Source organism: Syngnathus acus, chromosome 2, assembly GCF_901709675.1.
Source record: "Syngnathus acus chromosome 2, fSynAcu1.2, whole genome shotgun sequence".
Taxonomy (NCBI): Eukaryota; Metazoa; Chordata; class Actinopteri; order Syngnathiformes; family Syngnathidae; genus Syngnathus; species Syngnathus acus.
The window spans coordinates 11,596,436-11,718,331 of record NC_051088.1 but is presented as its reverse complement, the minus strand read 5'-3'; the positions used below and the strand labels follow the sequence as shown (position 1 = coordinate 11,718,331).

At 41.2% G+C, this 121,896-nt stretch overlaps 7 protein-coding genes, 1 long non-coding RNA gene and 1 other non-coding gene across 13 annotated transcripts in view; 5 read left to right on the top strand and 4 right to left on the bottom strand.

Annotated features, from left to right (window-relative positions):
• Positions 1–8,599: 8,599 nt before the first annotated feature.
• On the bottom strand, positions 8,600–11,062 carry tmem81 (transmembrane protein 81). The gene is made up of 7 exons (XM_037279685.1): positions 10,694–11,062; positions 10,539–10,604; positions 10,028–10,268; positions 9,812–9,957; positions 9,448–9,563; positions 9,176–9,369; positions 8,600–8,765 (listed from the first exon to the last, which is right to left on the bottom strand). Exons 1-7 carry the CDS (start codon positions 10,726–10,728, stop codon positions 8,637–8,639), a joined length of 927 nt encoding a protein of 308 aa, XP_037135580.1. The 5' UTR covers positions 10,729–11,062; the 3' UTR covers positions 8,600–8,636.
• Positions 11,063–14,372: 3,310 nt separating this feature from the next.
• LOC119130731 (cryptochrome-1-like) lies at positions 14,373–26,183 on the top strand. Its single transcript, XM_037264637.1, has 15 exons — positions 14,373–14,523; positions 15,929–16,092; positions 18,760–18,868; positions 18,952–19,094; positions 19,217–19,401; positions 21,556–21,644; positions 22,432–22,572; positions 22,726–23,037; positions 23,250–23,401; positions 23,724–23,926; positions 24,043–24,156; positions 24,235–24,348; positions 24,500–24,580; positions 24,771–24,892; positions 25,968–26,183. Exons 2-15 carry the CDS (start codon positions 15,935–15,937, stop codon positions 25,974–25,976), a joined length of 1,932 nt encoding a protein of 643 aa, XP_037120532.1. The 5' UTR covers positions 14,373–14,523; positions 15,929–15,934; the 3' UTR covers positions 25,977–26,183.
• Positions 26,184–29,960: 3,777 nt separating this feature from the next.
• On the top strand, positions 29,961–32,549 carry LOC119130762. Its single transcript, XR_005099512.1, has 2 exons — positions 29,961–31,699; positions 31,792–32,549. It is a non-coding gene; the product is annotated as an uncharacterized LOC119130762 (long non-coding RNA).
• A 4,464-nt stretch (positions 32,550–37,013) lies between these two features.
• sdf4 (stromal cell derived factor 4) lies at positions 37,014–40,552 on the bottom strand. 3 transcript variants are annotated; one of them, XM_037264669.1, is made up of 7 exons: positions 40,218–40,552; positions 39,537–39,847; positions 39,226–39,362; positions 38,915–39,028; positions 38,447–38,605; positions 38,069–38,244; positions 37,608–37,784 (listed from the first exon to the last, which is right to left on the bottom strand). In XM_037264669.1, the coding sequence occupies exons 2-7, from the start codon at positions 39,836–39,838 to the stop codon at positions 37,608–37,610; spliced, it is 1,065 nt and encodes a 354-aa protein (XP_037120564.1). In that variant the 5' UTR covers positions 39,839–39,847; positions 40,218–40,552. The 3 variants fall into 3 exon arrangements, with proteins under 3 accessions (XP_037120546.1, XP_037120564.1, XP_037120555.1); XM_037264660.1 differs by having other exon boundaries at positions 39,537–39,844; positions 40,213–40,550; XM_037264651.1 differs by lacking the exon at positions 40,218–40,552 and having other exon boundaries at positions 37,014–37,784; positions 39,537–39,838.
• An 811-nt stretch (positions 40,553–41,363) lies between these two features.
• Positions 41,364–52,332, top strand: c1qtnf12 (C1q and TNF related 12). Of its 2 annotated transcripts, XM_037264682.1 has the most exons (8): positions 41,369–42,360; positions 49,157–49,261; positions 49,515–49,626; positions 49,709–49,896; positions 50,922–51,030; positions 51,283–51,376; positions 51,460–51,538; positions 51,613–52,332. In XM_037264682.1, exons 1-8 carry the CDS (start codon positions 42,184–42,186, stop codon positions 51,709–51,711), a joined length of 963 nt encoding a protein of 320 aa, XP_037120577.1. In that variant the 5' UTR covers positions 41,369–42,183; the 3' UTR covers positions 51,712–52,332. The 2 variants fall into 2 exon arrangements, with proteins under 2 accessions (XP_037120585.1, XP_037120577.1); XM_037264690.1 differs by lacking the exon at positions 49,157–49,261 and having other exon boundaries at positions 41,364–42,360.
• Positions 52,333–66,862: 14,530 nt separating this feature from the next.
• Positions 66,863–71,235, top strand: olfml3a (olfactomedin-like 3a). Its single transcript, XM_037239687.1, has 3 exons — positions 66,863–67,242; positions 68,236–68,542; positions 69,346–71,235. The coding sequence occupies exons 1-3, from the start codon at positions 67,132–67,134 to the stop codon at positions 70,125–70,127; spliced, it is 1,200 nt and encodes a 399-aa protein (XP_037095582.1). The 5' UTR covers positions 66,863–67,131; the 3' UTR covers positions 70,128–71,235.
• Positions 71,236–71,616: 381 nt separating this feature from the next.
• Positions 71,617–107,662, bottom strand: syt6a (synaptotagmin VIa). The gene is made up of 7 exons (XM_037239675.1): positions 107,506–107,662; positions 79,538–79,940; positions 77,857–78,418; positions 76,426–76,546; positions 74,903–75,074; positions 74,362–74,512; positions 71,617–73,937 (listed from the first exon to the last, which is right to left on the bottom strand). The coding sequence occupies exons 1-7, from the start codon at positions 107,660–107,662 to the stop codon at positions 73,866–73,868; spliced, it is 1,638 nt and encodes a 545-aa protein (XP_037095570.1). The 3' UTR covers positions 71,617–73,865.
• Positions 107,663–117,508: 9,846 nt separating this feature from the next.
• Positions 117,509–117,581, bottom strand: trnar-ucg. Its single transcript has one exon. It is a non-coding gene; the product is annotated as a tRNA-Arg (tRNA).
• A 382-nt stretch (positions 117,582–117,963) lies between these two features.
• Positions 117,964–121,896, top strand: part of klhl21 (kelch-like family member 21) — a 6,310-nt gene continuing 2,377 nt past the window's right edge. The window contains exons 1-2 of one of the 2 annotated variants that reach the window (XM_037246094.1): positions 117,964–118,100; positions 121,047–121,896. The exon at positions 121,047–121,896 is cut by the window's right edge and continues 215 nt beyond it. In XM_037246094.1, the coding sequence (XP_037101989.1) occupies positions 121,085–121,896 (812 nt within the window). In that variant the 5' untranslated portion in view covers positions 117,964–118,100; positions 121,047–121,084. Of the gene's footprint in view, positions 118,101–120,522; positions 120,963–121,046 lie in introns of those variants that run through there. The other variant, XM_037246095.1, reaches the window with a different exon arrangement.

Genomic DNA, 121,896 nt, shown 5'->3' with positions numbered 1-121,896 from the left:
ACTCACATGGTGGTAAAGCTGAGTGTTTATTGGATGCGGCGAGAAAGAATCAATCTGCATTATTCTACAAACAATACTCAAATAATCTCCTTGAGTGGAGCAGACAGCTGCAAGATGGAATCTCGCCATGTTTCCATGGCGGAGAAGATTAAACCAGCTTAGTTACAATAACACATCACAGCTCCCGCTAACTGTCGTCACAGCAATCAGTGAGGTCTGCTCCTCCACCGGAACCATTGGCTGATTTTGCATAGTTTAGACTTTAAAATGGCATCATGATAACCCTTCAGCAAATGAACACCTCTGGTGCTTATTTGAGAATGACACCAAAATTGTTATGTGCACCCCTGCTCATAGTACAGTAAGCAGTCTTGAGTAAATGCAAAATACACATATTAGACTACCAGTCCGTTCAGGTCATCCGTGACAAGTCCAGTTAATTTTTTCATATCATTTTATCAGTTCAGTGTGTTCAGGGTTCATTTCCTTCCCTTTCAAGTAACAACATAACACATCCTTATCGGTATCTTACTCTCCACTAATGAAGACAGATCACTTTATCTACCTTGTGGAGGAGGACACACACACACATACACACACACACACACACACACATGATCACAGCAAAGCGAAGGCAATTTCGAAAGATCTTAGACATGCTAGTTTATGTTTCAGGAAAATAAGATGATTGCTTTACCAAATGACAAACATTTTCAAAGTTCCTAGAGATTTCATTTTCATTCTTCTAGATCCATTTAAAATAAATATAGAAAATAGCTCTTCATTTAAGAAAAATAAGGCACTGAATTGAATGTTAAATGGCAGCTTTGAAATGAATCATCGTAAATGGAAAGATGTCAACATCTGATGAACCAACTGATCCACAAACTGCTTGCCATAACACAAATTTTGCCTGAATAACAGCCCACACACACACAGACACACGCACACACACACTGTACACATGCATTGAGCTGCACAGTGGAAGTGAATTATCAGAAAGACAGTAAATGCGAATATCGTTTGCATTCACATTTTACAGCGCTTGTGAGCTCAGACACTTTAATTAAAGTCTAGCGAGTCGGTCGGGTGAAACCCCGCTAGGCCACTTGGCTGTCTGTAACAAGGGATTAAATCCGACGCAGCCAGGAGCTCGGAGGGATTAACGGGAGTTTAGTGATCGATGGGTAAAATAGCAGAAATTCGATTGGGACATGGTCGACATGATGAGAGGAGTAAACATTGAAAGGACAGATAAAAACGGTGGTTAAAATAACCACGAGGAATGGTGAAGCTCACTGATGGCCACAAAATAAAAGCAGATAATGATTTCGAGGAAAAAAAACGGAAAAATAATTAGCCATTTGTACGGAAGCGGATTAGGGCCAGTGAAGGAAAAAAAAACGAGGGGTGACAGGATTCTGACTTTTTTTCTCAGAATTCTGACTTTATTCTCAGAATTCTGACTTTAAAGGTTAAATATCTTCACTACCAAAATTTTAGGATGGAAGCTTCATGGATCAACTCTCTGGAAACCGTGTCTCCCTGACACCATTTCCTTTGCTGCCAATCTTCGCCACTATCCCACTGAGAGCATTCAAGCAGAGCACTGATTGCACAACCCAGCGACATTCACGCTGTGGCATGGCAATATGTGCGCGATAGGAAATACAGAGATATGACAACGTATATGGTCCCAGTTCCAGCAATCAGTGCTCCCACTTCAACAAATCCAGAAATACGGAACATAATATTCCCAATTTTTTTTTTTTTTTTTTGCTGGTGCCCATGGAATTTAATCAAAAGAGGTCTTCGAGGTCAAAGATGATTGGAAAGATACCATCCAGAATAAGACTGATTTGAAAGTTTCCATAATGGAGTATGAATGCATTTATACTAATAGCTATCCTAGACAGCCTGCGAAAAGTCCTAATTTTCATTCAGAGTGCATCGTGAAAGTGTGTGGAAAAATATGACACCTTGGGAGACACCTCATAAATCTATGGCAAACCTTGCATCGCACTGTATAGCGTTCACATCCTTATAGGCTTAATATGTCAAAATGGTGGCATGACTAACATCACTGATTTTTAAAATAATATGGTGTGGTATTAAAAATGAAGGAGACGATTCAAGGTACTCACAGTTGTGACTAAGAGGAATGTCTTGTTGGTTCTATTGTACAGTGTCTGTTAAAGGATGAAGTTTCACACTGCTTTGTGTTGAGATCACACTTTTTTGCAGAAAAAGACATGCTTCTGCATCTCAAACTGTCCTTCATCACTTTGCATGAATACAAAGGCACAAGTAACTAACTTCAGAACTAGTGACAGAAATCTGGCCCGGGACTATTTGTTGGCAGGAGTGGCGGTTGCCAAAGCAAATTCATTCATTAGCAGGGAATTGGACCGGCCCCAGTTCAATTTCAGCCAATGAAGGTGTGACAGGTCGACACAATCATGCATCTCTGCTAATACAGCCAATATCGATTCTCATGTGAATTAAGAGTCACTGCATGGGGTCAGCCTTAAGTCTTACAAACATCAACCAGGAACCCCAAATTAAACTTTGTTTCATTTCCAAATTCAAAGAGATTAGTGACTTCTCTGTGAACCATTAGAAGTGTTTTCAGTCATGGCCACCAGAAGATAGCTAGAACCATGTTGACAACACTAAAGCAGAAGAACATACTACTGCGTCCTCAGTGTCTTGGCCTGCTAAACACATACTGAAAATCAGGCCAATTTTGACCATTTTCCCTGCTTTGCATTTAAAGTCAACTTGGGATGTCTCTCAGAGGGGTAAACAGACATACCAATAACAATTTGAACATTTTTTATGCCTTTGCGATCAGAATGGGAAAAAAGGCCCAATTCTTGGATGTCTCTGAAAGATGATCATTATGGAATATCCTGTGGTGAGAAGTGGGTACTTGAAAATCTACTTCCACCCTGATTAATGGAATTTTAAAAATCCAATAAGGATGCTCATAATAATAATAATAATCAGAAGAAGAATGCATTCTATGACTTGCTTTCGACACGCATATACTGGATGGACGGTAAGGCGAAAACATCAATGTAAGTATTCTCAGTTGTTTTAATCCTCTGTTGTTAACACTGCCCAAACAACGACTGGGTGGAAAAAAAGAACATGTTATTCCGTTCAAAAGAGGTTGGTGTTTATTGGCTTTCCTGCCACATCGATTGTAGAGGACCCCTTGATGGTTTGCCTTCCATGTCACCCTGCTATTAAACAACAAAGGAGAGACAGATTACAACAGCAATAAGGGATGGTGTGTGCACCACCATTACTGACAACACAAGCCGGTTAGTTTTCATGTCATGTTTGCGGTGAGTGCTGTGAGAGGCTGCATGCTGCTATAGGGCATCTCGGCTGCTGGACAATACAAAGAAGAAAAGGCAGTAGTAGTAGGAGTGATAGAACCAAAAGTAGAAGCTATGCTAAAGGGTTTGCAGCTGTAAATACTGCACAGGTTTATGAATACCAATGTTTCCTATCAATGCGTTATAAACAAACAATGCATCTAGAATAAATAGAGTGGCTCGATAGTTTTTTAGCAACATCCATCGATGAGCTCAAGTGTTGGCAGCTGGAGAGAACCTCTCCAAAACGAATTAGCATCTAAAAGAAATTGCGTACATGAAAACTGAGAAGCATCTGTCTGAGGTGGAAGATCATCAGCCCTTATGAAAGGATGATTAAGGTGTAATGTGGACACGTTGTTATCCTTTGATCAATATAGAAGCTTCATCCCAGGGGTGACCTGGCTCCGGTCCGCCTCTGGAACATTGAGGCATGAATATTAAAAAGAACTCGGTTGATGCCTCTCCGCCCACTCGCAGCCTTCGGTGCTGCTGTGTATGGTGTTTTAGACAAGCACTGTCTCCAATGTGACACTTGAGTCGAACAATCTAGCTCTCATGGAGGGATTAATTATAAGAGTCATCAGTGATTCTGTTTCATTGGAAGTTGGTAATGCCCCATTGGATCATTCGAGCCACAGAAGCACAAGCTGCTCGGTTTCTGTTCATTTCAGCCTGCGCTTCATTTGAACACGATAATGAGCCAAAAAAGAAGTGCGGTAGGACATTCATTAGGGTCGGTTTTTGAAAATAAAATATTTGATCCACTTTGCTAAATTTTAATCCTATCCTGACTTTTGGTACATTATTCTTGTTGTGTGATGAGATTTGAACAGATCAATAAGTCATCAACAGTTGATATATTTACATAGAAACGATTGCAATAAATCAATTGAATGCAGACTTCAAAAGCAACGAAACATTATATTCTTAGCATGTTCAATTTATTGACAATTTCATTAACATGCAGACAACCTAATTTGACTTACGTTTTATATACCGTATTTTCCGGACTATAAGGCGCACCGGACTACAGGGCGCACCTTCAATGAATGGCCCATTTTAAAACTTTGTCCTTATATAAGGCACACCGGACTATAAGGCGCACCATTAATGCATCATGTCAGATTTTAAATCCAAATCAAATCATTCTCCATTGTATCTTTTTTATTTCAACTTCAGACGCAACAAACATGACATGCTAAACACAGATATAAGAAGGAGCAATTCCAGGCTGTTATCATTGCGCATCGTCACCCTGCGAAAAAAAAAAAAACATTGAAGAGGAAGAAGCTCTACAGTGCAACCAGACTAACACTCAGAAGAGATTAGGAGAATCTCTTTAGCGATCCCTGAGGCCTTTCAAGTATGCTGTTGCCTACACACTTAATCTACAAGAGACACACTACAGGTGGTTAGAGAGCTGGCTCACAGTCGGGAGGCCTAAGTTAGAATCTCGCCTCAAGCCCACCTGTGCAGAGTGAATACGTTCTCCCCATAGGCTACTTGTTTTCTCTGGGGACTCTTGCTTTGTTCCACATTCCAGAAACATACGTTCAAGGAAATCTATCTGACCCTACCCTCAATGAGACGCAGTTGGTTCATAGGCCACTCAAAACATACTAGGTCATATATTGCTTGTACTTCTTTTCCGACTTCCAGTCTTCCTGCACTTGAAAGATGTATAAATGTTTTCAATGTTGTTTACCCCGATATGGCTAAAACCAACAGCTATTAGGTTAGCATAGCAAGCAGAGAGAAGTACAACAATTGTAATGGGTGGCAAATGGTAGAAATTATAAAGGTGATTTGTCATTTTTAACAGATGAGTCTAAAACAATCCAGTGACTTTTGAATAAAATATATGTGATGTGTTATGCTGGTTGGCTAGGTAACGAACTGAATAGTTTGTACTTAAATTAATCGGTGTGCCAGCAATTTGGCTAATATGGTCCGAAACTCAGGTTTCTTGTGAAGGTCTTAGAAGTCACATCTGAATGTCGCCCGTTGTTTTGATAATGGGTACTATTATGCAACTGTGTCTCATTCCGAGTAAACAAGTCCTTCTGATCATGGACCACTCCACTCTGTCATCTCCAATTGTGTAGCGGAGGTTCAAATCATACTCCACAAATCTCCAATGCACATTTGCCACAAAGAAACATCTTCAGAATCATGTAGATGTTGCTTTGTCTTGTTTTCAGGAGAATTGTTATCGCCATGGTGACATATCAAGATTGCAATTAATATTGCTGGACCAGCCAGGACACCACTCAGGTTGCAATGAGGCAAGCATGGGTGCTCAAGCAATGTGTGCAGTCCTTATGCAAACAGAAGCAAGACAAGACGTTATTACACAGAGAATATTATGCGCATATATTGATTATAATGAAGCTCTTATTTTTGGACATAATTTCCCAACATTAAAGGACCCCAGGAATGGCAAAAAATCATATCCGTACTTTGCCCAAGCCAATATATCCATTAATCTCATTAATCCATGGAGTATTCTCACCAAAGTTTTTTTTTTTCAGCAGTGATTTTCAGCTTGGAACTTTGTCAAGGATGGCATTTACCTAATGTCTTCTTTCTGATTAAGTTAAGGTAATGGAGGCCTGCAGTTCTTTCGATGTTGTCCTGGGTTCCATCATGACCTCCTGAATGAGACATCACTGTGCTCTCGAGGGCAATTTTTGGAGGCCGGCGTTTTGTTTTTTATTACCGTGGATTTAAAAACAGCTGTATGTTTAATGAGATTCTTAAATGAGCGTACTATGAAAACGTTTGACCTGGCTTAGAGCTCAATACTCACTTGATGGTTGTATGCATGACGTGAACCTAATTGGAATAATGGCGGTAATGTACTTTTGTTGGCTTGTCAAGTACATGCTTGTGAAATGCACATCCAGATATGATTAAATGGACAAAGGACACAGCCCTTTTAAATGAATTATGCTAATATACCACAGGAGCACAATGTCCTTGTCTATACAGGTCATAATTGCCATGCGACAGATGAAAAGAAAACAGGGTACAAACAATTCTGCTCTGTGAATAAAAGAAGCATGTTAAAAGACAGCCTGATGTTGGGTCATTTTTATAAGCCAGAGGTGAGTTTGTTTTTGTAACTGATGTGCGGACGTGGAGAAAAGCCGACAGGGAGAATATGCAAAACACATTCAGGAAGGCCAAAGCTGGGGTTCAACCTAAAGAACTGAGATAGATGAGCTCACCATGCTGTAAGGAAAAAGAAACTTTTGAGTTTTTGTTCCTTCGTTTCAGTTTCGGACAGCCAACACTGTTGATTATCTCTTGATTGACTCAAAGTTTGCACAAATTCATACAAGGTACATATCAAAGAGCAAAAAAAGGTTGGAAGTCATATTGTGGCTTATGGAGAAAGAAGAACCTAAAAATACTTCCGGTGAAGGCCACGCTGAGAAACAATAGTTACCTGTCGGAAGCAGTCACGTCACACAATGCTTGTCCGGCCACTCGTGCGCTCTCACCTGTCATTGCCATATGAAAATGTCACACTTCAAATGCAACTTATTTAATGTGCTCTGTCATCACTGCAGGACCCTTGCACGCATATACCAAACCCCCCCACTGCGAACGTGTCCAATTACAGACCGGCTCTTCCCGAAAAGGTCATCCACCGACCAGTGTGTTTGTGCATACAGTGGAACGCCGACATGTTCTCCTTTGGCTTATTTCATGTTTTTTACAATTGAACATTCAACAATTGCTCCAATCATCACTAAGAGCTGCAGCTCAATCTGTAGAGCAACTTTAGGTGTCACGAAAAGCGCTTCATACAAATATTTATTCTAATAGTTTTTGACTTGCAGAATAAATGCCCCTCAGATGCACTCTCAGGCAGCTCGACACCATCTAGAAAAAGGCCTTAAAATCACTGGGATGATTGATGACATTGCCTTACAGTAGATGAGCCATCAAAGAGTGATTGTCGCATTACCCGCAGGATACTACGAAGCCACGCCTCGGAGAGCTCCAAGTCAAACACCTCTGCAGCAGCTTTCTCTATTCTGCAATTATGTTGAACAGCCTTCCCCCTACGGTCGACATTACACCAATGGGTATTCGAGACTTTAATAAGAAGCTGAACAAATATCTCAGCAGATGACTACAATCCTTTAAAGCCCAAGGACCATTTCTCAAAATATTACATTTTATATTACATGACTGAGTGGCTGCAGATCATTGAGGTGCTCTTGGAATTAGATTTCTAAAATCTTCAAAGATTCTACATAACTAGAATATCTATGCAAATATAAAGTTGGGCCAATCGAAATGTATGACGGTCAGGTCAATTGCATCACTTGCTTTTGTCAGTTTTCTATTTATTTTTACAACCTATTAGTGTATTGAGATGGTTGACGATGGTCGTTACTTTCACGCCTGACGTCCCTCATGTGCTACCATGCAATAGTCATTACATGAGTCAGTGTGCACATGTCTGTCTTGTCAAGCTCACAAATGGAAATGACCGTCTTGTTCCATGTTCCACCAGGAAATGAAGGAATTAGCATGTCATGATAATTGCATTGATCTTGTTTACCTGCAGTATACCGCATGCCTGCCCGTTTACGGATTTTGGGGCCTAACGCTTTTCAGATATGTGCTCAAATATGACACGTGTGGTGCTGAGCTCAGTTCAGTACAGCACATAGGTAGTGTGTGATAGGAATAACTGCTACCCTCGAGTGACTTACAAAGCAATCCATGAGTTGACTTGTTTGCTTTTGAGAAGCGTGGCCAACAAATTTGAGTAGTGAGGGTGAGGGAGCCGACTTAAAAGTGTGCAAGCACTGCCATCTATTGGCTTCTTCTCATGCTCACGCTGTCACTTGGAGACAACGTAGAATGTATGTGGTGTCAGGATAAGAGTCATTTTCATTTATGTCAAACAACATTTCTGGAATCACCGCTTATCAGTTTTTGCAACACGCCTGAGGGCTACTCATGTGGTCCTTGGGGGCATCTCAGTGAGCTGGGTAACCTGGTCTAAATTGAACACTTAGATGTGGTGGTTTTTGCACTAATGGTGTGACAGTTACGTGACAAGAATACGTTTTCCATCATATTCCAAAGGATGGGAAAGTAGGTCGTTTTTTTCCGTCAAATGGCTTAACAAATTGAAACAAATGAAAACAAGAAAATGGTACGCCGACTAATATTTATTCCGGAAATGCTTTGTGTGATGGCATGCATAAACTCCAGGAGCTATCAAATCTGAGTCATAGCTTCAGGTGTGTTTTCATCCTCAGGGAGTTTATATGAGCCTCTTTTCGCCCAGATTTTCAGGACCAGGATGAGCACCCCTACAATGTTGAGAATGCTCAGAAAGGCCAACATCTGTGGATTCACACATACAAGCAACATGGAATGAATCCGACAAAATACTGAAAGCTATGGTATGTATACGTACATAAATATGTATGTACATTCTTTGTATTCATGTCCACACTAATCAATGGAGAGAATGTGTAAACTGTACATAAATATATGTCTGGGTATGTTGATGTCATTGGAATGGAATGTAGGATAGCTTGTAACAGGTTAATTTTTCTGCACACTTGCTAATTGAGAATGCTACAATTTTCAGTCATCCATTACTTACATGGTACAAATGGACTGAAATCTCATCTATGATCAATGCAGAAACTAGGCTGGGCTCCTACTTTCAGTTCAATGTGAGACACATTTAAAACTTAGCCATACGTCATGACGCCAAACCCTTAGTTGCTGAAGTGGACCTTACTTACTATGTATACCCAGAAGCTCAGGGAACCGTAGCGATTCGACATAATGTCCGTCTTCTCGTTCCAAGGTGTGTTCCACATACTCTGAGCGTGCTCGTAGTCCAGATTGATGAACCCTTTTGGGAGCACTCTGACACCCCAGTAAACGGATTTCAACATTTTGGAATTGGGATCAAGGACGTCACAGCGGTACGTTCCTGATGGACACAACGGAAACTTGTAAGCACTTTCTCATGTCACCACAAGAGGCTTGCCCTGATTGACACGTTGTTCACCTGCGTGTTTCTCCTTGATTGGGTCCAGAATGAGCAGGTCCACTTGCGGAGACGTAAAGCGCATGAAAAGCTTGTCGTCAGAGCTGATTAACCCTGGGGCGTAGTACCAACTGACCCTAGAGTGAAGAGAACACAAAACCCTAAAGAACACAACATCAAGTGACCCTAACCTTAATATAATCTCGGCCATGTTGCCACTTGCTGCTGACTGAAAATGAGATCACAGTCGTCAGGTCTCATGTCACAACCAGAAGCTTACAAAGATACTTACAAAAGATACATTGTTCGGAGCAAATGTTTTGGATCCCTTCCTGTGGCATATCAGATGATCCCTCACAACTAACCAATGGGAATCAACGCTTACCTCCATGAGAGTGTATTCATCAGTATCGTTTTCTCGAACAGACAATCCAGCTCCAGCATATCTCCCACGGTCCTAGTGACAGTCTTGATTCCACACTTCTTAAACTCTTGACACCTGACTTTCTCATCGTGACACTTTTCCGTCTTCTGCAATTCAAACACACCATAATAGTCGATGCAGAATCCTTGTCCCTTGATTGGCCGTGTGCTACATTACCTGGTCTTCATCGGAAAGCTCTTTCGATTTCTTCTGCAACATCGCATTGGTATGTTTGTACGAGCAAACCGTTTGCGTTTTCATGCCAATGCCACATGTAACACTGCAGGACGTGCTGTTGGTGACCACCCGCAACGCCAACTCCTTTTTATCAAAGCTATCTTCATCAGTGCTAAGCTGAGGAGCTAATTGGAGGATTAAAAGGAGAACCAGCTTTCTATCCATTGCAGTGAGGAATGTTCTGGAATTGAATGACAATACATGTAAATTGTACAGTATTTAACTGCTGAAGGAAGCTCACAGGGTTGGTCCAATTTCTAACCCAAATTGGCTTGCATCATGTTTTTTTTTTTAAATAATACTTTATTTTTTTGCTGCTCATAAACATCTCCACACAAAACCACATTTACAGCAATATAGTGAAAATATTTACTTTGGAAATTGACTTAGTGTCCACCCCTAAATTTTCCAATTGTGCACCAAAATGTTCAGGTTAGGCTTGTGCGCCTACTGAAAGAAATCAGACTGGAGGCTTCCTAGATGATCGGAAATGCAGGTCTTGGGTGATCTTTCTGGGCTGGCATTTTTTCATATTTTTAGGTCAATAACATCCCCAAAATGTTTATAAATGTGCTAATAGATGGGGAATATCTTGCGTCTACGAACCTTTTCTTTAGAAGCGCTCCCTGGTTCTCATTCATCCATGTCACTGTTGTTCCTGCTTTTATCCAATGTTTTAGGGTCCTATGGGTATTCTATGCCCAGTCGACCTACAAGTGCCATTTAAAAGGAACAAGAAAGTATAGATTACTGTTTTAGAAGGCAGGAAGTTAAATAATAATAATAATAATAATAATAATTAAGGTACTATGCGTATTCTACGTCATCGGCGGAGGCTGAACTACTCCCTCGTACAAGTACTATTTGAAAGGAACATGGAAGTATAGATGACTGTTTTAAAATGCAGAAAGTTAAAACAAAAGCTTAGGAAAAAATATCCATGCATAAAGTAAAAAAAAATACGTGACCACTTCGTACAGTAGTTCGTTACCATACGGACTACTGCTCACGACACCCATGTGAATAAAGCTCATGCACGAAGGTAAGGACTTATAGTGTCACACAAAGAATATCCAAAGGCCATCAATTGATTGGGTATGTGACGCTCAAGTTTACGTTTGCATGAAATCCAGGCGTCACTTACTGTGCTGCAAAATAATCGTCAGAATTATGTATTAAAGGCAAACGAATACAATTTGTTACAACTTGTCCATATTTTACGTATTGCTTGCTCACTATAACTGTAACAACTGCTTTGCTTTGTTTATTATCTTTTCATATGACGGTTTTACATTATCGTTATGACATCCACTTGCACTTTTCTGTCTGTCCAGCAGATGTCAGACAAACACTCGAGACGGTTTTATACATAAAGACAAAGTAGTACTGTCAGAAATTAAGAACATATTGTGGCGGATCTCAGTATCAGGCCTCTCATTCAGCAGACCAGCAGATATGTTTGTCCTTTGTGATGTGATGCTGTCTTTGTATCTTTAATAAATTGTCTTTAGCAACATTGGCAGACGGTCATGGAATAAAGATGTGTTGCTGACTTCTGCCACCTGTATTTGTGATGGTGATGCTGAGATGCGTTAATTTACATGACTACAGTAACTAGTAAAGGCCTATATGTAACCCAGGGGTGTCAAACTATTTTTTTTCATAGGCCGCATTGTAGTCATAGCTTTTTTCAGAGGGCCATTATGACTGTCAACCCAAATCAATGTATGAGCACCTCATTACATACAGTAAAAGCTACAAAACAAACTGACAAATAACTCGTTTTCAAATCAGACAAGTAAAAACTGGTCAAATATTTTTAAAAGAAGATATTATTAAAAGTGAAGACAATTTGCAATTCTAGCAATGACATGAATTTGATGCACAATTTGTCTTCGCGGGCCACATAAAATGATGTGGCGGGCCGTATCTGGCCCCCGGCCGGGTCTTGAGTTTGACACCTGTGATGTAACCTATAGTAACACAGGCAAAGTATTTCATTTCAAAGTATTATTCATTCCTTTTCATTTAAAAAAAAAAATCCTGCTCTTATCTTCTAACCATTTCAAGGTATAGCCCGACTCTCATTTAAGTGTGAATAGATTCATGGATGGATTGAGCCAGTGAACTTGTACAATGGAGGTGCCATGAGCTGTTTAGTGATGACGTTAGCCGCCCCCCTCCGTCCTCCCCCACTGTCACCAGTGGAAACACAAGAAAAGCAAGACAACAGTCCATCCTCCGCATCCTGCTGGCCAACAAGGTGACTGAGACCACGGAATTATCCACAACTCACTGGTGGCAGAGCAAGGCAGATGATCATAGCGACAAATGAATCAGGCCGAAAGAAAAGGGCCACATGTGTCTGTGTGTGTTGTTTCTATAAAGAGAGGCGTCAGAACGTGGCATGCAGCATGTTTGTAGCCAATTCAGCTTCACCAACCGTCTGTGTCACTCAGGCATGTTGCATCCGGCCGGGTGTTCACAATCTGTAACAGATGGAGGCACGTGGATGTGCAGGTGGCTTTCGAGAATAACCTCAATTGAAATCCTGTTATTTGTCAACATGAGCGCAAATAATGGCTGCAATGTTGTCACTTTAACAAGCTTATAGTACTTTTATTCATGTGGGTAGGATGGATCTTATTTCTTATATTGGTCCATTTGTCGAGTGTTTTTAAACCATGCACATTGCCTATGTGCTAGGAAATCCAATGTTAGCATTCATTGGTTTACATACTTTTTTGTCTTGTGTATATACACAATGCCGCCTTAGAAATGCTGCCACTTGCAGTGTTTGTGCATATAGTCAACAAAGTCTCAGAAAGAGCTCTCCTGGATTCTTTTTTATTCATGTTCGTATAGCGTGCACGGAATAAAGGAAATTCTAGTTTATGAAAGTGAAACACCACAAAATCCAACCACTTCACAAAAAACACATTCAGTACTGGGTAACTGGTTGATCCTATTGTAATTTTTTTTCTTTAAATTAGTAATTGTCAAACCTTCAATGTGACTCCTACAGTTGTCAAATTTGAAATGAAGGAAAATATATCTAAAATAAAATGTGAGAGTTCAAAGTATCATGTCAGCAAATCTCGCAACCCGTCAGCTCAGTGGGGGCATCACAACTGTTTTACTGCTCACTATAGTTACATGAGAAACCAGTAATCGCTAATTAGAATCATTAAAAGCCAATTACATCCCCAAAATAATTATACCCAGCAGATGCCTCATTGAACATACAGTGCAACTAATTAAACAGCAAAACAAACACAGACAATCATGCCAACAGGCATACATACATTTAATTCATCCCAGCAATACTTTGAGGAGTATTTTAGGCGCTCTGCAAATATCTGTTTTCTCTCATTTACTGAAATGCGTCATGAACTGGTGAATCGTATTACTAATACTTGTATTAGGAATTTTACGATTTCTTCAGAAATATCACTTTAAAAAATGCAACAAACATTCATTTATTTATTTTAATGATTTTTTAAAAGAAAATTTAAACAACAGATAATAATGAAAATGTATGCCAACAATCAGGTTTTATTAATATCACTTCAATTCGAACATTAGTTAGATAATAATCAGCATAAATATAACAAAATTGATCATGTATAATACGATATACCCCTATAATTATTATTTAAATAAAACAAGGAAATAAAATGAAAATCAGATCATGTTTTACTCAATAAAACGGGGTTCTGCAGTATCATACAGATCAATACCTTTGGTCTTCATTCATTTCCAATGTAAAGTGCATGATAAACTAAATGTGTTATTATTATTATTTTTTTTATTATTATTATTATTATTTGCAAAAATAAAAAGCGTCCCAAATTAATCAATCGTTAACTTCCGGATTCCCATGCCGCTCACAACGTGACCCAGTGGGTGATGTAGGCCGGCATGCCGACCAATAGAAAGGCAGAAATTGAAGCGTCGCTGCCCTCACGTTGGTGAAAGCTTTGTGCTGCATTCATGGTTATGGAAAATTAAGCAACCACACTCTGAACGCAACTTACATTGAGATCTTTTAACTGGAAAAGTAACACTTTTTTAGTAAATACATTGTGTATATACATTCTTTATGCCTAATCATTTTAATTATGTACCATTCCGTGTTTTAATCTTAAAGGTCCATAAAATATGATGATAATCATTGTTTTGAAAGCGATATTTTCGTGCCATTTTGTCGGACATTTTGGCCACTGCGGGACTCACGAAAGGAGGCTACATGGATTTAGCGCATGCGCGTTTGAGCCAAGTGTTATGAAACCAGGGATCCGTGCGCAAGCAGTTTTGGACTCTCGATTGAGGCCAGCGATCCTGCAAGTGGCTGACGGCACTTTAACACCCAAGAGGGAAGAATGTCCATTTCTTTGGGCTTGACTTAAATATCCTCTTCGGGGTGTTTCCGCAAGGTAAGGCAGTTGTTCTGCGGGCGAAGGTGTTTAGTTTTAAGCGGAGAATACCTTTTACTGTTATAAACAGCGCCACCGGTTACATAAAGCGTTCTCCCCTGACCCGGTTTCTTGTGTTTGTGTCCGGTCGTGGACGATCATTTCAATGGCAAAGTCTTGCTTTTATTTAGTTGTAATCATTGAGTTTTAACAAAGGGTCATCATTTTGGCCTGATCTGAGTGTCAGATTGAAATAGTGAATGGTTCCAAGACAGCACAGACTCATGACCTAGTTTCCATCAGTGGGAAGTTCAGTGCGCCACCAGAGATGTTATGCATGTACAGTATGTACACTTTATCATTGTGGTCAGGAAATATATTTTTATTCAATGGAATTCACAAATTAGATTGCTATCTTCAATAAAGATTGTGATATTAGCTCATTTGTGTTCCATATGGTTTTTAACTAGTCTACAAATCCCTTGCTGGTTTTAACCATGTTTGGCGAAAATGTGAAAAGCAAAAGTAATAAGTCAAGGTTTATTATTATTGCTGTTTAAAGACTTCATTATTCACTCTGGTGATTTGTTTTTAGGTCAGTATTTTCAAAACATAACTTGAAACATTCAGGAATTGTTCAATAATTATTTATGATGATGAAAATAGCTCTCAAACTTTGAGTGACAGATTATTTAACCGATATATGCAGTATGTATACGTATATATGCAATACGGACATTCACTCGGGTCGTACTCATCCAAGTCATACGTCATCAAAGATGACAACCGTTATAGTTGTTCAACAAAAAGGACAGTCATAAAAAGCAGTCGTCCACAAAGATGTTTAAAAGCTGATAAACATAAGCGGGAACTGGTCAGTTCAAAGACAGAATCTTTGAAATTCTCAGAAATACATCATTTTTGGAATTGTCTGTTCTTTCGTCTTGCCTGTAGACGTGGTTAACAGATTTAGTGATGAGCCTTTTCACACCTGCTCAGTCTGGTGTCTCTCTCATTGCAGCAAAAACAATCAGGCAAAGAGCATGCTACCAACTCTGTGGGAACAGTTTGTTTAAAACCCATTTTCTGTTCCGACTGCACAGACCAAGGTCCATAAACACAGGCTTGAATTAGATTGGAGTGGGATAAGCCTGCTATAAACACCTTTAGGATGAACTAGAGCAAGGGTGTTAAACGTACAGTCAGTGGGCTGGAATAGGGTTAGGGTTAGGGTCATACGCGGCCTTTGGGATTGTTGTTCTTTTTCATTCTTACATACAAACTCTTATTTAGAAATATATGATTTGAACTCAAGTGCCTTAGAATAATCATAAGTTTTGAGACTCGTGTGAAGATCGCTGTGCATTGATGTAATTTGTCATTGACGTTGACACAACACTCATCTTTTCTGTCGTCCCTTCCACAGACAAACATGGCCCCCAATTCCATCCATTGGTTCCGCAAGGGACTCCGTCTTCATGACAACCCAGCTCTTAAGGAGGCAGTCCAGGGGGCAGGCACAGTGCGCTGCGTCTACATTTTGGACCCTTGGTTTGCAGGCTCCTCCAATGTTGGGGTCAACAGGTGGAGGTAAGAAGATTGTATGTGGGGCAAATTGTGTACAAAAAGTGAGTTTGACACCTGGGCCTTATAAGCCTTACAAAGAGTCAATTTAGTTGGTCTGGCTCGGCGTGAAGAGTTAAATACTTTCAATTACGTACACAAACTGAATTTGAGAAGCAGATGTCAGGTTTAGTAAACTATTAATTCAAACATTCCCTGTACATTTGCTTTGCCTACATCTTTTGGATTTCACTTAAACATTTGCAAGAAATTTTCAAATTCTGGGGTGAAATAATTTTTAAGCTTGCGTTACAAAATGAAACTTTTACTTGACTCAAACATTGCGTTCCGGCAAAAGTAACTGTGAGGTGGACGTACTAACCAATGCGCCACCACGCACTTACGGCGAAAGTATGGGCCTCAAACAAATTGAATCTTTTTTTTTTTTTTTTTTTAAATAGCCTGGTAATGACACAAGAAAAGTCAGGCAGAAGTCCATGTTTACACATACCTCAATAATAGTTTTTCCTCACTGTTGAATAAGTGAAGAGGCAAATGTAGGTTAGTGTGCCAGGCAGCGACATTCAACTTGTGAGTGGTTATGTGATAGTGACCTACTTGTGGCGAGGCACTCTCCATGCCGGCAGAAGCGCTCCCTGAAAAAAGGCTGCAGGCAAACATGCCGGGCGAAGGAAGTGCGCTCGCTCAACACAGCCGTCATGCTGCCATCTGCCAAAATATACGACAGCATAGAATCAGGATTTGATTCCACCTCCGGCCCTCCCTGTGTAGAGTTTGCTTGTTCACCCCGTGCCTGCGTGGGTTTTCTCCAGCCACTCCAGTTTCCTCCCACATACTAAAAACATGCTTGGTAGGCCGATTGAGCACTCCAAATCGCCCCTAGGTGTGAGTGCGAGTGCGAATGATTGTCCAGCTCTATGTGCCCTGCGATTGGCTGGCAACCGGTCCAGGGTGTCTGTCCCCTGCCTACTGCCCGATGATTGCTGGGATAGGCTCCAGCACACCCGCGACCCCCGTGGGGACAAGCGGTATAGAAAATGGATGGATGGATAGTTAAATTCAGCCATCCAGATGCAACTGTCAAATGATAGCTTGTCATATGACCTCCGTCAGTTTTTATAAGCAATATTGACTTGTCAATATTTTTGTGACTTAAGGGGCACAGAAAGGAGAGACTGTTTGCACGTGTGCACCAGGAATGAGGTTACTAGGCTAAGGGATTTAATTGTGGTTCCATGGAAACTATGTGTATGTGCACCAACAAATGTAGAACAGAACAGTTATATAAGGTCTGAGGTTCCATGATGTGGTTAACACACAAACCCACACACACTTGCTTGCAGTGAAACACTAACATTGGCAGGAAATGGCTTGTTAGGTACAGCACAGGAGAAACCTGTGGTGAGTCCTACATGCAAGAGATTGTGAACCCGGGATATTTAAATGTAATTTGATCTCGTTCTGATTTTGTGCTTCACCACTCACAACCTATAAAAATAATTTGGTATAATTGGCCACGTTGGCCTATTGTTAATTTTGTAACTGACGCAACCGTTGCAGCCTTTACACCCAGCTGGGAGGAGAGGCCTGCTTTTGCCTGATCAAGGTGTAGTGATCTGAACCCTAACTAACCATCCAACCATTGAAAAGTCCTCTTCTTTGAACTGTGCCTGTATCTTTATTTTAAAGAGCTTTGAGCGTCTCTCCTCAGCGACAGTCTGACAGACATGGACTGACTGTTCTGCTAGACTCATGCTTGATCCTCATGTTGATCAGACGTAGTCTAGACTGGTGGTGTGTTCTGGTTTGTATGTAGGTCAAACCGGCAGATGTGACTGGGCACCAAAACGAATTCAACTAACTGGCAGAAATTGTCATCAAGACTGCTCAAGACATGTTGTACAACAGTCATAGTTTTCGAGGTGTTGCGTGTGGGGGTAGATGGTGATAACAGCGTCATCAATGTAAATAGCAAGTACTAAAATCCTGCAAAAGAAGTGAACTGTTTATATTTCAGCACAACATTGTACACACAAAGCGAAGTTACTAAACGTGATTTATGCACGATGCCCTTTAACATCAAATCACATTTTGTCTACGCCGTTATTTTCTTTAGCCTGAAGTGATAACATCAAAATACAAACCTCTCTCACTTGTCAAATTGTGTTGTCTTCGCCATGACTTGCATTTGAAAATCGGATGTACAAACAGTGTTCACAGGTAACAGGAAGCAATTTTAATCATAATGAACGCTATCTAACCATGATATCTTATCACCGCATACACTGCCATGAAAAAAGTATAAAGAACAGACAAAGATAACCTGATGCAGTTTGATTGTGGTTTGATTTATCAACAGGAATGCCACCTTGCCCCTCTTGTTAAATAAATTCCAAATTTTATGGAATCACATTCCAATTAAACAAGAAAAAAAAAAATTAACACACATTTTAAAACTTAATACATGTATACCTTTAACAGTGGCCCATCTTTGCGTTCGTCTGGTTGAGTTATGTAAGTATTGTGCATTTTTCTGTTGCAGGGGACTGTTTAGTAATAATAATAGTTATGAATATTAAAAATACTAATACTAATTATTATTAGTAGTAGTAAAGTGCTTGATTGTATGCTGGGTCGCAATTCAACTTGTTTAATTTTCTCCTTGTCCATCAGGTTTCTTCTCCAATGTTTGGAGGATCTGGACGGCAAGCTCCGGAAGCTAAACTCCCGCCTTTTTGTCATAAGGGGCCAACCAGCCAATGTTTTTCCACGACTCTTTAAGGTCAGTGTCTCCTGTAAATGTCCCTCTTGGACATTTTGTGATTTCATTCGAACACCCTTAAGTGCTTGTTGTGTCTGCGTCAGGAGTGGAAGATCTCGCGGTTGACCTTTGAGTATGACTCAGAGCCTTTTGGAAAGGAAAGAGATGCTGCTATCAAGAAGCTGGCTATGGAGGCAGGAGTGAAAGTCATCGTTAAGAACTCCCACACGCTGTATGACCTAGACAAGTACGTTATAAACCTGAAACCAGACGGACACTGAAAACTTCATGATTGTTATCAGTAGCATCTTGTGTGGCCATGTGCAATTGGACTGAGTGATGGTCTCTAACTCTTCCTTTGCCCACCAGGATTATAGAACTGAACAGTGGCCAACCACCGCTTACATACAAGCGTTTCCAGACACTGATCAGTCGCTTGGATCCGCCTGAGATGCCTGTGGAGACGCTGTCAGACAGCCTGATGGCCAACTGCATCACCCCCATCTTGGAGGACCACGGAGACAAGTATGGGGTTCCATCCTTGGAGGAGCTTGGTGAGAAACCGCTGCTGCCGCTCATTTGAGTTTTTCCGTTTTCTTTTCGCATTGATGGTAAAAACGCGGTTCACAATGATGAGACGTAAGACGTATTGGGCAGGGCAATAGACGCTTCATGGCCTACGTCACAATGATGTCACAGTGTTAGCTGGAGGCAAAAGACACCGGAGGCAACTAAACGGAAGCCAGAAGTAAACAACCACTAGCTTCATGAAGAGAAATGTCGTCTTGTTGTGTTTTTGGTTCCGAAAACCGTAAAAGCAAAAATTTGAAATTCTATCACATACCAGCCTCTGCCTGTCAGAGAAATCGCAGATGGCTGTGGTTGAACGTGATTAGGTGAAAGGATTGGAATGAGGGTATCAACAAACAACGCTCGTGTTTGCAGTGCACACGTCGCATCAGGTAAGATATCACAGCAAATGTACTTTCATGAAATGATGAAATTGATAATCGCCCAGCCTCGTCTTCTGTCCCTGTCGTTGACTTGGCAGCATTTGTGACCGCTTAACACAAGAGTCGTTGCTGAAGTATATTGTAAATTTAAACTTGTCAATTCAAAACGTAGGTAATGATTTATAGCCTCCAGTTTATCAGTCATGCAGAGTGACTTTATTCACATATTCACTCAAATCACCGTTTTTCGCGTCCTTTACAACATAAACACTGTTGAAAAGTTCTTTGCCTCCAGCTAAGCCACGCCCCATAAAAACTTTTGTCACTTTGTCTACAAACTTTGAAGGGGTCTACATATATCATATTTTCAACAACATTATATTTATTTACAGAAAAACACAATTGTTTCCATAACATAGGCATTGATTGTAAATTTGCTAACTACGACATAGCACACACTCACATAAGGAAAAAGCATTAAGTGCAATTTTAAAACGATAACAAAAATTCAAATGCAGAATATAATGAGGAAGCAAGAAAAACGAGTAACAAAAACATTGTACAGTATAAAAAAGATAGAGCAACAACTATAATGAATCTTAATATATTTTCCACATACAAATGATTGAAGGGAAATGGTTCTAGATTCCACCATTAAAAAATGTAAGTAGGGTACGTGTATAAAAGGTTTCAAGTAACATTTTGGCAGCTGTGAATGTCATGCGAGTGAAAAAACAGTTATGCACCTGCTGTTCATGGAGCGACATAACAAAACACTGAAAGTCAGCTAGTATGTGACCCTGAACAGGATAAGCAGTAGATGAAGGATGTTCTCCGTGGTTGAATCAAGTCTATCTGTCACGCCCCTTTTTTGTATTTCAAGAACCCATTGGTCTAAATCTGACGATTGGATTATCTCATCTTCCTCTTGAGTTTCCATCCAGATGTCTGCTTTCCATTCACAGATGGCTTGGCTCGATTGAGAGCAAAGATTTACCTGCGGCCGGCCGTCTGCTGCTGTCACACAGTTTATTTAAAGTTTCTAAAGCTACGCCAGCTAAGGTCAGGCTGTTCGTCTCCTAAATTAGCCTCGAACATTAGTCGCGCCGTACGCCGCTGTCAAGCCACACTGACACGAGGCAGCCATCTGCTGCCACCACCTGAATGAGGTGCAAACTGTGTGCCGCATGTGCTTATACCAAGATCATCACGTGGGATTGTGTTTATTTATGCACACCACCAGTCGATAGCGTGGACACACATTTTATTGAATGAAACCATGTCCAAACTTTTGAGTGGTAGGGGATTGCTTGCATTGACGGATGGGGTCGACCCAATTTGCGCTGCAGTCACATCTGCAAATGTCCAATAGGTATCTTGATTTTTATCCACATTTGCAAGAGGTCTTATTCTGATGAATTTATACGATTTCATATATTTTCTTCCTTTGGAATCGTACCCCTCCAGAGCAACAAAAAGAACGAGGTCATAAATAGTGCCATTGGCTGAATTTGTGCACAAACTTGAGATACAAGCATACATTTGAACTCACTTCACAATAAGCAGCAGTTGACCAATGGTGAACAACAAAAGTATAAAGGGAACCAAACCTTAAAAGGGACCCAAATCTGAGGTCCACCCAGTCTTTGTGAGTGGATTGTGTTCCACCATAAAAGTTGCACCGTGTTAAATGATATAGAATATTCCTCTTTAGTTGGTATTAAAAAGCTGAATTAGTTATTATCTGTGTTTTAGGGTTTGACACCGAGGGCCTGCCGACAGCTGTGTGGCCAGGAGGAGAGACTGAGGCTCTAACCAGATTAGAGCGCCATTTAGAAAGAAAAGTGAGCATTCTCTTTTATATTTCGTTTGTATTTGTGATGAGACAGACTTCCTTGAGCATCCACAAAGACACTGCATTCCAGAAAACTGTCAAGTAGAGGTTTGACCTCATTGTGTTCAAGGCAAATGTACAAATATTTACGCCTACCTTTTTTGTAGATTAAAGGTTTATTCATGTTTTAGAATTTTTTTTAAAAATGTGTTGTGTTAGTCTCCTAATTATATTTCAACAGGCATCAATTGTATGCAGATTTACGTTATTTATGGGTCAGGCCAGTCCAATGTACATTTTGACAAGTTTTAATGACAATTTGATGTTCTATTGCATGTTTCCAAATTGGAGGTTAAACTTTGTACTACCCTTTTTCTGGAATGCCGTGCCATGCCATGTCCACAGACACAGGTATTTTTAAAAGAAGACCAAATTTCCTGAGCATTTTTATCCAGATTGAAGTTTGAGGGCACTGAATGACAACCTTTTAGGATACTCTGGCCAATTTGTTTCTAAACAAGTCTCCTTTGGGAGCGACACAGGAAAAAAAAACCTTTGTTGCTGTTGTTTTAATAACTCACCGAATGACAGTTGTCAGTCCTCTTTTTCTATCAAAGTTAATGCGCCTTCAACTATTGCTTTGCAATACGTTCGCATGTGAAGTTTTTTTCAAACCCCTGGGTGAGGAAGCTAAAAAAAATTCTAAATACACGTGCCCATGTAGACATTGCCTTACTGTTGGTTTCTGTGGGATGCTCTGCGCCTCCCCTACCTTGGTTTCCTTGTGCACCTTGCAGGCATGGGTGGCAAACTTTGAGCGTCCAAGGATGAACGCCAACTCGCTACTGGCCAGCCCAACGGGCGTCAGCCCTTATCTACGTTTCGGCTGCCTCTCCTGTCGCCTTTTCTACTTCAAGCTCACGGATCTCTATCGCAAGGTGGGCAGTCATCACAGAGATCTGGATTGATTTTCAAAAAGCTGCTAGACAGTTACGTAGTTAGTAGTTTCAAAAGTTGGTCGTTGAAATTTTGCAGTTTTATCTGTTATGAGTTGTCCGATTAAAACTCTGCTTCCAATATTTTCTTCTCAGGTGGAAAAGAACAGTTCCCCTCCTCTCTCACAATATGGACAGTTACTGTGGCGCGAATTCTTCTACACAGCGGCCACCAACAATCCGCGCTTTGACAAGATGGAGGGGAACCCCATCTGTGTTCGCATTCCCTGGGACAAAAACCCCGAGGCGCTCGCCAAGTGGGCTGAAGCCAAGACCGGCTTCCCCTGGATAGACGCTATCATGACTCAGCTGAGGCAAGAGGGCTGGATTCATCCCCTGGCTCGCCATGCTGTGTCATGCTTCCTCACCAGAGGTGACTTGTGGATCAGCTGGGAAGAAGGGATGAAGGCAAGCTATCATTGGATTTTAGCCACCGCTATTAACAACCTGTATGTTCCATAAAAAGTGATGATGATTTCTACAATGTTTTAAGACAGGTAGAATTTGACCAAGTCTAGTGGTTCTTTATAGATACTTCATAAATGTACTTTGTGCATTTCAACCTCTTACATTGACCCCAGCACATAAGTTTCGGCTCACTTGGGTTTGTCATGCCACAGGTTTTCGAGGAGCTGCTTCTCGACTCCGACTGGAGTGTGAATGCGGGCAGTTGGATGTGGCTGTCCTGTAGTTCCTTTTTCCAGCAGTTTTTCCACTGCTACTGCCCTGTGGGCTTCGGTCGGCGCATCGACCCCAATGGTGACTTCATCAGGTGGGTAGCTCTCCCTGCACAGAATTCCAAAATAGAATTCAAATTCTCCTGAAGATATATTCTTTCATGTTGGGTCGCTACACTGTATTTCTTGCTTTTAATTGATTTAAGATGCTATATTGAAACAAAATTGTTTGTTGGTTTATATGTTTGTTTATTAAACATGATAAAAAAATAGCAGAAATTCAAACGATCATATAAACATATTTGGGCAAAAGTCGCTTTTACCATTTCCTGATATCATTCACACATACATAAACGCACACACACCTGTGAGGATCATTATCGAGTCAGGGTATCTAATGTCTCCCTGTGCTTGCAGACGTTACTTACCTGTCTTAAGAGCTTTTCCTGCCAAGTTCATATACGACCCATGGAACGCGCCCGAGTCAGTACAAGCGGCCGCCAAGTGCGTCATCGGCGTGAACTACCCAAAACCAATGGTGCACCACGCCGAGGCCAGTCGGCTCAACATTGAGAGGATGAAGCAAATCTACCAGCAACTGAGCCGATACAGAGGACTAGGTGAGGACACATTGTTATTGATGGACACATTGTTCTGATGTGGAATACAGATTCTGTCAGTCTGCATTTTTGATAGCCACTCTGATACTTCAGCTCTAAATATTTCTGTCTTTCAGGTCTGCTGGCATCCGTTCCATCCACAAATGGCAACGGAAATGGAGGAATGATGGCCTACTCACCTGGAGAACAACAGCAGGGGACCAACCGAAGCAACAACAACACCCCCCACAGTAAGTGCACAGAGGTTTTTGTGGCCACGTTTGCTGTACGCCATCCTGCTTCAATTTTACTTTGCGCTGTCATTCTAGTGGCCGGCGTGTCGGGCAGCTCTGTTGTCACAGGCAACGGCAGCGGGAGCATCCTCCTTAACTTTAACAGCGAGAAACAGCCGGGGCAGCGACGACAAATGGCGCCGCAGCACGGTAAGTCACATGATACGTGTTTCCAGATTAACCATGGATGAAAAGTTCACCTTCTGATACAAGTTGAATCACACAACTGTTGAGTTCTGAATAGTGTGAACATTTGAATGGGTTGTATAGAAAGCGAGTATGTAAACGTTGTCTCTTGCAGGTAACCATACAGTGCCCGAAAACAACACAGCGGTCACCAGTGGCAAACTGTACCATGAGTTTGCCGTGCCTCAGCACCCAGGTAGGATGGCATTTATTTAACTGTTTCATTTGGCCATCACTGGTCATCACTTTTGTAGTGGCAAAATCAGTCTTGCACGTTCTTTTCCTTACATTTACAATTTCACTATATAAGAACTCAAGATCACCTTTTGCTTCTTTTTATCATCTGTAACCCTATCCCGCCCCATTTTTTTTTTTTTTATCTTCAGGACTTGCACACATCAGAGGCAGCATGACAGGAAAACGCGAACGGGAGATAGAACGCGAGGGTTCGAGGGAGGAAGACCCGTCGTCCTGCTCGGGTCACAAGATGCAGAGGCAAAGTACAGAGGTCAGTTGGGAGAGTTTAAGCCTACGCGAAAGCTTTTAAACATTTGTCACATGTGACAGCAGTGAGTGTAGATTGATCGCCATGTAGAGTAGCTAAACAGAGATTTCAAACTTCCTCCAGATCCATACATTTTCTGACTGCAATCGAATAGTGTCTGCACAAACAACAAATGAGAACATGATCACATGACAGTTGACTATATAGCTTACATTATGTGTCTGAGCAATGTTCAGTGGATTTTAAGTTGCACTAGGGCTGGGTGATTAATCTACTGCTATTTTACCAATATGTGAGCATTTATAGAGAGACTTTTTATTCAAAGCATCCACAACATGTCTGTAAGCAAAGGTTGTTGATATTGACAACTTAGCTATATGGTCATTACTTTTAACTATTAAACAAAACAACAAGACAACACACCGTGATAATTGTATGAAAGCGTATTTTATTTGTTAAGGGCGGAGTTTGTTGCTGTGCCAACAAAGATTTATGGCCAGGCCGCCATGCTTGATAGGACTTGTATGCAAATATGCTGTTGCTGTGCTCACAATGAAAGATCCAAAACACTAACTATGCAAAACGGTGGTGGTGTTCACTCATGGAAACCACCAGTATCTAAAAGGAAAGAAGGTATCACTCATTTTTAGTTTTAAAATGTTTGCATTTCTCTTACAATGCTTACTGTATCCACGAGTTGTTGGTCTAAAAGTGAACACACATCTTGTTCTCGTTACACGTAGCGATCCACGGCTTTACTTAGCTACCTGTATCCTAGTAAGCTAGTCTTAACTACGAAATAGAAAGATGACAAAATCAGCAAAATACAACCACAGTATTCAAGTTAGAATTGTCAATTAAAGGCCAAAGCCATTTCAAGGCTAGAATAGGAATGAAATAGGAATTCCTTTTACCAAAAAATGAAAGCTGATTTGACTTTCCATTTGCGTTATTTTATCGCCCCCACACCCACTTTATTTTTCCCTGTCAGTTAGAGATCAATACACACCGAGTATGTTTTGTGTTTTATGTTGCTTGTGTCTTCTGATTTTTGCTTGTCATGCTTTGTGTCCCGCAGACCACCTAAAGTTCATCACAAAAGAAGACACCGACTTTGGTCTTCTGTGACACACACTCTGTCAGAAACTCCCAGGGTGAACACTGAGGTGAAAATGTGATTCAAGGCTCAGATTTTCCGAACTCCTGACCTAGCTTGCAGACTTGCGAAAAAAAAAAAAAAAAAAAAACCATAGAAAATAATTGCAACTAAGTATTTATTTGTTTTTAAAAAAAATAAAATAAAAAAAGAGAAAGACAAAAAAGAAAAAGTCAGACCAGGTGTGCCCGTAAAAACCTTAATTTGTGGGAGCACTACATAATAATTTTTGCTGGCACTTCTCAATATTTATGTATATAAAGTAGTTTTTTTCATTGATAATTCACACATAATTTCTCCCAGTTGCAGCTGAATGAAAAATAACAGTTCAGCATTAAACTAACATGTTGCGTACACAGGTGTCAAACTCAAGGCCTACCGTATTTTTCGCACTATAAGGCGCACTGGATTATAAGGCGCACCCGCATTGAATTTTTTAATTTAGAAATTATTTCATATATAGGGCACACCGGATTAAAAGGCGCATAAAATGAAGCTATACTGCATCAAACTGAGGTTGACTCGGGTTGCGGTATGCATCCACTAGATGGTGTTGTGCTAAAGGGAATGTCAACCCTGTCAATGAGGTAAAGTCCAACTCCCTTTCTGTATGAAAGTGATACGCTTTGGGTTCTTGGTCCAGCAACCCCACTCATTTTTTTATTGTCATAAACTTTCTTTAATTGAATTTGTATCGCAATAAACTAGTCAATAAGGTATTCAGTCACACATTATATACAAAAATTGCACAATAACCAATGACCCCTCAGTAAACAATCGCGTTTCTCAAACTATCTCCTATAAAAGTGATCGGAACTGACTAAAGTTAGATCTAACACATTGGTACTGCTTACTTATGTTTCCCTTCCATATCGGTCCGTAAATTTACTCGAAACATTAACGGAGCAGCCTATTTTGAAATGAAATAGCCTCGCGGGTACAACAGCTATTCGGTGACGCCCCCTGACCACGGTTGCCGTAATGTTGGGAAGCGATGCGACCTTGTAATTTACTAGTCGTACTAAAACGTACTGAAACATTTTGGTAGAGCGCTGTGTACAACCAGTATAGATCAACAAATTCATCAATTGATCCATACATAAGGCGGTCTGCATTATTAAGCGCACTGTGTTTTTTTTGAGTCAAGTTTTTAAGTGCGCCTAATAGTGCAGAGAATACGGTAATTGTCTTCCCTTTTTTTGGGTAAGCAGTTCCACTTTTAAAATAAATTGGAAAAACAGATTTTTAAACAAATTCTAACTGGCTTCTGAACGTAGTTACCTATAAATTTGTCGTGTAATTGTGATAATATGAGGTAATCATACATTATACGGGTTCACAGTCACAATTCCCGTTCAAGGGAAACCATACCATGATGTGACCCGTGACCAAAAAACAAGTTTGATACCCCTGCTACAGACAATTATATGGCAGTTAAAAGCAACATCGGGTTATAAAGGACAATGTGTCTGTATTCTGGTTCATCTAATCTGAAATGAAAAATGAGAAATGCCAGGTATTGACACACAACACTGTATATAGTACCTCAAACGAACGTTTGAGAACCCTTTGAAAAAGTAATCAATAGCTTTTGCCGACTCCTGGGGATGTCATTTTTGAGAGAGCATCACAGTTCTGTTCATCTTTGCCATGTCACATTTCCAACTCAGTGGTTCCCCTGATGTTGTCGCTCGAACGTTCTTAAGGGCACTTGAGCCTGTGCGACAACGACGCAAAATGGTTCGCAGTCCTAAGGTGTTTTTAAGGACGCGGATCATCTCCAAGGTCCCCTTTTTTTCTACTGTTTCATATAAAATAACCAAAAAAAGAAAGAAAAAGAAAGAGAAGTTGCGTTTGAAACAAACATTCCTCACAACCAAGTCCGACCTCCCGTTGAAGGACGTCAACAGCACCAGCGTGTGTGACAATTGACGTCCAGAGTGTGTTGTAAACTGTCGCTGTTTGAATGATGCCTGAATCCAATTCATAACAAACATGGCTGACATCGGGTACCCGATGGGCTGCGAATAAGTGGCAAAGTCGACTGCTGTGGGTCGGAGTCGAACCCGAGAATGTACACATTTCCCCTTGTAGGATGCAATATGATGTTTATACTGCATAAGAAAATCTACATGATGATTCAACATGTCAACTCTGAGCCCCAGTCAGGCGGGGGGGGGCATTATTGGATTCATAGGACAGAGCCTGCAATGTGACTTTGTGTGTCGAACAGGTCGCAATTCTATTTGTCGATTCAGTGTATCCGACAGTAATTCAGAGGCTAACATGAGCCAAAAGTGACTTTCTTCAAAGTAAGTGTTTTCTCATTGGAGTTTTAGTGTTGAAATCGGGTTGTTTTGTAGAATGACTTACAATAAGTAATAATGCTACATTTATTGTATCATTAGCAATGCCACTGCCCCTTTTCAACAGTTGTTTTGTTTCAATTTTATCCCAAAATGGCAGATTGGGGCAGCAGATCATGTGGCGACTCACAGACTATTTTGTTGTTGGATTTTTTTTTTTTTTTAGGTGGAGAGGGGGGTGGGTATTGTGTATCTGTATCATAATTCTGTGTTTCTCTTGAGGATTTACACAGTTTATGTAGCTATGGTCACATCCAATGAGAAAGTAAATGTTTTTCTCTGAGTTATGCTGCCCAGCATCGCACAACGGTGGAAGAATGCCATTACATTCACCTGTGGCCTCAGTGTCTCACCTGAAATGAGCTGGTATGAGATGTGAAATTCCTCCACCGACACCATCAAGTGTCTGTAAACTGGTGCTTATTTTTTGTCCTCCATCGTGATGTGAAAGGCCTTGTTTGTGATTGATCATATTCATGACAGCGAAATAAAAATGGTTTCAACTTGACATTCTTTGATTTGAAATTTTTAGGAACGTTTGCACCATGTCATGTCAAACTGTCTCATTGATTGTAAATCTTTTTTTATGTTGTTGACCATCATCCACTTTTAAAGTTGCTCAGTCGGTGAGGTCACATCTTTTCTCATTGCACCTCAGTGGGTCAGAGCTCAACACATTTTTCACGTGTTGTGAATTCCTGAGGGAAGACCGGTGACTCCCTCATTATTACCTGGAATCCCAGGCGCACTCGCTCATACATACACACACCAACGTTTACACATGGAAATCAGGTCTCTGCACTGTTTGCCTCCAAACAAGAGTGTTGCTAGGTCTGAGTCACAGCACCAGTGACGTGCGCTGAGGGTTGGCGTTGGTGAGGCACTGACTCGGGGTCAGATTTACAAACGTACTGTATGACGCTAAGGCACTGACTCAGGGTCAGATTTACAAACGTACTGTATGACGCTAAGGCACTGACTCACAAGTCAGATTTACATGCATACATGGTTGTTATCCCATTCTTGATTAAATTTAATAACATTTTAAACACACCACTGTACATTTAAATACACCACTGCAGTATTCTTACCTTTACTTGGAAATGAAGTCCATTCTCCTGTCCTTCTGGACGAAGATCTCGATGACAGGGAAAGCAATAAAGTCGATTTTTTGCAGCACAACCACAAAGCCAGTCTTTTTTAGAGTACCAATCCTTTTGAAACGAACGTGTTGTAGTCCGTCCCGGGAGGCCCGTAGTTTGAATTAATCCTCGCAAATCTGGCGTTGGTCTTCCCTTACTTATGATTTCTTGCCTTGACTGAAAGTCAAGTTTTGAAACATTTCTTATTTTCGAGATTATATCCTCCATTAAATTGCATTAAAAGCATAGACCACAGGACAGATATTATATTATGTTTTATTATATTATTCATTTTTTAACAACTTATGGTGACAGCTGAGGAAACCATGTTGAGCCCTTTACCGCCCCTGGTGGCAAGGTGAGGCACTGCCTCACCTGCCTCCTATGAGTGCACGTGCCTGCACAGCACACACCTGAATCATGACAGTGGGAGCACATGAACTTTAAAATGGCAGCCGCACTGATTAATTAAAATACAGAAGGACTTTAAGCAACAATAAAAAAAAACAGTGAGCATGTGAAAAATGTAAATAATTTCTTAATCATAAAATACTTTATTACCCCAGTTTCAGCCCTGTGGAGTTTGTAAACAACAATTATTCCGGCTACCTCCCGTATTTTAAAAACATGGATGTTAGCTTCGTTGGTTACGTCGAGTAGGGCTGGACAATAAATTGAAATCTAATCATGATTTCTATTTTGTCTCCTCCTGATGTTTCAAAGATTATAATGGGGAAAAAAAGATTAGTATGCAGAATGCCGAGTTTCATTTGCAAATTCATGACGTTGTGAAAGTAAGCTGAATGTACCATGTTGTAACTATTGCTTATATAATTCTGCTGTCCCTCGTTGTTCTTTAAGCATTTTAAAGACAGTATAGTTGGAATTTAGTGTAATATTTCAATGCACAAAAGTTAAATACTTCCATTTTAAAACAATGCTAACACTGATGTTAATGTCAATGTAAATTTCTTTTGGCATGCTATCAGTAAATTAGCACCGACTTCTGAAGTGAAATTGCTATTCACACACAAACGCAGTAAAAACACATACACACAAGTAACAGTGATACTCAATGGCACAAGTCCTTCCCAATCTGTGATCAAAACAATGACTAAATTGGTGTTTTCAATCATGCTTTGGATTATGGAACCTCAGCAACTCACCTGCGGCCAGTGCACCATGCAAATGCATGTCGGCGTCACGGGGATGGCAGGGTGTATAAAAACGGAACTGCCTGGACATACACTCATTCAGTTTGGACAGCTCACAACTTTACTTCTTAAAAAGTTAATTCCCACATCAACATGACTGTCAGCAAAATTCTGGTGAGTACAGAACGTTTCCTTTTCCTACTCTAAAAAGAACTACAACATTAAAATGTACATTCAGGTTTAAAGAGAGTTAAATTATGTTCACCTGGAAAGTTTATTGTGCATTTTAGGTTCATCCTGAACATTCCTTTTCGTGGGTGGTTTACTTTGGGTTCAACACCCTTCAAACATGTAAGGAGTATTTGGAAAATACATCTTGCAAAGTGCTCTTAGTGGCGGGATGGCAAGAAATGCGGAAGGGCAACATGCATCCACTGGCCTTTGCCAACTATAGGCAAATATTGATAACAAGCAAACATTGTCAGCATTATGTTTGGAGTAAGGGGCTGTTTTGTTTTTAGCCAAAGCTGCCACTACAAGATCTCTATTAACATGCTTCGAAAGCAACGCTCAGAAGTGCTTGCGCATATATGGAATTATTTAGCCAGAGCATTAAATTAAACTATTAAACAATCAGGCAGTGCATCAGTGCCTTTGTTGTTACTTCGTTGTTGGGCTCCGAGCCGTCCGAGTGCAAAGGGAGTTTTGAAAACTGGACACTGGGCAGGAGAAATGCAAGCTTATCTCCACTATTGTCGTTTTGCGTACATTTGAATGCTAACACTCATAGCTGTGAGATCATACTGACAACTCTTGGGCTTTTATTTCTGTTTTCTTTATTAGGGTTTCCAGCTCTTACTGGTCTTACTGGGGACAGTGTGCAGCAAACCTCTGTGTCCACATAAGTGCACTTCTTCACCAAAATTTCAGCGCACGCACTTCCAACACGTGTCGGATTTGGGAGGATCTTCAGTTGCTCCCTGGGAACTGACGTGAGTTGGAGTTATTACAACCCATCAACAGTTTTCTGGAAGTTGCTCTGGGGTCTAAAAACCTGTCCTCATAAAGTTCTATTTCATTACAGGTGGAATTTTAGTGAAGGTAGGGAGCCTGAGATCATCGAGCATGCCGTCTGCAAGAATTGCACTGTGGCGCACATGGTTGCCAAGCCCATCTACATCCAGATTCCGGTCTACAAGAGAATACGCAACAAGCCACATGATGTCTGGTGCAAATGTCCTTACGAGCTGGCCGTGGGATGCACTTGTGTTACCGCGCAACAGGAATGAGCTTCACATGGGGCCTGTTGTTCTCCTTGCTCTACTCTAGGACACGTCCCTTTTTCTACCAAGCATTGTGGTTTGACTCACTTTGGTACGGTATGCATTTCTTTGTGTTTTGATTGTACGTAGAACGTTCCAAAATATCCCAGTTTCAACCATCATTACGCAATAGGCTGGTGGTGAATCACCAACAGGGAATTTCCTAAGTGGAATGGAAAAGGCAAGAAAAATCGTTTTTTAAGACATTATAGCGCATTAAGAGGGAGAGAGGAATTGAAGTTTCTGTCTCGTGTTTACAGATGGTTACTAAGTATGTTACGTTACCTCAAAGGCCTGGAAAAGTGTTAGGGGCTTAGAAAAATCATTTTGAGCTGAATCCATGCACATATGCACAAAGACACTCGAATGGTTTTATTTTATTGATGCGCATGTGGTAGGCAATTAACTCGTTTTGACTTTTGCTCATGCATCTTGGCGCTGTGATGTAATGGGAACTGTCAGTAACCACTTGCACTCCAATCTGACTAGAAAGATCAGCAGCAGACAGACGCCAAAAAAACCCACAAGGTTGAACCTTATGTGATATATTTTTTTATTACCATAGTTACAGGCTGCTAAGAGTTGTACAAAGTACATGCAAAGTATCTGATAGAACAGGTAAAAAGCTACACCCTACAAGTGTTACCTTGTATAATCACCAATCTGAAAAAACTCTGAAATTATAGTGTTGCCATTTAGCAATACTGGAGGAATAGAAGACTCACAGAAAGAGTTGAATCTGTGGAATCCCTACACGATGCATTGATGAGCGGAGAATAAACGCGTTGTGCACTTTGGAATAGACGACTTGCTCTGACACAACAGCAGAAATACAAACAGGAAAACTCAAGTCTTTGACCTCGAACCCAGGAACTCTCTAATAAGGCTACTCTGTAACCATGGTAGTGAGATCCTTTGGAATGTCCTTCAATTAAACTTGATGTACAGTCAGAAGTTGTAGTTGTGTGTGTTTAAAACACAACAATGTTGCTGCAAATGGTCGAGCATCCGCCGGTGCCAATGACACACCTGTTGCACAACAACCATGGATTGGTCACACTGACCACAGACTCCCATTGGGAGGTGAGCATTTGCGGTACCTATAGGTACTGGACAAATCTTCCAGGGGTTCAAACATGAACTGGATTTAGGTTAAAAACGTTTCTAATAAAAAAATGTTACTGAAACAACTCTGATCATTGTCATCCAGACGTTAATATGTAGATGGGTTGAATAAAACTGAAAATAATCTTTTAATTTTGCTCCTGCCTACGCCGTCTCTGTGATATTTGAGGTTGTTTAGGAGATGTTTCAAAACGGCATCTCGAAACGAATCGGAGTTCGACTCGAACGTTTCCAAGAGCTTTGTCTTAGAGCGATACTGATGGAAGAGGTCCTTGACCACCAACTTGACGAATTTACTGTAGGTGACCATGTCCATAGTGGCAAAGGATTCCAAGTTGACTTCATTCAAAACTTCCCGATAAACCTTAGTGATGATCATCTGCACTTTGCACTGTCCCATCGACTTCTTCACTTTCTTTGGGAACTGTTTCACTAGCGTCATGATTAGCACGCTTACCAGATTCAGAGCTAGCTTCTCCAGGATTGCTGTTGTGATGACAACTGAGGCTGTGTGAGACTGCATTTCAGAAGATTTCCCTTGTCTTGGAGTCATAATTGAAGACATGAGCATGTCGATATCATTTAAGGCACCGCACACTGCATTTGTACTTGCTCTCTTCTTTTTGGACTCCATCTCCATCCAAAGGAACATCTGCTGCAAGAACGTACCAACGGAATCCTCCACAACGTGAAACAGAACATCCAAGTGCTGTTGCATATATTTACTCCGCCCGTGCGTTTGCTTGTCTACAAACTCGGAGTTTGCCTTGACATGATCATAGATTTTATCCCTCAGCTTTTTCGAAAACATTGTAATCTCATCATTGAGTCTTTCATGGGTTTTCAAGACTTTTGTTTCTGCCGTTGCAAATTTGATGTAGAAGTCCTCGATATCGTTCTGGATTGCCTGAAAACTGAAAGGAGGAGGGTTGGAGGCAGGTCGGGACACCTGGGGATCGCAGAAATCAGCAGAGGCGCTGGGGAAAGCCACCAAGTACTCGGATTCTTTCCACAGACCTTGCTGGATCACGTCAGCCATCATTTTGTCAAACCTGTTTCTTGAGAACTCGACAAACTTTTGTTTGCGCGAGATCGTTTGTGCATGTGAAGAAAAAAAGTTGGTCAACGGCTTCTCAATCAACCTCAGATCGAAATGAGGTCTTACTGGGCTGCTGCCGTTAATGTCCGTATCTGAGGTGTAGTGAAGATCGCCAACAATCTTTGTGACAATGTCAGACGCTGCGCCTTGAACATCTGCAGAGGTTTCAAGTTGTGAATCTTCAGATCCAGTGTTACTGCTATCTGACCATTTGCGGAGGATTTTAGTCACCGCTTCGGTTGTCTCATCAGCACTGATATTTGATTTTGAGTTGCAGGATGACTCCAGACTCTGCTGTTTCTCAACCTCTATCAACTGGGTTTGTTCAAGGTTCTTGGAGCTCGACGGCTGAGGCCAGCACGCTCCGAAACACCGGGTTTTTGACTCAACGTGACATAGATAAGTCCGCAACGCACTGCAAGCGAGACGTACCATCTGGTAAAGCACATTGAGATTGGTAAAAGTGCCGGGGATGTACATGAGCGGCACGATCTCTCGAGTGTCTGTTTCTGTAGCTGATGTCAAAGTGCGATTCACCCTTTCAGAAACCTCATCTGTTAACAGTGAGTCCAACTTGCTGGCGGAGTTGCACTGCTGTAACGGGGTGCCCAGCGCTGAAGCAAATGCGCTGTTGGTTGCGCCCTGCGAGACGTGAGTCAAATCCTCAACTGTGGCTTTACCGACGCGCTGGATGAACTCTGGTATGATGAGTCTCAAGGTATCTGTGGCGACCTTTCGGGTCATCTCTGTGCACATTTCCGCCAACGTGGCTCCCGTATTGGAGTCAAAATGCCCTTCCGAGAGCAGGCACCACTGGGCTGGTGAGATGTTGTCAAAATGTTTGGACACAATCGGCAGGATCCTATCCGGATCCACTGCAAAGTCTGATTCCATGTTTCTTGTCCAGTGCGTCCCACGTTGAATTCCAGATTGTTAACAATGTGACTTGATTGATGCTACTAAGCAATTTTGTCTGACTCTTATGACAAAGGTGGATTTCAATCATTTTCTTTGTGATGTGATATAGCCCCCTTACATGAGAGTGATGACATCATTTGATCTTGAAAGGTAGACTCTGATCATATAAATAACTACTTTCTGTAGTAGCAAAAAGAGCGTAAGCATTTATTTCTGCAAGTAAGCATTTATTTCTGACATTTGCACTACCCTCCCTCCTATTAATTCTGGGTTTTTGCTCTTTTTTTCAGAAACATGATTTTGGTCTCCAAATGACTGATTATTTTCCATTGTTGGCAATGTGAGTCAGGTATTCCACATTCTCTTTTCGGGATACAATCAAATCCTTGTATTGCTTGCAGTAGTTATACTTTTCCAAAAGTTGTCTATCTGACAGTAGTTTCACAGTACCTTTATGCTGGTGTCAGGCAAACCTCAGCCTGTAATTTTTTTTTTATGAATCTATTGCTCAGTTCACGTGTTCTGTTTTTCCATAATCCATCTTAAGTGTTAAAAATGTCTTGCTGTGTTTGATGATGCAGCGTTAACGATTGAACAAACATGACAATTTGGTTTTTATCTTCTGAAGTGATGGTTTCGTACGACGCCAGTGATTCTATTCTTGTATTTACCGTCCCATTAAACACAAGGCAGCGGTGTGCGAAGCCAACAAGTTCCCCAGCCGTTTTTGATAACTCCTAATCAATTTGACAATGTGGGGGTGCCTTAAAAGTTTTATGCCCCTTTTGCAGGTGCGGTATCGGGTGATCCAAATACTGAGAAAAGCCTAAGTGATTCACAGATAACAGAATTTAATTAGTACTGTCGTTCAAAAACATTTGTTAGGTGTCCACAGAAGGTAGATGAAACTTTCCAAGGCTGAAACATTTAGAGGACCGTTTGCAGTCCGAGTGGTGGAGTGGTCGACCTGAGTAAAGCTCTGCTCAAAGCTGTGAAGAACCTTTTCATCGGGCTCATCTCCATGATCAGGTTATAAGTTTTGAGATTTTTTGTCAAGTGCTTTGACACAACATCATCAAATGATGGCTTGTCTGAGATTAGCGCCTCCAGCAGCTTCTTTTGCGAATCATACTGATCAGAGAGGTCCTCGATCATGAGCTTGACAAATTTATTGTAGGCGGCCATGTTCAGAGCAGCCAGAGGCTCCAGGTCGACCTCCTTCAGAACCTTATGGTAGACCCATTCGATTATCAGCTGTAAGTCATATTCTTCAGTCGACTTCCTGACTTTGCGCTGGACGAGTGTCATTATCAGCGTGCTCACAATGTTTCTTGCCAGTTTCTCCTGATGAGGTGACATGGTGTGTTCTTGCCTGGCAAGAACTTCTTGGGAATCCGCCATCGCCTGCTGCTCCTGCATGGTGAAAGCTTGAGACGGACTGACGCTGCAGCTTGTTGCCTGATTGTTGATCGCAGAGCAGCCAGCTGAGCAGCTTCAGTCCGTCTTTATATGACAACAGGACCAGGGCACTCTATGATGTCACTGAGCTTTGTATCGAAGACCACGGTTACATTAGATTGCCACACAGTACATTCCCCCACCAGTGAGCCTCTTGGAGCTGCGTACTGTTTACATAGGGCCTGACTTTTTAGGGGTGAACTTTTTACTATGCGGTCTAAACAAAAGGTGACTGATGACTAGATAACTAGACATCTGGCCATAATGGACACTGATTCTAAAAATTAAGACTCCCAGCAAGGTGCTGTTATGGTCAAATGAAAAAAAAAAAAAAGCACTTTTCTATTGTGTTATGCAAGGAAGTAATTTTACACCACCCAAAAATGATCATTTGGTAAGGAAATATTTATTTCGCAGTGCCTCTGCAACAGGTGTGACACAATGTTGCCCTTTTTCTTACACATCACTGAGCAGCGTTCCAACACTACAGGGAATAGAACTACAGACTTCTGGACCACATTTATGTACACTTTAAAACCTGCTAAAGAAAAAAACATAATTCCAAAATGAGCCTATGTGACACAGTGGTGCTCATATAAATATATATTTGGGCAAGAATATCAGCTGACCTAAATAAGCGCTAGAGTTTTGCTGACACCTGAGCATTTGTGATCATATATTAATCTGTTACATTACTTGTCTTTTATTTAATGAACTATTACGTGAACACCACTTTAATGAGCAAGATAAATTTGCTGCATGCGAGTGATATTGAATATTTACACTGTACACTCACAAACTGCTCTTTCAGTCCTATCCAGGGATACATGTCATATGCACATATTGCAAATGCGCACTCATCAATTGTGAACATGGTGCGACACATTCAAGAGTACAGCCGCTTTGCCTGAACGTAGTCCGCACCCCAACGAGACTAGCCAACTCGAGTCGACATTAAAAAAAAAAAACATGGCGTCTTCAGAACTCCTCGTGGACGTTCCTGGCATAGTCCATCAGTTTGCTGCCAGTGAAGTACTCGCTGTACTTAAGAATCTCTTCCAGCTCCAGATTGTGGTTCTGGTTCTCGTCGGCCACCGCGATCATCTGTTTGGCCTCGTTCAGAGCGTTGTGCTCATTCATTGGGTCCATGTACTCCTGTCAAACAGAAAAGCACCACAAATTTAAGCTTTGGATGTTAGCTTCCAACCCTGAGGAAAAAAAAAAACATTTGGACATTTCTTTGTACTCAATCATTTCATATTAGCAAAAGGTGAAGATTTTTACTTTCTGGGTACATGTCGGTTTTCAGTCTACGAGGGCGTTACTAAACTGATCTTAAATCAAGATTGACATGCAATTATGATTACTTATTCCCAAAATCTGTGTGCTTGGCAGGGCCAGGGGGTCGTTCAGCAAATAGCAACAGAAGAATCGGCCACCTCCAGTTCTTCCATGGTGACGATGCCGTTGTGGTCCGAGTCCATAACGTCCTCAAACTCTTTCCTCCGCTCGCGGACCCAGTCGTCATCCATTTCCTGGCCCTGCTGGTTCTCCACAGTACCCACAGGGAGAGAGATGAACTCCGACACTGTCAGCTTCTGGTCGCCGTCCTGGTCTGCAAAACAAGCACAAAACATCCGGTTCGCATTTGGATTCAAAACTGGAAAGGAAAAGGATACATTTATATTTAAACACATGTTTATGCCACCAACAGATTGTCACTGCTGTCCAATGCAAAAAAAAAAAACTTTTAGAGGCCATCAAATGACCATCAAACGACACGAGGCCTGCAATGCAGACTAGAAATGAGACGGCACCTAAGTCTCGCATGATCTCCTTGACCATGTATTTGAGCATGCCTCTGCTGTGCTCCGGGTGCAGGAAGGAAAGGAACTCCTGCTCATTGAGCAGCTGGTCTGCTGGTGGGTTGTCAGCTTGAAACCAGCGGTCCTTCAGGCTCTCCAGAACGTCCTGAGCTGAAAGCAGTACCATGAAGAAAGATTTCACTAATGATGTGATTGATAACTTCTGAAGATGACAACACTACGTTAACATGTACAGTGGACGACTTCTTGCGTGCAGTTTGGAATCTGCAGATTTGCTGATTTACTTAGGTAGGTTAATGGTGAGGAGTTACAAGCTATATAAACAAAGCTGCCTTGCCTTTTTTTCTTGTAATCAGCTTATGTATTAATCAACTTTTTTCTCATAGTATGTTCTTTTCACACAAATTTATAAGCAAGGAACACAAATGCAGGAAATATTCCATGGAGTTCTCTGCTTACTTTCTTCATCCAGTTTAAGGTCTTCATTATTCTTGATTTTCTCTGCAAGTTCCTTTTCAGTAAAACCTTTGCTGGTAAGAAACCTGATTCTGTATTCATCCCATGTCACGTGACCTGTACAGACAACAAGGGGACAAAATTATGTCATCATGAAATGACTTGAACTGGGCTAAATAATCTGCAAATTATAATGTAAGTATTCAATGTTAGAAAGAATCAAATTCATCCAGTACTTGTTTTTGTGACCAAAGGTTCTGACCTAAATTGTCAAACTCAAATGCTGACTTGTTTCTAAATCCACACAGACCTACCGTCGCCGTCTGGATCGACGGCATGGAAGCTGTTCTTATTCTCTTTCATGGCCTCTTGAAAATGTTCCTCTGTCTTCTCCATAATCCAGCGCTGCATTTCCTTGGCACTCACACTGTGGTCCTTGTTGAAATCCACTCTGGGAGAGAGGCGTTAAACAGAAACATTTGAACTTTCGGTATGTACATCTAATCTCAAGTGTCTCGACATTGTATCATGTAAGCCTTTTTTTGTTTTATGAAATGCAAAATCTAACTCAGTATTTAACATTCAGCATTTTCTGCACTTTGTCTTCTTCAAGGTAAGATCATACTTAGAGAAGATTTCAATAAGCTTCTTCCTGTTCCGCCTGGGCTCAGAGTCCTCGTCAAACTCCTCCATGTCTTTGCCCAAGAAGACCTCCTGGTGAAAGTCCTTGTTGAGGTGGCCGTCCAGCTCCATCTTCATGCCATTCAGGTGGTCTGGCGGAAGAATCTCATTGTCGTCCTTATTGGCTAAGCTCTTGTCTTTCGGGGCGGACATGTTAGCCGGCCGAGCCCTGACATTAGTGTCCAGCAGTAAGATCCATAAGGACAGCGACACGGCCAGAATGTTTTGGCTTCTTTGAACTGCCATGATTTGCTGTGGAGAGGCAAGAACCATTTCAGAATACATGTCAGACTTCAAGAGCACAAGTCTGTAGACCATTTTACGGCATTAGATCAAGTGTTGATCAATGGTCATTTGACCCTTTAGGTTTTGTCTGAGTAGTTCCTGTCTCAAACTACAAGCATAGAACATAAGGAACGGTGATTGCTTACAATTTTTCAGAAGTTACGGTGGCTACCAGATCGTAGTTTTCTGACATTATCAAAGAAAGAAAAATTGGACGTTGCCAAACACGCTGGACAACTTTAAGACGCCGTGTGTACTTCACGCACAGCTGGCTAATGTAGCAACGCTAGGCTAGCATCGCAGTAATGTTGATCACAGCTCAATTATGAACATACCTGTGAAGAACCTTTATAAAGGCACCTCTGTCAACGATGACGTCGTAGGGAGGTGGTAGGCAAGCGAGCGGTGACCCGAGGCGGTGCAAAGTAAACCAGTTCTGCGCGTTTCTCCCCACAGCGGGGCTAGCAAAGATGAACGTCGCTTCCTGTAGACGTGGCTTTCACGATTCGTCGTCCAATGTGGGATGTCTCTCCGCTCGATAACGAAAGTGACCCCAAAAATTGTCGGGAAAGTTCTCGTTCACTCATAAAATACACGTCACACGATCTGGCAAAGTGCTCGCTGTTTGTTATGACGTCCTGATGACGAGCTACGAAGGAACTGACGACAGGAAGTGAGACCTTTTTTTTTGGAAGTGGGACTTGCACTTGTTTCCCAATCTTTGAGGCTTAAGCACATATTAATATTTTAGTAGGAAGAATTTCATGGCACAGCACTAAGCAAACTTCCAGAAATGGAAACAGCTCCGCCCCAGTGCTCTCCTGAAATTTCAAAAAATATTAACAATTACAGCTGAGAACAAGATTAAAACTACATCGATGTATTTTCGTGTTCTACCTTTGGGAAACGTGCAAAAATAATCTAGACTAACTGCGGAATATAGGGAAATGTATGCAATTATGACATCACTTTGTCACATAGAATATGGCGCCGCCGTTACGTAGAATTTCATGCTTCTGGTGGTTTTCATGTACATTTCTATGGCCACAGCGCTACTTCACCTTTCTGCCGCTAGATGGCACAATACTAAAATATATAACTAGATACTAAAATCTAAATCGTGTATTTTAACAGGTTTTCAAAGATACAGTTTTATTGTACGCAGATTCGCACTGAAGGCAGTAAATACCAGATTAACTCCACCTCAGTAAAGGTTTGCATTTTTTAATTGCCAAATTGCTATTTAGCACCACATTATTTCTCTCGGGTAGATTTATTAAAAATAAGATTGATGAAAGTGCTCAAGGCAACTTGGATCTCAGCGTAGTGTTTTGGAGATGTCTGAACAATTTTCATGCATAAATAATTTGTTGCCAAAGAAGCTCTTGTGCTTCAGGTGAGACAAAACAGACCTGGGCCAGCTTGTGTGTTTGCCAACAGTGCAGAAGGAGAGGGGTGGGAGGATAGCTCATGATATAAACTCCACCGTGCTCCCTTGTGAACACTCAGAAAGTGAACAGGGGAGAACATGGATATACAGAGAGCAACAACAAAACTCATTCCTGGCGTCTGATGTCAAACAGATGTGAGTTTGCTGGGGGGAGACGACCTTCAGGGAACCACCCCGGCACCTGAGTGTCATGCGGTAAAAAGATCACAGCTCGACCCTGTGATAGGATTAAGGAATATTCAAAAGGAACTACTGGGAAGAGATTCGGAAGACTGGACCTCCCACTATTGTGTCCAATTGTCCCATGAGTGGACAGCAGCAACATCTTTTTCACAACCCCCCCCCCACCGTCTTTGGCTGACCTTCGACTTTTAGCCATTACAGCATCACTTTGCCGGATCCACTGCACAGTGAGAGTGAGAAGAAGCAGCCGCTGCAAAGCCTCAAGTTTTTGACACCCCTCCTCTCTGCTGCTGCCGCTGCTTCTTCCCGTACACTCCCTTGCCCCCTACCTCCCATCTTTCAGCTCACCCCCCAACAGAGCAGAAAGCGTGAAAAATCTCACTAATGGGTTTATTTGCTGTCAGATCTGAACCCATGTGTCAGACCCTCGGAGCATTCTGCTTGAAACATTTCATAGTTGAGTAAGTCTGCAGCAAGTGGCCGAAGTGGGGTGAAAGGGGCTGGGGGTGGGGGGCTCAGCTGCAGTAGTCAGTGTGACTGTCTCTTGGAGTTGCTCTATTCTTTTTGGCTCCTTCCCATCATTCAGGACGTCTGGAGCCGCTGAGCATCCTTGAATAGACGCTTCCTCAAGAGTATTCCGTCTCCATCAGGATCCTGGTGAAATTTTGTGGAGATGAGGTGTGGGACTGCTCCCTTGGTTGTGGCGATTTGCATTTGTTGGACTTCCTACGTCTTGGATGGAGTGGAAGCTAAAAAGGAGAGGAAGAAGCTGAAGGAGACACCACTGCAACACACCGAGACCTACAATGTGACTCTGTCCAACAGTGAAGAAGAGTCTGGAATTCCCAAGGTAGTGACTGAAACTCTTTAAAACAATGTATAATTTTACCATGTGAGTGTTTCTTTGTGTAAGCAGATAGTGATAAGTGACATGAACAGGTTTATCACCATTTTGCCGTCCCAGAGCGGAAAAGCTGAACGATCGCGGGGGACAGGTGTGACCTCTTGGGTCAAACCTCAGCGGGCCGCATTGAAATGTGTGAAATTCTTAATGGATGACTTCCACGGGTATGCCAGGAATGTGCACTGCTAAAGGCTGATCAGAGCATCAATTAGTGTGAAGTCGAGTGTGAATGTCCTCCAACTATTCTCCAAACAAATACGGGGTTTCATGATCAGGTGGGAATTGCACGCTTCTCATAATACTGGCAAAGGTGATGAGTTCTTTTGTTGTTTTTTTTGGTTCTGTCATAAAGGCAGACTGAAACCCCGTCCATTTGTTTTTTCGGATCACTATCTCACCTATGTCCAGAAAGAGACAAGCACACTTTAGTGTAATCGGAGGCTTTTCTCCTGATTGTGTCTTAACATTTGGCTAGAATCTTGTCAGCCCAACGGGGTTCGGACTGGCACAGGTGCAACACTGGCGGACAGAGATGACCCAAAAAGTTTTCCTTCCACCAGCTGGTCTGCGCTATAAAGGTTGATGGGGTAACTCCATCTTGGAAGGCACAATAACTGCATTCCCTTCAGCGCTTAGCATTCCGGCACTACCGTGCGACTACCCCAATGGGTCGGACTCACTATTATCAGAGGAGATTTCCCAGAGGGTAAAGGCTCCAGCCAACAACGTAGATGCTCAGCCGCTGGTGACACTTATCCACATTGCTGGCACGTTTACCAATCTTAGAGTGCTTTGCCAGATGGTACGTTTGGTGTATTGTGAACCTATCTGGCTTGTGTTAAATTGACAACCTGCTCAGTCCACGAGCCTCTTGAGTCTTGATCAAGAGTGTGAATCATCAATTTCTGGACACCTTCCCTCAGCATCACATCGCACTACCCTTTCATCGGGAAGCCTGGTGAGCAAGGTCAGGAAGTCGCTGCAGCCAAATGAACTGCAGCTGATCGATAAAGTTGCTCTACACGTGAACCCTCCCAGTATTAAACATGTTGCAGCAGTGATCAGCTTTGAATGTTTGTTTTTTTAGTTTATTATGGGTCATGCATATTAGTGAGAGTTTTCCACCAGGCCCGATTGTTTGCTTTCAGCCCACCCATTATGTTGGCATACAACGCAAACAGTCCGATATACCGTCTTTCTTTCCCTTCGACCCCTACCGTTGGAATCTTACTCCCGTGGAAACAAGCAGTGAGTTCTCCTTTGTATCTATAAAACACCGTGTAGGTGGCTGTGGTCCGCTGTTGTTTATTTGGCTTGGGCCGCCCTGTAAAAGCAGAACCAATGAAGAATGACCTTGTGTCAACTCTAAAGTCTGACGAGATTATAACCCACTCGGATTCCACTCCTCTGTCCCGTCCCACAAGGTGCGGGGGCGTCTCGTATTTTTCACAAACTTCTTCCTGACACCCTCCTACCCTTCCAGAGGTCCACCAAAGTCGGCTCTTTGCCATGATGTAATTCCCGTGAACGTTAGGTGGGCGGATATTTTGAGAACCTTGGCGGTGTTCTTCCCAGTCAATTGATTCTGTCATTCAAAGACCCGGTCTGACTCCGCTGTGTCTGGGACATCCAATCGGGGGGCGGTGCGGCCTTGGAAAGTGGGACAACCTGCTGTGTAAGGTCTTCACAAAACCCGTTAGAAGGGATACTGAAAGAGAACACCTTGGTAAGGATTAGCTCCTGTTCAAATCCTCCCTTGTCCTTCCCCACTAACATTGTTTTCATTTCCCGCAATCACAGCAGACTTTACATAATCTCCAAATATTTTTTTACACAATTGTGTTTTTACTCGCTTCTACACCTTTCAAAACATGTTGCAGTTTTTACTACACGGTTGTCCTGTAAACAGCCTCCAACAGATCCAGAGTGTTTTTTCCATGCTGTCACCTCGGTCGGATGACAGTCTGAACTTGCAGCTTGACATAAACTACAAAATGTTAGCTCTAGCCACACTTCTCTGCTTTCAGAGTCAAAAGTGTGGCCCAAAACACCTCACACTGCTTATTTAGTAAGTTTATCGCTCGACACATGGCAAGAAAAACAACATGTCTGGTAGAGGTGACCTGGCGTGAAACGTGTGTTGTCAAACGGGCCAAACATTTACACTGCACATTTACATTTTTTTCCCTTCTCATGCCAACTGAAAACAGTTTTTCAGGATGACCAATCCCGTGTGTGGGCTGCTTGCAGTGGGCAAACCTCGGATCATTTTCCATTTGCCACGACTGTAATAATAATGCTAGTAAAATGTAGCCTTGTTAACTTTTCAACCCAATGTAATGCTACCTGGCCCACGTCCTTGTTTCAATTGAAATTCTCAAGAGAACGTAAGCCTCATTGCTCTCCAAACAAAAGATGAGAGCAATCTGTCATTGTTGAGAGCTCCAAGGAATCCGCAATGGCTGTAATTGGAGGGAGTCAAGTCAAACATCACACTGGCGTGTTGATAAACGGCTGGATTTAGCCTAAGGTGAGGCTTTTGTTTCCTCTCTCTCATTCCTGGTGAAGTCTTGGTGACATTTTGGGATCAACCTCTACCAGGGACACTCCTCTTGTTCAATACTTACTGATTGGTTGATGCTCAAAATACATAAGTGGTGTTGGATGGAAAAACATGGGTGGAATTTGAAATTGTTCAATTTCAGCGACTTCATTTGATTTTTTTTTGGTCACAAATATTCACAACAAGAATTCTCCAAAAGACATAATTTGGCTCATGTCAGCAAATTGGATCCACTCAGGTTAACAAGATACTCTGATCCCACATGGCCTCGGGATCCCTTCCTCTTGGTTGTGATGGGTGCGCTGTGATCCCCTTCCAGCCATGCATGGATGACTGCACAGGGAGCAGCACAGGCATGGAAAAATAACAAGAGGATTATAAAGCTCTTCATCATCCTGTCTGTCCAGTCTTAAGCCTGCCTGTGCAACACGTTCTTTTTTTTCCCTTTTTTTATCACCAACAAAACATAGCTCCCTGCCCCTGTTCGCCAACTTGTACTTGAGCACTTGTAAACTTGAGCAGAATTCATGGAAAAATACAGGAGATGCTTGAGCTGGAGTCCCAGAGTACTGTTAGTATTTTTCTTAGCACTCAGCCATGTTTTCCTGTTTATGACTTCATATAAAATTAACCATTTGCCCCTGCACGAATCAACAAAATAAACACACGTCCTTTTATGCTTTAGTCCCAAAGGCATAATTATGCAGCAACTTGGAATAGAAAAAAAATTACAATTCCACCAATTCCAAGTTGTAATTGTCACATGATAGATAGATAGATAGATAGATAGATAGATAGATAGATAGATAGATAGATAGATAGATAGATAGATAGATAGATAGATAGATAGATAGATAGATAGATAGATAGATAGATAGATAGATAGATAGATAGATAGATAGATAGATAGATAGATAGATAGATAGATAGATAGATAGATAGATAGATAGATTTGATTTCATTTAACAACAGTTTTGTGAACAGCCCCAATCTGGACGAGTGTATCTGTGGCATGGCCAGGGGCAGCACTGAGAAAGTTAAATGCCGCTGAGCTGATTTCAAGCCTCTCATCTTCAGACAGACTTCTTGACACGTTCCCTCACTTTGGGCTGTTGACTGATGAGGCCACTTCCAGGCACTCCTGCATCGGTAGTGATCAAAGATGGGGGCCCGGTGTTCTTTGTCGGCTGTCAGACTGGTACCAGGGCCCCCACTTGAAAATATCAGACCAATCAACATACAGTTAGACTTGTATAAAAAAGAATGCTTGCCCATCTTTCCACTCTTCAAGACTTGCTGCACGTTTCAAAAACAAAGAAGTTGGCAAACAAAATTCTCTTGAACTCATCTTACCCTTTTCCAACTTCTGTCCTCCTCGACAGAACGCTGAACCCGCTTCCTTCTCCTTTCCATAAAAGCGACCAATCGAAAAATAGACTTTGTTGACCAACTCCTGGTGTACTGTGAGTCACAGTTGTCACTCAACTAGCTTGTCGTCCCAAGTTTTAATCAAAACTATGTTTTGGATTGCTGATGTTAAATAAACTGTATATGATTTGATAATCTATTGTACGCTTTGTCAGTAATTCACAATGACGCCATTTTCATCAAACAAATTGAAACAAACTTTTTAAAAATAATTTTCCGTTCAAAAAGTTCTCATGTAAACATCCTGTAAGACAAGCGCTCTCTTGAAATGAACGTATCTTTCTTTCAATGCCATCGGAGCATTCCATTGTGCTGAAACAGTTCACAGCGAATGGAACAAGTGCATCATTCTTTCAAACGGGGATTAAATTATTTATACAATAATTACTGTAATGTTCAGACCACAAGTTAAGATAATAATTACGTTGGCTCTTCACATTTATCCTTGAGGACATAAAATCCTCGAGGGGCAAAATTTTAATAGTTTAATTACAATTGTGTGTGTGCAGGTAGGTGTGTACGTGTGTTTGAAGAGGATAACAAGCGTACGGGTGAATCGCTGTTATGTTGTCTTTATTATGCACGCAAAGCCAGTACTATAATGACTCACACGTCTGCTCTATGACATAAACGCATGACTAATGTGAAGTTTTGACTTCTTTTGGAAGTTGTGGCCTTTATCTTTGCTAATGCCACATATCGCTGCTTCAGAGTAGAAATATGAATACACAGTACCCTCAACTAATATTCCTAGCATATAAACTAATTCACTATTTTTTTTTAATCTTGTGGATTTGTCAAAATGGTAAACATTTGCAACATTGAAAACATACTTTTCGATGAAGTTCCCCCTTGATATAGAAACAAACGATAGTAATGTAGTGTTGAGTTATTGCTTTAATTGGTTATCAATTCACAGCATTAAATGCTCATTGGCATCTTGCTCTCCATCTCAGAAAATTTTAAGCACCCTTTGGCCAAAGCCACTGCAGTATTTCCTCTTACAGATCATTAATGGCGTTGTTATGGCACTTAAAAATAACAACCCAAAGTCTTTACCATGATGACCGCTTGGCTTGAGAAATGTTGTTTGCTGCCTTCCTGCAGTCTGGTCTGCAGTCACTATTTGGTTGCCATGGTGACCAGTTATAATATTATTATTCAAAAGAAGTCAGCTTGTTCACCTCCTGCGTTTTTTATTTTATTTTTATTTACCGTTTTCATGATAACAGAGATGGCTGGAAACTACACACATATACACACAAAGAATATCCCTTTAAAACTGTACTTATTCCTAAAAACTCTCTGTGGAAATTTTTCCCGAGGCTCTGTTTTATGAAAGCTGGAAAAGAAGTCCCCTAACGTCTCCTTTTTCATTGCTTTTGTGTGTTTCCCAGCCTGAGAAGCACAACAAAAACCATGAAGATCCAACATGTTAACTTGTTTATTTAGTCTGCTGTCAGACAGAAGAGAAACTCCAAATATTTGAGGGAGGGAGAGAGGGAGGAGAAAGTGTTTTGATTCCAGCACATTTTGAAGGCAAACAAGAAGCCACTTCTTTTATTGCAGTGGAACAAGAGGCAGGTCTTGTACAGTGAAAAAAAAAACGGTGTTGGTTTTACAGATAAGTGATCTGCGTCCTGCTGCCAAACCTAAACAAATTCCATTTCAGACGACTCACCTTTCGTGGCTCGTCTTTATCTCCTCATCTATCTTGACTGCAAACCTTTGACGTTTGGTGAAAGGCTGCTTAAGATGAATGCAATTGGAATTCATTCAGGCTCTCGTTCGACATAAATCAAAATGCGTGCGTGAAAATGTTGTGTCCAGATATCTTGGAACATTTGGAGGGCCTGTGGTAACTTATCAAAAGTGAGTTGTACACACAGTGAAAAGTAGACTAACAATATTAAATCATGTGAAGCCTGGGTACACACTACAAACTATTATGTCATTATAAACAAATGTTGGCAGTCCGCCGCACTTACATGCGTTGCAAAGTTTTTTTTTCTCAACCGTCTTGCTCAAGGAACATTCCACATGCTAAGAAATCACTCACTTTGTTTACATTTTGTCTGAGACTGTTTGGGAAAGTAAGATTTGACATGGCATCCGAGTGAAATATCTGGACGGAGGAAATTAGCAATACAGTAAGTGATTCTTTTAAGAAGAGCATTGGTCTAATTTAATATGGTAAATCAAGAAAAATGCATTTCATTTTTTTAAGTAAATTGTGGTAGAGAGAAAAACTTTCTTCATCTAATAACTGGATCATTAAAATTTGAATTAGTTTTAAATTGCTTTTTAAATTGGACTATGAATGTACAGACTAAAGGGTGGCATCTGTCCGAAGTGTCAGAGGCGTTTATTTATTATTATGGATGATTCACCGAGTGATGAATTTGAGTGGATTAATGTGGCCACGGTGTTTTTAGAAATGAAGTGGCAAATAACTCATTTACACTCCAAATCAATAGGGGGCAGGATTTTTGCAAGTCTCCACTACAAGAGTAAAGGAAAAACATGTGTAGCATTCATTGACATATATAATTTTGCCTCCAAAACAAATTAAACCAAAAACATGAATAAAGTTCTAGTATTCTACGAAATGAGGTTTTTTTTTACCCAGACTTGCAAATTTGAAAAACAGGAATTTGATCCTGTGATTAGCTTTTGCGGCTCGCTATAAATGTATTTTACACTGTTCCTCCTTTTTTGCAAACCCAAGGTAATATTACCCTCTCGTTGCAGGTTTCTGACAACCAGAGAGTGGATCCATTGGGATCATGGATGGACTTTGTCAAACGACCCGTTGGCAACTTCCCGGCAAAATGCCGCAAACGGAAAAGACCTCTGGTAAAGGCAGAAGATGGCAAAAAATATTGATTATGCGAATAAACTACTGATCAATACCATAACACTGATTTGGGAGATGAAAAAAAGACTTCCGAAAGTTGTCTTCTTCTTGTAATAAAGAGCCACCTGTCAAGAAGTAATACGTCTTCCATTGTGCTTTTCTCTTGTTCTTCTTATCACTAGCCCACAAGCAACATGATGTGACTTTAATGACCTGGTTGTTTGCTAACATTTGGTCTTTGTTCTTCACTAGCCAGGCCCACCTGGTCCTCCAGGTCCTCCTGGCCCACAAGGACCACCCGGCTCACCTGGAGCTGAGGTGACCCAGGAAGTTCTCCTCCAAGAGTTCAAAGAAATGATAAAAGGTTGTCCAACTGATATTTTGCATCTAAGCCGTTGGGGTATGAAAGTATTAACTCGACCTTTGCGATGATGTCTTTCTAACAGAGGCTACGGAGAGACGGGCCGTTGCTGTGGATCGACAACCCACTTCCAGCCACCTTCCCGCAGCTCTCCTCACGCTGCAGGAGGGCATGACCTCCTACCGGCGGATCGACGAAGCTTTCCATTGCAAACTCAAGGGGCCCATGGTGGTTGACAAGAAGACTTTGGTGGAGCTCCAGAATTTTCAAACAGTATGTTGCAAATGTTCACATTTACACTCTGCTCAGTTATAGCCACGCTAACATCTTGTGGGCTTCTTCCCAGTTCTGATATTCTGGGTTCACATCTCAGTTTAGGCCCATCTGTGTTCTTTCCATGCTTAAGTTGAAACTCAGAATGCATGGAATAGCTGAGAACTTTCAATCAGGGATTCTCAGGTGTTGGCTTGGAGACTCAAAAGTGGTACCTAAGTTCAACATTTCAAGATCAGCGGTAACGTAAAAGTGTTATAAGAAGGCACTTTCCGTTAGAGCAAATCCATTCGTTTAAATACAATAAGATAAATTGTGTATTTAGTGTGAGGTTTGGATGGGCCGCCTTTTTCTTTTGATTCCCTTAAGATTTGCCCTTTTTCTTCTCTTATTCTTCAAACTTTTTTTTGCTTCTCAGCAACTCTTGGGGTGGGGTTTGTGTTTGGTAGACATTGTTTAGTTTGTGTGAGGCATCCTCCCCTCAGTGGTAACTGGCACTGGTTAAGCCAGAAGTTCCACCCAAAGACCAACCAGTCAAAAATATCAGTTCAATTCCACACATCACTCTCTGGACAGCACACAAAAGGCACTCTGTGTGTGACTTGGAATAAAGTTTGGAGAGGACAGAAATAGACACTGTAAGAAACAGTTTGCTGTAGTGGAAGACGCCTGTTGACGAGGCTAGCATAGCAGAACCTTTATAGGCAGGCTGGGGGCTAGCCGTGTGGAGTTGGGACATGCTCGGATAATCGGAAAACACAAGGTCGCAAATTTCGTCCGTTTGTGGAAGATACTGTATCATAAATTGCCTGTGTGAAGAACTGTCACATGAATTACTCGTCTGTCCCCGTGCATGAGCAAGGGTAACATGGGCTTTGAAAGTCACGCTTGTCAAACGAAACGAACTTTAGGTGTAAAACTTGCCCAAGTACCTGTGAGGGTGTCCTTATTCTTAAAATCTCTGTTATGTTATTTCAAAGCAATGTTTATTACTAAAATGCTGACTCTGGTCTTACTGTTTTCAGCCGCCAGCCAAGGGAGCCTTCTTGAGAGGTTCAGGAATGGACCAGACTACTGGTAGATTCACCGCCCCCATCGCAGGAATCTACCAGTTCTCTGCTAATGTCCACATTGGTAAATCAAAATGCACGGATCACTTTAGATCTAGTTAGTAGAGTTAGTTGCCATCCATGATGCTTCGTAACTACAATATTCAACCTCACTGCAAAATGCGTGTGTTATATATTCTGTAATAATTGCTGATATGTTTAAGGTTGAATTTTTAGGACACTCAAATAACTCCAACTTCAAGATGCCAAAACACAAATGACTTATTAAGTGCTACAATGTCTCGATGTTACAGCAAATGTCAACTTTTTTTTCCAGATCACAGTGAGGTGAAGAGAAGCAAGACGCAGCTGAAGGCCAGAGACAATATCCGTGTATTAATCTGCATCGAGTCACTTTGCCATAGATACACGTAAGTAGGCCACTCGGGGATCAGGAAGGATACTGTATCTCTACAATTGGGTGTTGTCAAAATATCTTTTTTTTGTCTTGCAGCTCATTGGAGATGATTGTCGGCTTGGAAAGTAACAGTCGGATCTTCACTGTGAGCGTGCAGGGCCTCCTGGAGCTCCAGGTGAGTAGTAGCCTGTGGTCTCTTTTAAACAGACCTCTTCTTAAATGAATACAAAATGTGTTGCCTTCTTTCAGGCCGGCCAGTACACCTCCATCTTTGTGGACAATGCCGCCGGGGCCTCGGTTACAATACAGAATGGCTCCGACTTCATGGGCGTGCTCCTCGGCGTGTAGCGTCACGTAGCAGCAATCTGCTAACGCTCTCCTCAAACGAACCGCTCACGAGCGCCACTGCATCAGAGTACCGTGACGTCGCAAGCAAGTCCAAGCTGACTTTTGACCCGACGCCATGTGGGTGGAAGGGGCGGAGCTTAAGTGTTTTCTATTTCACTGCCACCCTTCTTGGACAAACTCGTGTTGCTTCACCAGTAAAATGACCTGAACGTGCATCATGTCATTGTCTTGTAAGGTTTTTAAAACCCCACATAGAACATACAACAAACGTCAAGTATGAGTCATACTGAGTCTTAAATTCATTTCTCAACGATGTAGTCCCATAATTTGTTCATATTGATTGATGATGAAATGGCGACAACATGGCATCAAATTGTGTATTAAGGGTGTGGTTGTCATGGTAAATCTTATGTCCCAGTAATGTTGATTTGATGGTATGCTGTATATTCTCGACTGTTCTATTATATTCCTGCCATATATTTGTAATTTATCATAACTGCGTACAATTGTTTAGGTTTGTACTTTATAATATTTATGTTTGACAAACTGTATCATCCTTGTGCTATTTGACTGTTTGATTCCTGCAACAATAAATTGATATCTTTTTACTCTATTGTACAACATGTGACTACACCGCTATGTTTGAATTGGACTAAACTGGCCTTGGTGATACTTCCCTGCATGGCAAGACAGAGATATTTGATTTCACTGTTATATTGCATTCAATTCGATTCTTTAGGTCTTCCTCGTGTTGGAGGAAAGTTTGGCATATTGTTGGGCTGGCAGCATCAAGTCCAGGGCGCCTCAGTCAAATGAAAAAAAAAAAAAAAGAACCCATCCACTGAAACTCCAAATCTTCTTTTCCCATTGCTTCCTTCCAAATATACAAAAGTGAAGGTTAATATGAGTGTTTTATCGTCTTTAAAAATTTGTAGCCTTCCTGGCATCAATGCAGTAAAAAGTGCATGCAAGCAGTCCGCCAAGCGCACACTTTTTGGACCTCAGCGCCAACCGCAGGAACATTGCACCAACTCAGGCGAGACCCACTTTGCATGTTTTTACTCCTCTTCAGTTTCATGTCGTTTCAAAGTGCACTAAAAATAAAGAAGAGGGTGGAGACTGTCCGCCAACATGTCCAACTGACAGACAAGCCCCATCAGACGCCAGGGAACAACATACACACACACACGCACACACACACACACACACACACACACACACACACACACACACACACACACACACACACACACACACACACACATACACACGCAAACTGTTTTAATTGTCTTAATGCTGTGTGTGTTTTTTTTTTCAAATTGTGTTTAATGACAGCTATGCGTGCATGCCATAACGCATTTGACTGCCCCGCAGTGGAACACGGAGCCTGCCAAAAAAAAAAAAAAAAGTCCTTGCGAAAGTGCTCTGACAGGAATTTCCCATCGCGCCATTATCAGCATCAGACAGACTGAGTGATGGCAATTACATGTGTCCAAATGCTGAGAGACACTCTTGCTTGTGTTTCCCTCCAGAGTCAAGTCTCTCTGCATGAATGGGCCCCATTGTCAATCTGTGAAGTGTGTGTGTTTGTGAATGTGTGTGTGTGTGTGTGTGTGTGTGTGTGTGTATGTGAATGCGTGTGTGTGTGTGTGTGTGTGTGGGTGTGTGTGGGTGTGTGTGAGAGAGACTTAACAAAGCTTTGATTAGCACATTCCTCTACTTCGATGACCTGCCGGCTGACGGCGTCGAGCGTACGTCTTGCACCTCGGGAAGAATCCACGCCAGAACTAAATTAAGGGATTGTCATGGAGACAACATGCATGCAAAATTGTTTATTACAGAAATTATCAACATATTAGGGTGACAACAGTACTAATCATTAAATGTTCCAGGATTGTTTTCCACCCATGTCACAGAAGATTGCTTAAGACAGTGGTTCCCAACCTTTTTTGCGCCACGGACCGGTTACGTGTCAGAAATATTTTCGGAGACCGGCCTTTATATGAATAAATAATAGATTTATACAAATAAATAATACATTTATAATAAATATATAAATATGATCAAATAAAATGATACGACTGGCATACAAACAAGCATAAACGACATTTTTTTTAATTTTTTTATTTATTTAATGTAATTTATGTTTTATTTATGTAATTGGGAGAGAATCTAAATAAATTCTGACTCGTTTTTGCTGGCTTTGCGGGCTCGACTGGGGAAACTTGTCACGTGACCGGGACGAGCGTCTTGACCTGAATTAATTAATTACTAACTAACCCCAACCCTAACCCTAGGCCCAACCCTAACCCTAGCCCAGTGTTTCCCAACCAGTGTGCCGTGAGAGATGTTCAGCTGTGCCGTGGGAAATTGTCTAACATTAAATACCGAGAGCATTGTAAACAGGATCGCCAAACCACAGGTCAGTTTGCGCAAGGCCTGGTCAGCCACTTGCTAATCGTGCATGCGTGGCAAATCGGAGAATCTTGAGATTTCATGTTGTGGCATCGGCACATACTCAGTTTATGTGTGTGTTGCTGTTAGTGTTGGCTCGTGAGTGAACGATTCGTTCAAAAGAACGATTCTTTTTTCAGTGAACGAGAGTGAACGAATCACGTTCTTTTTTTCAGTTCATATGACTTCAACCAGTAGGTGCCGGTAATGCGCATTGAAGCTGGTGCCACCTCGCCGTAAATCAAAACGAAGAAGAAAATGACGTAACTTGCATTTCCCGTTCACCAACTGAACGGATCTGTGAGTGAACGAGTCAGTGAGTGAGTGATTTGCATTTCCAGTTCATCGCGAGAACGGATCAGTGAGGGAACGAATCCTGACTTTCCCGTTCGTGAACGAGTCAATGGGTGAACTGCCTTCCCGTGCATCAACGGATCAGTCAGTGAACGTGTTGCGTCCCCTGGCGTGAAGTATGTAAGCCAGAATGTAGATTTACGATTTGCCAAGGAAAGAAAGAACCACTCACTGAAACACCACATGCACGTTTTCTCCAAGCTAACGGCTAACTTTATTGCATGAAGGGATGCGCCGTTATGCAACAACGGGGAGATTATGCTTCTCTTTGGGTAATCTTGATTTTATAACAATTGTAGTAGTTTTTAAATAACGTGTATGCATATATACGCCGAAATATTGTTATCCAATATATCTACTGCAATTTCACATTAGATTGCTGGTTTGAAATTTATTTTTAATATTATTATTATTTTCAAATAAACATTTATGTTAAAACTTGTCTGGTGTTTTATTCCTTGTTTTTTTATTCGCCAATTAAAACATAAAAATCAGACATTTGGTTAAACATATGACAATATGGGTAGGTACTAGGGGTGTAAATCGCGGGTTTTGTAACGATACGATATCATATCGATACAAAGAATCACGATACGATATTTGCCGATATCATAAAGCCTGCTGTGATTCATTCACGATACATCACGATATAGAGCTCTACGATCGATATAGAACAATATCCTGATTTATAACAATTCATACGCAAAATCAACAAGGTACTGCAAACTCTTTATTTAGGAAATTACAAAGTGCTTCCAAACGAATGACTTGAAGCCCAAAGGGGAGCGAATTTCCTCGTCTTCTTGGACAGACACTAGCCAGAGCACCAGCCCAGGAGCCGCGTAGTTGTCGGCTCCCCTTTCACGTGCCTGCTCTGCTCACAACACAACACGCCGCGCACTGCTCCCGGAAAGAGGAAGCAAGCAACAATGAACTGGATTTCAAAATAAAGTCGCGGCTAATGTCCGAGGTCAAAAACGGGCGATATAGATCGATGTTTACGTTTAGCATCGATGCCAACAAATCGTAGAGCATTATATCGATTAATCGATGTGTATCGATGAATCGTTACACCCCTAGTTTCAAACTACTTTTAGGGTTTCTAAGAATAGGGTTTCTAACTAGGCTTTCAAAACTAGGGTTAGGGTTTCCGACCAGGGTTTCCAAGGAGTTTTGCCATTGCTAATTAGGGTTTCAAACTAGGGTTAGGGTTTCCGACTAGGGTTTTAAACCAAGGTTAGGGTTACAAACTAGGTTTTAAAGCTAGGCTTAAGGTTTCCAACGAGGCTTTCAAACTACTTTTAGGGTTTCTAAGATTGGGGTTTCTAACTAGGCTTTCAAAACTAGGGTTAGGGTTTTCGACTAGGGTTTCCAAAGTTAGGGTTAGGATTAGGGTTGGGGTTAGGGTTTCTAACTAGGCTTTCAAAACTAGGGTTAGGGTTAGGGTTAGGGTTAGGGTTAGGGTTAGGGTTAGCGTTAGGGTTAGGGTTAGGGTTAGGGTTACTAACTAGGCTTTCAAAACTAGAGTTAGGGTTAGGGTTAGGGTTTCTAACTAGGCTTTCCAAACTAGGGTTAGGGTTTCCGACTAGGGTTTCCAAGGAGTTTTGCCATCGCTAATTAGGGTTTCAAACTAGGCTCAGGGTTTCCGACTAGGGTTTTAAACCAAGGTTAGGGTTTCAAACTATGTTTTAAAGCTAGGGTTAGGGTTTCCAACGAGGGTTTCAAACTACTTTTAGGGTTTCTAAGATTAGGATTTCTAACTAGGCTTTCAAAACGAGGGTTAGGGTTTCCGACCAGGGTTTCCAAGGAGTTTTGCCATTGCTATTTAGGGTTTCAAACTAGGGTTAGGGTTTCCGACTAGGGTTTTAAACCAAGGTTAGGGTTTCAAACTAGGTTTTAAAGCTAGGGTTAGGGTTTCCAACGAGGGTTTCAAACTACTTTTATGGTTTCTAAGATCAGGGTTTCTAACTAGGCTTTCAAAACTAGGGTTAGGGTTTCCGACCAGGGTTTCCAAGGAGTTTTGCCATCGCTAATTAAAGTTTCAAACAAGGGGTAGGGTTTCCGACTAGGGTTTTAAACCAAGCTTAGGGTTACAAACTAGGTTTTAAAGCTGTTAGGGTTTCCAACGAGGGTTTCAAACTACTTTTAGGGTTTCTAAGATTAGGGTTTCTAACTAGGCTTTCAAAACTAGGGTTAGGGTTTCCGTCCAGGGTTTCCAAGGAGTTTTGCCATTGCTAATTAGGGTTTCAAGCTAGGGTTAGGGTTTCCGACTAGGGTTTTAAATCAAGGTTAGGGTTACAAACTAGGGGTGTAAATCGCGGGTTTTGTAACGATACGATATCATATCGATACAAAGAACCACGATACGATATTCACCGATATCTTAAAGCCTGCTGTGATTCATTCACGATACATCACGATATAGTGCGCTACGATCGATATAGAACAATATCCTGATTTATAACAATTCATCCGCAAAATCAACAAGGTACTGCAAACTCTTTATTTAGGAAATTACAAGAGTATTGTAGTATACAAAGTGCTTATTTTAACACTGAACTTTATCAAATTCCTATATTTTTTCTCATATAAGTAAAGAAAAATGAATATTCTTTCTTTTTTTGTAATACCATTAACTTTAAAGTGCATTAATGAACTATTTATTTACAATAATTTTAATTGTCCGTTGAGCCATCTTTTCTTTGAATCCAAAGTGCTTCCAAACGAATGACTTGAAGCCCAAAGGGGAGCGAATTTCCTCGTCTTCTTGGACACTAGCCATAGCACCAGCCCAGGAGCCGCGTAGTTGTCGGCTCCCCTTTCACGTGCCTGCTCTGCTCACAACACAGCACGCCGCGTACTGCTCCCGGAAAGAGGAAGCAAGCAACAATGAACTGGATTTCAAAATAAAGTCGCGTCTAATGTCCGAGGTCAAACACGGCGATATAAATCGATGTTTACGTTTAGCATCGATGCCAATAAATCGTAGAGCATTATATCGATTAATCGATGTGTATCGATGAATCGTTACACCCCTAGTAGGTACACCTCATGGACACTTCAATAGGTACACTACACGAGGTAAAAAAAAAAAAAAGAATAAATAAAGGGTTAATTGCACAATAAAAGTACATTCTCAAACCTGGGATCGAACCAAGTTCTTACCGAGCAAGAACCCGTGTCATTATCCAGTCGGCTATTTCGACCTGGGAGCCCACGGTCGTCTGCACTGTTTTGTACTAGCGATGTGCATTCCAGTTCTCGAACTGGATCTTAAGAATCGGTTCACTCAAAATATTTGTTCAAAAGAATCGTTCACCGAATCGTTCACTACACTTTCTTATTTATATATTCTTTTTTCTTTTGTTTACCTCGTGTAGTGTACCTATTGTAGTGTCCATGAGGTCAAAGGTCACAGGTGTCAAGCTCTAGTCCTCAGGGCCGCGTTCCAATATGTTTTTCAAGTGACCCTCGTTAAGCGCACCTGCGTGAAAAGTTTTTGGTCACTTTCACGTTCCGCAGGAGCTAAAACTTTTCACGCAGGTGCACTTAACGAGGGAATCACACGGACACTCCATTAGGTACACCGCCATTTTCAAGTGTACCTAATAACAGGCCACTTTATTAGGGAAATATCATGGTCAAAGGTCACAGGTGTCAAGCTCTAGTCCTCGGGGCCGCATTCCAACATGTTTTCCAAGATTCCCTCGTTAAGTGCACCTGCGTGAAAAGTTTTTGGTCATTTTCACGTTCTGCAGGAGCTAAAACCTTTCACGCAGGTGCACTTAACGAGGGAATCACACGGACACTCCATTAGGTACACCGCCATTTTCAAGTGTACCTAATAACAGGCCACTTTATTAGGGAAATATCATGGTCAAAGGTCACAAGTGTCAAGCTTTAGTCCTCGGGGCCGCATTCCAACATGTTTTCCAAGGAATGGAGGTCCTACAGTTCACGTTCTGTAGGAGCTAAAACTTGCCCTCACCCTAAGCTTTAGGGAGCTGCATGGTTATATGGGGCAGCACACGAGAAGCGGTGTTGCAGATTTTTTCTATGAAAAAATGTTGGAGGTCCCAATGGGATTTGAACCTAGGCCACAGGGGTGAAAGTCCAGAGCATTAACCACTACACTATGGATCACATGCTCATTGTGAATGGAAAGTATGTATATATGGTTTTATGGAGCAGCTCACAAGTATAGACCAGTGGTCCCCAACCTTTTTTGCGCCACGGACCGGTTACGTGTCAGAAATATTTTCGCGGACCAGCCTTTATATGAATAAATAATACATGTATATAAATGAATAATACATTTATAATAAATATATAAATACGATGAAATAAAATGATACGACTATTTCTTTCTTTTAGTAGTTTTTTTTTTTTTTTTTTTCCTTGCCTTGGGAGCTTAAGATCAGGGTTGATTTTTTATATTATGTATTTTATGTGCCCTCTCTGCGTCTATTGCAGCCTGGTGATCCTGAAAGGGGGATTCTCCCATCTGTGGTCCCTTCTCAAGGTTTCTCATTTTTCCCCTGGTAGAGGTTTTTTGAGTTTTTCCTTGCCCTCTTGGGAGCTTAAGATCAGGGGATGCTTTGAGAATAATTGTCAATTTGTTTTGTATATGTGAAGCCCTTTGAGACTGCTTGTGATTTAGGGCAAATTAAATAAACTTTCTTTCTTTCTTTCTTTCTTTCTTTCCTTCTTTCTTTCTTTCTTTCTTTCTTTCTTTCTTTCTTTCTTTCTTTCTTTCTTTCTTTCTTTCTTTCTTTCTTTCTTTCTTTCTTTCTTTCTTTCTACCTGCTTTGTAATTTACAGATACGACCATGAGACAAATATTAGTTTACATTTGAGCTTCTGGTTCACCCTCAGGAGAAAGGTAACTACTTTCTCTACAATAAAGTGTGCTCGGTTTTTCCCGTTCTTGATTCCAGTAGAATCCAAATAAAGCAAGATGATCAATCCATATCACTGTGGATTATTACTCACTGTTTCACTTTACTCCAAACACAAACCACAAGAACACACTTTGGATGAGAGACCATAGTAGGAGACCGACTGTGAAGAGGATGAGAGCTCCTGAGAGCGAGCCAGGCACTGGGCTCGGACTCTACGCATTCTGTCTTCCTTCTGTGCTTGTCAGCACTTCCAAACATGGCGACCTGCAGAGAGGATCAGACACTCAGACTGCGCGCAAAGGATGCCAGGCTCCTGTATATTATGTCTTTAGCATGCCTTGGATTTTTTCGCCGCTGCTGTTGGTTACGCCAAACACAACCTTGGCGGTCCAAGTCCTGCTGATACAGACCTAGGACTAAACAAAGCAGTTGCTAGGAGACTGTTTTCTTCCTCCAGGTCGAGGAGATGGAGACAAAAAGAGAGAGCAACACGATTTACTCAGTGAAACCTCGGAAGTCCATTGTCCAGGGGGGGACTTCAATCTGTAGTGGATTGGTCAATTAAGCAATTCAAAATTTAAAGTAATTAAATATTAAGATTCAAGCAATTAAGTCTTGGTCACATTGATGTTTCTCTCGGTGTCCTGCCATGTTACTGTCTCTGAGTCTATTCCCGGTTTTGTTTGTTTTGGGAATCTGTATTTATTTATTTATTCATTCATTCCTTGTGCCTTGCTTGATTGTAGTCTTGTTTTTGAGTGGAATCCTGCTTTGTCTCACTGCTTCCCTGTTTTGGGATCCTCGACCACGCGCATCTCTAACAGAATGACACACTATCCTTCACAACGCTGCAATTACATTCTCTCTGACGGGGATCTGTCACTGGTATTGATTGTTTGTCCCGATGGTTGCATTCAGGAGCCCGCGGGGGGCCCGGACTGGAGCCACTGGTCAGATTGGTATCGTGTTAATGACTCCGCAGGCTCCAAGACACATAACAGCAAAATCATAAGAGGCCCTGGAATGTAGAGCTCGCTTAAATTGTTGCCATAATTAAAGACAATTGCACACTCGGAGCCATTTATTTTATCAGCTGTCGTATTTTTCTCATGGAAACAAGAACATCTGAAATCTAGAAATTGCGATTCCTTCCAAAAAGTACATGTCCAGCATATTTTAGCAATATCTCTGGATGTACTAAGTAAAAATGCCCACTAGTGCCTATGATCAGTTAAGAGAAGATGTTACTTCATTGTGAATGGTTAGATTAGAAGGTTAGATTAAATTAGAGGGTTAAGGAGGGTTAGGAACTCTAACCGAATTAGAAAATGCTAATACTACCAAGTGTGACATCACAATCACAATTTTTCACCAATTAGTATGATGCAGTGTAATATTGACATTCAGCCGTCAGTGTAATGTAGGAGAGACACATGTCGGTTCACACAGATTGGACAGTTGTGATATTGTTCCCATTATGTGGCTAAAAGGCTCCTGTCAAAAGTAGAATGTGGCAAGCAGAGGTAAAATGTTTTATTTAACATTAACATTCCACTTTTCAAAGTGCATCGTTAAAGGCGATGAATGTGTCTGGGATTGTTCACCTCCCAAGGAATTCTGTTGACACAAAATATTACATTGAATAATATTCTCAGGAGACTGAGTGCATCAGAAAAAAAAGATGTCTGAAACGATGTCTGACATCAAGTGTGGGACAGGTCAGTCCTCTCCATGATAACAACTTAAATTGCGCTATTAACAATAATAAGGGCAACTATCCCCAATTATCTTTTCTCCAAGTGAGCAACTAGAATTGGAACGGGGGCGGTAGCAAACTGGGGCTCCTCGAAATAAACACACACAATTGTGTTGAAAAGGTGGGTGTGACTTCTTTATATATATATATATATATATATATATATATATACACAATATTCACTATGCAGCTTTAAGATGTAATCTCCCCATGCACCACTAGATGGCAGACACTGACTAGTTCCACTTGCACCAGGCCACTCACTGTCTTATACGACATAAAAAGCAAAGCCATTGACCAGGAAGAAGATCCATCTTACTGAGTCTCAGTCCAAACTAAGCCTTAATGTTTGTAAAGGCAGAATGTTTAATTGTACTGGATCTCATTACATTGTGCTTGAAGTATCAGGAAGAGACTTCCATATCACAAATAAAAATCCCATCCCCAGTTTTAAAAGTGACTCTTCACCCACTTCCTCTTCTCTGATATCTAGACAGGTCATAAAAACAATTTTATTAAAGCAACTGAGACTGATTTGTGAACCAAATTTCCAGGCACAGGCTGTAAAAAAAAAAAAAAAAAAAAGACTCCCTGTCGGCCCGATATCCATCTTTGGGGATAACCTTTGACCCTGGAATCACATGACGTCGAGTGCTTGGAGACCCCGCTAGAGCCAGACAGTCTGTCTAGGAACGCCTTCGCTCTCTTACCCCGACACGTCCTTTTCGTTCTCCCTTTCCTCCTCGGTTGGCCTCTCTCCTCATATCCCTGCTTTATCTTGGACAAGACGCTGCGCTTCATGAACAAACACATGTTATTAATAGCGCATTTGGATCACGGCTTTGGCCTGGAATCAAAGGCAATATACACACCCAGTATGCTTCAATAGAAGTACACAGCATTGTATTGCCTGACAAATCTGGATTGTAAAAATATGACGTGAACAACAGCAAACAATAGAAGAAAAAACTTGAAACAGTTCTCAGGTGTCGTTTGCTAAATGAAATTAGCCCGTTTGAGTGCCACCTTCCATACGCTGCTAGGAGAAGGACAAGTACATATGGTGTTACCATGACAACCATGGGTGGCACTGAACTGAACAGGCAAACAAGCATCTTCTCCTTGCAGAAGCAGAGCCTCGAGTTAAGAAGTGCCCGTAAAGACAATAAAAGTATTTTCACTTGAGCAACACAAGCACACATCGACATACAAAAAAAAAAAAATCCCCTGCCACCATTTTAGCACTTGTTAGACAACAGTAGCCAGCAAAACTCAATGCAGCTCTGCTTACCTTGTGGCTTTGGCATGATCGCACCTGCAGGGCTGTGGAAGTTTTTATTTTGCAATACTGCCCTGCGTGATAGTGTTTCCAACAGATATTATTATACCTTTTAGAAAATGTTTTGGGATAGACTATTTTAAAACAATTTTTTACCTTGCTCATATGTTTTAAAAATCAAATGTGGCCTTTGTGTAATGTCAGCAATGTTTGCACATGTCTATTTGTATGTTGACAATATTGGGATGTGGGTTAACTTAACCTGTGCTTTTGTGTGTGCATACCATGATCTCACCAAGCAATCATTAAGACATGACCAACGGCCATGTGCTCGATTGCAGCAAGCATGTCACATCACGCTTCCCTGCGTCACGCCGAGAGTCTTGCCCCCGCCCGCTCCCCTGGCACAAGGCACGTTTCTCAGCGTGACTCACTGCAGAGACATGCCTGCAGCGTGACGCCTGCCAAAGTATGAAGTGAACATAAATGTGTAAACGCAGGGGGCCCACCTGTGAGACACTTTCCAAAACGTGTCGCTCGCTGCCACGTATTTCCCATGTCGGGAGCCGCTGATGTTCCACTTGAGCTTGTCGTGCTGGCGTCATGCCTCAGCCCTGATTGGCACCTAAGACTGGCTCACAATGTAAACTCTGCATATTTCTTTAACAAAGTGATGACATGTTCAGCGGCTTGCTCCGTGTCTGGATGAGTGAAAGTATGAATGCATGCCATTCTCTGTAATTATCATGTGTCTCCAATAAAACCTCAAATAAATCAACCAAAGCTGCCATTGCATCACAATGGCCTTGCAATAAGATTTCAGGTACCTTTAAAACCACAATGATGAAGGGAGGGGGGGGGGGCACAATTTTTTGTGCCTAACCCTAAGCCTACTAGGAAGCCAGATAGGAACGCAAACTTCCCAACATGGCAACATTTTAAATCTTGATTAAAAAAATATTGATACTCTGTCTGTTTTAATTGGAAGAGTGTACTAAAGAGTATCGCAATATATTTGAATTTTACAAAGCATATGGAAAGAACAAAAAAGACGTTGCAATAACATAAATTGAACACAAAGAACTAAAAGGTTTGTCCAACATTCTGCTTTCATTCAATCGGCATTGTGCTGCTCCTGGTTTATCCCGCATTGGCCACCAGGGGGCAGTAAAATGTTATATTACTTACAACTACTGGATGTGTTCCTATCTACGATATAATAAACGTTCGCGCTCAATAGAGTCAAGTATATATTGATTTGTGAATGTGTTATTTTGATTTGTGAATCGATTCCAAAGCATTACGATCTGATATATTTGAGTAAGACTATTCAACACGTACATTTAATGAGGTTGATAAGCTTGAAAAATATACAAGTATTATATTGGAGCAGACTCCGTCATTTTTATCAAGACGCAAAGAAACCAAGGGAGGTGTTCAAATGTGACACGCAGGCTACATTGGACTGAGAAACAGTTTCAGTATTGCAGTCATTAGTAGGTTGACTCGGCATTTCTTGACTATCACCTGGACCGACAGGGGCCGAAAAGTCTATTCAGTCAAGCAGAAAGCCTGCAAGCAGCAGGGCTCTCGCCGGGTCAAGTGACCTGGCGCCTTGGGTGTATTAAAACCATTTAGGAGGGCCTAAAAGCTTTATGATCTTCATGTTCTCTGGGTCTGAATGCTCATGTGGGCTGGCACTGAGCTGCAGCTTTGATGACCTTCCACCGACAGGCTTGCATCTTTTTGAGGTCATGTTTTTTTTCCTACCTCTCCTTTGCGTGACATCACAATATATTTCTTTTCAGCTATCCCCACATAGGCAGTCTTTGCTCTATGAATAGATTAAAAATCGTCCCGTGGCAAAAGGGGACACACTCAATATATTTTTTTTTAAGCTACAAATGCATTTCATACAAAAACCTACTTAAAGTTTGACTAAACTACAGAAGTTCTGACTTTTGTATACGTTTGGGTCATGTAGCTGCTGTAGTAAGTCTAAACTAACCCCTTGTAGATAGACTTTTCCGTTGCTTAAAAACAACATGTAATAATCATGTTTAAAAAGTAAATGTCATACACAGATTTTTAGGTTTTCTTAAGTTTTATCATTTGCTTGACAAATCTTTACTAATTGTTATTTATCAGAGGACATACACACACGTTGACACTGGTATGATGCTTCCATCTGGTGGTTCAATTGTGAAACAATGTGCAAGGCATCATTCGAAAGCAATGGAGGCTGCGGCCCACCAGTGTGCTGAGAAATTATTAGAGCTGCCGCCCAAAATGATCCAATTTTGTGGAATATAGATAGCAAAATTGGGTGTTTATATACACACACGCACGCACACAACCATATGTTTGACCGGCCTTGAAATGGACTGGCCATTCGAGAATTGGGAATTCCCAATGGCCACCACACCGCTGCCCTTGGGCCTCCAGCTTTGCAGCATAAATAAATCTTTTGGTATGCTCTCGCATTCAGAGTTCTTTTCACTGACACTAAATGGCCAATGCTCTTACCTGTAAGAACAGTTTGACGATGGATTGTTTCAACAGTTTACAAAGCAAAGTCCATAACGTCATGGATGAGAGTGCTTGGTGTGGATGAACTTTACTAGCCATCACTGCGTCAACCTGATATAACACTTGGGATGAATTACACCAGAGACTAAGAGTAGCGACCTCACAAATGTGCTCCGGGAAAAATAATAACAATAATAATAATTCCCATAAACACACTTTTAAAAGTTGTGTACCTTCTTCCCAGAAGGGATGAAGTTGTTATTGCGGCAATTTAAACAATATACATTAAGAATGGGATGTTACTTCAGTTCATATCAGAGTCAAGGCAGGTGCAAGAATACTTTTGGCATTACAGCAGTGTGTGACCTTGAACGCTTGAAACAGAGGAAGATCCAAGTGTAGCTCTTGTTTTTACTCCCCTCTCACGTCCTCTCTCCGCCCCTATTTCTTGCTCACTATGTTGAGCCGTGTCAATGTCATTATCATTATCTGGGGCGTCATCTTTTTCAAGTCAAAGTCCTCAAAGGCGGTCATCATGCTTACTTTTCGAGCATAAATCAGGATTAGAATCAAATCAGGAGGTTTTACCAGCTATATCGTCTTCAGTCGGTTGCTCTTATTGCCAATGTCTTTCCCATTTTGGTTCAATAAGGTGTTCTGATGGGCAAAGGATAGAGGCAATAAAGAAGCGTGAAGCAGCAGAAGTAGGAGATTAAAGTTACTCAGATAGAATAATTTGGCCAAAATTGGTAGTTAAAAGAAAGCATGTAAACAAAGTCACACCAAAAATGTTCATTTAAAAACTATTTTTATATGTTATATTTGAGATGAAAGTTGGTCATCGAGAGGGAGGGACAACAGGGAAAAAAAACAAAAAACATTTTATTGCATTTTATGGACAGATTTGGTTGTGGGTTCAAAATAAATATTTAATAGACACTCTTAGATTTGTCTCAGGGAAAGTATAATTTGCACAACAAGTATATTTCTGCATTTTGTGCATGGATTATTTGCAGGCGATTTGTAATACAAGTATTTATTTTTCCTATATGCCCCTGGCGTCTTAGCGCTCTCTGCTGGCACACGAGCTTCACTATAAATTAAATTGTTAGTGGCAAGTTCTACAGAAGGTTCTTTTGTTGCTATGACAACACTCGCTCTGGCTGTGAGCCTTAAAAAATACTAATTGGGGTTAAGCCCCGCAGTAAAAAAAAAAAAAAAGATAGAGAGAACCATCATCGTAACTAACGATCCAGTGTGCAGTGACATCATTAGGGACTTAAATAAATTACTCTGAAATCAGATTTTTTTTTTTTAACTTTGCATACTGTTACAGTGTTAAAGGTGGACATAAGACATGTTCAAGTTAAGCCGACAAGAGCATCTAAATTTAGCATTTAAGTGTTTTAATGACAGAACTGCACTGATAAAGGTGTAGCTCCCTATTTTTCTTTTCTTTTTTTTGCATTTTAACATTGTGGGATGCGTTCTCTTGAAATGGAAAAAAAAGAAACACGATTTTTTTTTCTTGTTTCTTGACTGTTTTCATCAATTTATTATATATGGCAATGTTGTATGTTGAAACTCTGCTTATTGCCTTAGATTGGCCAAATTAATGTTATAATTAAACCCATTAGCGAAAGAATTTTAAGACTAAAGGAAGTAACTGCTCAAAACTAAAAGAGGATGTGATCAAATTCTTTAAGAAAATGAAGAAGGCCGAAGTTTGGTAAATTCTTAATTATTGCAAACAAAGAAGTTGCAAGTTGCTCTTTAATCCAATTTAGATGCCTCTCCCTTAAAAAAATAGTGCTTGATTACAAAGAATGCTAACTTCTATGTTGCGTATCACTTCCAAACGTAAATACAATAAAAGAAGTTTTAGACTATTTTACGTTCATAAAAAGATTAACAATGACTGCAAAGAGGTGAAAACGGTTGTGCACAGTGGCCCAGTTGACTTTGGGAGGTATAGCGAGCAGGCCTCCTCCATCAGGCTCCTCCCTGAGAGAAAACATTCCAGCAGAGAGAGAGAGTGCAAAAGGAAGTGGAAAGTCTCCGTCTTAAACACCTAGCGCTTACTCGGTGTACCTTTGAGAAAGTTCTGAACCCCGAAAAGTGACGCTCATCTCACAATAGCGATCCCAATGAAGCTCGTGCTCATCCTGCTATTTTCCACAACCTGGATGCTGTGTGGAGCTCAGTTCTACTACCAGGCCCTGATGGACTATCTGGACAACAGATTGTTGGCTATTGAGGTAATCGGATACATTTCCAGTGGCATATCCTTAGCTGCATGTGACATTATGTTTGCTCCCTTCCTCCGTTTATAAAGTTATTGCATCTTGTACACAATAAGGATAAACTAAAATGTCTCCATTGCATTCACGAAAGGTTGTCCAAATAGTCACGCAGCCAAGCAGAAACAAGTGAGAACAATAAACTTGCCAAGCTGGTAGCTGCCAATTTCAAAAAAGAAACAACACCAGCATACACGAGACATCAACAGCAACTTGCTCTCCTGGGTCTCATCCAAAAGCATCTTTTGAAGAGCCAAATATTGGCACTGAGGGAGCAGATGGGGTAATGACTAACAAGAGGATTGCTTTATTATGTTTGCTTTCCACGTGGAATCGTCCTCTCAAGTGAAATCATTCACTTGAATTAATGTGTTGTTTTTCTTCGTGGTTATGCCTTTCCGAGAGACAGATTTTTGTCATAACCAGTCGTCACAGAGGCTGCAAAAGCGTAATTGACAATCTTGAAACTGCTATCGGCATGAAATTTGAACGAGATAAATAAATAATACAGCTATATGAATCCTTCTCGCTCGGGCGTTAATCTGATCAGTGCAGGTCGGGCGAATTGTGTGAATGTTCAACCTGAAGATAAGTTTTATAAATAACAATTTTCCCAACTCCTGACTCCAAAATAAACAGCGTGGTGCACAGTAAGAACAGTACCTGGAGGAAAACTAGTACATCATAAATTCCAAATCCTTTGCATGACATCACAGTGGGGCATGTGTTTGTTTTCACGTTGTACTTGTTGAGTCCTTTATTGAGACAGTTATTGAGTGTTCTGATCTCTACTCACTTGCGGCGCTCCGAAAGATCTGCAGCTGTTTGATGCTCTTCTGAGGGAGTCCAGTCAGAAATCCGTTTTGATAATCTAGTCTACTGGAAATAAAAGCAGAAATAAGAAAAAAGCATGAATGCTGTGAGAAGTAAAAAGTGTCTGCATGTTTTTAGGATCGCATGCATTTGTGGCAAGACCAATCGCGTCAATACCACATGCAACTTCAGGATTTACACAAACAGTCCCAGAAGACTATGGACGCTCTGAAGAAGGCCCACAGTTCGCTCTCCACAGACGTGGAGGAAGCGGCGCTCCGACTGAACCGGGTGGAACGAGACGTGGATGTTGTGGGGAGCCGGACGTCCCCACGGGCTTGTGCCAAACGTGCCGACCGGGTGGTGGAGCAGGGAGTGTGGAGCCAAGAGGAGAGCCGAGAAGAGGATAACGACGTTTGGGAAGAGCTGCCCTCCAGAGTGACCGGTGAGACACGAACCTCGTGGACTCAAAATTGTTTCCAAAAGCATTTCGACTTGTTGAGGAATAAAACTGGTCGATGATAATCAGACATGGCTTTCTAGGGGAAAATATGATCTGGAAATTGCCCAAACAACATTTACGTTTATGACTCCCAATTCCAAGACTCAGTAGAGTCGTTTACAGAGCAAACACACGGAGCGAAAATGTTTTGATTTACTCAATCACATCAATATTAATTTCACTGGAACGTGAAGTGAAATGTTTTAATTGGCTCCGAATGATGATGTCTGATTGCAAATCTCCTTTGGCAGTATTTAGGCAAAATGAACAATTTCCTTAATGTCTCGCACAAATTCAGCGCAAGCAAGATGCCAGTCATAGAGTTTAGAATTAGACTTTGCGCTTTCTCCCAGAAGCCAACAGCACAGCAGAGCTCATTAGAGACGTTGTGCACATTGTGAGGTGACCCTGAGATGAACCTAATTTCCTTGGTTGGAGAGCTTGATGCTTCTTTGCCTCCAGGTCATGTCTGAGGAGCCTTTTATTCCATGCTGCTTTTAAGTTCCTCTCATCCGTTATGTGGCTCCCTCAAGGTTTTGCTCCATCTACTGTAGTTGTTGTCTCCATGAGGGGATTACAGCTCGGTTCACAAACTTTCAGAGATGTTTTTTTTTTGCTTTGAAAACCATTTGTGGCCTAACTGGGTTATGCATTATGGCAGTCTAAGGTTAAAATAATAAATAAATAAAATAAATAACATGAATGTACAAGCAGCCGCCAACTTTTTGCATTTTGTGTCTGCATAGACTGCGTAGAAATCATCTCTACCATCCGCTCGGGTAAGATCCTGAAGCGGCTGGGCGGGTCTAAAGGTGTGTGGCTCAGAGACCCCCGGTCCTCCAAAGTCTACGTGTTCAACGGGACAGCGGGAGACACCATCTACCAGTTTGAGTCCGTCAGGGAGTTTCTTCAGGGCTCTTCCTCTGTCGCCCTCAGTCAGCCGCTCAGGCTGCCGTCCAACTGGATGGGCGGCGGAGTCGCTGTTTACAACGGTTATTTGTATTACATCCAGGAAGGGGAAGACATAAATGTAGTCAGATATGACATCCTTGCTGGCGAGCTCACAGATGTCGCCATTTTCCCCGCGGAGAGCCAAGCTGCTGTCTACAGCCTCAACCCTGAGACGCGAGCAGATCTCGCAGTGGACGAGCAAGGCCTCTGGCTTCTTTATGCCGGCGGTGAAACCGAACTGAGCATCAGCCTCGCAAAAATGGATCCCGTCTCGCTGGACATCGAACAAATCTGGGACACCCGCTGCCCGAGAGAGAATTCAGAGGCGGCTTTCATTGTCTGTGGCGTCGTCTACGTTGTTTACAACACTCGGCAGGCCAGTCGCTCCCGGGTCCAGTGTGTCTTTGATGTCAATGACAAGGTGGTCAGTGAGGAGGCACCCCTCTTTTATTTCCCCCGACGATATGGAGCACATGCCAGTCTCAAGTACAACGCCGAGGAGAAACAGATCTACAGCTGGGACGACGGTTACCAAATCCTCTACAGACTGACAACCAAAAGGAAATTGCTGCTTTGACAGCATAGACAATTCTAATTTATCTTTGATTTTTTTTTTTAGTTTAGTGTTTCAAACATATCTCCCATTTTCAACTGTATCACAAGTATCAATACTGTAATGTACCACAACTTGGCAATGGTCTAATTAGATGTTGTAAAACGTCCCTGCTGTGCAAGTCAGTGTGGATCCGATGTCGATCGCGCTGGCTCGTTAGGCTGCCGACATTATTACGGCAAACGCAAACAACAGCCCACTTTGCATAAATTCTTTAATCAAAAGGCAGATTTTGTCACAGAACCAAAACACATCACACCCCATGGAAGGAAAACAATGAAGAGGGCTGACAGTGACAAGTGGGGATCAATATAATGCCAATGATTTCACCGGTAAATTTATAACAAACACCTATAATTACAGTAAGTGTTCATTTCATCAACAGAATATTTTCTCACTTGTCACTATTATACAAAATACCCGTTAAAAAAAAAAAAATCAATGTCATTAAAGGTGAGAAAAATCATTTTTGAGGAAGGTGGTAACACTAACACTAAAGTGCAGAGGGTTACAAACCATCAGATAAGTACAGGAAACACTCAAAACGGCAACAGTTCAGAACAACTCAGATTGGAACTAAAATTTCAAGGAAATGAAGGTCCGAATGATGTACGGAATGCAGTACCTGAACAAAATTAGTGAGATAAAATCCTAAACTCTGTCGGTCTATTTCATCCATCGATTTCAAAGACATACTGGTTATTGGCAAGTCATCAAGATTTGATACACGCTCTAAAAAAGTGGCATCAGTACATCCTTGTTATTCTTTTCTTTCCTGTTGTGTCATAAGAACTCATGCAAGGAGCAAGTCGGGTTAAAAAAAAAAATTAAAAAAAAGGGGAGAATACCGGATACATAGAGGCATGCAATTCTACCGGTCCATGGGGGAAAATTAAAACCTGACAAAAACTATGAAAGCTCCTGAAACTATATAAGAACTTCAAGATGTGGAGGGAGGACCAGGGCCAATTAAAGAGACTAAGGTCAAATTTAGACGTGTCAATGATATCATGAGAGGTGATGTCAAGCACAAACAGGAGCCAATGACACAAAAAACATACGTTACTGACACGAAAAAAAAAAAAGCAAATGACTAAAACAGATCCTGGCAGAAACATGTGTACATATCCTGAAGCCCCTTTAGAAAAACTGTGATATATGACACACTGATGCACTGTCCTCCATTGTGGGAGGATTTTCACTTCACCATTGAAAGTATTGTCTTTTTTTTTTTTTAAGGTTTTGTTTTTTGGGCTACATGGGGCAGAGGTTAAGCATAAATCAGTTGTGAAAGATCTGACTTGCTGCCACTGAATGTCTTGCCAGGTTGGATGTTCAACCAAGAGACTTCCAAGTTGCTTTCACAATTTTATAATTGGACAACAATCATGAACACGTTTTTTTGTCAACCCTGATATAGCATCAAGTTCGTGATTCATTTGTGAATAGTCCATTGTGGATAAAACTTTTGTCTCTCTTTTTTTTTTTTTTTTTATCAATTTGGGTACAGTAAAAGCAAGATTTATATTTAACTTCCATTTGGTCACCACTGGAATTTTGAGTGCCAATATTTTTTTTTAAGTAATTTCTATCAACGCTTTCTCAACAACCTAATGTTACCACCATCATGGTTACAAAACAAATGGTACAATATGGAATGATATTTCAAAATGTCTTTAAAACTAAAAATAACAAACTGAATTCATTAAAAAAAAGAGATGATTCATTGATAAGCAAGTTTTACTACTGCTGTGTTACTATTTTTATGCAAGTTAGCATTTCCATAACCATTGCTGGTATTTGTTATTGTCCAAGGGTGAGCCAAAATTATTTAAATAGTATGTTTTTGTTCAATATTATCCAAAATGCAAAGAGGGATTTAGACACGTTCTTTTTTTGACAAAGATATAATAACACTGCCTCCTGTTTGTTTTGGAGTAAGCATTGTAAAATCCTTTCTGCTTTTAAATCACAACCTTGATAAAATAATTGCGTATGACACATTTAATTTTCAAACGGGGACACTTTTCCCACTCACAGCGTCTGAAATGGGAGTTTCCTCTTGTTACAAAATATTTACTTTATCTACAAAATTAAAATCATAACAAAAAATGTTTCATCATTAAATTTCATGATAGTTTAAACAACAACAGACGTAACAAATTCAAAAAGGGGATTCAACTGAACAGCATCAGCATCTGAGTGACACGATCACGTTTTCCACAGGAGAACCAACGCAATGTTTCATAACGCAGTAAACATAGAGGCAGTGATTTTTTTTTTCTCTAATTGTCACCACTTGCTAGGCTACATCTAGCTTCACATCTTGTCTGGGTTGAAAGAAGGCAAACAATCACGACAAAAAAATGTCTGTACACAATTTTATGCTCAAAATTATACATACACTTCTCTACAACAAAAGGAGACTGAGGTGGCAACAAAAACATCAAGTTGTGCTACATTCACGGCATTTACACAAATAGTGGTCAGTGATGCTTATTTTTTTTAACTTGAGCTGGAAGGAGAATTTTTTACATTTGGAAAAAAATGCTGTCGCTTTATTTGTGTGGAAGCATTTTGGGTTGATATTTTACAATAGGGCGGTGGAATATTTATCAAGTGAAACTGGGCTTTAAAACGGAATAAATGGAAAGAACTAAATATTATGGAGAAGTGCAGCGAAACATCGAAACAGATTTGCCGGAAAAAATACTAAGTCATGTTGCCCCCAGATACAAGTCCGAGTCCAACGCAAATCAGAGTTGCCTCAACATTGTGTAACACGTAAATTGTGATGAATCGTCAAAATGTTTAAGTGCTTTTAAGGGCCCTATTTACTTGCCTCGTGCAAGCAGAGTGCAAAGTACCGTCTAACTATGCACATTTGTCAAAATCAAACTCAACAAATTTGCTTAACACCACCTACGCCGCAACTTAGACCTTCTTTTAGCTAGTCAAAATCTAGTCTTTTTTTTTTTTTTTTAATTTGGGCCCTCAGTGCTTTTTTGTTTTCTAATGTGTCAAGGGAGGCCTCTCTTTGAGGGAGGGCATCAACCACTATTTGAGTAAACGGCAAATATGAATTGCTTTTGTTATTTCCTTGTTTTCTAGCTCTAAAGAACAACTTTTTACACTTGTACTTTACTTATACTATACTTTTATTTTTTTTTCCTCATCATTCTGTTTTGACAGCTTGTTAGTGATTTCGCCCCGAGTGGAACCAAATGAGCATCACAGTGCATGACTATGCAACTGGAAACTCAATTTTGACACCTTAATGAAGCTCGATAATGTTTCGACGTAAATAAATGAAGCACCAGGACGTTTTGAAAAGCGGCGCACGTCTCCTCAGACATCTTGCTTCGCTTTGAGAAATATCCTCTGATCACCACCACTTTCTCTTAATTTGAGTCTGCACATATCCAACCATGAAGGAAGGGCATTGAGCAGTCAGAACATCCAAAAATACGGCCTAACCCGACGTGATCCCAGATCAGCTTTCTAGGAACCACGCTCGCGGAAGGTGGAGTTCGGTTGTCGACTGAAAGGAAGGGGGTGGGTGGCTGAGGGTGGGAGCGGTCGGGAGCCACAGCAGGGTTTCTCCTGAATAATCAGACAGACAGGAAGTGGACCAGCAGGAGGAACCTCTCACCACCCTCCATCTGGGTTGCAGGGGGTCGCAGGGGTCGCAGGTGGCGTTGCTCAGGGTGTCGCTGGGGGGCGGGGGGAAGGGCAGGAGCCCTGGCTGTCAAAGCTGGCAGCCCTTGCTTTCCACTGTGACACACACACACACACACACACACACACACACACACACACACACACACACACACACACACACACACACACACACACACACACACACACACACACACACACACACACACACACACACACACACACACACACACACACACACACACACACACACACACACACACACACACACACACACACACACACACACACACACACACACACACACACACACACACACACACACACACACACACACACACACACACACACACACACACACACACACACACACACACACACACACACACACACACACACACACACACAAAGAGTGAGTCTGACATTTTAGAAATAACAACAAAAGAGATAAAGATACAATGTGGTGCAAAACATCTCCAAAACATATCAAGTGATTCACCAAAATGCACCCTCGACTCACCTCTTTCTCGGATTTCTTAGACTCCAGTAGGGGGTGCCAGTGTGCGATGGGCTTGCGAGGATACGCCAACATTTCGTTCCAGTGGTCCCTTCCCAGTCCTTCTGCGTTGCACCCGACTCGCATCACGCCGATGACCTCGTTGTGACCGACCCTGTGGGGTACGAGCGTGTGCAAAGAGACTTTACGCAAAATGTCAACTCTGCCATTGTGTACGGCACTCCTTCTTTCGTTAACATACTGTAGCTAAAATAAGTTTAGTTTTCTTCATTTTGTTTATGAAATATCTCCCGTGAAGTGTTCTGGCAGTTACCCAACATTTTAACAGTTAGCTTAGCGTCTTCCTTTTTATCTACTAATGTTCTTTCATCTTCTTGGTATTTTTGTGTTTTGTTGTCAATCTGGATTCTCAGTGCAACCACAGTACGTCTCAGAGGTCAATCTTAGTAATACTCAGACATCATTAAGGGTGTAATAGTAAGAACATGCGCAGCGAAATCAGTGAATTCCAAATGGTTGCACGCAGCCCACTTTTCATACGCACAAGTCGTAATCCATGACAGAGATGTGCAGGCTGACGTGGTCCATGCTGTCGGGTGGGATGTCAAAGATGATGGCCTCGTTGTAGGTGGGATTCAAGGTGTTCTTTTTGATGCTAGTCTTCTTCTTCTTCAGACGCCGCCCGTCACATATTAGTGACACTTTGACGTAAGGGTCTAGATTAGAGAACGACGACAAAGCAAAGTCATGTGGGGACACTAACATTTATGACAAGCTGAGAGCGGGCCTGCTGTTGCTCTATTTTGTCCCAGTTGCCATTGATTTTGAATTATGCCTGCGTTTAAAGGCAGCTGAGCGGTCCCAGATCACAATAAAATGTCAACAACACCTGCTAATCGGCGAATCGCATGGAAAGGATAAGCCTGTAGCACAGTCGTAAATGTGTTTTTTTTTTTTTTTTAAAGATGTTATACTAAAAATAGTGTGTGTAGGCCACACCCCTTTTGTGGGCTTCCGTAAAAGTATTAAATGTAAGATTTTGTCAATTGAGCATAAAAAAAGCCTGATGTTCTGTCTTTGAGGAAATGAAAAAATGACTGTATATAAAACTTATAAGGCCATTAGTCAATTTAAGGTTCATGCCATAGCTATCTCTTAACAGCACTGGTAATGACCATAGTCATTTTGCCGTGTAAAATGTAATACATCAGCGTGGATGATGATGACATTTAAATGATATATAATCAATGTAATCCATAACTTTTCAAATGGACTGTTTCATAAAAAAATGTAAATGTGTTACATTTAAAATTAAAATGTCAAATCAGACGTATGTACAAACAACCATTTTCAAAGTAGATTTTGTGCTTGACAAATTATACAAATATAAAAAGCTCAATGCATTTTGAAATCCGCCCCTTCCAGATCAACATGTAAATCTCAGAGCTCAATCAAATTGCACCGGCCTGTATTAAAACACTCCGTGACACTGCATTCTCATTTTCATGAGAGGTGGTCTAATCAATATGGCAAGCTTTGTACGCATAATGTTCATCAATAATACAATAAAATACATGTGTGAACCTCCAGACCTACTCTCGAAAAAAAAAAAGCTTTACCCCTAACAGACATCTAGAAGTCTTCGCAAAAGAGTAAAAGCCAAACGACTATATGGGGAAATACAGTACATAATAAGTGAAACCCAAATTAAAATAATGGTAAAAGCAAAACACACTTGGAATTAAAATCATGGCTGATTTTGCACATCATTAAACATCACAAGAAAAAAATGTCCCAAAATAAATCCCAATTATGGTGGAACAGTGGCATTTAAAGCACAATAAATGTCACGTTTCACACGTGCTATCAGTTCTGCAGGGAAACACGGGATGGCAGCCACTTGAGAAAAAAAAAAAAGAAGCAACGACATCCTGACAGTGGCTTGATATTGCACGCCTTGCCAGTGAATAATTGCCGGAATAAACAGAGAGATGGCATGCCCGCAACTTGTGTGTTTATGATCTCAGACGAGCGTAAACACACATATGCATACACACACGCACCCACCTGAGTATCCAGTGATGTCCATGGCCTTGAGATTCCTGCACTTGATGACAGTCAGTGTGAGTCTTCCAGCAGTGGGCAGGTAACAGAGTGAGAACATGATCTCCCCAAGGTCAACGCTCTCCTGAGAATGGACACATGGCACATGATAATCAACCTACAGTATTCAAATAATTGCAAAATCTGGTAGATTAAGTAGATTCGTTGATTGAATGTCTTGAAGCAGTTGTGGGGGAAAATCAAGTGTGCTAAAAAAACATCATCAATTTTGCTGTCTACAGCCGCACTTAGACAATGTTCCCGTGGCCATGGTAGCCCCATTTGCCCGAAATGTAGTGCTTAGTTTTCTCACACTCTATCATGGCATCTATGACAGGCCATGAGCAGAAGAGGCTGCTGAGTCCCCGAGGTTCGTCTGCGTGCAGTTTACCGCGGAAGTCACAATGATTCTCCTGCTCCCTTATGTTTATTATGGTCTGTCGAGACTTTCTACACATAAAACGCCAGGCAGCTTTAGAGCACATTTCTGTGTTTGTGTGTTTCTTTCACTCTCCATCACAACATTAAACACGCCCAAAACATTTGGTGTTTTGGGTTGTACTTGTGCATATCAACACTGAACACTTGACACGCAACCACGTGAGCAGTTTTTAGAGATGAATCGCCATAACGAGAGTATTTAGTAAAGACAATTAACCGGCGAGATGCCCTTTTCTCTGCATAGGTGCCAACCAGCCAAAATTAGCCGCACGTCATCGCACACTCAGAGCTGAACCGCCGACATCCATGTCTTCCAGTGCTGTGGTGCGGAATTCACTTTGAAAGGTGTGAAAGTCAAGCGGTGATGCCAGAGCGCAGCAGTCAAGTGTTGGAAAAGCATAAAGTGACACCGATGGGCTGTGGAGGGACTTGTGCTATTTAAAGTGCCAATCTGACAACCGCAGGATTTTCGGCAATTACCTAAACTGCAAAAGCTGTGGTTCATTCTTAAGCTTTGTATACCGATAGAGCGTTAATGCGATATGAATGCGTGTGAGGTCAACAGTAAGACGGCACGGAAGGGTAGATGAATCCTAATTTAAAGGTTCGGGGTTAGCTCAGCCCTGTGGATTTACTTGCCTGTTGGCGCAATTACATATTAAATTGGATTAACTTCTCCATGGATGGTAATGTGAGGGTGAATGAATTGAGATGTGCCCCTGATCGGCTTGGGATAGGCTCCGGATCACTCGGGGAGCTAATGAGGACAAGCGTCATAGAAACGGAATGGATTAATACGGAAAGCCGCGGCAAATTTTGAGTTCCTCACAGTACTTCAAAGGAGCTCAGCGCAACAAGCAAGTCGGGGTTTTGGGAGTCTTCGTACGTGTTGCTTTAAAATGCTGTCTATGTGAACGTAAACTAAATCACATGAAGTATTGAAAAAAGCCTTACACTGGTGGCATATTCGATGTCTCTCCATATATTGGTTTCCCGGGAGAGGTCGGACGTCTCAAACAGGTTGTCCATCACCACCTCCCCGATCATGTCGTGTCGTGAAAACCTGTCAAAGTCGAAAACGCTCATGTGGAGCTTCCTGTTCGGCAAGTCGTCGTAAGGCACAGGAAACTGGAAGCTTTCAATAAAGGTGGGGTTGAGGGTTTTTCGATGGACCCGCGTCTGGAACTTCTTGCGGTCGGGCAGCAGGTAGATCTTGACGTACGGGTCGGACGTGCCGCATAAATCCTTGGCGGGAAGGTCGACCGCCCTGATGATGTTGACGAGCAGGGCCTCGTTGTCGTAATCATACTTGAGAGAGAAGTTAATCCTCCCGCAGTTTTTGCTGCTGCTGTTCTTGGAGGAATCCTCCGAGTCACATGTTTTCTGCTGGTAGAGCTCTGGCTGAATACGGCCAATGCTTGTGGATTTTTCCTCTTTGTCCAACATGTAGTCGTTCCCCAGGTCCAAGCTGCCGACCTGCATCTGCCGGGGAAGGTGTCTTTTGAAGGAATTGTGCCTGCGGAAGGACGAGAGACACAGGAAGTCATGGTGATGAACATTTGATAACTTTGTTTGCTAGCATTAGGCTAAGCAGACTCACATTTTTCTCAAACAGATTTCAATGTTTTTCATATGTCATTAAGTGGGAAGTGAAACAATGCCAGCATGCTGAAATCAGACAAGTGAACCACGACACCAGTGACCTTTACATCATTAGCAGCTTTTTTCTGTGGATCGCATGACAAGAACCCAGGAACATGCCGCCCACAGACCATGTGGTTTCGTAGATAAGGTGTAAATGGAGGATTCGAATGCCTTTATAGTCATTTCACTCTATCTGCTGCAAAACAACTGATAAAGTTCAACAATGAGATGCCTCACCTCATTGTTAGTAGCAGTGTTTTTCCAAAAGGAACATTCAGGGACAAGTAAGAGTTTTCTTCTTCTCATGTACACCGTTAATTAAAGCGTAAATGAAGTAAATTCACATTGATAAAGTCAAAGTTAAACAGATGCTTCTCACAGCTAATGAGTGATGACACAGGGACACTGATAGCATGCCTCTTGTAGCGCTGCATGCACGAGGCATTGCGGAATGCCTGATGAGTTTTGGAGCTGAAGCCCCCCGGGAGCTGACTCCTGCTTTAATTCAAGGACAAAACGATTGAAAGGATGCACGCTCAACATGCTGAAGACATGCAATCGTTCACAGCATTTTGTCCCCTCGGTGAAAGGCTCCCGATGAAGTCGTCGCATGCAATTAGCGTCACTGTAATGTCCTGCAAGAACATGCAAAAGCCTTTGAGGTTGCTGACTTGTTACATAACGCTTTACAAATAAATCCACTTTGTCTTAAAATCATCTCGGCTTATGAATTTAACTGCAGTACTATGCAACCTCAAATGTGAAATTATTATTCTTGCCGACAAAGCGATACATACTCTGACGCTCATTATTTTAATTTGGTTTTGAAACATAGAGAAAACTAATGTGAATTGCAGAACACGCTGATCATGGACGCACTTCCCGAGGCTATCCACGGACTTCTATACGAACGGCCTACCAATGCTGCTTAGTCGCCGTAATGAGAAGTAAAGCCTCGGCCGCACGTACGCACACACGTGTCATGACTAACCGGGTGGAGGAAGCGGGCTCAGTTGTTTGCCTCTGCATGCGCTGTGTGCGGCGCAGGAAGTGCTCCCTCATGGAGAGCTGGACATCAGTGGGGATGTCAGGAGATGTATGGCTTATCTTCACCGCAGCCTCCAGGAAGCCCATCGGGCCCACGGGGTCCTTCATTTTCTCTGTTGCCATGGTAACCGCTGGCTGCTGCAGCTGCTGGGTACCTGGGGGCGACGGCAACGGCAGCGGGCGAGACAGCTGCAGCGGGCGGTGCTCCGGGCTGGGGGACGGAGTGAGGAAGCTGGCTTTGCTCCGCCGAGGCGGACCGCACCGCTTCCAGGAGCCGAAGGCTAGCAGGCCCAGCAGAACCAAGCCGCAGAGCACAAACACACCGAGAAGGAGGCCAAAAGTAGCGTCTGGTGGCGAGCCGTGGGGTCCGGGAACACAATATGGGCGAGCAGATGGCAATGATGAGGGTGAGAGCGCATAAAGAGACACTGTATTAAGTCAATATTTTTGCACATAACATACACTGCCATTCACTTCCAGAAACTTCAAATTGCTGAAAAAGTTTTTGGGGCCCTCAATCGGGGAACAGTATTTGCTAACACACGTAGAAAGGGAAAATAAGTGTTTTGTTATTGTACATCGTGAATATTGCAATGACGCTTGATTTAAAGAATGTATAGTTTTCAATAAACCCAACAGAGCAGGAGTACCCAGAAAAAATATGCATTCAAATAATAATACTCTTGTGGCGTTGTTATTGAATGGCACTGCCATTGAAAGAAAAACAATGGTTGAGGCAGTGCCAATTGGCAGAGAGGAAACATGCAAATGAAATATCGTCTATTTGAATGCTAATCCAAGAAGGCTCCCGGGATGAGGGATGAGGTGTCAAAATGGCCGACACGTGAAGTAACCTGGTCATTGTGCCTCGGTCTAAATCACACACAAAAGACTTGGACACGGGCCGAGGACGCTGACAAGCGAGATGCGTGGAGCCTGAGGGAGAACAGGCAAACCATGCTGTTTCTTGATTCCATATAATCAAATTTCAGCATCTAATACCTGGAACATTCCCCATTCGCTCAAGCCTGAATTCACTTCCCCACATTTTGCAGCAGTGTTCTTTTCCACGCACTGCGTTGACTCTAATTTATCTACCATAGCTGAGTGCTGCTCTCAGAAGACTCCAGTCTCCATGTAATAGTGCACACATAGCAGGAAGCCGCTTTAGGGCACATTGAATTTGCTTTTTTCTGTCTTTTTTTTTTCCGAGAATGTTTATTGAGCTAAATCTTCCCCCTGCTGAAGACAAATAGAAGCAGCTGGAACCTGGAGGCAAGGATGAGTTCATTCCTGATTGTTTTTCCGTTTTATTCATAGAGGAAAGGAGATTGATTGCTTGTGGATTACAGCTACATAATGTACATTTAGTAGGTAGGCTGTTTAATCTATAAACCCACACGACTGACGAAATAAGTGGACAATCGGCATTGTGTATGCAAGACAAAAATTAAATACAGTCAGCATTTGAAAGTGATGCGAACAATCATGTCAGGTATTTAAATATGGCTGCCAGTCCTTTTAAAAACAGGCAGCAGTTTTCTGAGACAATACCTTGCCTACTCCACCCCCCCCCCCAGCTGCTCATCTCAAAGACCACCTATTAACAATAGGAAGGGAGTCCATGTCAAGGTCCATCTCATGTACGTAAAGCAATCTTTAGACATTTGAGTTGTGCACAAATAGAATTTTGCAGGATTCAGTATCCAGTGGCACGCCTGTGATCCTGCTTATTGTGGAACAGATGTCAAGCAAGAAGAACTCCGCCTTGGTGCAATGCCAGGTACAGTGCAGAAATGAGCCAACCTCTGAAACATGACTCAGACAGGATAGATTTGAAAGAATGTCATCTTTCTGGTGTGATATTAGTCAGTCTATACCAGGCTTTTGTGGTAGTTGAAAGGCTGTTCAGACATAAATCGGCCTACATCTGTTCAGCAATCGTAACACAGACGAGCAACTCCTATTTCAGTCCAGACTTAAGATGACCTGATTTTAGACTTTCACCTGTCAATAAGCATCCAGAAATAAATTGGACTTTGTTCGCTCGTACTCATGGAAGGCCAAGTCAGTTCAGGATCTAAGCTGGTGTATGGTTGTAGCTGCAGATAATGGAAGACGTTCTGTGTGGACAAGTTATATTTCATCTTCAAGTGTTCAAATATCTTGAATATTCCCTTAATGGTAGTTGTCTTGACTGCTGGACTTCTTTCTGATGTCATGAATCCAAATGCATCGAAGTTTGTTTTGCTTGACTTCTGATTTAGGTGACATTTCTTCTTTCAGTCCAAGTTGTTTGTGAACCTCAAGCAAAATATTACTTAAATGCCACAATATCGGATTACCTGCAGAATTATTTCCAGACCTCGCATCATGTTTAGAAATAACACAAAATAATCATTTGCAAAGGACATGAAAACACTACGATCATGAAGTTTTTGGCCTCGTGAAGGATGTTAGTGCCATATTTCAAAGGATTGTTCAGCTAGTAAACTTTTCTCGTCAGTCTCTGCACTCGCTGCCTCTGTTTGGTTCAGCGTGAAAAGGTTAATGAGGAAACGATTGTGCCACCACACCTCCACACACTCGTCAATCAGATGTGGAAGCCAAAGCAGCGTTTGCCATAATGGCTACAGAAATAGAAACACACAGGCTGAAAAGCAGCTAATAACTTTAGTGCTGCAAAGAAAGAACAGAGTGCTAATAATCCTGCAATAGTTAGACATGGACAGTAAGCCAAATAGGAAGTGAAGAAAAAAAAAAACACCGTTGGTCTTCCTCTTCAGACACACGACTAATGAAGCGAAGCATATTATTCCCGCCGGACACAATCTACCCTGACAGCGTGAGAATGAAGCAACCTGGAGCTTTTTTAGCTGCACTATTAATGATTACACCCACGCCTCTGCAGGAGTGGACCACCACCGGGCCGCACTTTATCATCGGGCTCTTTATGGCGGTTCCTTCATGCTGAGAAACACTTCTCGCAATCAATACTAGCGAAGCAAAATCAATCAGGCCGCAACGTTCCTTCAGGTGGCTGCTACCTCTGCACCAAACGGGAGTCAGGTGAGCTGCGATGTTATCAAAGACGTTTCGCATAAAGGTTGTAGACCGCCGCCGCCACATTGTTGAACATTTAAGTTGACATTTCTTTTTTTTTTTTGATCAGAAATTGAGCAAGACGGCAGATTGATACACATAAAGGCTTTTCTCCTCTAATCAAACTGTGTTTCTATGGCAACCAGGTCAAAACCTGCTCATCAACTTCTGTAAAATACGAAAAAAAAAAAAAATTACAACAACATTCTACTGGTAAGGCAACACAGGATCGACATATATGGTACCTAATTAAAACAGGTTTGTTTGTACTTTGTCTTAATTGTGAGATGTTATTGTCATGTTGAGGAAAAACTCAACAGGCTGACGGGATTGTCATACCATGACACAGCAAAATTCATTCCAAAATGGGATTTGTAGTTTGCAACGTTAATTTGTAAAAGCTGTTTCATCAACATGCATGGGAAGCTTGTCGTTCCCCGAGGGCGGTAATGATTCCCACTAATCTCGATGTGGGCACCTCAGCCGTTTTTGGAGTGCTTATTCCGTGGTGTCTTTTTCACAAAATCCCATAATCCCACCCCCCCACATCCCTAAATCCTAAAGCTCCGGTGCGTGAGAGGAGGTGTTAAGCGCCGGCGGATAAATCGGCTGTGTGAAACAGCAGTGGGGGAGGGCAAAAAATGATTTTGACACTCAGGCGACGAGGTAAACGTTGCTCATGTAGGAAGTTGTAGAATCTAGTGTATTGCGCTACTTCAAATATTTCAATTCAATTAGTGTTTCTTCCCAAAACGCTCGCAAACGTATGATTGAAAATGACTTTTGAGAAGTTTCATGAATCTGAAATATATAGAAATGTAACTTTTAGAAATGCAATCATCTTAGCACTAGGCACACACAGACACACACACACCCTGTTATCCCCTTCAAGGATAAATTTAATCATACTTATCACTTGAAAAGTAAAAAAAAAAAAATCTAATCCTTTCAGTCAAAGATCTGTGGTTTTTTTGGGGGGGGGATCATGTTCTCTTAACTTCAAAACCTGCTTCCTTGTGGATTTCCATAGCCCAATTGAACCACATGGGAAATAGAACAATTAACCTGCTTGTTGACCGCAAGCTGCAATCGCTATCGCACAGCTTGCAGCCTGCCTCTGCATGCACGGAGTAAATATTGAAATTATATTACAACATTTAAATGGGACGTGTCGAGCTTGTTCAGCGCTTCCACTGTTGAATGCGCAAACAGTGGGACGATTCAGCAAATCAACTGTAATTAACAGTGTTTGATATTGTGTTGGAATGACTGTCTGCATGCAGAACATTCCAGTTTACTTACAGTTGTACATCGTCTACATTGATGTAAATGACATTCCTATTAACTGTCCTTTTGTTCATTCTTTGACTTACTTCTGTTTTTTTTAGCTATTAAACCTGCTTAACTTCTTTTTCAGCTTGTATGTGCAATGGTCCGTGTTAAAATACTTTTCAATAAATTAAATGGAGAGGAAAAAAGGATTGGGCGTGCAGCAACATTACTTATCCTTTCAGGGACAATTCTGGTTGTGATTCCATTCATTCCCATTCTAGTATATATTCCTTATTCAGCTCTTGGTCATTGGGAGTTGTAGCCTATCCCAGCTGACTCCAGGCCAATGGCAGCGTACACCCAACACTAATCACTCGTCAATCACAGCACGTATGAAAAGTATAGAGAGGCAACTTTGTAAGCCAAACGTGCATCTGAATGACTTTAAAATTGTATTCATATAAGAATGCACAATTCAAATGTTCATTGAATCACTTCCCAGTCTCTCTCCCCCATCATGTCATATTCATTTACTAAAGTGTCAACAGATCTTGAAATGCAATAATAAAACACAATCGCCCACGTGAGGCTGCAAAGTATTCGATGGACCTTGTGTAGTATAAAGTGCAATTGCAATTTGGACTCTACCGAATTTATTGACAAGTCAGATGAACTATGACCCTCATATGAGGAGGAATTCTATTCTATTCTTGTGAAAAAAAAGTACAGTATTGTTCTACAGCGTAAGGACACATCATTATGTAATAATAATAATCATCATCTCAAACAATAAAAACTAGCAAAGGGCCACAGCAGGACAGGAATAAAAATGAGCTCGCCATTTGCTGAGGACATGCGGGCAGTTTTTCAGAATGACTCATTGTAGTTTGTTTAAGCTTTATGATATTAATGACCAACAACATTACGATCACCTCGGACCAATGGTGACAGAGCAGCACAGCACGATGCCATCCAATAATAATAAAGACTGACTTTATTGATGTGGTGTGTGCTTGCTCCGTGCAGGATGCTTTTGCATTTGCAGGATAAAAACCAACAGGCAGCCATCAGGCTGTTTGAGTCGTCCTAATTTTCATCAGCGGGGAATTTAAATGGATTTGCTTCATCCATTACAAACACAAGCTCGCTGATGCTCCGCAGGCTTGAAGTGTCGCAGTATTGTGACGGATTAATACAACTGCAAGTAAGCCTGTCAAGTGGATTGCGGGCATAGGAGAGATGCTGATTGAAGGAGGAGGCACTTTATCTACTTAACGTCTTGCATTAGCTGGTTTGGGGGGGGATATATTTCTTTTCTTTTTATGACAGGTGTCGTGGTTGCCTCACAATTTGTGGTCTGGGGTTGGAATCTCAGCCTTCCTGAGTGGCGTTTGTAGGCGCTTGCCTGGATTCTGAATGAGTCGTTTCTGTATTTTTCTTCTTTTCCTTGCTTATTTTGCGATAAAACAATAGGGGGGGTAGTTTTGAATCATTTTTAATGAATGAACTTGCCATCGGCAGCTCACACTGGTCTAATGTACATTGTTGGTGTAAAAAACAAACAAACAAACAAACAAACAGGAAGTGAGCCATGATGGCCATTTATGATCAATTTCCATCAATGAAACATTTGTCTTCTCCATCGATTCCACTTCAAGAAGTCAACAAAGTATTGCTCCCAACAGAAAAAAAAGCCACCGCATCAAATTTCTGCGAGCTCTAACCCGACCCTCGGCCCCCGAGGCTCTCTGCGATGGCGGGAAACAACAAGTCAGCATGAAGAAATGATGCATCCATCATTGTGACCCTGTTAGATTAAGCGTGGGCTGACATTTGGGCCGTGTGTACTCAGATGCTCGCAGCCTCAACATAACAGTTGTAAAAGAAAGATGACCAGCAGAGTTTCAGTCATTATTGTTGGCATTATTAACCTGCCACTAGCTAGCCTCGATTGCACTCCTTCCTCATCTTGATCCAACAGATATCGACCAATAATTGATCCTGCAGTCAAGGAAATAAGTGTAATAGAATTCCACAACTTGTGAGGATAAGCCGCTCAGATGATGGATGGAAGTTGAAAATTGAAAGAGATTGCAAGGGAATGGCGAGCGATGCGGTCGCTGAGTTGAAATGCCCGAGAAAGTTAAATGCACCGTAGCATATCAGACCGTGCACTGGATAGCGCACAAATAGTAGCAGATTTGCAGTTAGGGATGGATAATTACAGTATTATGTATTCATTTTGGTTGTGCTTAGCGACCCCGAACTGATTTTATGTGGCGCTCAATAATCTGCCGAAATGTTTTAGTACGTAGTAAATTCACGCAAGTATTGAGGCTTCATTGGTTTGGCCTACTTTTAGGCTGTTATACGTGAAGGTAGCCGATGAAAAGTGCTGAGGTAGGAGAAAATTAACGTAGCTTTCTGCTACACTATCCATTACAATCAACTATTTAACACTCATAAAGATGATGCCGCTTATGATCTGGTACATTTGGCAGGTTGGGCTTCAGGAGCTTTGCTGAAACCATGGCGTAATATTTACCTCCAGAAAGTACAAAATTGGCAAGATTTACAAACAGAACGAGAGCAAAGGGCACTGAAAAAGCTTCATAATGGCAACATTTATAACTAGCAAAAGATTCTTTTTTTAAACTAACTAACTAACTAACCACAGAGGGTCTCTTGTACAGTTACCGGATTTTACTGAGCTTTCACTCAAACCCTGTCACCAACTTCCTAAAAGCACTTTTTCTCTCTCTCGCATGAAAACTCCAACGCAGCAAAGTATCGACTTTGTGGCTTGACTGTTTGAGGAATACTAAATTTATAGTTTTCTGTACACAGGACGGAAACACAGAGATGGAAAAAGCCTCTGGCTGTTTTGATCCCTTTATAGATGCAATGTGCAGGTTGCAGTCAGAAGCAGCGGCCTGAGCCTTGGTTGAATAAAGGCTTTGAAGTGTCGGATTAAGCAACAAGTTCTAATGTTCTCGGTCGGCCATAGCGGAGCCCACAATTCACATCGGCCTTATTTCCATCTATTAAACATGAGCTTCCTGTAACAAGTGAGATCATTGTCAGTACAGCACCACCCCTCGTTTACAAGGCCAATATTATTTCCTCTTATGCTGTATTGATCGGGGGACCAAAGGGCTTTAAGAATTCACTCCAATTTTCTATCGGATTGAAACAAACTGTGCCTGGAGGAAATTGGGAGGGGGAGGAGGCAGTGGGGGCGGGCTTATCGCACCAATCCCGGCCTCCCGTTTTCCCATGTTTATCGCGGCCTCGGTGAGTGACATTTAAACAAAAAGTCATAAAAGGTGTCACACGGGAGGCGCTGCGCACAAAGAAAGCCCACGACCCCCGCGGCCATCCTCCTAGCACGCCATCATCAACACACGTGCACGGTCACATGCTCTTTACAAACGTAGAACTGTACACAGTTGCGCACGCAAAGCACAAACGCAGCAAGGGTCAACGGGGCCAAATATGAAAGGATGGATTTGTTCAAAGTCAAGTTTCCACTAAGCGAGCAATCCAGAGGAGTTCTCAATGTGGATTGGGAAGATAAATAAGAGCTAAAGGCAACAGGAAATAATTCTGTTGTGTCACATGACTTCCATATTCTACAATCTAAACCAGGGAGGTGAGCTTTCGGTGTGCACAGGCCTGGCATGCATATCGCAGTGTTGTTATAGGTCAGATTCTTATCATGCATTTTTACTGTATGTCACTGATTCTTGCACGTTAAAATATTTAAAGGTCGCTTTGGGATACTAGCTGTAAGTTGCCAAAAAGTAGCGAGATTGTCCAAAAGCGTTTACAAGCCTACCAAAAAAGAAGCAAATTGTAATTCTTGGTGGCTGCTGTTGCTTGTTGCTTGGGTGAGGAAAAGGGCGTGAATAAGCAGCAGGGATGTTAACAGGTTGCACGGTTTCCTTTCTCTTTTTTTTTTTTGCCTTCTGTCTTCACAGTTTGGCTCATTATCGAACAACAAGCGTCTCAAAGGTGCCAACTGCTCACAATTACACTTTTCCCTCCAGCTCGTACTGATCTCCTCCCCATTAGCCCCACGGCTGTGGCCCTTCATCAAAGTGTCAGGACAAGGAGCAAGAGCGGGGAGCAAGAGATGGGCTGAAAAAGTGGCAGAAAAGACACTCGCACAAAATTCAAAAGCCTGACTTGACCGTGTTTTGCGCTATGCAGCAGAGCAGGTGGCCTCACCTCGGGCTTTACTGTGTTTCATGACTGTTAAAAGCTGGAGGACAACAAAGAAAGAAAAAAAAAAAAAAAAGCAGAGGCGACCGAGATGGGAAGCCTCATCAAATATTAACACGGAGGTCCATCAACGATTTTGTAACGTGCAAAACAAGGAAGCTAGTTGCTTTGAATCCAAAAGTAAAATGCTAAGCAAACTACAACTCTTGCGCATCTCAGCAGCAGACTCACCATCACTCATCAACAAAGAAGACAAAAGAAAGACGCTCCGTGCCGTACTCACCCGTGAAAGTGACTTTTGCGTTCTGGATAACCTCACCCCCTCACTTCTCCGTCTGCTTCTCCTCACTTCCAGCCAACCAGTCACAGCACCTCTCTGCTAGCTCTATCTTTGGTCAATGCGCTCCCTCTCCTGAGCGCACACACTGAGAGCCTTGCATGCACCACCCAGGATGCTCCTTTTGGTTTCTATGGCAGCGGGATGCTGCGGTGTAAAAAGGGGCTGGGGTGTCTGTGTGTGTGTGTGTGTGTAGGGGGGGTAGGTCAGATCAGACTATTGAGACTGAGCATGCAGCATTGGGGCGAGAAGAGGGGGAAAAAAAAAAAAAAGCAAGTGACAATGCAGCAAAGCTGCATAAGTTTGAACCGCATGAATATCAATGGTGGGGGTCGGAGCTTCCTCATAAATATCAAAGCAGGTGGTAAAACACATGCAAAGACTTGTTTGAATAGAACCTGACTGGGAGGTGATCAAAAGGGGCCTTTTATTAATATCATTAAATTGTAAGAAAAAATAAATAAAATAAAAATCTTGCTTTGTTGTATAATGTAAACGATGATGCCTTATTATTATGATTATCTGCAGTCCTGGCGGCGGTCATGCGACATATTGCAGCACAATCATCGAGAAAGAGAGAGAGAGAGGATGGGAGGGGTGATTCCCCCCACCCTCCCCCACTCCTACCAGTCTTCCCTCTGTCTAGATTAGCATCACTTCCTCAGCAGCCTGTGGTGGATGAGACCACATGTGACCGCCGCCTCCCACTGCGGGAGCGACGACAAAATAAACACAACTTAATTGCTTTTGAACAGGAACATTTTGGGGGGAGCGTTCAACAAGGTGAGCCCCCAGACGGTGCGTATCAAAGATAAGAAGCAGCTTAGCTGTAAACCTCACATCAGCTGCATCCCATTTAGTTTATTCCTTGCTCATGGTTCAAAACAGATTCACTATAAGTATAAAGCAAAACATAATCAGTTGACACGGCTCTATAAAATTGCGTGAACATTATAGGGACAATGCCTCTTAGATTGGCAACCCACTTGGTGTATAAAGTTGTAATATAATGGATTGTTTTGGACCTTAGCTTTTGCACTGTACCCAAACTTTATTAGGCCTTGATTTATTAGAAGTCACCATGGGACTGGGTCTCATGCATCATTTCAGGTTTACATTGAAAGTGTGCACTGCTTTAGCATCACAACATGGCTTATCAACATGAGGTGTTTTTGTTAAGGGATAAAAACAATGCGGCAAACTCAAATATTGTGAATAGTTTCAGGAGTGTTGACTTATATTATATATTAATATTTTAAAACAATACTAAAATATATTAACATTTTAAAACAATACTAAATATATATATATAGGATTGGAAATTATCTGCATTATTACATTTTATAAATGTTCAGAATGAAATAAGTGAATTAAAAAGATAAAGCAGGTGTAATGGGCCATCCAAACACAGTACAGTAATGAAGACAAAAAATAAATAAGGCATGTTTTGAAATTGTCAACCAATGTCCCTGGAGTACGACGTTAACCTTGCCTGCAAACTGCTGATGTTTTAATTACATACATTTTAATTAAATATAATTACAAAGAATATAAATCAGATATGAATGGGATAGCAGACAAAGGACCATTACAGTGGATCCAAACAAGAAACATTTTGAGAAAACACTATTCAATAATGCAGAAGTAATCCGTCCAGACCAAACGTAATAATATTTAGTGCTCGATATAATATTATCTTATTTTTGTTTTTGTCAAAGCATAGTTGTTAACCTCTGTCATGGGCATAGGCACGCAGGTATTGCTTCTGTGTTAAAACCAAACTAGCCGGCCATTTAATCTGATCCGGGTGTTACAACGTGGTTGTAATGCATCCTCAATCTAATCTTATCACATAATGATATCGTCGGTGTAAACATGCCCAACAATAACCTTTAAAGCAATCAGTTGGCTGACAGCAGCTGGATGGGCATTGGCGGACGGAGGAGCAGCTCAAATGCTGACGAGTTCTCGATGAACACATCGAGTACGAGCTGCGACTGTCAAAACCCTCTGGTGAGTATCAGGTGGTATTATTAATATTTCAAAGTCAGACACGTTGCGTGAAAGAAGAACCAAAGGCCACATTTGGATCCGACATGGTCTCTTCGGGTTCAATTTACAAATGTTAATACTGCTACCTAAAGGTCGCCTCATAAGAAGTGTTATTTTTGTCACATTAACAAAAGATCACCGACTAGGACGTCAACTATCTGCAAAAAAATAACTTTCCTCCTGATAAATCTTTGACGAAAAAAAATTGGACTATACTTTTAGGACCCCACGCAAGCTAAATCCACGCAGGAGCAGGCTCGACTAAGTTTGGGTATTTTCACAGCTCTGTCCAAGAATGCAAAGCGTGGAATTTGTTGTGGGAGTAAACAAAGGCGACTTAATTCGCTGCCAATCAAAAAGATAGATGATATAAAGTTGAAGAATGAGATCACAGATCCTACTTAGCTCCTAAAATCCAATTGTATGCGTCAGGTCCAAGACAATATACAAATATTTCGCATAAAGTGTAAGTCAGCATGTTTTTTTTATACATTGCCCAAATACCTTTAGTCTGTTTGCATCTGTCTTGTTGCAAGGTCTGTGAGTTCTTCTCCAAGCTAGTGGAGTTAGTCTCCGGAGCCCCGTTTATCCTGCCGGATTTCGAGTTAGCTTATATATCATGCTTTCTACGCAGTGCCGACTGAATCATTTATCAAGTAGCCGCCAAGACTTCAAGCTATCGCTGGCGAAAAGATCCACGCAAGAGAGTGTGAGCTGCTGGAGGGTCTCATATTTTGATTTACTACAAAAACTGAGTAATAACAATCAAAACGAATGTGAAGAATGCTCAAATTCCATCCATTGTGCTATTCCAGTACAACGCAGTAATGCAAACACAAAAATGAATAGTAGACCTCCTACTGCTCTAAATGACTTGGTAAGATGCTGTAATGTTAGTCCGTGTTCCTAGAAGATAAAAAAAATATATGCCTGTGAATATTGTTATATTATCTGTGTTGCACCACCTTTTGTGTTCAAATACCCATTACTTCAAGGGTTTTAAAAACTGAGAACTATCAATGCTTACCGTTAGCATGTCTTACTTTGATATTAAGCTTCCAATGGGAGTGGCATTAAACAGCTTGAAGCTTTTGTTTTGATTAATTGCTTTCTATTTGCCGATAAACTTTTAATTAGAAAAAAATTAAGAAACAGATTGCCTTTTTGTGTAAGGTTTGGTAAAAATACACCTCCACAGTACAGGCACACCATGAGCAGGAAGTTGGGACAACAGCAGGGCATCACTTTCAGCAAAGTAACTCTGTTATTTATCTGCCGTGTTGACATTTTTCCCACTTGACTTTCTTTCAATAGAAAAAAAAAAAAAAATGAAGCCCATGAAATCCCTGGTGATCCTCCTCATCCAGACCGGATGCTTTTGTTCGGTGTGTGTCCGAGGGATGTGTACATCTGGTCGCTTTCGTCCGGAATCCATTCCAGTACTTTAGCTCTCACTTTATAAAAGGCATAGGAATCATCACCCCATTTCAGCTTGAGGCCTTTTTTGGAAACAGAGACAGATTGAAGTCTTTGCCACAGCAGGATGCAAGAGATAGACGTTCGTGAGATGAGGAGTAAAAGGAGTTCCCCGAGTAGCCAGAAATAATGAAGGTCAATGTGCGCTTCTGACGCCTGAAGAAATACCATCCCCTTCACAGCTTTCAGACCATTATTTACCCTTGCAGGTTTTAAATTGAAATTCCTCATTCGTGTTATGGATTCAACTTGTTTTAGGTGTGGCTTTGAAATGTTTCAGTCTGTTTAAATAGAAAGTGGGCATAACTAGCAAACACAAATTCAGTGGTCCACAATGTTTTCACTGATGTGGGCTGATGAGCAACTTCAATGATGTAAATATAGTTTTCCCCAAACAATTTGGACATCATGCAGAATAGGAAATGTCTGGAATATCCCGACCCATCTCCTAATGGTTAGCTGACATGATAAAAGCTGCACCGCTTCCAGCTTTGTCATCTCCCGTTAAGAGACCAAGCTACATCGTCTGCCTGATACTTTTGCTATTGTGAAGTTCAGTTGAAGCATGAAAGCATGTTTGTACGCCTTCTTCCCTTATTCCGCTCACATAAGTGATGGTGAAGGCAAGCAGAAGACAGTGACTTGCAATGATGTCGAAAATGGCCTCGGGGGCTGTCTCGTAAGCACTACCACGGCGATTAGAAATATAAGCAGAGCAGAGTCCCACCACAGTAAACCATCTTAGATAGAGCGTAAATGCAATCAAAGCCTTTTTTTTTACCCCCCTGGATGATTTGAGAACCACTCTCCAAGCTTTGTAGTGTTTCTGTTTGATGACAGACCCATTATATACGCTTTGTTACCATTTCGAGTTGTTAACATAATTCAGCTCAGTGTTCCGTCAACACAGCATAGCTTAACGACCAATGAAAACATGCTTTATCTCGCCATGTTTTTAACCATTTTTGCCATTGCTAGAAATGTCCATCAGAGATTGACCTCCTCCAGGCAAAGACCCACAATACGGTCACCATTACTATGATTAATTAAGCCAAGAGTAAGAAAAGTTGTACTCTAAAGGGGTGTTTGCGCTATTGTGGGAATGAGCACAGCCAACTTGCTCCTCAGCCAATAGAAACGACTCCTATCATTCCCTTTAAATTGGTCTACATGTTGGAAGTACAAAAAAGATTTCTACTCCTTGGACATTGTCAAGTGGGCACTTGGAGGTCACATTTTACTCCGGATTGTGTGTCGCGGAAGTCTGTCATTGTCACATTTTTTCAGGCTGACCCAGTCTGTCACTCCGTCATTGTTATTTTTAACATGCCTTGCTAAATTACATTTCATTATCGCTATTTTTAAACCGTCAGTAAAACACTTTTTTCAATTTTATTAGTTTCGAAACAGTTTGGACCATTTTACGTAAAATTATATAAATTCTCATAATATTACCGCTCTACCTTTTCTTCTCCAAACTGGGCAGGACAATCAAGTAATTGACTTGCCCTTTCAAGACATCTGGCTACTACTTTAGAGGATCTATTCTAGCTGTAAGAACAATTGGGAAGTAAAAGGAAATTGTAAAATATTCCAGGGCAGCGGGACAGGGGTGGATACTCGACCATAACTTCTTTTCATTGAGTTGAAAGCAATTGCCCTTGCATTTTACACATGCACATATCTGATTGCAAGATAGCGTGCCACAAAGTGCAATCTTACGTTTCGCTGGATTCTGTTTAAAAAGCAGAAAATGGCAGTTTATTGCTTTTTCTTCAGGATCTCAGTGTAAAAGAGGCTAATGATGACATCCCCACCGAATTGCATGCACACAGTTGTTTTTAGGATAATTATAACATGCATCATTATTAACTCATCAACGTTTATTATTAAAATTTATACGGTGATTCCATTGACACAATTGGCAGGTGTGTAGCCAAGTGAGGTACGGAGCCTACAAAGCAGAGATTTTTCATGTGCGGACGCACAGAAGGTTCCAAGCAGGCGGGAGCCGGCCACCATAATTAACCTCTCTGGATGGATAAATAACCCAAGATAATCCTTCAGCAAGAGTAACCTGAGCAACCATGGCTTTCTGTCTTGAAAGGATTAGCAGTGATTAGGCAGCAGGCAGGCTAGATCATTCTCCCCGGGGCTCTCAACAAGAGAAATAAAAAGTCTTCAATGAACCAAGAAGGCAAGATGCTGCTGGGACAGGTCATGAAACCTGGCAGCCACAATAGAGTGGCTGCACTGGTCATTGCAGGTGTTCAGCTATTCATGTTCAAGTTAATTGCCCGAGACGGCAACTAACGTTCCGTTCCAGGAAACGGGAACCCTGGACACTTAAACTTGTTCAACTGGCCAGTGGTGGCTTCTCGAGGGTCTGGTGCACTGCATCAAACTGAGACACAATTTTGGCAAGAAATATGCTGTAAAACTGTAATTATGGATCCATGTTTTTCGATTTTTATTTGATCATAAAAGCATATGACTGACATGTAATTGTGAGAAAAGGCTATCAAATGTTAAATAAAAAATGCATGATACATCTCCTTCATGATGCATAAATAAAACATCACAAAAGTGAATGACAAATGTGGAATGTGAACCATAGAAAAGGTTCATTCTCATTCTTATACAGCAGGGGTACTCAAATAAATATCCTAAAGGGCTTCAAATATTTTTTTAAATGGGTCAAAAGGTCTGTGTATTAAGCTCAGTTCAAACGACAAAATGCTTTTTTAATTGGAAACAATAAAAATGAACAAATCTGAAATAAAATGTCCTTTCCATTTTGACATGAATTCAAATGAATAGTTGTCTAAAAAAACATGATCCCTGTTATGAATTCAAAGCAAACATCAAGAGAGGCTTTTGAAAAAAACATCTGTATATTGCAGTTTCACACGTCACACTTTGTGCCAGTGTGTGTGCGTGTTTATGAGATAGGCGGTAATTAACGTCACCTAAAACACAACTAACGGCAATTGCACACAAGGCACTTCCACTATACTTGCGCGTGCTTACTCGCTTTGTCAGCCAAACAAAATTTACAGTCCAGTACACACACTAGCAAGTGAGTCAAAAAGCTATGCTTCCAGCTATTCATTATGATGTCACTGGCCATGCTCAAGCAGCGTGAACTCGTCCACTTGAATTATCCCTCCATCCATTTTCAACACGGCTTACAAATAGGCGGCTAGCGTGCCGGATGCTGCCCGGGGTCACCTACCGAGTACTCTTGTCATACAATATTTTGTATATTTGCAGGAGTTGGCATGATGTCATTGTCGAATCCAAACAATATTATATTCTCAGATGAGGTATTGAAGACCATTGCTGTCTTTTTGGAGATGTGTGGTGGAAATCAATAGCCTTGAGTGTACCCAGAATGAAATAGTTCTCTCTGGGGAGTCACACGGTAACATTCATCTTTCTAATGAATGGCACATCAAGACCTTCCTGCACTCTCAGGCCCCATCGAAGCAGCTTGCCTGAGGCGGAAATATATGTAAGTTTTGTTCAGAGAGAAAGTGGGCTCATGCTGGGGAACGCCGCTCTTTTTTTTTTTTTACACAAGAATACAAATCAGAATCTACTCAGGTATTCACAGGAGGAGATTTAATATAGACCTCCTAAAACCCTCTCATGGATCATGGCGCTAACCTGGAAAAGATGGGGAAGCGGTGACCCGAATCAGGTGAGCAGAGATAAAATGTGCAGGAGAGCTTTTTTTTTTTTTTCTTTCTTTTTTTTTTTCTGGGAATTCTGTAATGTTATTTGCTGCTGTGTTCGGAGAAGATCTAATTTGTCATTTCACACAGAACTATTTCACAGGTAATCAAGTGAATTGGACCCCGGAGGTGCGTTCAAGATTCTTTAGGAGAAGACTGAGAAGTGAAGCATTCGGTTTGATAGAATGCTTGATCAATCAAAATTTCCAAGCACCTTTTTGAGCTGTCATCATTTTTTATGGTCTTGAAAAAGAAAAGAAAAAGTTTCCTGGGTAAACACGTCAACTCCCTGCAATAAAAGGATGTGAAGGTTTAGTGTCTTTGGTTTAATCTATGGTCAGTGGTGGCAGGATAGGAGTGGATTTTGCGAAAACCCAGGGGCGGGTTCTCATTGGGTCACTTGAAGTGACCCACTCCGTTCTCTGAACTGGCCCACCCAACTTAAGAGTGGGGCCACGTTTCAACAGTGACAATATTCTTCCAGTCTTGGCCCAATTCCAAGACAGCTTTGTCTATCGATTTGGATGTCTTGCCGTTCCCTCAGCAAGCATGTCAAGATTGAGGTAGGAAAAGTAAAATCTAAGGTCGTTTGAATGATTTTGTGTAGCAATAAATCTGAGTGACAGAATGCACTTGAATTCTTCTATAAGCACTGCTTATAAGAGTCACAAAAAGTTAGACATTTGACTTCTGGCTAAAATTTCAGGATTGACCGAAAATGCACTATAATCTTTATTGATGAATAAAATCTGACCTTCTCTAAATTTTTAAAGCAAAATCCCCAACAGGTGTTAGAATTGCTAGTTGAATTAAAACTGCTATTTGAACGATCTGCTTCATCATTCATCAAACAGAGGCTCCTCCTGAAAACTGATTCAAAAAGCTTTCTTCAATTCAAAGCAGTTGTTTCATTCTTAATTTGCGTGCTTAAAAGCACATCAAAATGCTTAACATATCGTTTTGAGTGCAAATTGAATTCCAGAAAGATGACAGCCAAAACAAATTGCTCGCAGCGTTCTAAGGAAAACGAAGCAGCGTTATCCCGGTGGAGCCGTGAGAGATATCTTGTTGCCTGTTGATGCGAGTTGAGGGGCTTCATGTAGTGTTTACTTGCCATCTCATGGCTTCTAAAGGCAATTATAAACCCTTTGAGTGGGAGTGTTGATTACTTGTGGATTTTCGCTGCAGGGCAACACTGTACTTACTTGTTTCATTTTACACTTGATTGGCATCAGATTCCCAGAGACCCAACCAGCAATTAAAAACCAAATTCGTCATCATATTTCCTCTATAAAGTCAACGACTTTGGATAATGAATTATCTATTAATCTATGAAATGTGTGGATTCAATGTCAAATAAATATGATGCCGTTGACTTTGTGAACGTATGTAGAGACAAGTCAAGACGAATGGGAAAAATTAAATTAAACCACTGTGGAAAGGGTCATTAAAAAAACAAAACAAATTGTTAGACTGAATATAGTCCACATACGAGCGGTGGGAGCAAAAATTGTGAGAGAGTAAAGTCATGATGCTTTGAACAGTTCGATTAATCACTTAGCAACGCTTCTCTTATTTGTCTTCATTACAAAGTGGCAGGTCGAAAGTATTAGCGCCCATGTTCGGCCGCCGACATCGATGGCAGGTGATTCGTTATCACTCCGCCGGCACACGCCTCCGCCTGAACTGCCGCCGTGGCCGCCGCTGTTCGTAATTACACGCTCGACTGGGGATTTGCTTGTCAAAGACCCGAGCAATGATGTCGCAGGGGATGAGTTACCAGCTGTGAAACTTATTTACATATTGAGATTTCCATACGTGACCCCCACAGGTCACCGGCAATAACGTGTAAATTAGCGCGACACTCTACTGACGATCGTGGCAGATTTTATACGTGCTAACATTCTTGGCTACTATGACGGAGGAAGAGCAATTAGAAACATGAGTATAGAAGAACACCAGTGCCGAGAGAGCACATACCTCCGCCAAGGCTTTTGTCACCTTCGAAATTGATTCAACCATGAGGTGTCAAACTAAATGCTTTTTTTTTTGCGACCCACTAAAGCAAATTAAGTTTGTCAACTTTGTTTTTTGCCAAATGAATTTCTTCTTCTTTTTTTCCCTATTCCTTTTGGCAGTAAATCTATACCCCTTCCAAAAAAAGGAATCACTTAACAGATATTGCAAGCATTTTTTTTCCACAAATCTAAAAAAACACAATTTATCGTTGGTTGTCCTAATTTTTCATGACTCCTGATTGCATATTTAAAAAAAAAAAATACAGAGGTGTGATGCATTTAAGTCCATTAGTTTGCGATTCTTGACAAGAAGGGGCACTGGGTGAAGAGTTATTTGGCTGTTAAAACATTGCCTGAATAGTGAATGGATGTCTTGTTATGGCAATAAATTAGATATTGGGACAAATATTTCACACATGATTGATTCATTATTCTTATATTACAATTGGTTGGACTTTTTACTTCCAAACAGTTGGTACGTGGTGCACTGAATAGAGACTCTTAGCTGCTGTCATTGTTATTTACGAAGCAAAATTTGCCGGGGAACTAATTAAGATGAAGTCATTTTTATTTGCTTAGACAATCTATAACAAAATATTCATCTTGCATGGAAAGATAAATGAGATATGCAGATTAAATTGTGTGCGACCTCCGCTGAATAATGTATCAAGGCTCCCTGCATGGCTGAGTGTGCAAAATCTGCTAATTGTGATAATTCATACTTGTTGTCAAAAACAAATTAGCTCGTATTGTAGCCTCACCTATGATGTAATCTTAAAAGATTTAAGGTTAGAGTTGAAGTCAATCAATGTATGGCTGGACTAAGATTAGGTAGGCTGACATTAGTTTGGGCCTTTCAAAAGGGTATCTCTCTTTCAAATAATGTTTTTCATGTAGATCAACAAATTGACCCATTTGTTCAAAAAATAATCCACCTATACGTATCCTGGATACCAGAAATAACCATTCATACTCGCATTCACATCTATGAGCAATTTAGACTTTAATAAATGTAACATGCATGTTTTAATGATTTGGAGGGGAAAGATGAGAAAAGTGTAGTTGAGTAGAAGTATATTTTGGAAAAAAATAAATAAACTTTGGTACAAGTAACTTATTCAAATATAATTGCTCAAGTCAAAGTAAAAGAAAGAAATAATAATAAAAGCTCTGAAAAGTACTTGGAGTGAAAGTATTTTTTTATGGCACGTGAACAGATGTTTCCTCATCACATAATTAATTTTCTTCCCTCAAGTCATATAACTTAAAAACTTGAAACATTGCCACTAACTAAACACACCCTTAAAACAGGATTTCCAATATGCAAGTAGATTCACCTCATGTTGGCAGGTTTTTTGTTTCTTACAGATTTTTAGATAGGTAAACTGAAACTACAACCTCCTAAAAGGAGATCCAGTAAATACATTTAAAAAAATAATAATAATAAAGTAAGAAGAAAAAAACATTCCATGTGTCGTTAATTACAACCTTCTAAAAGGAGATCTAGTAAATTAAATAAATAAATAAAATAAAAAATGGCGGTGCATTCAGAAAACATCAACAAGTGCATTTGAAATGCAACAAGCATTGTGCTATTATATTCATGCTAGCTGCTCACTGCAAAGTGTATTTTGACATTTTGTGAGTAGGCAAATGTACATATGTCTATAATTTCCCATTTTCATAAAAGGAAATTAAATTAATATTGAATGAACATTTTCAGGGGAAACCAGTATATCTGGTTATCCAAATTAATTTCTAGACAAGATAAGAGCTAATATTGGGTGGATGCAGAGTACAATTTAGGGGTTAACATGGCGGTCGATTAGGCAAAAACAGCAGTGCGGCACTATGGCGGCGACATTAACGTTGCACTACTAAATGATTAAATAACAGTACAGACATTTTTAAAATACAATTACATTATACATGACGTACAATTTTTAACATGGGAAAAGAAATTCCACTACTGTACAAAACAAATAACCAACAAAGGTGAATTTGTGCTGAAGAGCCAGAAATGAAAATGCTTGAATGTTTTGCTTTCCTGTAATTCATTGAATAATTTAGTTGTATAATAAATAACTCTTAAAGCAAGATTGTATAAAATAAAAAAACTTTTAAGATTTTAAATACACACAGCCACGATTCTGACTAACAATATTTTTGTAAAAATATTGCTTTCATTCTAAAGTATAGAACCGCTGGGTGTTTGTCTTTAAAAGTGAAAGTGTACATAGCAATAGAATTGTTAGTTGCTGACATTTTGTGTGGAGGGCCTTTGAGGATGAGTTTTAAGATGATGAAGTGGACCAGGCAGCACCTTTCCACCAGACAATATGTAAGGTCACGCCATCCGTTTTCATCATCTTTTTAGGCGGTCAGAGGGCCAAATGTCACATGAAGGCAACAACTTTTGTTTTCCAAGCCTGTGCAGTCGCATTCATGGGAAGATATTGGCAATGTTGACAAACTTGAGCTTGTAAATCTACACCGATGCTTACTTTATTCGGCCCTCTGGTCCATTGTCATGAGCCCCTTATTCAATTTCCCCCACCCAACCCCACCCTTTCACTCTAGCTTTCGGTTTCCTCAGGGGACTATTAATGGCAGGACCAGTGAAAACTATTAGAAGCAGCCATAGATTTCAGGAAATGGGAATGGTTCAGTCCAAAGTGATGAAGCGCCATAGGCACTTCATGTTCTAGGGAACCAAGAAGTTGCAAATGCGTAAGTACTACTGAATGTTAACCAACAATGATGGCTAAATGGATTTTTCAGGTCAAACAAGACCTACTTAAAATCAAGGTCAGTTTATCCATACATTTTTTATACTCTGTATACCGTTCTGAGTCACCGCGAGCTTAAGCTGGGCACATACAGACTTGGGACGGAACCCCCACTGAGACTTACTCGCTGAGTGGAAACTGAATTCACACTGCCTCCATAGAAGGCAGGAGAGTAAAGTACCGTGCACTCTTCCGTTAAGTGTTCGATTACCTCCTTATGGAACCTGCTACACAGAGGACACCATCTGTCAAGTTGTTCTAGAATGAGTGAGAGCGCTGAGACTTGGTGTGATCCAGCGGCGCTGCGGTCTGTGCACCCATCACTTGCTGTGACTCTACTGTCTAATGAACAAATAAAGATTTGAGCAACACCCGTCTTCCTCCTAATTATCTCCAAGCTGTCAGCACCTCACACTTGACTTTCTTTCATCAAGGCGATTATGTTTTACACCATATCATCAAGCCAGTCTGACTGATGCGTGCTGAAAGCCTTGTGACTTCTCCTAGACAAATGAAGGAACCTTGGAATGTAATGATCAAGGTAAATCGGTTTAATATACAATACTGTGCAAAGATCTTGGGCCACTGTTACATTGTTTTATTAGAAAAGTTGTAATGATCATAAAAACTAGAATTCCATCAAGTAGAGTGTGGAGCTGGATGGATGATGGTTAATGGACGATGGGGAAGCAGATGGGGTGGAAGTGAAGGAGGCAATACAATTATGGGGGAAGGAGAGCGCCAATGGTATCATATCGACTCACCCCCAAGAAAATTGAAAATGCATCATTTTCCAGATTATCACGCTAAAGTATGTCATAAAATATCATTTGTAGTGGAAAGGTAATTGTTTTGCACTTCACACACAATTTTTCAACATTAATATGCTAGACTGCATGCTCTTTACGTTTTTTTCCTCAAATGAACTAAAACATGCCTTTCCTGACAAATTTGTTTTCATGTGGAGGCTACTATCTGAAGAACTAATACGTAAATAAAATGTCTAATACCGTGGAAATAAAAAATAGATCTTAGAATAGTCATCTAGTTACACATCCACCATGAGCATCACAACAACCAAAGAGATTTTGTTTTCGTGAACTGATCAAGTCATCTCCTCAATGTACTGTTCTGCTCTGGTGATGCACACCAGGACAGAAAAGTCATCTCACGCTCTGTTGTGTTTACTAGTCATTTGCTCTCAGCTGTGCACAATTCGAGCATGAGGAGTCCTCAGTCAATTAAAAGCAAGCATTGTTCTGAGAGTTTGCTTGGCCAGTCTCGTCATTTTTACCCTCGGTTTATTTAGCAAGGCGTCTGTGATTTTGGAAGCATGTTGCGGTCAAGTTGTACTACTGGCATAGGCACAGTCTCCATGGGGAGGAGATCATGCTCCACTTCATTGTGACACCGTACAAATTGGCACTCATGGTTCCCTCCCTCCCTCCCTCGTGTCGGCAGCATTCGCGCAGCCCCAGACCGTGTCACTCCCACGCTTGACTGTAGCCAAGGCGCACATGTCTTTGTTCTCCTCTCACACACTTGACATCATGTGGACCAAATAAGCTTATCTTGGTTTCATCAGACCACAAGACATGGTTCCAGTAATCCATGTCAGATGGTGTCATGTTTTAGAGAGGCTTCCTTCTGGGATGACAGCCTTGCAGAGCAATTTGAAGCAGTATGTAGCATATGGTAGGAGCACCAGCAGGCTGACCCTGCTACCCTTCGACCTCTGCAGCAAGACTGGCAGCAGTCATTTTCCATGGAGTATGATGTTGAGTATGTGCACTTAACTTCTTTGCGAGGTCGCGGCGAGGCATGCGACACACCTGCTCCACATTCACACCCGAGATCTTGTAAAAGTAACAAGTCACAATATACCTGGCTAATCGGGTCTAATTTGGACATTTCAACTTGGGAGTGTGTTCATATTTATCTTCAGTGGATTAACAATACTTGTTAAGTATCATAATAATCATGATGCCTTGTGAAAATGATGACAGTCAAAGTTGTTGGCAAGGTAAAAGCATTTTTTTTAAAAATGTGTCGAACACAGGAAATCTTGTGAGATAAATCAAATTACTATGTGGATAATGCTTAGCTAATATTACAATATATCATAATATAATATTACAGCAGTAAAATATATTACATGAATGTGACCGGTAGAGCTATTAAAATTAAATAATCGATTCAAATTCTCAAATGTCATCCTTTCACCGGTATTTATTCAATTATTTTTCAAGTCATTCATAAAGACAGAAAATAGTTCATCTTTCGTCTCTCATCAAAACAAGACTTTTGCAAACATCAGCTTTTATTTCAGAGAAAAAAAAGGCCTCAAAAATAAATGAATCAGTTTCAAAAACTTTGAGGACTACAGCCTGAATCGCATTGTGTTTTTGGATCACTGACCAATACAAACTAAAGGACAATAATTGGGTGGTAACCACTTAATGGGGAAATGATTTTGCATGCAAAATTTAATTTTACTTGATTATTCCTTTAATATCGACAAAATAATCTATTCTAAAAATATTCGATAGTGTCAGCCCGACTGAGGGGTGAACCCACTTTTGTGAGGTGCTGTAAGCGCAGTCAAGAGTGAAGATTTGTATTCATAGCTTGGCATGGCATAGTTATTCCTAGCGACTGATTCTATCCCGGAGAATTCATGTAGGAGATAACATAAAATTTGCACCTTCAGGACACCCCTGAATGTTAAAGTCGGTCATGCGAGGGACCCGAAGGTGCTCAAGGAGAGCGCAAGAGATGCACATTTGTCATGCTGTCCACACAAGCGCTTCTTTGGTATTCAAGCCAATGTTGGACTTTTACATTAAAGCACATTCATGTGGATAGAAATATGCCCTGTATTACCTCCTGGTCCCACAAGATCTGCCTGACTTGTCCGACTCTGACACGTGTCCAATTCTGAGCAATGAATCAATCGTTCATGTACTAGTACTCACTGACTCCTTGCCCTGATCACTTCTTGACTGTGCTATTATGACAGAGTTGTGTAAACATGGACTCGCAAGCCATGGACTCCATCCATCCAATCAATGTTGATCTTTCTGATTTCTTTGTCTTTATATGCATGTTTGTTTTGTTGTGTTATGAAGGTGTGATGCAGCCTGGTGCAGTACTAAATGACAGCTGATGCAAATATCCTCTTCCAATGAAGGCTACTAAAGCTCAAGGGGGGGGATAAATGTGATCAAAAATAGGGCCGCTCAATTCAAGTCCACACAGCTGATAATGAAAGTGGAATTTTTAATAAGGTGTTTGTATGGGTTGGTGTGTTCAGCACCCTTTTTGCCCACGAGCTCCACAGGCTTCATTTAAGGATTCAAAGACTTGAGCCACTGGCTTGTGTAAATACCAATATTGCAAATTTGCAGTTGATTAGGTTTTGCAAGCAGCAACAGCAGCAGGTGGGTGCGGTCAGGTCATGTGATAGCCCTCGTACGATCAGGGCGGGCGGAACTAATTGGTCAACAAATAACATATCTTGTTTCCTCTCAGTCTCGCTGGAAAAAGTTTCAGAATCACTAATTGGTCATTTCATTGTAGTCAATAAAAAAACTAATTAGCTGTGATACGTAAAGTGGTTGTCCATGGAAATGGAAGCCACGCACATGAATATTAAGTGTGAATGTGGACTGAGTGAGAACTTCACTTTCGAGACCCAATTATTTGTATCCAAACAATTAAAAAGTCAATTCCTCAGCCGTTTCAAGATGTTCAGTGAGGAATTCGGAGATTTTTTTGGTTTTGAAGACAATGACAAGATCAGACCACTTTGATACCCCATGATGACATCACTGCTAATATTGTGCTGAGAATCATTCAAACAGAACTGGACTCAACTGGACAAAACTGGAGTGGACGTGACAGTTCAACATGAATCTATGTCAAAAATGTGAACATAAAGCAAAGAAGCTGGATTTCAACGCTCAAGAGGGCCAGCTGAGCCAAATAAGGTTTGACATTCAAGTGGGCTTCATGCCCCGCAGTAATGAGACGAATCGGCAGCTCCCGAACACGTGACACACCGATGAAGATGTGCATGGGGCGACAATCAAGCTGACCCACAATTAAGTATGGTAACTGTAGTAATCTGTTGTGACATCAGCGCAGATAGTATCTCTGCCAAAAGCCCTCGACGAAGTTGAGTTGAAACAACACTTTTAATACTTCTCTTGGGCGGAAAGTGAAGTGCTCGTCATGTTATGTGACAGGATCAAACTTTGACAATAATAAACATTTTTATAACACGAATTGAACAAAATTGAATATGTATCATGAGGAACACAACTGACAGTTGTCATATCAATCAGGCTGCAAAAAATGTAAATCTATCTTCTCCTCACAGCCATCCCATGTGCACTTCAAGCTGCAGACATCCTGCATTATGCTTCACTCAACTGTTAACCATAAAGAGAAATGTCAAATAATATTATCACAATAAGATATTGCTTTTTTTTTTTATCCCACACGGGTAGATTCCATGCAAACAAGGCTCAAGATGTCATCACAGCATTGCATTTATTTCACATTGCAAAATTTATTATTGTTAATTATGTCTCGCATGCATCAATCATTCTCATGTCCGTGAAATTACATTTGTATTGTCAATTATATGCTCAAAACATGACCTAATATGCAAGAATGTCAACACTTGATTTGTTAAAACTGTAAAAATGAGCAAACCTAATGGTGAATTTTATTTTAAATTAATATTAAACTATTAGGAAAATGAAATTACGTCTTTGCGCGAAAACCGTCCGTGGCCTAAAAAACAATTGGGGACCACTGTACTGTGCTGAACCATAACAATGACATCTTCAATGAATCGATTTTGAATCAATTAGTATTGTTGCTTTATATAAACCCGACGTGATAGCAGTGGTAAGAAAAATTGGATTAAGTCGAATAGTCCCTACTGAAGCCCCGCTGGGGTGTTATGCAAACGCTTGACACAACCATTTGCTCCACTGTTTGTTTGCTGTTATTAATATTTACCATTATCAGAAGCAACCAAACAAATCTGGCAGGTTAAATTCCCTTCATAATTGCTCAAGATAATCTTTCAGAGACATCCAATAATCAAGCATATGATGACTTTGATCACTCAGGAGGGAAAGTGCTCTATATTTGATGTGATTGCCTGAATGGGTGTTTTGCACCATTGTGTTGCTATGCTATGATGTCACACGCACATTACACGGGCAGGATTTTAACTCCGTTCACAATAAACATTTTGGGGAAAACATGTACGAGGCAACATCAAATCCCACAGCAACCTCTATACCTCAACATCACCACAAGTATCTCATCTGGAAGATTCACGTGGCAGAAACTGTTTACATCAGCGACAGCAGCTTGATATAGTGGACGTCAGTGGCATGGTGACGTACGATACAACCCCCACGCTGAGAATGATGCGAGATGACAGCGTCGACAAGCGGGAACGGCGTCAAAAAGGCAAGTAAAGCATTTTGGATTGCACCTGCTGACAGCAACTAACTTTTTGATTTCACAACCTGACAACAAAGGCGACACCTGTTACACTTTTGGACATCAGACGGCCACCATCTTGAAAGGTTTACAACTACATTCTGGTTATTTAACCACATAAATTTGGTTGTATTTTAATCATTTGAAAATTGTGTCCCTTTATTTAGCCTGAATACACACGTGTCAAATATTAATGTTCATAAGAAACCTTGATTACTAATTTAATCATTTCCTTATGCTGTTGCGGCATTTGGCTCAGGAATTTAGAATAAAATGTGGCATGCACTGAATAATGAATACACAAATTATAGTGGAAAAGATGCATCAATGGCCCCGAGGTCTTCAATTTGATTTTGGAGGAAACAAGGTCTCTTTGGTTCATCATCAGTTGAGATCACAGCATACCTCCAGAGGCCAATTTTCAGCAAGGAATGAACTTTTGCCGTGTTTTGCTATGGGGAGACTTTTGTGGCCTTTCCAAAACAATGAGCAGACTAAACAAAGAGAAGAATGTCAGAAAAGCAACTAAGGAAGATACAAGTGGAAGTAAGTAAGGTGACTCTCAAAGCCCTTCAAAGGATGTTAAAGATGACATTCTAACTGGAGTTGTTTCACAGGTGATTGGTTATAGCGGCATGGAAACATTCAATGTCATACTGTATAGCACAGGTGTCAAACTCAAGGCCCGGGGGCCAGTTAGGGCCCGCCACATCATTTTATGTGGCCCGCGAAGACAAATTGTGCATCAAATTCATGTCATTACTAGAATTGCAAATTGTCTTCACTTTTAATATCTTTTTTTTTTATATTTGATCAGTTTTTACTCGTCTGATTTGAAAACGAATTATTTGTCAGTTTGTTTTGTAGCTTTTACTGTATATAATATGAGGTGCTCATACATGGATTTGGGTTGACAGTCATAATGGCCCTCCGAAAGAAGCTCTGACTACAATGCTGACCCCTGCTTTATAGTGTCTGTCCTCACTCTGGTCACAGGTGAGCTGCAGCCTATGCCAGCCGACTTTGATATCCACCGTTTGGAATGTTGGAGAAAGACAATTAATACAAGCATGAGCAACGCAATTCAAACCCATGCAAGTTCTTAGGAAGGTGAGGCTGACATGCAAACCGTGCCGCCCATCAACTGTTCCAAGAAACTGAATACAAACTTTATCAAACAATGGAATCAGCTGACTGTGTTTTAAATTATGATATTGCCTTCTTTAAAAAAAAAAAAAAAATCTGATGTCAAGCAGAACAAACTGAAGCCAAATTAAAGGGTTGTCACTTTTTGTACATGGCAGGTAGAGATAAGAGTGCAAAACAAGACAAGTGAAATTCAACAGCCAGAACGCACGCATCATCGGGATTGTGCTTACCTTGATCCGTGTGCTTGGCGCCGTGACTGGACAACAGGAAAAGGAAGTCCTGACACGTGTCCTGCTCCAACAGCGAGCTGTTGTGCAGGCAGAGGTCCACAATGAGGGTCACGGCTCTCTGACACACCATGTCATACTCCGCTCGCTCCGAACTCATGCTGCTCCCAGCTGCATCGTCAGCCGTGGAGTGCGCTCATTAGAGGGCACAGCAGCGTGCGCGCGCGCAAGCACTCACACCCTGGCGCGCGCGCGCTCGTGCACACACGCACACGTTGTAGCCGATTATGCAGAAGATGAATGCAACAAGTTGTGTGTGCTTGTCTATATGCTTGTTCATTTTCAAGAGGGCGTTGAAAGTTCTTACACTACTTCAGAGTTAAAAAAAATTACAGACTGAACTGCACTTCTATTTTCTTCAATCTGTTTTGATGACTTGGCTCTTTGAAAAAATATCACCATTAAAATGTTCCATACATTTTATTGTGGATCGTCAAATAAAAAGGAATCATTCTTGTAGCAGGTAAAACCAAACAATTCCCCGTGGATTCAAATTTATTCAAATTGGCTCCGTTATTAAAGGTTACGTCAAGTCAAAAAAAACATTATTTACAATAATACATTCTATGCACTCCCACTAGTCTAAACGCTGTATTCTGATTAAAATTGCATTTGTCAACATATGAATTAAGCAACAAAATCCATCTCAGGGGTTAGTCATTTTGCCACTTGCTGTCAACTAAAAATGACATCACAGTGCCCAAGAACTCAACATAGTACAGTGACAAAATATTTGACTTTGTCATGACCCGTCCATGCGCAAATTAATTCAAACATAAGCATACAATATTCGTGTATGTGTGTATTCTGTGTATGCACACCAAACCTCATTTGTTGACTTAATGAAACACATCGTCCCTGGTGACAACACAAAGAGTCCGCCGCCTCACACAAATACAAAAAAAAAACACAATATCAAGTGCCTTGAATACAAATGCAAAATCACCCCCACCTCACCCACCCACCTTCCCAACCCAGCTGTGTTTGTCGCCCTACTTTTATGATTTGGACGAGGTGACCTACTTGATACAAGCGTCTGAACGGAGTCTTAACGACCACTGGGCTTATTTTTCTCAAGTCGACGGTCATAATGCCTCCCTCAGGTCACAAAGTCTCATGGGGCATGTTTCTCCCGAGGTAAAGTACCTGTGATGAGGAGGTCCTACACACACATACACACACACCTCTTTTCGCGAAACCACTGAATGTTTACAACCAAGGATGATCGGGATGATTCCAGGCAATACATTCACAACAAAACAATATCTTGTCAGAAACAACAACACAGCAATTAACCTTGTGGCGTGGAAAGTAATGTGCCTTATTTTCAAATTTTGCTTTTTATGATTCATATTTTTGATGAGCTCTTGAATCAAATCTGCACGCATTGAAGCATTCGGATTGGAATTGAGATCTGCCCAGCCCATCATCTCTCCGATGCCAGCGCAAGTTAAAGGTGCTTAACCTGCCCATTAAAAAAGACAGTCAAGCGATTACGTTCTCTTTTGGGCAGTTTTTTTAGTTTTTTTTTTTTTATTGTGCCCTCCCTATACATGCACTATTTAGTTAGGCAGATAGCTAACAGTTCTCCAAATGAGATGCAAATTGTTCTTGCTCCAGGCGGTTTATTTGTCAATACTTATGTTCATTCAATGTACTTTCAACACAGCATTATTGCCAAGATCATTAACGTCTATCATCTTAATGTTAGCATACAGTGGCATTCAATGACAAATTAGACCGTTTCATTCGAGCACAGGAGCAACAAACAATTTGGACATTTGAAATGAAGATGGATTTTCTGTTCCTTTGCACCACATAGACAAATAAAACATGCATGACATTGGAATTGGTGACTCCTGGTAGTGACACTGGAGATTAAGACATAGTTGGGACTATTAGGGAGAAGGGCAGCATTGCGGGCTAGTAAGTAGCGACGAATAGCTAGCGACTTGCAAATCCGGTTGTACTCTGCCTCCCACCAAAAGTCAGCTTGCATCGACTCAGCTTTCTGAAGGCCCCAATGAGGACAATAGAAGATGAATAGATGGATTATGGACAGACAAGAACTCAGTGCCACCAGAGGAAAAAACGATAAGGATTATTTGTAGGGAATTCATTTACAACAATAATCCATGCTTTATCTGTCTGAGTGTCCAGTCCAGGATGTAAAAGTCAGTTGGGATAGGCTCCAGCCAGCACGGCCTAATGAGCAAAGTGCTGCAGAAATTGGATGGATGGGCCTATTGATGACGTCTTACTTGTGTGGGTTTCTTCACCAAAACAACAAATACTTTTATTCAACCATCAATCCATTTTCATCTTTTTACTGTTAAATCTTTGGGGGATGGATGCTTTGAATAGTAAATGCAATCTAATACAATGCAATTTCACTCATGTAATTTGCTTTTATATCTATCTCCTGCCATCTGCACATATTTATTACAGAACCAGGGCATGGAAAGTTAAAACAGATGCAGCGATTCTGTATTCTCTGACAATTCTGCTTCAATTATTTCTTTATGTATGACTCATTTTGGTGCCCTCCCCGCCAAAAGGTTGTAAAATCAATTCATAATTGACTTGACTTTGTCACTGCATTGTGGTGAACTGTGTTTGAACCCTTCTGTCCTTTTTTTGCTAATTATGTTCCAAACATAACCTTTAATCAAAGTAATTGAATACACCAAGGGACGAAATTAAATCGAATCAAATCGGATTAGGTGGATTTTAACCAGCTCCTGGTTGACTCCAATTTTAACTGAATTAAAGCAGAGCCAATAGATGACACCGTCTACCTTTACAGGGGAGCGTGGGGGTTATTGTTCCAGGATAGATCATTAAGAGCTTATCTAAGTCTTTCCCTTGTCCTCCTGTCTCCCTCAAAGGCTTGAATGAGGGTCTGCCATGCTTCCTGTTCTTGAAGATTGCATCTATTCCATGAAGGCCAACCTGATTAGCAGGGAAATAAGAAATTGTTTCCATCTGAGGCCTTTCAAAGGAGTCCATTACTCCTGCGTATCTGCTTCAGCTGACTTTGTTTCAGCTTGCAACTAGCTACAATGAGCTAGCCAGCTAGCATTATAAGGACGCCTGAGTGGAAGTATTAGCCTATCGCAGGGGTGTCAAACTCGTTTTTTTCGTGGGCCGCATTGTAGTTATTGCGTCTTTTAGAGGGTCATTATGAGTGTCAGCCCAAATCAATGTATGAGCACCTCATACGTTTTCAAATCAGACGAGTAAAAACTGGTCAAATATTTAAAAAAAAAAAGATTTTATTAATAGTGAAGACAATTTGCAATTCTAGTAATGGCACACGAATTTGATGCACAATTTGTCTTCGCGGGCCACATAAAATGATGTGGCGGGCCGTATCGGGCCTTGAGTTTGACACCAGTGGCCTATCGGTTAAGACCACAACTCCTGTGTTATACTTCAACTGATCCTGATTCCAGCTGTTTCTGCTAATTTTGGTCCCCAATCTGCCGATTGATTTATAGTTATTTTTAATTTCATTTTGAGGTTAGTTTTTTAATATAATTAAATTTTTAACGGGGAGTAAATTCCAAACAAAAACAACAATCACTCTTGTCTCGTTCCGGTGTTATTAGGTTAAAACGTTGATTAAACTGCTGTGATTCAACAGGCCTCACCTTTTATCATCTGTATTAATAATTTGTGAGGTGCAGTTAGCAAGAACGCAAAAACTGTCTCTCGTAGAAGTGCTCAGCCAGCTTTAAATAATTGAAAGCTCTGCAGCTCCATGAGCACTTAAAGGGAAACTAGCTTCCGTATACTAATGGCAAATTAATGAGATCATAAAGACAACTGCTGAGAGAGCTTAACCGGACAGCCACGCTAACTAATAACGTGTTTAAGAGACGTTTCCCGGCTGCCATTTGGGATTCATCGTGGAGAAGAGACATCAACCAGGACGTTCGGGGACTTTGAAGCAGGTGCAGCCTTTCAACCAAGAGCCTATTTTGATGTGCAAATCGAAGTGTTGCGAGGCAAATCTTTGAGCTGCAGATGTTGCCGGACAAAAGCTCGGTCACTCAAAGCTATGCTAATCCCCTCCTCACTGCTTCCTTGCTGGCTCCCGAGGGCCACTGCTGTGTCTGGAGCTTCGCCGTCTTTCTATTTTTATTCTCCGGTCAGCTCGTTATTTACTGTCATCAGTTCCGCTTGCAACGATCAACAATCCAACGGATGAACCACTCATCTGGGTAGAAATACTGTCTGTCTGTCTGTCTGTCTGTCTCTATCCGCCCATTTGTCCATCTATCCATCCATCCATCCGTCCATCTAAATTTTCTTTTATTTTCAATAATGCATGAATCCTATTGTCAGAATTCAGACATGCACTGTAGCACAGTTCCCCTGTAAGCAAATATATATATTTCAGGTCAAAAAAAGATCATCCCCATGAAATCTCCAGTCTGGAAATTTATACCTGCATAATACAAGCACAAAGAGCAAAATAAGAACAAAGCAATTGTCCGGATTATATATTGAAGTAGAAAAATATCACGTAGTCGAATGCTGGGGATAAGGAACCAAGTGATAATAACAACAATAATGCATGACATTTATATTTCTTTACCAAGTATAAAGCAATGCAATGTTTATGCCATTGCTAATCTTGCATTCTGATTACACTTTTAGAGAAAGTGTCTGACACCATGTTATGTGTCAAACTTGTTTTGGTTCATGAGGTCTCCCACTCAAGTTTTGTATTGCTTTTACCTTTTGCATTTGTATTGGGATGTCTATAAAAATAAATTAATGCATTTTGTTGTTTGTTTCTTGTCATGGTTTTGGCGACTGTTTTGGCCCACCTGTGAAGAAAAGAGGAGAATACACCCAGATCCTGACATTTCTTTGTTTATTCTTAGCTCAGTTAAAATACACAATGAGTTTATGACAAGAGAGGCAATATGAAATACGGTTTAAGTACACTTTCATTATTTTCCTGGAGGACTGTGGCCATTAAAATGTACAAAAAGGTCAAATCAAGCCCATGAGAGATTTTTATAAGAGTTGATGTAAAAGAGGTCACTGGTTCTGCTGTCCTGATTTCTTGAGACATATCATGCTACAGAAATGTGCTGTGCAAAAAGCACACACACACGCACGCAGGCACACACACACACACACACACACACACGTTTTGCTTAATCATACATGTATCCACATAAATTTGATTTATGTTCTTCATAGACACGACATCAATCATCAATATAGTCAATATAAATAGAATGAGTCATTTTTCGTCTTTAAAAATTCTCACATCCTCGGTATGAGCAAATCAATTGTCTCTTGGTGTGTTTGTTACAGCATGACATGGATGGCAGACATTTTACTCAATTTGCCATCATGCTACTAGATCATTACTATTTTAATGGTATTTAAAAATGAGTATAATATTACATTAATGATGATGATGATAGTGATGGAAATAAATTTATAGTCATTGGTATTTTTTCCTCCTACATTATTGCCCTTCATCTCTTCCAGTCTTATTGAATGATTTTATTTATTTTTTAATCCTGTCCACAGAGATCCTAATCTTATTCCATCTCACTGTCCAGTGAAGTGTATTGCAATGACAGCAAATGTATCTTCCATTGTCTCTCATGGGTGAATGCAGCAATGAAATGAGGAGTGTGTGTGTTGAACAGTTGATCTTCTGTTTTTGTCCACTAATTCAAGTTGACAGCAGCGGTCCAGCAAAACTTGAGCTGTGCCCAACGGACAAAGTCTATCTTTTTGCTGTCTCCTCTCCTCTTGTAAAGAAACAAATCACGTGCTCTTGAAAGAAACCGCCACTGGATGGATAGCGCTGACGTTTGCTGGAAGTCATCCTGGCTCCCATGAGAAGAATGTTGGCATAAAAAAACGATGTTCCACAATTGTCAATTCATTGCGACACTCCTGAACATTCAATCAACAAAAAAACATTTGTAATCTTCTCGCTTTTGCGACCTTTTGGTGGCTATCTTAAAAATCTTCAAGAATCTTGGTTTGCTGTTTGGTTTGGTTTGGCTCTCACTTTGAACCAGAGTTCTACATTTTCACTTTTTATCAATGTGGGGATGCATCATGTTGGTTTTCTTTCTATGTTCATGTAGCCACCCAGCGGACCACCAAAGAGATGACAAGGCTCTGCTGGTTGGAATAATCCACCGTCTTCTCAGCAGTCTTCCTCCTTGATAACACTGTTGCCAAATGACTGTGACAGGACGCCCACGGACATCTAAGCGCCTTTGGGAAGAAGGGGCGGCAAATCGGCTCTCGAGGGGAAAGGCTGCATCCCTCTCAGGATTTACTGTCTGCTCGGAGAATGAAGTAGGAACACTCTTCTGTCCGAGTGTCAGCTCTTGTGTACACACTGGGGCATGCGTGGAAATTAGGAAAGATAAGAAATGTAACGCTTTTTTTTTCGTCATCCGACTCGCATTTAAATGACGGCAGGATTATTGGCTTGGAAGATACCGAGGCCTAAGCCATGGAGTCAGCAAAATAAAGTTGACCGTGCACACAGCCCGATATCACACATCTTTTTTGCTGACTCAGACATGCATGATTCAGTCTTATTAATGCTTTACAGACACAGTATCTCTCTGGCATTGTTTTTTTTAATTAGGAAGTTGAAGCTCATTGAAGCAGTGTTGCAAAGCTACTATGTGTCCAAGGCCACCATCCCTATTGTTTACTTATGATGTACATTTTAAATTCCAATTCGATTTAAAAGATACGGTTGCAGAGATATTACCAGTAGTGTAGTGGTTCACTGTGTGGTCTGGTTTGCAAAACTAGCTTCATTTTGATTTTAAGTGTTTTCCTAGGCTGGTCCACCAGTATTATAGTGCGACAGCTAAAGTCCATATGACAAGCCATTTTAGCCTTCTGCTGATTTTATCACAGATTTGTAAAGGGCACATTATTCCATTGCTTCAAATGTCAACAGTGGAGACGAGTTGTGTCTCACATTTTGCTCCTACATCTCCAGTAAGTGTTAGATTGTGTTGACAGGTGGCAACTGCAAGTCATTTTTTATATTCATCAAAACCTTCAACAGCATTTCCACTTCCTTTTTTCCCCAATATCCTGCCGTTGATTTATAGTTTTTGTTAAGCTTATCTCGTTGAGCACGCTTTATTGCTTGCATCTTTATTTGTTTTATTGATCTGCTTTCAACTCTTAAACTTGTTCACTGCAAGAGCCATATTGATCTATGTATGATATTACACTCGAGATGGCTAGCTAAGGTCAAAGGACATTTTCCCTTTCGCTTTTAGGTCTCAAATCATCGAGATAGTCATTTCGTGCCAGGTTAGCCAGTCTGTATTGGAAAAGGTAAAAAGCACAAGTCAATAGCTACTGCATTTCTTTATGTTGTCTTATTTTGTCACACAGTGTCAGTCTGATCCCGTCCACCTCAGGCCTTCAAGCATGCAAGTGTGTGACAAGCGTGACTAACAGCAGCATTTGTTTGGCGGCAAAGTGACAGCCTCGTGTCAAGTTTCTGTGCAGTCCTGTGACATTTTTTGTTTCGCTGTCGTATAAAAATTAGGGATGAGGAGTCAATTAAGATAATTTATAATTGTCTTTGGAATTGTTTGTTGGTGGATTGTGTCTTGAAGCCACTGAGGCAAAATAGAGCTCCAGACTCATTTTTAACTTATTTACCAAGACAAAAACTAACATTTTAATTATTTTGTTTGAAGTTATTATTTATTGAGAGAATTAGAGTAGTGGCTTCAAATAAGAGGGACCAGGCTTTTGATTTTTTTGAAGTACGAATCCTGCAGACAATTCTTTTCCTTGGACTTCGGAGGAAACATTTGTTAAACAAGTGCATGCAAGATGTGTTGAGATTGGAATTGTGCATGAAGTTAAGTCACATTATTATAATTATTATTATTATTAGTAGTAGTAGTAGTAGTAGTAGTGGCAGTAGTAGTATCTCATGAAACAGAATTAAAATCTTAAGATTGTAGTTCACTACGACATTCATCTCATGTATTCTTTTAATTAGTTATGTTGAAAACTCAAATTAATCAGCTACTTTTCATTTCAAAATATTTCTTAGCTATATATTGTAGGTTAAACTATGAGGAAACTTAAATAATTCACTTTGAATAGATGTGCAGTCTGCCCCCCCTCCATCTCCATTTCTATTCATTAGTTTCTTGCCAAATAGCTAAACAAGTCATTGTTAAACACGACTTGCGCAGACGAAACCTCTCCAAGTACAGCTAGCTGCACACGCTGAATAATTCTGCCCTCAGGTGTATTGTGTCGCTCATAAATAACAATGCATGTAAAAATAATAAATAATGACACAATTTGAATGCATGAATAACAATGAATGCAAATAAATAAATTAATGCAACAAAATATTTTCCCCTTTTCCCAATGCGAAGCTTTGCCCTATTTTATGGGCGGCACACAAAGACATTTTGCTTGATATTGTTTGACGTGAGCTGATGTTTAGCCATTGCACTAATCATACACCCACTCTCTCAGCGAGCCCGGAGCGTGGGATTCAAGGCTCTTGAAAGCTGTCGCCGTGAGGAAAAAAACCCCACCTGCACCACAATACATTGGGAATTCAATTAGGAAAGGCACATCTTGACCTTTCATTATATTACAGCACACCACCTAAGTAGGTTGTTATGATGTCCTATATAAACGTGGCCAAGCAGAAGGGGACCGTGCATTCTTTTCTACAGTAGAAGCTCTAGTGGAAGACACTTTGTTGTGAGACCACTCATATTTTGAAATCACTCTCCCCATTGGAAAAAATGGAACAATAATGTTTGTGTTAAATTTCAAACGGCCTTGATTAATTTAAAATGTATTTACTGTCAGCAAACATGTCATCAGCGGCCTCTCGCTTTCCCCACCTCGCTTCGGTCTTTCCATCTATTGATCTTGGTCAGGGTATTGTTCTAGCTCTGTTTCTAGGGAGATGTATTGACAATGGAAGCTGTGGTCTGTCATATCAATAATTCACATGGTGAGACTGCAAACGGAGTATCAGAATAATGCATACATACACACGTCTTCAGTGTAACTACCGTGTTGTCAAATCAATTTTCCAATAGATTGCTTTCAGATGGATAAACAATAGTAGTCTGCATCTGTCATCTATCTGACAATTAAACTGTAAAAGAAAAGAGCAAATGAATAATTTTAACTTTTGCTGAGACAGAATTCACTCTGGATTTCACTGTTTTCTTTAACTGAAAAAAAAAAAAGGCATCCGTGAGTGCAACATTGTTTAGAGCACTAATATTCTTTTTGCCTCCTTCAAATAGACAAAGACAAATGGGGGGAAACGTGTACAGTATTAAATGTAATTATCTCAATCTGTAACTATCTATTTGGTTTTGTTTATGCACAGATATACAAAAGTTAAAATGCTTAGCTCAATGAACTCCATTACAAACCAAAACAACAGAAGAATTTAGAAACTTGCACAATTTCCAAATTAATTGAGTTACCTGCGCAGTGTTTAAAATTGTCTTACTAGATCGTTTTAAACATTTTGGCATTGCTGCCTTTATTGAACTTAATTGAAAAGTGAGGCTTGTCGCCATCTTGTGGCGAAGCTGTTGTAAGGCGCCTGTTTCATCAGTTATATGCCCGGCTTGTTTTTGTTTTAAGTTAGTAGTGATCGCCGAAGAAAAGGCGCTTTTATTGTCATGGTTTTGCTTTTACATTTGTGTAACCTTACACTATAAGACTTGCAGAAAATAACAGTAAAGCTTTTACGGTCGCTGCAGTTTTTCATGTTGGAGAAATGATCATCACTTTTCACAAGACAAGACCCCCAATCGAACATAGTCTAAAAATACATTTTAATATGAATGGATTCAATTTGCTCGTGACAGTTAAAGCATAGAGACCATGAGTCATCCACAGCGCACACAAAAATTGACCACGAAGGGACTCGAACCCTCAATCTTCTGATCCGAAGTCAGACGCCTTATCCATTAGGCCACGCGGCCGTCCGATGATGCCGTCCTAAATGTAGTTATTTAACTAGTATGATCATCTATGTGATCCAGAATCCATCATACTTACGAAGAAATGTTCCCATCATGCAAAACCATACAAATAAAAACATCACCAGTGATTTGTAGTTGTGGCCTTTCATGTGCTTTTCAAATAATAAGGGCCTTTCAAGTGCTTTTCAAATAATGGCAACCAAAGTGAATGGTCTTATTCATTGGCTAGAATGCAATATTTATTTAGATCACAACAACAGACTCAGAGTGGAAAAGCAGAAAGAGAAATAAAAACCGGAGAAATACAAAATTCCAATATCTACTGCCTGCGTGTTCACTGAAGTACTCGTTTTCCCTACACTCCCTGAAGGCAGCCTGTGGCAGTTCATACTATCATGGCGTTGAAGGAGGCCGAACACATCTGCGACATCAAAGTTTCATCGCTGATTCTTTTGTAAAGGCTTTCCTTTTTTCGCAGTTACCTGAATATTTATGAGGCCAGAGCGAGGACAAACACGGGTAAGAAGGCTTTTATAGTCGATGTTTGCACCAATTTCCATGCAGCGAAGAGTAAGCACGACAGCAACCTTTTTGCTTTTGGATTGAATTATGACGTCTGTAAATTCGCACTCACCGCTCCACAGCGTTCAACTTTTAACAGTGACCAAAAAAAATCCAAACAAAAAGTGTTTTTTCCCCATGTCGCGTCACAAACGCCAAAACGTCATAAACCGTCTGTCGGGGAAATAAACGCAATGAGTCGAATCGGTATTTGCCATCCACCGAATTTCTGAGCAATGCCGTTCATTGGTTTTAGTTGAAGTATACAAAACAAGGTTCGGTGACTTGTGAATATATTTTGCGTGAGCTCCACTTTGTGATCGAACGTCAGAGTCTGTGTTAGTATTGTTTTAGATGCTATTAGTTCTGTTACTTATGGGGGGAAGTTTTGGCATTCATCAGTAACTTGAGCCTCAAGCCACAGCATTTGGGATGGACATGTATGGTTGCTTGAACGAAGGAAGGATGCAAGGCGACTGACTGAAAACGTCTTCATTGACTGCACGAGGAGGAATGACAAGAATGCGAGAAGCACAGCTTGGTATGTAACAACGTGGCTGGGAGGGAAAAAAAAGTTGAAGACTTGCAAGTATCTTAGATAGTGTCAAATGGTAGAACCTGTGCTTCGGAAGACAATTTCAGATCATTGTCAAGGTCAAAAGTAAATCACACGATGATCTAACATTGTTCTTAAAGTTTTCCACTTGAACTGAGAGAGACTGTGCTGGTCTGCTTCACTAAGTGAGCTGAGTGTATGTGTGTGGCTTTTTATGGCCTGGTCAAGCTGATCTCTGGTGACTCGGGCATTACGTAGCTGCACTCCGATGGTGAGCAACCGACTGCAGCTGTTGCATGAGTGGCCAGCCAGCCAGCCAGCCGTGCAGTGCAGATAACCGTTTTTTTGTTTAGGTCACCTTGGTGATGGTCATCTGACTCCCAAAATTATGTCCTCATTGTCATCAGTGCACAGTAGATTTAGTATTGTGGAGGAAAGAACTCTCCTGAAGTTCTTGGAATAAAACTGCTTTTACCTGGATGTCACCTTATCAACAGCAAGACAATTCAAATGTGGATAGAACCAATAGACCTCCATTAAGATTGTTAAGCTTGTGAGGATAGGTAATAAATAATGAATGAATGATAATGACAATCAAATAAGCATATTAGGAAATATGACTAACAAGTGAGTCATGAATTCTGGCCTAACCAACACGATGGAATATCCTGGATCAGGGTAATTGTGACATCCATAAAATTTGGTGTCACATGGAAGGATTTCTATTCCACTGGTGTTTACACTGGTGTCATTGCTTGAAAAAGCAGCATTAATCCTCAGGAGCTATTTTCAGAAGGAGCAGAGTAACAAGCATCATGTGTCTTACGTAAAGCTCAGATGGGTTCCCGAGATCATTTGAGCAACGTGTCCCGACATTCTTACGCTGGTTGGACGTCATTCATAGACTAGCGGCCACCTTCCCTCCAGAATCACTGTATGAGCTTCTGATAAATCTTCCCACTATACGTATATAGCTCAGCATTCAATCGGAGGTAGTGGGATTAGGAGAATCTGATTTCCCCAAAGCAACCATATCCTACATACAGACCAGTTCTTACCTTGGTGGCAAAGGCTTATATGTTTTTGCAGTGTGGGTTGTATAAAGGTCTCGTTCACTCTCGCGGCAGGCATTTTAATCTTTCACAGAGCTCCATGTGTGGCTCTATTGTTGAAGCCCCTGAGTGGAATGTGTGCCAAGTCGGCTGGCCATAGCCCAGCGGCTTTATTATGACCTTAAAAGCAAACCTCTGTAAGCAGAGCCCTTCTTATTTTAAGAGGAAATGATCTCCAAATGTTAACAAGAGGTGATTAATGGTGCTTCAGCAATGTGCTTATAAAAAGATTGATGATCCTTGAAGAGAATATTAGAAGTTTGATCCCTACTGTCGAAAAGTCAAGTAGTTATTTTAAACGCCTGCACTACCTACTGGTTCAAATTTGATAACCAGTGGCCCCCAAAAGTCCAACACAACCAGTTCCCGGAGGTGGTCCGACCATCAATTTCTTCAGATTTAGAGCTTAAATACCTCTTTCCGAAATGCAATATTTTACAAATGTTGACCTTTTCAACACAGCAAATGTTTTACTTCGCATTTAGTTCCGAATCAAAGACAATTTGTGTGTCCATTAATTTTCCATACAGCTAAGGTCACATGGAAGGGAACTGAATCAGCATATCAAGTGTCAATTTTCCCAAATGTAGTCAAATTCTCATACAATGTGACATATATTGCTTTGGCTAAACACCAAATCTATTTCATAATCTATTTTGCACTGAATTGTGCCCACAAGATGGTGGAGAGCTCCTGAACGATCTGAGCTGTGGACCAACAGACACACCAAAGCCTAAATCAAAACAATAAACAAGAGCTCAAACGTGAAAACACTAAAATAGTACGTAGCGTCCACGTGTAACATATTAAATGTCGTTGCAGCTGTCAGGGTGACGCCATCAGTAGTCATCGAACAACACGCCACATTGAAGAAATTGTAACCGAACGTTGGTGCTTTGGATCGTGCGGCTTGCGTAAACTAACATCACAGATAAATGTAAGAGGTCTGGCTGTAATTTTCTGCCGCCCTCACAACAGGCTAGGTGTTCTTCCAAGGCCCCATCCAAATCCCCCCACTCAGTGGAAATGGAAACTCTTCGTGTATTTATAGCCTCAGCGCATACGTGAGCTGCCTGTCTTTAGGAAGGAGCTGTTCATATCAGTCCAAGCTGGCGAATGTTCTAGACTGTTGTGTTGAGCCCTGCCCACGGGGTATAAGAATAAACTTTTGAAATGGTTTTGGATTAGTTGTAGAATCTAATGACAGGTGAGTGTGTTCACGTGCTTTGTTTTTAGATGTAAACGTCTTCCCGAGCGCAACCATTTGAGACGAGATGGAGGATCCCGTCTTACAGACGCAAGCGTCCACTCTGCCGTTTTTTGACACGGCCCACGCCTTCAACCTGCTTCGAGGAATTCACGAGCTCCGGGCAGAGCGCAAGTTTTTTGACGTGACTTTGTGCGCGGAGGGCCGCGAGTTCCACTGCCACCGCACGGTGTTGGCCGCCGCCAGCACCTACTTCCGGGCTATGTTTGCCGGTACGCTACGGGAGAGCATCATGGACCGGGTGGTTCTACACGAGGTTTCGGCCGAGCTTTTGGGACTGCTGGTGGACTTCTGCTACACAGGGCGGGTCACCGTCACACAGGACAACGTGGATCTTCTGCTGAAAACAGCCGATCTGTTTCAGTTCCCGTCAGTCAAAGAAGCCTGCTGTGCGTTCCTGGAGCAACGTCTGGATGTTACCAACTGCTTAGAAATCCAAGACTTTGCGGAGGCCTACGCCTGCCGAGAGCTGGCGGCCAGCGCCCGCCGCTTTGTTCTCAAAAACTTAATGGATCTTGCTAAAGGGACAGACTTTGCACGCTTGCCTTGGAAGCGCCTCCTTGAGTTTGTGTCTGATGACGAGCTGTGCGTGGACAAAGAGGAGACTGTCTATCAGATCGCGGTGCGCTGGGTGAAGGCCGACCTCCAACGGAGACTTCACTACTGGCCCGAGCTCCTCCAGCAGGTCCGACTCCCTTTTGTCAGGAGGTTCTTCCTTTTGGCCCATGTGGAGAGCGACCCCCTCGTATATCTTTCGCCCACCTGCCTCCGCATGGTCAACGAGGCCCGTAGCTTCCAGTCCAGCGAGTACGACCGCCA

Bases quoted from the DNA above. Each gene is read 5' to 3' on its own strand.
- olfml3a (XM_037239687.1), top strand. From the start codon at position 67,132: ATGAAGCTCGTGCTCATCCTGCTATTTTCCACAACCTGGATGCTGTGT. The intron at 67,243-68,235 runs GTAATCGGATAC...GCATGTTTTTAG, and splicing joins ACAGATTGTTGGCTATTGAG to GATCGCATGCATTTGTGGCA. The intron at 68,543-69,345 runs GTGAGACACGAA...GTGTCTGCATAG, and splicing joins GCTGCCCTCCAGAGTGACCG to ACTGCGTAGAAATCATCTCT.
- c1qtnf12 (XM_037264682.1), top strand. From the start codon at position 42,184: ATGAGGTGTGGGACTGCTCCCTTGGTTGTGGCGATTTGCATTTGTTGG. The intron at 49,897-50,921 runs GTATGTTGCAAA...TACTGTTTTCAG, and splicing joins AGCTCCAGAATTTTCAAACA to CCGCCAGCCAAGGGAGCCTT. The intron at 51,377-51,459 runs GTAAGTAGGCCA...TTTGTCTTGCAG, and splicing joins TCACTTTGCCATAGATACAC to CTCATTGGAGATGATTGTCG.
- sdf4 (XM_037264669.1), bottom strand. From the start codon at position 39,838: ATGGCAGTTCAAAGAAGCCAAAACATTCTGGCCGTGTCGCTGTCCTTA. The intron at 39,029-39,225 runs GTAGGTCTGTGT...TTGTCTGTACAG, and splicing joins CGTCGATCCAGACGGCGACG to GTCACGTGACATGGGATGAA. The intron at 38,245-38,446 runs GTGCCGTCTCAT...CTTGTTTTGCAG, and splicing joins GGAGATCATGCGAGACTTAG to ACCAGGACGGCGACCAGAAG.
- tmem81 (XM_037279685.1), bottom strand. From the start codon at position 10,728: ATGAATGAGAACCAGGGAGCGCTTCTAAAGAAAAG. The intron at 9,958-10,027 runs GTAATGTAGCAC...TTTGAATTGCAG, and splicing joins AGCTTTCCGATGAAGACCAG to AAGACGGAAAAGTGTCACGA. The intron at 9,564-9,811 runs GTAAGCGTTGAT...TCTTCACTCTAG, and splicing joins ATGAATACACTCTCATGGAG to GGTCAGTTGGTACTACGCCC.
- LOC119130731 (XM_037264637.1), top strand. From the start codon at position 15,935: ATGGCCCCCAATTCCATCCATTGGTTCCGCAAGGGACTCCGTCTTCAT. The intron at 18,869-18,951 runs GTCAGTGTCTCC...TGTCTGCGTCAG, and splicing joins TTTTTCCACGACTCTTTAAG to GAGTGGAAGATCTCGCGGTT. The intron at 19,402-21,555 runs GTGAGAAACCGC...TCTGTGTTTTAG, and splicing joins TCCATCCTTGGAGGAGCTTG to GGTTTGACACCGAGGGCCTG.
- syt6a (XM_037239675.1), bottom strand. From the start codon at position 107,662: ATGAGTTCGGAGCGAGCGGAGTATGACATGGTGTGTCAGAGAGCCGTG. The intron at 79,941-107,505 runs GTAAGCACAATC...GCTCGCCACCAG, and splicing joins CGCCAAGCACACGGATCAAG to ACGCTACTTTTGGCCTCCTT. The intron at 75,075-76,425 runs GTGGGTGCGTGT...TCTCTAATCTAG, and splicing joins GGACATCACTGGATACTCAG to ACCCTTACGTCAAAGTGTCA.